This window comes from Hyla sarda, chromosome 2 (genome assembly GCF_029499605.1).
Source record: "Hyla sarda isolate aHylSar1 chromosome 2, aHylSar1.hap1, whole genome shotgun sequence".
Taxonomy (NCBI): Eukaryota; Metazoa; Chordata; class Amphibia; order Anura; family Hylidae; genus Hyla; species Hyla sarda.
This window is the reverse complement of record NC_079190.1, coordinates 333,378,132-333,522,310: the sequence shown is the minus strand read 5'-3', so window position 1 is coordinate 333,522,310 and position 144,179 is coordinate 333,378,132. Positions and strand designations below refer to the sequence as shown.

Here is a 144,179-nt window from a genome sequence, read left to right as displayed (position 1 = left end):
AATGCACGCTTACTAAAGCAGGTTGTGTAATCTGTGCACAACATTAGGTAAAGGCAGGGACATGCACAGAAATTTGGGGGGGCAGGGGCTCAAGTAGAAAAGAGTTTACGTTTGTTAACAACACAATTTCTGAGGTAAGGGACCTCCGGCAGTCATGTCAGCTGAATGGAACCTTCATCACTCCGTGGAGGTCACAATCAGTAAGGGCATCATAGGACAGGTGGATTTAAAGGCCAGGGGCTCAAGCCCCCTTTTGAGTCTTTGTGTGCACATCCCTGGGTAAAGGTGTGAACAGGTGTTAAATCCCTCAGCAGCCCTCCTTCCAGAACAAACAGAAACAAGTGTGAACAGCTTCAAAAAAGATGAGGTGGAGGGACAATGCTGGGTGGAACTAAAACAGGTAAGATGAGCAAAGAAATCTTTAATGGACCAGCATGCAACGCGTTTCCCGGCTTGTAGGCCACTTCGTCAGGCATCTTGGAAATGTGTTGCATGCTGGTCTATTAAAGATTTCTTTGTTCATCTTATATGAGCGGTTCCTCCCAGCTCCGTCACAATGCCTTATCTTCTTTGAAGCTGTTTACATTTTTACCTATTGTTTGGCATGCAGTTGAAAAAGGCGTTGTTGCTGAAACGCGTGCTGTTACAATTGTTTGCAGTATATGCTTCAATAAAGTATTGCACTTCTATAAAATAGTGGAGTGCTGGGATTCCTTTTACCCTTATTGGACTGCTGCTGAAGAAAAAACTGAGATAGTTTTGAAACACGTCCAGCATTCATTTAAAGACATTGTGACCACCCTAACTAATATCGATTCAACTCCTGTTGGCTTCTTACCCCGCCGACTAAAGGAGAGGTATCCATCAGCTACCCGGCCTGTCACACGCGCACCTCGCTGCCACGAGGACGCCGCAGGTATCCACACCTATCCAGGAATTGAAGCGCTGCAGGAGCGCAACCGGGAGACCACCGCTGTCCGACACTGCCCCTTTAGGAGATGGCTGAGTCTCCGGCAATGTTCCTCCACGCACGGAGAGTCCATCTGGGAGATCGCAGGCATCTTGAAGCGATCGTAACATCCCCTGCTACACACATCGCAGCAGCCCCGGAGTGGTGAGAATACAAAGTCTCATTTTCTATTATCTGAGCGCTACTGTTCCACGAAATTGAAACAGTGTAGATATCTACTGAACTGAATATATTCCGGTAATTCATCTCTTTACCCATACTAAATGACTGTTTGATTCAGTAGTGATTACCAGGCACTGATTGCAATTGCACAATAAGAACTAGCAGACTGTTGCTACGGGTTACCCCGGCTGAGAACTTACCAGCATTTTCAGACTTTGCACAGTGTGATCCATAGCTGCTGCTAGATTATTATATGGACTCTTCTTGATTTTAGGTAGCCAATACTACCTTGGTGGACTGATTTTTATTGCATTTTTATTGCATCAATTATGCGCATTTTATTGTGAGGGTCACATTTAGTTATTAATTAATAATATTTATTTTGTAACCATTATACAAGTGAATACTGTGATATCACAAGGGCCCTGTGAATCACTGGTACCGCTATATACTATACTATCTTGTATAATTTTACTGATTATTAATAAATCACTGTTATTATTACCTACCATTGGGATCCACTATCTTTGACCTTTGAGCTCCAATTCTTTTTGTACTAATTCTATATTATTTTGGACACTGTGGGTATTGGTGTCATTATTGTGTTGCCCAGGTCTACATTGGTTTAGGCATAACAGGAGCCACTCCACCTAAAAAATTTTTTTTATCACTTATATAATGTGTTCAATGTGCTGCCGATTGTGTTGGATTGTCAAAGCAACCCTCTTCTCCCACTCTTTACACACTGATAGCAACACCGCAGGAGAAATGCTAGCACAGGCTTCCAGTATCCATAGTTTCAGGAGCTGCACATCTCATATCTTCACAGCATAGACAATTGCCTTCAGATGACCCCAAAGATAAATGTCTAAAGGGGTCAGATCGGGAGACCTTGGGGGCCATTCAACTGGCCCACGACGACCAATCCACTTTCCAGGAAACTGTTCATCTAGGAATGCTCGGACCTGACACCCATAATGTGGTGATGCACCATCTTGCTGGAAAAACTCAGGGAACATGCCAGCTTCACTGCATAAAGAGGGAAACACATCATCATGTAGCAATTTTGCATATCCAGTGGCCTTGAGGTTTCCATTGATGAAGAATGGCCCCACTATCTTTGTAACCCATATACCACACCATACCATCAATTTTTGTGTTCCAACAGTCTTGAAGGGATCTATCCAATGTGGGTTAGCGGTGGTTTTGTTTGTTAACTTCACCATTCACATAAAAGTTTGCCTCATCACTTAAGAAACTGCTGCAATGACCCGGTTACGGCGTTCACCAGACATCAACACAATTTCTATCCGCTCCTCACGTGTTAACCTCGACGACATGCCAATGGCTGTAAACAAAGAGAAACTTGTAAATAACTCATGAAATAATAAAGTTATGTTAAAACCAAACACACCAGTGTTTTTCTTGTGAAATTCCCAATAAGTTTGATGTGTCACATGACCCTCTTCCTATTGAAAAAACAAAAGTTAGATTCAAAATGTCCGACTTCAGAACGGCTGCCATGGTCACCACCCATCTTGAAAAGTTTCCCCCCTCACATATACTAATGTGCCACAAACAGGAAGTTAATATCACCAACCATTCCCATTTTATTAAGGTGTATCAATATAAATGGCCCCACCCTGTAGACAACACAATTAAAGAAAAAATAGCAAAAGAGAAAATGACATTCACAGTGGGAAAAAAGCAAAACAGTAAATAAAAGAAACATAGCAAGAAAACAGTCCCGCTGTAAATAGCAACCTAGTGGTGTTTCTGGTCATAGGGACATATAGAATAATAGTAGAGGTGAAACCTAATATTGTAAAAATCACAATACCAGAACAGTAAGGTGTTAAAGGGGTATTCCTGCTTTAGACATTTTATCCCCTATCCAAAGGGACCCCCCGCTATCTCCCTGCACCACCCGCATTATGTGCTGAGCTGCGCATCCAGGCTCAGAAACAGGAAGTTTTCGGGACTGGAGACATGACATAACATCACATCCCCCTCCATTCATGTCTACCCCCCTTGAACAGACATCTTATCCCCTATCCTTTGGATAGGGGATAAAATGTCTACAGCCGGAATACCCCATTTAGAAAATGCAAAAAAGCTAAACATTATAACAGAAACAAAACAAACATAAGGAAACACATAAAGTAAGAAAACATAGGGAAAGGGGAAGAAAGGGCAAAAGATCCCCAGCCATATGGCACAGAGAAAATGAATTCTAGGGGTTTCAATCACAAAAAAATCCCAGGGGTCCAAAACAGCAATATTAAGGCTTTTTGTAATTAATTTTGTAGGTATTTTTTTTCCACTATATGACTATAAGTTCCACATATAGTACATGAGAGCATTAATTAATATACAAATTTATGGTAGTAGTGATTACCATAAAATATATAATTATAGGAATACACGAGGAACCATAGGACTGGGATAAGTCACCAGGAAAACTGAAAGAATATTTCCTCCTACGTCAGCTAAAACATTTCAGTGATCGGGTTCGTAGCATATCATTATGTACTCTGTATATACCATTATTGACATTATGCTATGCACTTTCTTTTAAGATTTTTATCTTACAACATCTTGTATTAGAAGAATAAACAAGACAGAAAATGAGCATGCTGGTACCAAAATGACAAGTAATGATATCATGAGCTAGTAAAATGTGTAATATTACATCACATGAAATTCATGACCTTTATGATATAGAATAAGCAAAATTCCTTTAATTTACTTATTTTTTCTGGCTAATTCCTCTTACATAAGGAGTTAAAAAGAAAGCAACCCTTAAATCATAAAATCCACTTATTCCATTATACTCACAAAAAACATTAAAACGAGAGTGCACAAGATTTCAAATATCAACAATTGTTGTGGTGGCTAATTTCAGAGCATGGGAGTCGTAGTTAGTAAGTACAACTCCCAGCATGCCATGAAACATCCTATGACTCTGCAGCTGACCCAAAACTACAACTCCCAGCATGACCTATACCTATATAAGCATATACACCATATAACCTATACTGTACTAGTATATAGTGCAACATACAGCCATAGGCTGTATCAAGGCATGCTGGGAGTTGTAGTTAGATAGCAACTAACTGCAACTCTCAGCATTTCTATGCACTTAAATTAAAGCATATATAATACACCACAGAAAATGGAGAAGCAGATTGTGCCCACAATAACACTGATCAATACTGTGCCATAGCATAGCATTGTTCAGTGTTTACAAAAGATTACATGTGATAGTCCCCTGCAGAGAATAATAAATAGTGAATATAATATTTTAAAAAATATTAACCCCTTAATGACGCAGGGCATTTTCCATTTTTGCATTTTCATTTTTTCCTCATCACCTTCGAAAAATCAGAACGCTTTCAATTTGCACCTAAAAATCCATATTATGGATTATTTTTTGCGACACCAATTCTACTTTGCTGTGACATTAGTCATTTTACCCAAAAATCCACCGTGAAGCAGAAAAAAAAATCATTGTGCGACAAAACTGAAGAAAAAATGCCATTTTGTAACTTTTGGGGTTTTCCGTTTCTACACAGTGCATTTTCCGGTAAAATTTCCACCTTCTCTTTATTCTGTAGATCCTTATGGTTAAAATGATACCCTACTTATATAGGTTTGATTTTGTCATATTTCTGGAAAAAATCATAACTACATGCAGGAAAATGTATACGTTTAAAAATGTCCTCTTCTGACCCCTACAACTTTTTTATTTTTCTGCATATGGGGATGTATGAGGGCTCATTTTTTGTGTCGTGATCTGACGATTTTATTAGTATAAATTTATTTTTGATCGGACTTTTTGATCGCTTTTTATTAACTTTTTTATGTTATAAAAAGTGACCAAAAATGCGCTATTTTGGACTCTGGATTTTTTTTACGTGTACGCCATCCATAGACTGTGCGGTTTAATTTCTATTATATTTTTATAGTTTGGACATTTATGCACGCGACGATACCACATATGTTTATTTTTATTTACACAGTTTTATTTTTTTATTGGGAAAAGGGGGGTGATTCTGACTTTTATTATAGAAGGGGTTCAATGATCTTTATTAACACTTTATTTTCACTTTTTTTGTAGTGTTATAGCTCCCATAAGGGGCTATAAAGCTGCACACACTGATCTTCTACACTGATCACTACCTGGCAATAGCCGGGCATTGATCAGTGTTATCGCCGCTCGACTGCTCCTGCCTGGATCTCAGGCACGGAGCAGTCATTCGGCTATCGGACAGCGAGGAGGCAGGTAAGGACCCTCCAGCTGTTCATCAAGCTGTTCGGGACACCGCAATTTCATTGCGGCGGTCCCGAACAGCTCCACTGAGTTAACCGGCAAAGATTACTTTCACTTTAGACGCGGCGATCAACTTTGACCACCGCGTCTGAAGGGTTAATACCAGGCATCACCACGATGGGTGATGTCCGGTATTAGCCGCGGTCCCCGGCCATTGATAGCCGCCAGGACCGATGCAATATGATGCGGGGTCACGCACGTTCTATCGCGGGAGCCCGCTCATGACGTATAAATACGTCATATAGCGGGAAGGGGTTAATAACATCCCCTCCATGTATTTCTATGGTAGGAGGGGGTGTGTCAGTCATTGTTTCTTGCAGGGCCGATACGCTCTTTTCCTAGGGAGAGCGGGGGTGCTGTGCAGGAGATCATGGTGGGTCCCAGCGGTCGGACCCCTGCAATTAGGCACTTATCCCCTTATCATTCTTTGGATAGGGGATAAATGTTTATACATACCTCTCCTTTAATTGTAAAACCACACATGAAATGTAAAGAGTCACATAAAAAGAGCCACATAAAAAGTCTGCGCAAATCTGCATCCAAATGTACGTGTTACCCATGAAAATTTTGCACTGGATTTACTCCTGCCAAATCTACAATGGAAACATATGCTACCTTTAAATCCACCCTTAGTTATTAAAATGGGGATTTTAAGCAGAATTAAAGCAAAATTCCAATGGAAATTGCTTATATGTCAGGTCCTACAGATATATTGTTATTTTTAAACATATATTTAAGCTGATTTCTTATTGATTATGATCTGTATTAATATTATTTACTAACAACATAATAGTATTTTAAACAGTTTTTTCTAATTCACTGTAGTTAAACGAACTGATAATGAAACAAAGTAGTTACAAGGGTTGTATGTTTAACACAGGTAGAATGTCAGTCATAAATGTGACTTTTCAGAGGACTACTGTAATACATGCAGGTACCAAGAATTTAGTGCGTTTTCTGTACGTACAAAATGAAGGAAGTGATGTGAATTACAGATAGTATATAAGAGAGGAGGCCAGACTAGAAGTCATCATTTTATACATCTTTCCTTCTAGCAAGTCATATCAGTCGTAAGTAACATACTTGGCTTTCTTAGGTAAACCTATCTATCAATTTTTATTTCTGGATTTATAATTTTGTGTGCTATAAGATTAAAAAAAAATTCTCTTTTGTATTTTCTTTTATTTGCTGTTGTAGGTATCCACAGCTTTTACCATTTATCGCTATGAGAGCTTGGTTTGGTTATTTCAGGAATGTTATGTTCTGGATCTTAATACAAAGAATTCTTAGCACGGAAGCTAATAGAAACCAGTGTCCCATTTTTGCTAACATTGATGAATTTAGAAGATCTTTTGACAAACTGAAACATTTTCTAGTAAGTATATGCATTCATGTAAATATATTTTATTAGATTAGGCATTCCTATTAAACATAATTGTAACCACATGTTATATGCTTTTCTATAAATCATCTAATCCCCACAAAAAAAAAAAAAATACATTAAAGGAGACAAAGAAAAAAAAAATCATATTTTAAAGGTGTATTTCACCAGAGGTGATCAGGAAGCCAAAAAAACAGCCGCAATATACATTATTCCCATTGAACCCTCCTCTTACTTCTTTATGGTATTTTTTAAGGATGGGTTAACACATAGTATTTTGCTCAATATGTTTAACTTAAACCAGGAGTGTATCCAAAGGTTGGAAATGGGTACATAGTGGAAGTTAGTTTAGTATAGTTTGTTTCATGACAGGTACTCTTTAAAGTCATTGTTCAACATTTGGCCAGTCTAGCCAATTTTTTAGTTTTTTTAAAGGTTTAAAGGGGTACTCGAAAAAAAATTTTTAGAAACAACTGGTGCCAGAAAGTTAAAAACAGATTTGTAAATTTAAAAATCTTAACCCTTCCAGCACTTAGCTGCTGTATGCTCCAAAGGAAGTTCTTTTCTTTTTTAATTTATTTTCAGTCTGACCCCAGTGCTCTCTGCTGACACCTCTGTCCATGTCCGGCACTGTCCAGAGTAGAAGCAAATCCCCATATCAAACCTCTCCTGCTCTGGACAGTTCCTGACATCTAAAAGAACTTCACAACTTCCTTTGTAGTATACAACAGTTGAAAAGTACTGGAAGGTTTAAGATTTTTAAATAGAAGTCATTTACAATTCTGTTTAACTTTTTTAGCACCAGTTGATTTAAAAAAAAAAAAAAGGGGGAGTTTTACTGGAGTACCCCTTTAACCCCTTAAGGACCAAGGACGTACCGGTACGTCCTTGGTCCTGCTCTTCTGATATAACGCGGGGTTACACAGTAACCCCGCGTCATATCATGGCGGGCCCGGCGTCATAGTGAAGCCGGGACCCGCCTCTAATAGTGCACAGCGCTGATCGCGGCGCCGCGCGCTATTAACCCTTTAGCCGCGCGCACAAAGCTGAGCCGCGCGGCTAAAAGTGAAAGTGAAAGTTCCCGGCTAGCTCAGTCGGGCTGTTCGGGATAGCCGCGGCTAATCGCGGCATCCCGAACAGCTGACAGGACAGCGGGAGGGCCCCTTCCTGCCTCCTCGCTGTCCGATCGCCGAATGACTGCTCAGTGCCTGAGATCCAGGCATGAGCAGTCATCCAGCAGAATCGTTGATCACTGGTTTCTTATGAGAAACCAGTGATCAACATAGAAGATCAGTGTGTGCAGTGTTATAGGTCCCTATGGGACCTATAACACTGCAAAAAAAAAGTGAAAAAAAAAAGTGAATAAAGATCATTTAACTCCTCCCCTATTAAAAGTTTGAATCACCCCCCTTTTCCAATAAAAAAAAAAACACAGTGTAAATAAAAATAAACATATGTGGTATCACCGCGTGCGGAAATGTCCGAATTATAAAAATATATAATTAATTAAACCGCTCGGTCAATGACGTGCGCGCAAAAAAATTCCAAAGTCCAAAATAGTGCATTTTTGGTCACTTTTTATATCATTTAAAAATGAATAAAAAGTGATCAATAAGTCCTATCAATGCAAAAATGGAACCGCTAAAAACTTCAGATCACGGCGCAAAAAATGAGTGCTCATACCGCCCCATACACGGAAAAATAAAAAAGTTATAGGGGTCAGAAGATGACAATTTTAAACGTATTAATTTTCCTGCATGTAGTTATGATTTTTTCCAGAAGTCCGACAAAATCAAACCTATATAAGTAGGGTATCATTTTAATCGTATGGACCTACAGAATACACATCAGGTGTCATTTTTACCGAAAAATGTACTATGTAGAAACGTAAGCCCCCAAAAGTTACAAAACAGCGTTTTTTTTTTTTCAATTTTGTCGCACAATGATTTTTTTTCCCGCTTCACCATAGATTTTTGGGCAAAATGACTGACATCATTACAAATTAGAATTGGTGGCGCAAAAAATAAGCCATCATATGGATTTTTAGGTGTAAATTTGAAAGAGTTATGATTTTTTAAAGGCAAGGAGCAAAAAACGAAAATGCAAAAACGGAAAAACCTCTGGTCCTTAAGGGGTTAATAACATGACTTTAGTGTTCTAAAAAATTTGTCAAATTTTGATAGACATTTCTGGCATAAAACTAAGTGAACTAATAGATGGTGCCAACTTAGAATATACAGTCTAAAGATGCACAAGATGCACAGCCTGAGCCACTGTAATACAAATGGCTCATATGCAAATTTTCTAGTATAAGTTTATGCTATCAAAGTATTATTTTCTATTTGTATGTTTTATTTCTCACTCTCACAGCAAACCTGAAACTGGTAACAATTTAAACATTATCTATCTTTACATGTTTCAGAACGACAAGGACACAATTACAGATGTTACTCTACTTAAAGCAAAAGTTTTAAAGCATATACAAGTAAGTCATTTTTACACTACAAGTGATTTCTAGCAATTTACATGTACATATTCATCTCATTGTTTAAATGAAGTCTCTGTTAAAAATAAGCATAAATTCTAATTGTTACATTTGTTATAAATGATAATTACTCCTTCAGTTTCATACACAGTCATATGCTGTTCTATTTGTCTTAAAGGGGTACTCCGGCGATTAGACATCTTCTCCCCTATCCAAAGGATAGGGGATAATATGCCTGATTACGGGGGGGTCCCACCACTGGGGACCCCCGTGATCTTGCACACTGCACCCCATTAAAATCTGTCCCAGGAGCGTGTTTGCTCTGGGTCTGATTACTGTTGATCACGGGGCCGGAGCATTGTGACGTCAAGGCTCCACCCCCGTGTGACGTCACACTCCTCCCCCTCAATGGAAGCCTATGGGAGGGGGCGTGACATCCTTTGGATAGGGGATAAGATGTCTAAGCGCCGGAGTACTCCTTTAATGGTTACACTACAAACAAAGCTAATATAGTCTGGACCTGCAGCTATACTTACTTTTATCTGGCTACTGTTTACCAATACATAGTTAGTAAGTGGTTTATCAAGAAGTAGAGAATTGACTATATGACTATAGGATCAAACATGTTGTAGTCTGGTACCATCTGTAAGGTTGGTATAGCTGGTGTAGTCAGAATATGACAGTAATTTAACCTTTTAAGGATACAGGGTTTTTCCATATTTGCACTTTAGTTTTTTCCTCATCACCTTCTAAAAAATTTTTGCACCACCAATTGTACTTTATAATGGCATCAATCATTTCACCACAAAATTTATGGCAAAAGCATAAAAAGACAATATTTGTGGGGCAAAATTTGAAAAAATCAGGCTTCCGATTCTACGCAGTGAACTTTTTGGTAAAAATTACACCATATCTTGATTCTTTAAGTCCATACGGTTACAAGGATACCTAATTTATATAGGTTTTATTTTATTTTCCTAATTATAATTACATGCATCAAAATTTGTATGTGTAAAATTGTCATCTTCTGACCCCTATAACTTTTTTATTTTTCCATATACAGGGATGTATGAGGGCTAAATTTGTGCTGTAATCTGAAGTTTTTTATCGGTACCATTTTTGTTTTGATGGGCCTTTTTAATTGATTTTTATAAATTTCATAGGGTATACAAATTGACCAAAAATACGCAATTTTGGACTTAGGAATTTATTTTTTTACGTGTGCACCATTGACCGTGTGGTTAAATTAACATTATATTTTCAAAGTTCAGACATTTACGCACGTGGCAATACCACATGTTATGTTTATTTTTATTATGGTTACATATTTTTTATATGGAATTTAGGAAAAGGGGGTGATTCAAACTTTTAATATGGAAGGGGTTAATGGGTGTTTTTTTTTACTTTTTATTCAACATTCCTCAAAAACTTTTAATTCAACATTCAAAGTCCCTTGGGGGACTTTTAGGAGGAATCAGTAGATTCCTCATACAGATCAATGTGGTTCCATAGAACCACATTTATCTGTGTTCTTTGTGCTCGATTGATAAAGCCTGGTCCTGCCAGGCTCTATCAATCTCAGAGCCGGGACCTGGACGGAAGGAGCAGCAGTGGATCGCCCCCCCGCGCGATCGTGCTGTGGGGGGGGGGGGGGGAATCCACCCCACTCGACCACCAAGGATGGTTTAAATGTCCCTTTAGATGCTGCTGTCAACTTTGACAGTGGCAATCTAAAGGGTTAATAGCTGGCAGCGGCAATCATTGTATGTTGGCTATTAATGCTGGCCCTCAGCTACAGGAATCAGCTGGGGGCCGTCCGGTAAGGCCTGGACTTGAGTCGGGAGCCCGCGCCATACACCACTTGCCATCTCAGGACGAACTTATATGGCAACCGGTTAAATAAAAACAATGGCCCTCATTTACTTAGAAAATCGGGTTGTAAGTCTATCTTGCTTTCTTATCCGACTGCTTTTTTTCCCTGATATTCATTATTATGTTGCATCCTGTTTGTCGCACTGGGTTTTGTTAGTTTTGGTTTCCAACTCCTCTGAGTTGTCGGGAAAAAATCCACAACAATTCAACAAATTCGGGTTGGAAACCTTTATAAATACGTGGGAAAGCTCAGAAATGTCGGGTTACGCCCCTTTTTCGGGTTTGGGAGAATCCATATCGGGTCCGTCGGGAAAAAATGTTGCATCGTGTCGCAGACTGGCGCACGATGTCTGCGACATGTCGCAGACAAAGATACGCCAAAAAAAAACGACAAAAGAAGTCGGGTTTAGAATAGTAAATGAGGGCCAATATGTAAAGTTGCTTTATTTTTCTATTTTTCCAATTGTTAAACTTTTTGGCTGATTTTTTAAAATATATATATTTTTTTCCTTTTTTTTTTTTTGTGGGTCAACTGTGGCTGAACCCCCATAATGTGATATTTTTTTCCTTCTCCTGTGTATAAGGGATAAGTGATTTAACCCCTTTAACTGGTGATATTTAGTGATGATATACTGTACATGTTCATATAAAATATCTTATTATCTTTTCCTTTGCTTTACCTTCTCACTCTAGCCCCATGAACAATGCTGCTTCCTACACAATCTGGGAAGCTTTTATGTGGCCAATATCTTCCCTGTACTGGACCTTACAGTTGTGGAACAACATCGTGATCTTATCCACTTGGCAAACTCTGTGCTGAGTCTTAAAAAAGATTTGGACAAATGCGTAAGTATAAATCAAATAAATGATGCACAAAGATATAGTATTAACATACAGTGTGGGAAGAATACTAACTACTGTCTACTTGCTATGGGAGTGAATATCAGTTGGTGAGCAAGATTATGCAGTAAATGGAATATGAATTGATGAATGTGTATGTCTAATACCCCCCTCCCCTCTAACTGTATAATTCCACCACCTCATATTCACTACCTTCATTAAAATTAAGTTCCACCCACCTGACTCATTAATTTTCTGGATTGTCAGAGAAACTATAAACCTACATATCTCAGAAGGGTATATCACGAAACTGTAGAAAAGTGTGTGATCAGGGCATCCTTTTTAAAACTTGTTGATATCAAATATTGCCATAAAAGGTGCGTTGAGTAAGTATGGATGACAAATATTTTTTTATTTCATCTTACTGTCACCTACTTTACTTAAACAGCCACCTACTGAAAAAGTTTTCAATTTACTCAAATTCCTTTAAATATTTCTTAATAACAGCATACTGTTCTAAGATGTCCTTGTGGTCAACAGTCACAAGCAATTTTGAAACAATTTAAGGAGGCTTATTTTAAGGTAAGCTTCAAATATTTTGTTGAAAAAATACAATGAAATAAGTCATATTAACATTCTCTGCTACAGGTATATGTTGGAATAATATCACAAATTATCAAAGCAAATGTTTAAATCAAATTATACCACCTTCAAAAAACCAGACATAGTCTTCTTGTTCCTATGCTTGGTTTACTTAAAGGGTACCTTTGATATATTATAGATTAATGTATGCAGAATAACTTTACAATTGCATGTTATTAAAACATATGCTTCTTTCTATTTAATTTTCCACTTTGAATAAATGACCACTAGGGGTCTCCCTACCAGTCCTGGCAGCAAGCATTTCAGACTCATGCTGGAGTCCTAAACACTACGAGCTGCCAGTCTGCTTTGTTCACAAAGGAGAACACTCAGAGCTGCCAGCCTGCTTTGTTCACAGCCTGTTTGGCTTTGAACAAAGCAGGCTGGCAGCTCTGAGTGTGTAGGACTCCAGCATGAGTCAGAAATGCTTGCTGACAGGACTGATTGGGAAAAAAACAATAGAAAGAAGCATATTTTTCATTAACATGCTATTGGAAAGTTACTCAACATTCATTAATCTAAAATATATCAAAAGTTTATTTGATGAGAGGTACCCTTTAAAGGGCGGACACTCATCAGTTGAGTGTCTTATCATCCGATGAGTGCATGATCATTGGGGTCCAACCCATGGGGACATCTACCATTCACGAGAACCAAGGTCCCATGTCCCCCTCCGGGCTCCCGTTGGATGCCCGTTTCTCTCCTGAAGATGTTACTGATGTAACAAAACATGTAGAGGGGGCATGGATAACCTTTTAATAAGCAATCCCAGATTGTGTTTATAGTGTGCTGTACTAAGAAGTGGACCTGCAGGCCACAGATGATTGTTTGCAGCATTCATACAGACAAAACCTAAGATGAATTATTATTGAAAGCATATTGACAAACACACCAGAGGATTGTGTTTTTAAAGTGACTCTTTGTGTTATATTTTATAATTAGCTAAATAAAAGCTAAGTTTTAGGGTTGGGAAGTTAGTAAGGGTATTATTGACCAAGACGTTACCTTGGCCAATAGGTTTCAAGTATTGGCCCTAACCCATCCTGTGGTTAATAAATTGGTGTCCTTTAATGATGGTATTCTGATATAGACCCATGGAGGAGAGCATCATTATTCATCATGTGACTGGGGCCCTATTAAATTTTCATTAAAATACTGTAATCATTAAAGTTTTCATTTATTTTCCCTGATATTCACCCTATGCCTTATTTATTTTTAAATTTTTAACAGATGAGTACAACAAGTGCTGCTATTAAGGCTGTTGGAGAGCTAAACATTCTATTCCAATGGATAGAAAAGAACTTTATGACCTAAATACTAGTATAAATTGTCTTCTATTATATAGAAATTCTAAATGTCTGTTTCTTATAGTAATTTATTAACACATGACTGTATTGTTTAACACATGACTGTGTTGTTTAATATCTATATAATTTATACTGCCAATATTTATATTGAATTGATATTCAATTATTTAGTGCATATAATATGTAATATACAGCTTTATAAATAAAAATGTATTTATACATATATGAATGTTTTTACAATATTATGTTGGCATTCTTCTTTGTAGTATTCACCAGTCCAATCTATCAATAAAAAAGCGAAAGAGAGCATTGTAACACACACACATATATATATATATATATATATATATATTTTTTTTTTTTTTTTTACTTGAAATGTAAAAAAAACATACTACCATTGCATTTGAATACAGTACTTCATGTGAAAGATCCAAGAGATAATTACACTAATATAAATATGTAAAGACCATTCATTGACCACCAATATAATAGATGAAATTGTTTGATATTATATTATATTGATATTATATTATATTGATATTTGATATTATAGTTTTCATGCATAAAATGTTGGCTTACTTACCATAGAAGATGCTAAATCAACCTGAAATCTCTGAGCTGGCATCTGCTTATACAAACAGTTTACATATAAACTTCCTAAGAAGTATTAGGGTGCATTCACACTGCGGAATCTCCACATTAGTAATCATAGAAATATGATTACTAAAATTTCAAGTATTATAGAGTATTGTGGGTGCATATGGGACAATTAGTCCATAATTAAAAAAAGATAACAGTTGCTTTGGGACTTGGACTTCACAGCAACATACAGGAGTGCTGGCCTCCATTGGAGTTACGAAGACAGCCAAGCAAGTGACTTCCTTAAAAGTTTCGTACTTGCATGCCCCCCCCCCCCACCACCACTCACAGATCAATTAGTCAATTAATAAATTGATTAACTTTCCCTTCTAGGGATGATTTTAGCAATCCATATAAGGACATAGAAGACATTTATTATTGCATTTAGAGCTATTTTGTTGTCTGTATGTGGCAAGGTTTAGGCGCAGTGCACAAATAGCAAAATTGAGGCGCAAATCTACACCCTTTCAAAGGAGACATGAAAAAAAAAACTCTACACTAAGGAAATGTACAAAGACTGGTAAAACATCTAATTTATCATTGTCCTTGTGACTTTTTGATAAATTTGTTGCACAAACATCAAAACCACTGTCAAAAAAAGAATGAAGAAAAACAACTACACTTTGAGAAATGTCAGCCATTATCCCGTCTTGTTTCAATGGTCTTTGAGAGTTAAACATTGCATCAAGTAGTGCAACCTCCATTAGGTTGCAGTGGAGAGAAAGTTCTTTTCTTTTCTATATTTCAAACAATGACTGTGCTACAAATATTTCAATGTTTGCATCTATAGAACATTGTACAAACTGAGCCCAAACACCTTGGTGGGTATCTACATGCAGAGCAGACTGATGAAATGAATGATCCAGGTAGACACTTCCGATATGTTAATCTAATTAATTTGTGTTCTAAGTTATTTAAGGGGCTTAGGATGCAGTTGCAGACATGGCTGCTCTGTTGCAACGCTATGCCAAGCCAGTCTTCACACAGTAACGATGCAAGTTCAAGACAGAGCAATGATGTCCGCTGTCCTCAGCAGCTGACTATAATTGCTCATCCATGATGGAGCCATTTATATGGTCCAAGACCAATCATAGCCATTGTACATAGTGATCAGGTGAATCAGAACTGTTGCAAGATATCTGAGAGACCTGAGGCAATTTTATGTGGAGAAAAAAATTAATAAATACTGCTATCCTAACGTCAATACGGTTCATGCCCCTCGACTCTCTCATCTCTGACTTGTCTAATGATTCCCCCTTTATAATTTTTCTTGCTTCTGATCAGCAACTGATTTATTTCTGATCTCCTTCAGTGCACTTTTTTTTTTTTTAATCTTTTAGACTTCATTTTGTTTGTGGGAAGAAGAAAAAACAATTTTGGAGAGATAATTTGACTATTTTCAATCCATTTTGTTCTTGCCTTTTTCTATGGGGGGGGGGGTTAAAAAACCAAATACATAGAAGCTTTATTTAATACTATTTCATGGTTTAGGTTAAGTCAATAAGGCATTGTCCAGTTGTGCATCTCCTGGCTGATTAGTGACATCACCATCAATTGAGCTTTTTGTTCAAATTACATCTGAATATATATATACCATGTCTATGGGGTCTATGGGGTCTGGGCTCATGGTGTCTGTCAGAGAAAGGGAACTGCTGAGGTAGGCCTCAACCTGGTTGTTAAGGTGGTGGTTTGCATCCCTTTGTAGACTCATGTCAAGGGAGCATACAGGATGTAGAAACTTTGGCATCATGTGCTCCATTGTCAAAATGCTGCTGTGAGTTGCTGAACTGCATCCTATGCAGTCCTGCATTCGCCCCCTTCCCTCAGCTGTCCAGAGATTTCCAAACATACAGCGAGGGGAGGGGGAGGCAGAGCCCACAGGGGACCCCCATCACATTCGGGGCGTCCTTGTGTCCCGAAAAATCTTTTCGGTTACCTCTCTGCGGCCCAGCATTAACTTTAAAAACGCAGGGGCCATCGGGACGTAGCGCATGCAGGGACGTCACTGACGTCCCATGCGTTCACCCATAGGAGAAGAGCGGAGCAGTAAGGAGTACGTGCGGGTACAGTAAGTCACCACTCACCAGCACGTCATCTTCGGTGTTCCGACCACCGCTCCTCCGGTCCCGGGACCTACTGCTCGTGACCCCGAACCGGAGGAATGGTGGTCGGAACACTGAAGTGGGGCAGTAAACAGGCATACGGCCTCCAGCCATACACTGTATATGGCTGAAGGCTGTATGTCTGTGGGGGAACTGTATTGCACCCAATTTGGGGAACTATACTTCACCTAATGTGGGGAACTATACTGCATCTAATGTGGGGAACCATACTGCACATAATGTGGGGGAACTATACTCCACCTAATGTGGGGAACTATACTGCCAACCTAATGGTGGGGGAACTGTACTGCACCTAATGTGGGGAACTATACTGCCAACCTAATGGGGGTTAACTGTACTGCACCTAATGTGGAGGAACTGTACTTCACCTAATGTGGGGAACTGTAGTTCACCTAATGTGGGGGAACTGTACTGCGCCTAATGTGGGGGAGCTTTACTGTACCTAATGTGGGGAACTATACTGCACCTAATGTGAGGAACCATACTGCACCTAAGGGGGGAACTATACTGCATCTAATGTGGGGAACTATACTGCACGTAATGTGGGGGAACTATACTGCCAACCTAATGTGGGGGAACTGTACAGCACCTAATGTGGGGAACTATACTGCCAACCTAATGTGGGGGAACTGTACTGCACCTAATGTGGGGGAACTGTACTGCACCTAATGTGGGGGAGCTTTACTGCACCTAATGTGGGGAACTATACTGCACCTAATGTGGGGGAACTATACTGCACCTAATGGGGGGAACTGTACTGCACAGTCTTGTGCAGGGGGGCAGGGTCTTGTACAAAGGGGAGCATGGGGTCTTGTGCAAAGGGGAGCATGGGGTCTTGTGCAAAGGGGGCATGGAGTGTTGTACAAATGGGGCATAGTGTCTTGTGAAGGGGGTCATGAGGTCTTGTGAAGGGGTCAGGAGGTGTTGTGCAGGGGGGCATGGGGTCTTGTGTAGGGTGGGAATGGGGTCTTGTGCAGGGGGGCATGAGATGTTGTGCAGGGGGGCATGGGTTGTTGTGCAAAGGAGACATGGGGTGTTATGCAGGGAGGGCATGTTTTTTTTTATTTTTATTTTTTTTATATGGCCCACATAAACTTAAACCTTGTTTTTTTGGCCCATGTTAGCCTTTGAGTTTGACATGCTGTACACAGTTCCCTCCTCGCACCTCTCTCAGGAGGAGAGGAGGGACGTACATTCTCACAGACCCGCCTCTGTACGTATATTTTCACAGCCCCGCTCCTGGATGTAGATTTTCACAGCTGTAAAAATTTACATCCATGGGGGGTTGAAAATATACGTCCAGGAGTGGGGCTGTGAAAATATATGTCCAAGGGTGGGGCTGTGAAAATATAAATCCCTCAGCTCCTTCTAAGGGAGGTATGAGGAGGGAACTGTGTACGGGGGCTGAGGGAGGTGCAGAGCTGCCCAACTCTGCCTTCCCCTCCCCATATGTTCGGAGATCTCTGAACAGCTGAGGGGAGGGGCGAACGCAGAACTACATAGGATGCAGTTCTGCACCTCACACCATTACTGCTACTGCTGATGCTCCTGCCTCTTGCTGGGGTAGTGTTGGCAGAGGTAGTGGAGCAGAGGTAGTGGAGCATTGGCAGAGGTAGTGGAGCATTGACTGGATCCCCGTTCAGCAAGTGTTTGTTGCTGGGAAGCTGTGGCAAGCTGGCTGCATAGCTTCTCCTTATACAAATCCAATTTAGCCTCCTACTCAGAAGGCAAGAAAAATTTACCCTATTTTGGGTTTATAACAAGGGTCTAAGAGTGTGGCTATCCAGTACTCTTCTCTTCCCTTCAAGCCACAATATGCTTGATATTGTGAAAGCAGGAAAGCATACACCTAGCCATCCTTGCCAGCTTTTCTGAGGGCTCAGCTTGTTTCAACTTAGTTCTATACTGCCAAGGTAGGTCATGCTCCTCCTTGTCCTCATCAGTGTTGCCTTGTCTAAGGTCCTCACCCCTCTCTCTTCCATAGATTCCATCTCCAAATTCTCCTAATCAGGTCCCACTACCTCCTGTTCCAACTCCTCCTCCACCTCAAGGAGAACATCCGTACTGCTGTTATCAAGACGTGTAGTCTCCTCCATCATTCTTTCTTCCATCATTGCTGTCAATGTCTGCTCCAAAAGGAATATCAGAGGCATCACATCACCAATGCCACTGTTTTACTTGCTGACATATCTTGTAGCCTCCACAGAAGGCACGGGCACGCGACAAATGTCCCTGATTAGCTGCCAATCCCTGAGCTATAAGTCACACTGGCTCCAGAAATAGTCTTGCTGTTGGATAAGAAAGTCGATCACCGCTTTGCGCTGCTGGTAGAGGCTTTCCAATATGTGTAAAGTGGAGTTCCACCATGTCAGAACGTCGCAAATAAGGTGGTGTTGTGGAAGAGAGTTTTGGTGATGTAGGTGAAGCAAGTCATGTTTAAAAGCATACGAGCGGCTAAACTGAACACAAATTGTCCTGCACGTAGACACCACTGGCTTGATACCTGGACAAGTTGTCAATAAGTGTTTGACCACAAGGTTTAGCATGTGTACCAAACAGAGAGAGAGTGTGTGCTGCCACCTACAAGCAGCTCTTTGACAATGTTTGTGCCGTTATCGGCAACAATGTTTCCCGATGTTCGCTCATGACTTGGGAACCAGTGTGAAGCCTCTTGTTGCAGACAAGGCAACAGCTCCTCCAACGTGTGCCTTTTCTCGCCCAGGCTTAGCAGGTGTAACAGAGCATGGCAGCCCTGGATAAAGGGGAGGAGGAGGAGAATGCTCTTCCCCATGGGATGCAAGATGTTTGTGAAGGAGGAGGATAGGTGCAACCATGGAGGTGTCACTACAATTTCCTGTCCTTGCTGCGATGGAGACTCTGCAGGATATTGACCCAGTGGGCCATAAAAGACATGTATTGCCCCTGGCCGTTGCTAATACTACTCATATCAACCGTGACATGGACTGTTCTGCACACAGATAAGTTCATGGAGGGCCCACCCTCTCCGCCACATGATTGTACAAAGTAGATACGGCTTTCTTTGCAAAATAATGGTGACTAGGTACGCACCACCTGGGCTGATCACACCTCATTAGTTGCCTGAAAGCCGTGGAGTCAACATGATTTTATGGAAGGGCCTGCGCCACCAACAACTTGTCCAGGTACAAATTGAGGCACGCTAAGAAAGGGTGACAGGGAGAATACTGTTGTCTGGAGGACATGTGTTCCCCAATGGATAACTGATAGGATGGGGGAGGAGAAGGGCACAACACAGATGAGGCAAATCCCGAAAAATGAGCTGCCTGTGGAAGAGGCCTGGCTGTTAAATAGTTTGGAGGGGTCTGGAGGATAATCAGTAGTAGTAGCAGCAGCAGCACTTTTCTCACTTTCATCTCGACTGTCTCACGCAGCCTTGTGGTGAGGCTCCATATGCCTACGTAGAGACATAGGTCCTACACTCTAGCCATGGCTTACTTTCTGTTTGCAGAGACAACATATTGCCATTTTCTCTGTAGTGATGAGCGGCAGGGGTCATATTTGAATTTGCGATATTTCGCGTACATATGTACGATGATTCGTCCTATGTTTGCGGAATTTGCATATTCGCTATGTTTGTTCTTTTTTTTTTTCCATGCAAAAATTTGTTATAAAATTTGCATAGATTATATCTATCACCTAAAAGAAGGGAGGGATCAGTGTCCTCTGACTTGAAGTGCTGATATTCACGAATATTTGCATATTCTCATATATTCACATTTTCTCATATATTGGCAAAAAAAAAAAAAAAAACAACAAAAAAGAAAACGAATATTCATCATTACGAATATATATCACTATTTTCTAAAAATTTGCCAAATCGCGAAGTGCCAATATATGCGGTAAAAATTAGCATTTCGAATATTCGCGCTCAACACTAGTTCTCTGGATCAGGTAAGGTGGAAAAGAATCAGAATATTTGACAGGGACTGCACCACTTGACTGTGCCCCTCGTCTGGAGGGTTTTTAAATGGAACCTGGATAGGCAGCAGCGTCACCATCACCCGAGCTCAATAGTCCAGAAGCCCTATGCCTGTTACGTTTTAAAGGTTTTTTTCCCCAACCTTGGCTATGTTCTTCTTAGCTGACATCGCCACTACCCTACTGCTCTGAACACGTCAGCTCACGCCCAGATGGTTCCCACGTCCTGTTCAACATCATCAACATCCATAGTCAATGCACCTCCTTTCTGTATGGACTTCTTAGGCTCCCTGCTCCCCCTCAGCATAGCCATCTCGGTGCCTTAGAGTATGACCTACTGCCTCCAGTCCCATTTGTGCTGGGCTCAACCACTGATTCTACCTCCACCACCTCGGCAACACACTTCAAAACTTGACTGTCCCCACCAACTCCTCCTTGTGGCTTGTGCTATCCTTCTGCATAGCAGCAGATGAGTAGTTTCCACTTCCTCATGTGAGTGTAGACTTGAAGGAATCCACTGACCGATGGCTCACCATCATATTGTCGTCATATTACAGAAATATTTCAGTAAAGCAGGATCATCCTGTGAAACCACATAACCCCTCTCAGGCATTGAGAACTTGGGATGCCTACCACAGGACACCTGGCTGCTGTTGCAGCTGCCTGGGCTAGTAATGCCACAAACATTCTTACTGGCAGAGAACATGGCGGGGGTCTTCTGCCCTCTACCCTGTTCACTAACTCGTTTTCCAGACATGTTTTTTTGGTTTACTTTTATCCTTTTTGGGTCCTTTTTCACCAACCTACTTGTCAAATCTAAGTTTTAATGCTTTCATGCGTGGCAGAGATGACAGCACAATGAGTACTAAAGGTGTTTGTGGAACAATATTAAATGCACCAGAACTGTATAACACTACAGACTAGATACATGTAACTTCAACATCCTTTTTGGGTGGCAAAGGAGACAGCACCATGAGTACTGAAAGTATTTGCAGAACAATATTAAATGCACCAGAACTCCAGAACTGTAGAACACTACAGGCTAGATATGTGTAACTTTAACATGCTTTTGGATGGAAGAGGAGACAGCACAATGAGTACTGAAGGTGTTTGCGGAACAATTTTAAATGCACCAGAACTGTAAAACACTACATGCTAGATATTTGTAACTTCAACACGCTTTTTGCATGGCAGGGATGACAGCACAATGAGTACTGAAGGTGTTTGCAAAACAATATTAAATGCACCAGAACCATATAACACTACATGTTAGATACATGTAACTTTAACACGTTTTTTGGGTGGCAGAGGAGACAGCATAATGAATAATGAAGGTGTTTGCGGAACAATAATAAATGCACCAGAACTGTATAATTCTACAGGCTAGATACGTGTAACTTCAGCACGCTTTTTAGGTGGCAGGGATGACAGCAGAATTCATACTGAAGGTGTTTATGGAAACCTATTACATTCCATACTGTGTTGACAGGCCTCATAGGTTGAAAACCCTTTGTGGGTGGGTGGCACCTCACTGAAGCTGATTCAGGAACACTATTCAATTCAGGTATATGTAGGAATGAGCCTTGAAATGCTTTGGATTTGTGGTAGAAAAAGATGATTCTGTCAGAGGCAGTGATCAGGATGTCCCCTTATATACTGTTTTGGTGTACAGGAGCCCCTATAGGATTCTTCTTCTATAGGGATTGAATCCTATTCACACACACACAAGGTCTCTCTTTCTAATCACGATCTGTCCCTATTTCTTCTCTCTTTGTAATCTGTATCTCTATATTTCTTTCTTACCACTAACTGTACTTATGTCTGGCTTTCTCCCTCTCTCACATTTTCCATCTCCTCTGTGCAGAAGTGCCAGCATTCTGGATGCTGTGGGTGACGTCACTGCCCTTTTATCTGTGTCCCTTTATCTGGCCCCTAGTCCCTATTAGCCTTTGTGCTTGAGTGACACAGTAAGCAGCAAATGATAACCCAGGTCTATCATGTGATCAGCTGCTTTCCTTACTTCTTCGCACTGCCCCCTGCCCGCTCTGCTTCTTCCGTCCGCCAAAAAAACATGCTTTCAGGTTTTCGTGCTATTTACTGGCTTGTGCATGCCAAACTGGTAAAATCTTGAGTGTTCACCAAGCCGAAAGTTTGAGTCGAATTCAGGTTCGCTGGATTCGGCTCGCTCATCTCTAATCAGAAGCAACATGAAAAAATAAAATTTTACTGAAATAGTAGTAGAGGATTAAAACAAACTTCTAGCAAATGTGGTTGGTAAATCCACTTTAACCCGATAACGACCATGGACGAGAATAGACGTCCAGGTTGGCGGGCGTTCCGGCACCTGGACGTCTATACTCGTCTATTATTCTCGTGGGTGCTGCCCAGCGCACCCACGAGATCGCGGCAGGGACTCGGCTGTATCACACAGCCGGGACCCTGCTGCACTGCCAGGACCAAAGTAAACTTCGGTCCCGGCAGTTTTAACCCTTACAGCCCCGGTCGGAAGTGACCGCGGGCTGTAAGTGTTATGACAGAGGGAGCTCCCTCTGTCTCCTCTGCAGCACCCCGCATCGTGATCGAGGGGTGCTGTGTGTGGCCGCGGCTGGCTGGGGCCTGCCGCACTGCCAGGAGTGAAGTTCACTTCACTCCCGACAGTTTAACCCTTACAGCCACGGTCAGAAGTGAACGCGCGCTGTAAGGAGTTCTGACAGAGGGAGATGGCTCCCTCTGTCTCTCCTGCAGCACCCCGGAGCATCGCGGGGTGCTGCTGCATACCTGGGCAGCCGGGGGTCCTACAAAGACCCCCAGGTCTGCCCTGGGTATTGCCTGAAAGGACGTGCCTGAGGCACGTTCTGATATGCTGCCTGCTAGTGAAAACTGGCAGGCAGCATATAACTGCAATGCTTTGGAATACTAAGTATTCCAATGCATTAAAAAGTGTAAAAATAAATAAAATAAAAGTGTAAAAATAAATAAAAATGTAATAAAAGTGTAAAAAATAAAAAAAATATTAAAAATACATTTATTAAATGAATCTAATAAAAAAAAATTGCATAATGTGTAGGATCGCATTGGCGGACATCCGCAGCATGTAATATGCTGCGGATGTCCACCATGTGATCCTACACATTATGCAGCAGTCACGGTAATGAGCTCCCTGCTGCGGCTGGGTAGCTTTGTGTGTCCACTCATAGCAGCGGATTTCCCGCTGGCAGTCATGAGCGGACTCACTGATCTACCCAGCCGCAGCAGTGATGGATATATTTGCCATGAGCGGGTGCTTATTCCCACAACATGGTGGATATATCCATCAGGAGCCTTAACTGTCACAGACAGACGCTTTATACTGCCAGCCAACCAAGGACCCATCAGAGAGGTCCCTGGTCAAGCCAATAACTTGTAGGGGTGCGGTATATAAATGGGGCCACTTGTGGGGGTGGGGGTACTGTTCTGCCCTGAAAGCCAAATGGCGCTCCTATCCTTCTGAGTCCTACCACGCGGCCAAGGAACCATATATGGCCTAAGCGGGGGTATTTCCGAACATGGGACAAGCAGCTAAATAAAATATAGGGTGCATTTCTTTCAATATCAGAAGTGATGTACAAAAAATATGCCCCCCAAATGATGCATTTGTGAAAAATTGCAAATTTCGAATTTTATACACTGACTATGGTGTTAAAATACTCACTGTACCCACTAGCGAATACCTTGAGGGGTCTAGTTTTTAAAATGGGGTCATTTGGGGGGGGGGTGATCCTATGTTCTACTACCTTTTAATGTCTGCAAACCTTGCATAGCACATAAAAAAAGATGTACTTTTCAAATTTTCAAAATTTCAAGTTAAATTGTTAGGCTTCTAACTAATTTAAAATGTTAATTAAAAACAAAAAATGATGTCAAAATAAAGTAGACATCTGAAAGTATAAGTTTCATAAACTATTTGGTCAGTAAGTATAAATATTTGCAACCTATTAGTGTTAAAACAGCAAAAAATCGTAATTTTTTGTAAAAAATTCATGATTTTTTGCATTGTAAAAAAAAACTACAAATCATATGGGCTTACTTTTACTATGTAAATGAAGGACAACTTGTGACAAAAAAACAATGTCAGAATTATCGTGATTGGCAAAACGTTACCAGAGTTATTCTCTAATAAAGACAGACATCCCCGATTTGAAAAAACAGGTCTGGTCTTTCAGGGGCGTACAGGTTTATTTGTATTGGTCCTTAAGGGGTTAAGCAAATTTCAGCATGCCTGGGATAAACATATACTGGTACTAAGATAAAAATAAATGGAATAATATAAAAGGAGACTAGACAAACCAGATGGTGTTTTTCTGACAACAATCTTCTATGTTTTTAAGCAGAACGATGAGCAGGAGACCCAGAAAACCTCATAGTGGGAGTTGAGGACCCTGGTTTTCATAGTGGCCCTGGCACCATTTGAAAACTATTATCTATTTTCTGGAACAACCCTTTAAGGGCTTAAATAAATAAGCATTCTAAACATACAAGCAGCCATAACCAAAAATGGTTTCAAGCCAATGCTATCCATATGGATCCAAATTCCAAAGATGGCAGGCAGGCTCTCCTAAGGTTTCCCTGAGGCCATGTAGCCTTTCTGTCACTTACAGTGTATGCATCATAGGTTAACTCTTTTTTAGGTACCATAATGCTTTGCTCCAGTGTTGCTTCCCTACTAGCCAAATACAGGGCTCAGCGAGCATTTCCTGCAAGAGGAGAACATCAGCAGAAGCAGGAAAAACAGGACTGCAATGGGGACTAAAAGATCTAAAAGCAGCAGCATTGAGGTGCGGGGGAGGTATGTATGCAAACTTTTGTATTTTTAGTCCATAGGTAGGCAGATACTAGAGTACTATATTTGCCAGGAAACCCCCCTTTAAGGCAAAAATTGGAATTTCACTTGCAAACTTGTTTTAATCAAAACAAGTGCCCTGTGTAGCCGACAAAAGGGACACAACCAACTTCAAATTACATTTCAAGCATGGTGTACTCTGGAGACAGTTTAATTTTCTTGTTGCAAAAGAACAGTTACATGTTGCTGAATTTCAGCAACCACCAGATGAGACTGGCAGCAGCATTTCCCTCCTCTCTCCATTTAGAATGTATCAATGCTCAGTCGAGTCAAGTGGTCATGGTGAGTTTAGGGAACTAGAAGCGACAACTTTCAGTCCAACAAATAATCAGCTACAGCTACCGTAGCATATGTGTATGACTATCTTTGGGAACAGCATGTGACTAGCTCTTCAAGGTTTGTCATATCTCTCTGCTTTACAAATCTGGTGCCCTAAAGACATTTGATGTCATTATATAGGTTTCTACAGATGGGAAAGGATACTTCTTAGAAAATGTCAGGATTGTAACGGCGCTGAATGTACCACCACAAGGGAAAATCAAGGAGACTACTTTAATAACCATGATGCAACGCATTTCTTGGCTCAATGGTCACTTCGTCATACATGGTGGAGTCGGAATGACTTTTTAGAATCAGGTGATCTCGTTGATCACAGAAATTACTTTATATACATTTCCATGTGACCATTCTTTTTGTTTATAAAGATGGAAGTCATTTAGAATGCCATTTTTGTACATTTAAGCTTGCCCTACATTTTTTATTGGTGGCTTCCATCCACCTTACCACTCATCGGAGAAAGCTGGCCCTATCTTTTTTTCTGCTGTCCTTGACTGAATTAACTCCATAATGCTTCATGAAAAACTTGCTATATGGTGAAATAACGTGACGCTAGGGCACTAGAGGGCACTAGAGAGAGGCCCAAAACTAAGGTTGAAAAGAACCAGGACCACTCCAGAGGGAGAGAGCACACAGCAGGGAAGGCTGTGTGAGATATGCAGGGAGCAGGTGAAACAAAGACCAGTCTGAGACAGACAAGTTGTCTGTCCCAAGACAACTGGCATCCAGAATGGACGTTAAGAAACTTGTGTGAGCCAGAGTGATAAGGAGGGACCTCAGTAAGGTATTGTTTGCCCTGGAAGGTAAGCTAGGGTTCAAGAAGGGAGGTAGTGCCCTAAGCATGGGCCAGATGTTTTCATTTCTGCTGTCATTTAAAATCTGAAAAAGGCTACCTTTAATGTTAAACTACCCCCAAGCAACAAACATCTAGCCCATGCTTAGGGGAGTACAGACAGCCGGGCCCCCCCTGCCTGCGATCTCCTGAACGGGGCCCTGGCTGTCTGCTGGAAGGGTGCGTGCTGACCCGCACACGGAGTTCCGGACGACACGGCCTCTCCATGTATCCCATGGGGGGGGGGGCAGAGCGGCCGCTTCCGGCAGACTTCCAGGGCCCCGTTCAAGAAATTGCTGGGGGTCCCAGTGGTTGGAACCCCATGATCTATAACTTATCCCCTATCCTTTGGATGGAGGATAAGTTATTTTTCACTGCACTACTACTTTAAAGGGGTTATTAAGGAAAACATTTTATATATATATATATATATATATATATATATATATATATATCAACTGGCTCCAGAAAGTTAAACAGATTTGTAAATCACTTCTATTAAAAAATCTTAATCCTTTCAGTACTTATGAGCTGATGAAGTTAAGTTGTTCTTTTCTGTCTAAGTGCTCTCTGATCACATGTGTCTCGGGAACCGCCCAGGTTAGAAGCAAATCCCTATAGCAAACCTCTTCTACTCTGTGCAGTTCCCGAGACAAGCAGACATGTCAGTAGAGAGCACTGTTGCCAGACAGAAAACAACTCAACTTCAGCAGCTGATAATTTTTGAAAGGATTAAGATTTTTTAATAGAAGTAATTTACAAATCTGTTTAACTTTCTGGAGCCAGTTGATATATATGTATATAACATTTTTTTTTCCTGGAATACCCCTTTATGCGCCGTACAGCGCCATACATTTACGGCGCAGCTTTCCTGGTTCACTGCATCTCCGGGCACGGTAATCGGAACGGGATGACTGCTGATATCTATCAGCAGCCATCCCGGCATATCGCCCACCCCCCCCCCCATGTCGACGATTGCGGCAAATGGCGCGTCAATTCAGACGTGCGATTTGCGGTTATTCTGGGTCAATCGGGTCTCCGGTGACCCGGAAAAAACGGGTGAATGGGGCTGTTCGAGACAGCCCCATTCACTCATACCCAGCAGGAGTGAGGTGGGAAGGGTGCCGCCTCACGATCACGTGACTAATCGGTCGGAACAACCTAACAATCACGGACCTGCTGGGCGGTGATCGGGACGGCGATTAGAGCGGAGATAGGCGCAGGCGGGGGTCTCCTACCTTGCCCTGGTCTGACGGGGTCCCCTCAGGATCGGTGGCGGCGACAGGAGCCGCAAGATCGGTCCCTGCAGCAGGATACAGCGGCGGCAGGATACAGCCGGAGGTGAGATCCTGTTCTCCTACTGTTGCTTAGCAACAACTAGCAGCATGCAAAGCCAAAGGGCATGCTGGGAGTTGTAGTTTTGCAACAGCTGGCGCTCCAACTACAACTCCCAGCATGCCTATTGGTAGTCTGTGCATGCTGGGGGTTGTAGTTTTGCAACAGCTGTAGGCACATTTTTTCTATGAAAATGTGTGCATTCAATGTTGCATAACTAAACTCCCAGCATGCACAGACTACCAAAAAGCATGCTGGGAGTTGTAGCAGTGTGCCTCCAGCTGTTGCAAAACTACAACTCTCAGCATGCCCTTCGACTGTCAATGCATGCTCATTGTTGCAGTTTTGCAACAGCTGGAGACACATTGGTTGTGAAACCGAGTTTGTTAACTAATTCAGTGTTTAGCAACCAGTGTGCCTCCAGCTGTTGCAAAAATACAACTCCCAGCATGCACTGAGAGACTTTACATGCTGGGAGTTGTAGTTTTGCAACAGCTGGAGGCACACTGGTTGCGAAACACTGAGTTAAGTAACAAACGCTCAGTGTTCCAATGTGCCTCCAGCTGTTGCATAACTACAACTCCCAGCATGCATGGTCTGTCAGTGCATGCTGGGAGTTGTAGTTTTGCAGCAGCTGGAGGTTTGCCCCCCCCCCCCCACCATGTGAATGTACAGGGTACATTCACACGAGTGGGTTTACAGCAAGTTTTCTGCTGCAAGTTTGAGATGCGGCAAATTTTCCTCCACAGCTCAATCTCACAGCTCAAACTCACTGTAAACCCAACCGTGTGAATGTATCCTAAAAACCTTACACTACACTACACAATAAAAAGTAAAACACTACATATACACATACCCCTACACAGTCCCCCCCCCCCCCAATAAAAAAAATAAGTCTTGTACGCCAGTGTTTCCAAAACGGAGCCTCCAGCTGTTTAAAAACAACAACTCCCAGTATTGCAGGACAGCCACTGGAGTTTTGCAACAGCTGGAGACACCCTGTTTGGGAAACACTGCTGTGGGGTATTTTTGTGGAAGATTCAAATCCCCAATTTAGGCCTCAAATGCTCATGGCGCTCTCTCACTTCGAAGCCCTATCGTAATTCAAGGAAAAAGTTTAGGGCCACATATGAGGTATCTCCGTACTCGGGAGAAATTGTGTCACAAATTTTGGGGGGCTTTTTCTTCTTTTACCGCTTCTAAAAAGGTAAAGTTGGGGTCTACACCAGCCTGTTAGTGTAAAAAAAAATTATTTTTACACTTACATGCTGGTGTTGCCCCATACTTTAAATTTTCACAAGCGGTGAAAGAAAAAAAAAGACCCCGAAAATTTGTAACACAATTTCTTCTTAGTACGGAAATACCCCATATGTGGGCTTAAAATGTTCTGCGGATGCACAACAAGGCTCAGGAGTGAGAGCGCACTATGTACATTTGAGGTCTAAATTGGTGATTTGCACAGGGGTGGCTGATTTTACAGCGGTTCTGACATAAACGTAAAACAATAAATACCCAGATGTGACCACATTTTGGAAACTACACCCCTCACGGAATGTAACAAGGGGTATAGTGAGCCTAACACCCCACAGGTGTTTGACAAATTTTCGTTAAAGTTGGATGTGAAAATGAAAAAAAAAATGTTTTCCCTAAAATGCTGGTGTTACCATACATTTTTCATTTTCACAAGGGAGAATAGGAAAAAATCCCCCCAAAATTTGTAGCCCCATTTCTTATGAGTAAGAACATACGTGGATGTAAAGTGCTCTGCGGGTGCACTACAGGGCTCAGAAGAGGAGCGCCATTGGGATTTTGGAGAGAGAACGTGTCCGAAACTGAAGGCCATGTGTGTTTACAAAGCCCCCACAGTGCCAGAACTGTGGACCCCCCTATATGTGACCCCATTTTGGAAATGTTATTTTTCATTTGCACAGCCCACTGTTCCAAAGATCTGTCAAATGCCAGTGGGGTGTAAATACTCTCTGCACCCCTTATTAAATTCTGTGAGGGGTGTAGTTTCCAAAATGGGGTCACATGTGGGGGGGGGGTCCACTGTTCAGGCATCACAGGGGGCTTTGTAAACGCACATGGCCCCGACTTCTATTCCAACCAAATTCTCTCACCAAACGCTCAATGGCGCTCCTTCTCTTCTGAGCATTGTAGTTCGCCCGCAGAGCACTTTACATCCACATAAAGGGTATTTCCATATTCAGAAGAAATGGGGTTACACATTTTGGGAGGCTTTTTCTCCAATTACCCCTTGTGAAAATGAAAAATTTGGGGTAACATCAGCATTTTTGTGAAAAAAATCTAATTTTAAATTTTCCTGTCCAAGTTTAGCGGAAATATGTCAAACACCTGTGGGGTGTTAAGGCTCATTGTACCCCTTGTTATGTTCTTTGAGAGGTGTAGTTTCCAAAATAGTATTCCATGTGTTTTTTCCCCTGTTCTGGCACCATAGGGGCTTCCTAAATGCGACATGCCCCCCAAAAACCATTTCAGCTAAATTTGCTTTCCAAAAGCCAAATGTGACTTCTTCTCTTCTGAGCATTGTAGTGCGCCAGCAGAGCACTTGACGTCCACACATGGGGTATTTCCATACTCAGAAGAGATGGGGTTACAAATTTTAGGTGGCATTTTCTCCTATAACCCCTCACAAAAATGTAAATTTTGGGGAAAACTAGCATTTTAGTGAAAAAAAAATTAATTTACACATCAGACTTTAACGAAAAGTCGTCAAACACCTGTGGGGTGTTAAGGCTCACTGGACCCCTTGTTATGTTCCTTGAGGGGTATAGTTTCCAAAATAGCATGCCATGTTGGTTGTTTTTTTTTTTTTTTTTTTTTTTTTGCTGTTCTGGCACCATTGGGGCTTCCTAAATGTGACATGCCCCCCAAAAACCATTTCAGAAAAACTCTCCAAAATCCCATTGTCGCTCCTTCTCTTCTGAGCCTGAGTAAAAACATGTCAACTTTATGATGCAAATATAAAGTAGACAAATAGTATTTGTGAATCAATATATAATTTATTTGGAATATCCATTTTCCTTACAAGCAGAGAGTTTCAAAGTTAGAAAAATGCAAAATTTTCTAAATTTTTATAAAATTTTGGGATTTTTCACCAAGAAAGGATGCAAGTAACATCGAAAATTTACCACTGTGTTAAAGTAGAATATGTCACGAAAAAAGAATCTTGGAATCAGAATCATCGGTAAAAGCATCCCAAAGTTATTAATGCATAAGGTGATAGTGGTCAGAATTGCAAAGAAGGGCTGCGTCCTTAAGTTGCAAAAGGGCTCAGTCCTTAAAGGGTTAAGTACTTTGAGTGAGTATGGCATCCTTAATGTCTTCTTTATACTGTCCAAATATTAATTACTTTATGCCTCTCTACTATATATCTTGGTGGCTCTTTGTAATTGTACCTTATTGTGATTGCTGCTCTTTTATTGTTCTTGTACTCTACCCTGTTAGTTGATTTACCTTGTTTATAATACCCTTATTTCTGGTACCTGTGTATTCATGTTTGCGTTATGTATCATTTTGGCTTATTATAAAGCTTCACTGTTTGAGCCATAACATTGGACAGGTAATAAATGATGCTTGGAACGGTTTGCTGCTGATACAATTTATTTGCTACATTATTTCACAGTAATAGCAATTAACATATGAATAACAAGAGAGTGAACCACCAGTGTCTCAATCTCCGAAAACGTATTATGTGCAGAATCAGCCTAAAATTTTTTGTGTAAATCAACTCTAATAATCACCATCACCAATTAGTATGACCGATAAAAAGACCATAACAGAAAAACACAATGGTTGTCAATTATTGCTTAAAGCTTGTCTTAACACTTAGGGAGTTCTACGCCTAAAATTATGATTTTTGGAAATTGCATCCAAAAATGCACATTTATAAAACTTGCATCAAGGCCATGATATCCTCAATAGTTAAAAGCATTTGTGGGGAGCATATTGATGGCAAAATTTGCATATTTATGAGCCTTTTTAAATAAATTCCCGCTGTATATTTTAGTATAGTAGTAGTGTGCTATATAATACTGGCCATAAGCAGTGTTAGAACAATGATGGTGGTGTGAAAAGATCACGAACGTTAAAATCTAATTATTATTGTGCTTAAATCTGTTGTAAGTACTTTTTTAGATCAGTGCTGTGACCTCCTATATCACTTCCTATATCATTTTACATTTTCAAAATGGATCTAATTCCTTATCATTATGACTTAACAAGAGTTGATGTAAAGCAAATTTTAAAAACACTGCTCACATTTCATCCAGTGAAGATCTCAAATAAAATGTGTGTTTACGTTATCATTTTTATTCTTACCATAGGAAACATAGAGACAATTTTAAAGTGGTTGCTAAAATTGTAACATAATAATTGTGAATAAGTCATGCCTGGGACCAAACAGAAGGATTATATAGAATGAGGGGAAAGTGGAAAATGTCTTAACTTATTATGAGCAGACCTACAACTTCTGTAAGGAATTAGCTTACACTGTCAGCAGGTGGCGCACTAGAAACGGACATATGAATATAATGTACAGTCCCATTAAAATCACAGATGCTTTAACCCCTTAAGGACTCATGACGTACCGGTACGTCATGAGTCCGCTCCCGATCTATAACGTGAGACCAGTGATCAATGTGAAAGATCAGTGTGTGCAGTGTTATAGGTCCCTATGGGAGATATAACACTGCAAAAAAAAAAGTGGAAAAAAAAGTGAATAAAGTAAAATAATAATAAACATATGTGGTATCGCTGCATGTGGAAATGTCCGAATTATAAAATTATATCGTTAATTAAACCTCATGGTCAATGGCGTACGCGCAAAAAATTCCAATTCAATAAGTCCTATCAATGCAATAAGTCCTATCAATGCAATAATGGTACCACTAAAAACTTGAGATCACGGCGCAAAAAATTAGCTCTCATACCGCCCCATACGCGGAAAAATAAAAAAGTTATTAGGGTCAGAAGAGGGCAATTTTAAACGTGTACATTTTCCTGCATGTAGTTATGATTTTTTCCAGAAGTCCGACAAAATCAAACCTATATAAGTAGGGTATCATTTTAATCGTATGGATCTACAGAATAAAGCTAAGGTGCTGTGTAGAAACGGAAGCCCCAAAATTTACAAAATGGCGTTTTTTTTTTTCAATTTTGTCTCACAATGATTTTTTTTCTCGTTTCGCCATAGATTTTTGGGTAAAAATAAGCCAGCATATGGATTTTTAGGTGCAAAATTGAAAGAGTTATGATTTTTTAAAGCAAAAACAGAAAAACGCTGAGTCCTTAAGGGGTTAAACTGAGTGCTTACCCCCTGATCCTCTATGTATGGCAAGATGCCTAAGGTGGCCTTACACAGTAGATAGAAGTTGGCTGGGGGTTGAAGCACCTTTGAATGGACAGACGCATGGTGATTGATCATTTTGCTGATGGAAAAATACAAATTTTTGTCCAGATTGGTCATTACGGTCATTAAAACTGGCCATCCATGATTGATGACACAGAGTAAGATAATTCATGGACTAGCAATGTTAAGCACATTTAAAATGTTATACTACTACTATTTCTTACAAAAAATTAAGTTCCCTTTCATTTATTTCAATATATATATATATATATATATATATATATATATATATATATATATATATATATATGATATTGTCAATATTTGATGATAAAACTATATCTGTGCAAGTAATCTAATCTCTGGTTCTGTCACTGTCTTGGCAGATGTCATTGTTTGCACCCTTGTGGTGCCTATATTCACAGTGTCAACGGACACATATATATCAGACAGAGAAAGTTGTGCTGTAGCTGCAATGACTAATGATTAATTGTGCATATATATATATATATATATATATATATATTAATATATATATATATATATATATATATATATATATGTTATTGTATGACTTGGGTATCTGACTTGTTTGAAATTTCCAAATAAATCTTAAACTGTATTTTCTTCATTTGGAGATCCATTGTGATGGATGAGGAAGCTGGAATAATCGAGATCTTCTTGAGACCCCTGTTGTAAGACAAAAGAATATTGTGAAAAAATAGCTAATTCTGTTTGTTTATTCTGTCCTAGATGAAAAAAAAAGGTGTGCCCATATACTCTCTTGTGCCCAATGTAACCCCAAACATGCATTATTATTCAAAAAATAAATACTGCTTGATTATATTTAAAATGATTATTTTATGTATTGCTGATGTAACACAATATTTTATGTAAAATATTGGATGTATCTATTTTAACTCATGAGAAAAAGAAACTATAACAATATCAATCTTGTAAGGTAAGCCAGCAAACCGGCTATGAAATCAGGTGTGTCTCCTGAAGACAGAGAATTAATGGGTTGTGTTTATGGACATGAGCAAAAACCATAGACCTCTCAATAGGGCTTATCAAACCCCTTACATTTCATGATAGAACTCTAATAGTGACCATGACATAAAATAAGAAATGTGAGATAAAGAATAGAAGAGTAAGAATAATAGAGTAAGATGTACAAATTCATAAGCAACACGACCTATTGTCCAACACTGTAGATGTTGTCCTACACTGAGATTCATTCAATGATAATCATTGAATAAATATCAGCAAACATATATTTCTGGCGTTAGGAAGGGTTCTTTTCCTTGTCACCTTTGTATCAATTGTACGTATATGTGTAAGGGCAATGAATTTGTTCACCCTATTATCAACAAACGGTATCCGATTAAAGCTTATTTAACCTGTACATCTGACCATGTTGTGTATGTTCTATGTTGCCCCTGTCAGTTATTATATGTGGGTGAGGCAACAATGGATGTGAAAACAAGAATTAACTAACACAGATATACCATAAGCAAAAGACGTACTGATGTGTGCCGAAATACTTTGTTGAGATGGATTTAAAATTCATGTTGTTGGACCATGTACCCAAACTGAAACGGGGGGGGGGGGGGGGGGGGGGGTCATTGGGGTAATCGTACAATTTCTTATACTATTATCTTTTTTCTTGTGTTTTTATAGGGTGGAGGACTTATGGAGCACTCACTGAGGATAAAGCCAGCACTTAAATACTCCAAGTATCAATTTAAGTATTTTGTGCATTTATCATATTATGGGTCTTGCTTGTACATTGTATGCTATTTGCTCTTATTCATATAATCTTTATGGGTCCCTTCCCCAGAAGCCAGAAGCTGCACCCTTGGTGCTTCAGATGTCCGTTGTCCAGTGGCAATCTAGAGCGGCTGAGGATGGGACAGCGGGATGTGCTTCGCTTTCTGCAGCACTCCTGAATTACCCTGTGCTCTAGCAATGGCCGGGGGATTGCTGTGCACCTGTTGCCCTACACTAATATGGCTACGGAGCATGCCTGTGTCTTAGCAACAAACTGACCTTTGACCATGTTTGACATCACTTCCGGTTTTTACACCGATTGCTGCATGGAGCAGCGTCCTTGCCACCATGCCAACAGAGACTGTATACCTGCCGACCCAGTGAGTGCCCCTGTCCCCCCTACCGAATTAGCCATCACCATGGACACCCGGACACTTTTTACACTTTGTGGATATTTTAATGTATGTGTATTTAATATATGTACTATCATAAGGCTCATCTCAGTTGTGGATGCTATGCTGTTCTTGCATATCTGGCACATGTCACTTTATGTATTATTTTTATTATGTTTTATACTTTATGGGTATGTTCACACTGAGGAATTGGGGCGGAAATCAAGCAGAAATTTTCTGCCTCAAAATATTGTTACTTTTCCACAAGAACAATTTTGCACGGAATTGGTGCAGAATTCGAGCGGAATTCAAGCGGAATTCCACACACGGAAATGAAAATTTCAAGCGGATGAGGAGAAGAGTATAATATATATATATGTTATCCTCTTTTTTTTCATGCAGAAATTGTGAGCCAATTCCGCATCAATACCGCGCCAATTCTGCGCCATTTCCGCACCAATTCCACGCCAATTCCGCGTGGAAATGATTCTGACTGAAAAAAAAAATTCACATTGATCTCTATGGGAGTAAGACGCTGATTCCGCCTGAAAGAAAGAACGTTCTTTCTTCAAGCGGAACAGACTTCCTCGTCAGAATTCTGCTTGAGGAAATTCCTCAGTGTGAACTGAGGGGCAGAAATTCTGCACAGCTGTATGGGGATTTTCACTGCTGAATGAATTGGAGAGGAAAAAGCGAGCAGAATTACTCGTGGAAATTCCTCTCCAATTCCTCAGTGTGAACATACCCTATTACTCTTTGATGATATAACTAATTGATGGGCCCTGCGTGGCCATATGAACCTACATGTTTGTATCATTCACTTCTTGATAATGGCTGGATGAGCTGACCAAAACGTCGCCTTCACTTTTGTGTGAATAAAGACCAACTCTTTTTTGCACCTTATGGGAGTGCTGTGGCATATTTGTTTTGTGTACATGGAAGGATCTGTGACCAGGATCTAGAAGCTATTGAAAATGGAAATGGTGTGCAGCTCACTTGGACTGACAGCAAGGATATGTACCCAAGGTAACTGGTAATGCCTTCACCCAATAAAGGCCAAATATAAAGTGAAAAAAAGTATATAATCAATTTTTCAATTGATTAGATGTAAACCAGTCCTCAAAGGTGCATATGTGAAAAGCTAGAGAAAAGGATCCAGTTAAAATATTAATAGTATTTCTTCACATATATTGAGAAAGTAAAATATAATAATGTAATAAAAAAAATAATGAAATGAAATAAAAGTCTCCTTACACCCTAGCAGGGCCCATGCATCGGACAAAGGTGCTAGAGATGATAAATTACAGTAAATTGTAAAAATAAATATGTAAACCTAAAATTCAGTGAACAGTTCTGAATAGCAGATGATTATTATATCACCTCAGAGATGTGTCGCAACTCTTATGGATAGTATGGTAGCAACTCTTATGGATAGTATGGTAGCAACTCTTATGGGTAGTAGTGTTGCTCGCGAATATTCGCAATTCGAATATTATTCGCGAATATCGCATATTCGCGAATTCGCGAATTTCGCAAATATAGCGCTATATATTCGTAATTACGAATATTCGTTTTTTATATATTTTTTTTTTCTTCACAGTACACATCACAGTGATCATCCCTCTCTGCTTCCAGCTTATGTGGTGTAAAGAAGGCTGTAATACTACTGTGTGAGACTGGCGTGCAAAAATTTGCATATGCGAAAATTAGCATATGCGAATTTTCGCGTATGTTGATTTTGTATATGCTAATTTTCTCATATGTTAATTTTCGCATACGCGAATTTTCGCATATGCGAAAATAAAACGAGAATATAACGAATATGCGAATATTCGCGAATATATGACGAATGTTCGTCCATATATTCGCGAATATTCGCGAATTCGAATATGGCCTATGCCGCTCAACACTAATGGGTAGTATGGTAGCAACTCTTATGGGTAGTATGGTAGCAACTCTTATGGATAGTATGGTAGCAACTCTTATGGATAGTATGGTAGCAACTCTTATGGATAGTATGGTAGCAACTCTTATGGGTAGTATGGTAGCAACTCTTATGGATAGTATGGTAGCAACTCTTATGGATAGTATGGTAGCAACTCTTATGGATAGTATGGTAGCAACTCTTATGGGTAGTATGGTAGCAACTCTTATGGATAGTATGGTAGCAACTCTTATGGATAGTATGGTAGCAACTCTTATGGATAGTATGGTAGCAACTCTTATGGATAGTATGGTAGCAACTCTTATGGATAGTATGGTAGCAACTCTTATGGATAGTATGGTAGCAACTCTTATGGATAGTATGGTAGCAACTCTTATGGATAGTATGGTAGCAACTCTTGTGGACAGTATGGTAGCAACTCTTATGGATAGTATGGTAGCAACTCTTATGGATAGTATGGTAGCAACTCTTATGGATAGTATGGTAGCAACTCTTGTGGATAGTATGGTAGCAACTCTTGTGGATATTGAAGTGGCAACTAAGTAGGTTATATGAGCTTATTGTGAAAACAGTTAGTTGGTGGCGTAGCAGAAAGTTCAGCGATAATTTATGAATTGCATGACAGTTCCACAATGTTGTCAGTATAGTTATGTAGTCATTAATAGTGGGACACAGAGTTTGGTGCAAGGCACCACTCACCGATCATACGGGTGATGGAGAGATGTACAGTCTGGGCTGGCACGGAGGCGTCCAGCACTGGAGGTAATGCCCATCTGCAGAGTGGCGTCTCGATAATCTGCGGCTGGCACGGGATGGCGTCCGGCCCGAAAGAGGAGTAAATACCGTAGCTGATATAGTGGAGACCGCAGTGGGTTCTACGGAGGTGCGGGAGTGGAAGCCGGCGTCCTCGTGTTGCTGATGCGCTAGTAGCGCGTGAGTGAGAGTGGTCCCGAAGAGGGGGAATCCAGCTGTTGCAAATGTCCAAACTGTTAGCTGGTATATGGAGTGGTATTCTGACTTGTGGTACCATAAGTGGATGAATAAAGTGCTAGATGCTATTATACCGCTACTGAAGAATAGTGTTGCTCGCGAATATGCGCAATACGAATTTTATTCACGAATATCGCATATTCGCGAATTCGCGAATATTCGCGAATATAGCACTATATATTCGTAATTGCGAATATTCGTTTTTATTTTTTTTCAGTACACATCACAGTGATCATCCCTTTCTGCTTCCAGCTTGTGTGGTGCAAAGAAGGCTCTAATGCTACTGTGTGAGACTGGCGTGCGCATTTTCGCATATGCTAATTTGTATATGCTAATTTTCGCATATGCGAAAATAAAACGCGAATATTACGAATATGCGAATTTAGCGAATATTTGACGAGTATTCGTCAATATATTCGCGAAATATCGCAAAATTGAATATGGCCTATGCCGCTCAACACTACTGAAGAATAGGCCCGCGGCACTTTATTCATCCACTTATGGTACCACAAGTCTAAATATCACTCCATATACCAGCTACCAGTTTGGAAATTTGCAACAGCTGGATGCCCCTTGTTTCGGGACCACTCTCACTCACGCGCTACTAGCACATGAACAACACGAGGACGCCGGCTTCCACTCCCGCACCTCCATAGAACTCACTGCGGTCTCCACTACAGCTACGGTATTTACTCCTCTTTCGGGCCGGACGCCATCCCGTGCCAGCCGCAGATCATTGAGACGCCACTCTGCAGACGAGCATTACCTCCACTGCCTGACGCCTCCGTGCCAGCCCAGACTGTACATTTCTCTATCACCCGTATGATCGGTGAGTGGTGCCTTGCACCAAACTCTGTGTCCCACTATTAATGACTACATAACTATACTGACAACATTGTGGAACTGTCATGCAATTCATGAATTATCGCTGAACTTTAAGCTACGCCACCAACTAACTGTTTTCACAATAAGCGCATATAACCTACTTAGTTGCCACTTCAATATCCACAAGAGTTGCTACCATACTATCCATAAGAGTTGCTACCATACTATCCACAAGAGTTGCTACCATACTTTCCATAAGAGTTGCTACCATACTATCCACAAGAGTTGCTACCATACTATCCATAAGAGTTGCTACCATACTATCCATAAGAGTTGCTACCATACTATCCATAAGAGTTGCTACCATACTATCCATAAGAGTTGCTACCATACTATCCATAAGAGTTGCTACCATACTATCCATAAGAGTTGCTACCATACTATCCACAAGAGTTGCTACCATACTATCCATAAGAGTTGCTACCATACTATCCACAAGAGTTGCTACCATACTATCCATAAGAGTTGCTACCATACTATCCATAAGAGTTGCTACCATACTATCCATAAGAGTTGCTACCATACTACCCATAATAGTTGCTACCATACTATCCATAAGAGTTGCTACCATACTATCCATAAGAGTTGCTACCATACTATCCACAAGAGGTGCTACCATACTATCCACAAGAGTTGCTACCATACTATCCACAAGAGTTGCTACCATACTATCCACAAGAGTTGCTACCATACTATCCATAAGAGTTGCTACCATACTATCCATAAGAGTTGCTACCATACTATCCATAAGAGTTGCTACCATACTATCCATAAGAGTTGCTACCATACTATCCACAAGAGTTGCTACCATACTATCCACAAGAGTTGCTACCATACTATCCACAAGAGTTGCTACCATACTATCCACAAGAGTTGCTACCATACTATCCATAAGAGTTGCTACCATACTATCCATAAGAGTTGCTACCATACTATCCATAAGAGTTGCTACCATACTATCCATAAGAGTTGCTACCATACTACCCATAAGAGTTGCTACCATACTATCCATAAGAGTTGCTACCATACTATCCATAAGAGTTGCTACCATACTATCCACAAGAGTTGCTACCATACTATCCATAAGAGTTGCTACCATACTATCCATAAGAGTTGCTACCATACTATCCATAAGAGTTGCTACCATACTATCCATAAGAGTTGCTACCATACTATCCACAAGAGTTGCTACCATACTATCCATAAGAGTTGCTACCATACTATCCACAAGAGTTGCTACCATACTATCCATAAGAGTTGCTACCATACTATCCATAAGAGTTGCTACCATACTATCCATAAGAGTTGCTACCATACTATCCATAAGAGTTGCTACCATACTATCCATAAGAGTTGCTACCATACTATCCATAAGAGTTGCTACCATACTATCCATAAGAGTTGCTACCATACTATCCACAAGAGTTGCTACCATACTATCCATAAGAGTTGCTACCATACTATCCACAAGAGTTGCTACCATACTATCCATAAGAGTTGCTACCATACTATCCATAAGAGTTGCTACCATACTATCCATAAGAGTTGCTACCATACTACCCATAATAGTTGCTACCATACTATCCATAAGAGTTGCTACCATACTATCCATAAGAGTTGCTACCATACTATCCACAAGAGGTGCTACCATACTATCCACAAGAGTTGCTACCATACTATCCACAAGAGTTGCTACCATACTATCCACAAGAGTTGCTACCATACTATCCATAAGAGTTGCTACCATACTATCCATAAGAGTTGCTACCATACTATCCATAAGAGTTGCTACCATACTATCCATAAGAGTTGCTACCATACTATCCACAAGAGTTGCTACCATACTATCCACAAGAGTTGCTACCATACTATCCACAAGAGTTGCTACCATACTATCCACAAGAGTTGCTACCATACTATCCATAAGAGTTGCTACCATACTATCCATAAGAGTTGCTACCATACTATCCATAAGAGTTGCTACCATACTATCCATAAGAGTTGCTACCATACTACCCATAAGAGTTGCTACCATACTATCCATAAGAGTTGCTACCATACTATCCATAAGAGTTGCTACCATACTATCCACAAGAGTTGCTACCATACTATCCATAAGAGTTGCTACCATACTATCCATAAGAGTTGCTACCATACTATCCATAAGAGTTGCTACCATACTATCCATAAGAGTTGCTACCATACTATCCATAAGAGTTGCTACCATACTATCCATAAGAGTTGCTACCATACTACCCATAAGAGTTGCTACCATACTATCCATAAGAGTTGCTACCATACTACCCATAAGAGTTGCTACCATACTATCCATAAGAGTTGCTACCATACTATCCATAAGAGTTGCTACCATACTATCCACAAGAGTTGCTACCATACTATCCACAAGAGTTGCTACCATACTATCCATAAGAGTTGCGACACATCTCTGAAGTGATATAATAATCATCTGCTATTCAGAACTGTTCACTGAATTTTATGTTTACATATTTTTTTTTTCAATTTCATTATTCATTTCATAATTTTTTTTAATTACATTATTATATTTTACTTTCTCAATATATGTGAACAAATACTATTAATATTTTAACTGGATCCTTTTCTCTATCTTTTCACATATGCACCTTTGAGGGCTGGTTAATATCTAATCAATTGAAAAATTGATTATATATTTTTTCAGGATCTAGAAGCTACTTGCCCCCCTATCATCCATTTATTCTGGAGTGCTGCTTTCTTTCTTTTGTATAGATAGATGGATAGATATTCAAAGCAGGCAAAGCAGCACTCCGATAAGTGAAAAAGTAGTGGCATTTATTCACCAATAAATGAACAGCAACGTTTTGGCTTGCTCTCTATCCGTATAGATAGATGGATAGATATTCAAAGCAGGCACAGCAGCACTCCGTTTAGTGAAAAAGTGATGGCTTTTATTCACCAAAAAATGAACTGCGACGTTTCGGCTTGCTCTCCAAGCCTTTATAAAGCCTTGGCTTGATAAAGGCTTGGAGAGCAAGCCGAAACGTTGCTGATCATTTTTTGGTGAATAAAAGCCATTACTTTTTCACTAAATGGAGTGCTGCTGTGCCAGCTTTGAATATTTAAGACGGGACCTGGGACCAAGGTCTAACCTCAGCCTGCACCCATTCACTAACTTCAGTGTGCTGCTCCACCTGCTCATTTACGTATAGATGGATAGATAGATAGATAGATAGATAAACATATAATGCTGCAGCACACAATTCCAAAGAAAGGTGAAGTTTATTCCATCAAAAAACAAGTGTCCATAAGCAACGTTTCAGCCAGCTCACCTGACCTTTCTCAAGCTCAGTACAAATGGTGCCAAACCACATTTAAATAGGGATACCACTCAGGTATCAATAGTGCAATCCATACATCACTTTAGTGTAAACATTATACATACAGAACATCAGATGCTAATATGGTGTCTCACATTAATATCAAACCATACATGTGCTAATACAAAGTCAATATATAAATGCAGTTAATCCCTGCCAGTGTGTACAGTGCTCCCAGTATTCCCCCACCTTAATAGGACAATGATTAATAAATGAATCACATCCTTGTGACAATTAAAATCAAAAACATACAGTGCTTCTTGGCTCACACATTCACTGGGACATCCATGTGCATTCCATTTGGAAACAAAAAGAGAGCGCTTGCGCGTCACACATATCGTTCGCTATAGTGAAACTCCTGTGCTTGCATGTCACATAAAGATTCTTAATGCACACGCGCTGGAGGAGTGTTATTTCCAGCAAGGGACATGAGTGAGTGCAGAGTGTGACTACAACCATGGCAACCCGGCTCTCAATCTTTGCACTTGCGCATAAGAAATCAGAGACCAGTTCAGCCATCTTAGATAAGGGCATTATGGCATAAACTATGGGAACATAAAACAATTATAATAAATACATAAATATAAGTGGACAAAACAATAGAATGGTAAGTAATGAATAAATAAATGTAAGTGGACAAAAAAAATTATGGAAAAAATAAAAAATATATATATTGAAAAAATATAATAATCCCACTGGTAAGGGCAATATTTACAGCAGTGTTCACACTATACCTGCACCCAAAATTCATCAATAATACGTTGAAGTGGTGAGTCTACAAGACCGGGGCCCAATACAGATGCATCAGGACCAAATCCCCCTAGTCACATATCCATCTACAGTCCCATCAAATAGATGGGTTCCTCAGGTAGAACGCAGACGGACTCCCCTCAACTACAACCCTCACGGTCTAGAATGGCTAGGGTAGGTATGTATGGTTTGATATTAATGTGAGACACCATATTTTTCTGAAGTTCTGTATGTATAATGTTTACACTAAAGTGATGTATGGATTGCACTATTGATACCAGAGTGTTATCCCTATTTAAATGTGGTTTGGCACCATTTGTACTGAGCTTGAGAAAGGTCAGGTGAGCTGGCTGAAACGTTGCTTATGGACACATGTGTTTTGATGGAATAAACTTCACCTTTCTTTGGAATTGTGTGCTGCGGAATTATATGCTTCTTTATGTACTACATGGATCCCTGACCCAGGTCCTAATTCTCCGTGCACCATCTATATACATATATATATATATATTTTTTTTTTGGGGGGGGAGGATTGTGCTGCTTTCCTACTTTTTGCAACTCTTTGTATATAGGAAGTTTAGCATTACACAAGACTTTCAGATGTCTTCATGTGATCTATCAGGAGCTTCTTAAAGGGGTACTCCGGTGCGTACACATCTTATCCCCTATCCAAAGGATAGGGGATAAGATGCCTGATCGTGGGAGTCCCACAGCTGGGGACGCCCGTGATCATGCACACGGCACCCCGTTTGTAATCAGTCCCTGGAGCGTGTTCGCTCCGGGTCTGATTATGCTCGATCGCAGGGCCGGCGGCGTGTGTCGTCACGCTCCGCCCCTCAATGCAAGCCTACGGGAGGGGGTGTGATAGCTAAGTGTAAGCACCGGAGTACCCCTTTAAGAAGCTCCTGATATATCACATGAAGACATCTGAAAGTCTTCCTTTGGATAGGGGATAAGATGTGTAAGCACCGGAGTACCCCTTTAAAGAGCCATGTACTTACATAATATGAATAGACTAAAAAGTATACCATGAATAGCTGGGTGACTTGGTTTAAAATATGTTATATATAAAAGGTTATAGTCAAGATAATTTACCTTTTTCTTGATCTTTGGTCCATCTACAATATAAATAATTCCGATGTTATCAAATATATTTTTTAAGTGATAACCATAAATAAAATTTGCGATTCATAAGGATTTAGATCAAATTCTTTCATTCTCACCTTTTGAGTGGCTGATATCAGTTTCCTGAGTATCAATCACTGCAGGGTTATCCTTGCCTATGCCATTATCCAGGTCAGTCATGCTTATGTTAGTTCTATAGCTTCCAATGGAAACCAAATCTGAATTATTATAAAATGGAAATAATAGAAAATATTAATATCTGATGTCACAATCATTTTCATAAATATAATATATTTCACTGACCAGCGTTAGTGGACACAGCATTGGTTTAGCTGAATGTGAGAGACCATTGACAGATGTGTTCACATCATATTTTTCCCCATTCTTAAGTGTATTTGCAGGGAAAAGCTCCTGATGTCTACAGATATAACCAGTGGCCATGCTGTCGCATTGGCGCAATATATTGGGTTGTAGCACGTCAACACCTTGTGGCCCCTATATTGCTCTATGCATTTGCATAAAGCTGTGTATGTGACCGGAAATTCATACACATCACCAGTCACTTACACAATAGTTTCTGTGGTGCCCTATGCAAACAGTGTAGCCCACCACAGAAACTATGTAAGTGGAACAAGGACTCTTGTCAAATTCTGACAGGAGTCTCCTGCTCAAGTTACTGAGCCAGTGAGTCTCTATGCTTACTGAACCAGCGAGGCTATTACTGTTAGTAGATTTGCGGGGCTGGGTGGTCTTAATTGAAACCCAGAGACTATCAGGGCCAGCACCTGTATCAGGTGAAGCATGAGCTCTCCTTCCAAGGGGCAGATTGCAGAAGGTGTGCCATATTTTGGAACACAATCCTCATGTCACGCTGTATACCTGGCCCAGGGAATATACTAACAGTGTCCCTGCTCCTGCTACCAGTGTAGGGTGACATGGAAAGCACACAAGGAAACACAATCTACTGCCAAGAGCAGATGTTGCAGCTCCTTGTAAAGAGAACCACACTGATGATGTTACAAGCTTTAGATACAACGGGCCACACATATACAGTTTGTAACTACATAGTGGTTGTGAAGGGGTTAAAGTATAAAAGGGCTGATGTTATGCCTTCTGCACCTTGCTCAGGGAGTATAGGGTTCAAGCCAAATTGAGCAATACATTTGAAACAAATTAGACAGTCAGTTCTATTGAAATCTTCTAATATCGAAAAAGCAACCTGGACAAAGGAACAAAGAACTAACATGTGGTAAATGTTAGATAAGCAATTATATGTTATATCAATACCAGCAATTTCTATGCTAAGGGTACACAATCTTGCACAGAGAATGTAGCTTATAAGCAATAAATACAGATTTATGGCATGCTCTATGGAAAATGATATGTTGTTTTTAGTTTGTTACTTTTCCATAGTATGACAATAGTGACCTTTACTACCATCACTATTGCAAATGTGCCCCGAAAACTGGCTTACATTACTTGTGTGACAGTTATTATAAGTTTTAGACACTTTTTCAAGGCATTTGACATAAGGGGCTTGGCCTTAACAAAAGGTGCATGGCTTGGGTAGGAGTAAATTATAATGAAACATTTTGCACCAAAAATGCACCAAAACTCTGGCGTAAGATTTTGATGCAGTTTAGGACAACTAGTATGTGAACAACATAAACCCTATGGGCAGGGGTCAAGTCCTGGGAAATAAAGTGTGGGAACTCACCCAAGATTTCCACTCAAGAGCTGGTCCTGCAGGACTCCTGCAAATGAGAACAGTGTTCCTGCTGTGGAAAAAGTGCAGGAACTCAGTTCCCACCCATTCCTGCAGGACTTGAGCCCTGCCTATGGGAATAAAAGGAGAAATAGGAGAAAACCAATTTGGCTAACCAAAACAGTTAAGGAAGCAATAAACAATAAGAGGAAAGCGTTTAGACTATTAAAACAAGAAGTTAGTGGGAAAACATTAAAGAATTATAAGGAGAGAAATAAAATATGTAAAAAAGAAATAAAACTCGAAAAAATTGCAGCAGAGAGAAGAATTGCCATAGAAAGTAAAAAGAACCCCAAAATATTCTTCACCTACATAAATAATAAGACATTTTTAACTGAAAATGTGTGCCCTTAATAATTAATCAAGGTGTAATGGTGGAGGAGGATGAGGAATAGGCCAATCTACTAAATAATTTCTTCTCTTCTGTATTTACAAAGCAAAATCCAATGTCAGATAACGGGGAGGGAAGAAATTAAATTCTCCTGCAAATCTCACCTGTTTAAACCAAGAAAAGGTGAGGTGCCACCTTAGTAACATAAAAAAACACAAATCACCAGGCCCAGAAGGCATCCATCCCAGGGTTTTGCAAGAATTAAGTACCGTGCTAGACAGACCATTATTCCTTATATTTAAAGATTCTACAATGACAGGGATTGTTCTACAGGAATGGCACTTAGCAAATGTGGTATCAATATTTAAAAAGGGGTCAAAAAGGGATCCTGGGAACTATAAACCTGTAAGTTTAACATCTGTAGTGGGTAAGATTTTTAAGGGTTTTCTAAGAGATGCTATTCTGGAACATCTTAATATAAATAACCCTCTAACACTGCACCAACATAGGTTTATCCGGGATCAGTCCTGTCAGACTAATCTGATCAGCTTCTATGAGGAGGTCAGTTATAGGTTGGTCCGGGGTGAAGCTGTGGATGTTATATATCTGAATTTTTCCAAGGCGTTTGATACTGTGCCACACAAAAGGTTAGTACATAAAATGAGGATGCTGGAACTGGGGGAGGTCATATGTAAATGGGTTAGCAACTGGCTCAGTGACAGGAAGCAGAGGATGAGTATCAATAGAACTTACTCCCGTTGGGTAACAGTTACTAGTGGGGTTCCACAGGGGTTAGTACTGGGTCCACTTCTTTTCAATATGTTTATTAATGACCTTGTAGAGGGATTACAGAGTAAAATTTCTATATTAGCAGATGACACCAAACTGGGTAGGGTGATTACCACAGAGGATGATAACATAATATTATAGAGGGATCTGGGGAAGCTGGAGGCTTGGGCACAGACATGGCAAATTAGGTTTAATGTGCATAAATGTAAGGTTATGCACTTGGGCCATAAAAACAAAATGTACAATTATGTGCTAAATAATAAGACATTAGGTAAAACTTCGAAAAAGACTTGTGGGTACTAGTGGACAGTAAACTCGACTTTAATGATCAGTGCCAGGCAGCGGCTGCCAAGACTAAAAAAGTCATGGGATGTATTAAGAGAGGCATAAAGGCTCATGACAGGGACATCGTTTTGCCTCTGTATAAATCACAAGTCAGACCACGTATGGAGTATTGTGTCCAATTCTGGGCACCCGAATATAAAAAGGACATAGCTGAACTGGAAAGGGTGCAGAGGAGGGAAGCAAAGATAATTAATGGTATGGGAGGATTACAGGACCAAGACAAGTTATCAAGCTTGGGGTTATTTAGTTAGAAAAAAGACATCTTAGAGGAGATCTGATTATAATGTACAAATATATGAATGGACATTTAGGCCGGTAACCATGACAAAGGGCATCCTCTACATCTAGAGGAAAGAAGGTTTCACCATCATCACAGACAGAGATTCTTTACTGTAAGAGCAGTGAGACAATGGAATGCTCTGCCACATGATGTTGTGATGTCTGAATCAATAAACAAGTTCAAGGGGGGCCTGGGTGTTTTTCTAGAAAGTAATAACATTAGAGGTTATGGATAGTAGATTTATGGGGATAGAACGTAGATCCAGGGATTTATTCTGATCACCATATTGGGGTCGGGAAGGAATTGGCATCAGCCTCATGGGGGGGGGGGTTGCTTTCCTTTGGATCTACACAGATCTTAGGTTGAACTCCATGGACTCTTGTCTTTTTTCAACCTTACAAACTATGTTATTATGTTACTGGTAGCTGGACTAAACTTAGACTAGACAATCTGAGAATATCTAAGATTTATCAAAGAGCACAAATCACTGTCATGAATCTGACACATTCTTAGACAATCTAACCTAAGTTTAGTCCAGATACTAGTTGTCTTGAACTGTATCAAAATCTTACGCCAGACTTTTTGTGCATTTTTGGTGCATAATTTTCATAAGGTCATTGTCCAAAATTTTTTTAGTAATTTTAACCCCTTTCTTTTCTTCTTCATGTAAACGATTAAGCTTATAAAATGGTTGCCATTATTGTAACAAGGTACTGAAATAATCAATTACTAGTACAGCGCTCACATTAATATAAATGTTTAAGAAGCCATTGCCATAGATACATTTTCAACATACCTGAATTCTTCCTTCTTTTCAGTCTAACGATGAAGAAAACAGCAGATACTATCAGGACCGCAGCGCAAACTGACAGAATGGCAGGAACCAGAATGTCAGGTTTGTTCTCAGCAATGCTAAAAGACAAAAATATCATTTTTATTCGAAATTTGTAAATTGTTGTAATTTAGGAAAAGTAATGAACACCCAGGAATTATGCAACTCATAATGACAAAATTGTTTACATGCACGAAAATATATTTGATACTAAATTACTGTGTTTTTGAATTACTATTTAACATCTTCAGTTTAAGCTGATATAACTGTATGCCAATACATTGTGATCTTTGTCACTATACATACAGGATTGACTGCACAGATAGTTCTGCCACCTTTTAGGTTCCCAGGTCTATTTGCACATGCCTAGTCTCTGAGCATATCGACAGGAAATCCAGTGATAAGATTGAAGAGGGGAGACCACTTTGAGCATGGCATGATTGCTTTTGACTTTTTGTTGCTAAGTAGGGTAGCTAGTATTAAAGGTTCTTCCGGTGTCACCACTAGAGCTGGATCTCAGCTGTCTTTTGCAGCCAAGTACCTGTTTTGGGGCAACATAGGACACCCATTCGGGGCTTATTCTACAGCTCAGTAAAAATCATTCGCTGTAGAATAAACTCCCTTGGGGGCTGTCAATAAAAACATTTAAAGGGGTACTCTGGTGGAAAACTTTTTTTATTAAATCAACTGGTGCCAGAAAGTTAAACAGATTTGTAAATTAGTAGAGTGTGGATCCAATTGTTTTAGTGAAAATAAAAGTGTGTTTATTATAGAACAATATAGTGTGCAGCCAATCACCTAGCAGGGCCCTTGCAGGTGAAAGGTAATATAATGTTAAAATATTAATAAAAAATAAAATAAAAAATAATTGCACAAAAATACAAAAGATAAATTAAATTAATATTTTGGGGAGTTCATGTCTGCCACACTGTCCCAGATCAGATTGGGTCCCAACATGAGTCAGCGTATCATGGCCTTATATAGACGCCCCCTGGCACAAATCCGTATCAACGGCCAATTATCTACACCGTTCGAGATTTGTAATGGTACAAGGCAGGGGTGCCCCCTCTCACCCCTATTATATGTTCTATGTATGGAACACCCCCTCACCGCAATTCGGAATAATCCGGACATAAGGGGGTTGTCTCTGTCTAATGACCATTACAAATGTTCAGCGTTTGCGGACGATGTACTATTATATGTCTCCTCCCCCCTCACATTATTACCCTTCTTAATGACCACTTTAACCACATTCTAGAATTATAGCAATTACAAGCTGAACCTCACAAAAAGTGAGGCCCTGAGCATGACTCTTTCTCCTCATGACATAGCCCAACTCAAATCACTGTACCCATTCAAATGGCAACCCGTGGCCCTGAAATATCTGGGAGTCCATGTACCCTCACTTCTTGAGGATACGTTTAAAGTTAATTTCCCCCCTCTGTTGCAAACACTGCGTAGCGATCTGTCCAGATGGGAGCGCAGAGATTCTTCCTGGCTGGGGCGGGTTAATATCTTTAAAATGAATGTGCTTCCCCGACTCCTTTATTTATTTGCCGGAGTTCCGACGCATATTCCTCACTCATTCTTTAGGGAACTCTCTGCGCTTCAGTCTGAATTCGTTTGGGCTCGCAAGCGGCCACGCATTGCTAAAAAGATCTTGTGTAAGCGTAAGAAGGAGGGAGGCCTAGCTTTGCCAGATTGTCTGTCGTACTACCTGTCAGCGGTCCTGGTTCATGTCCTAGATTGCTTCCACGTTAAGTCTAACAAACAGTGGGTCAGAATGGAGGGACGCTCTAGTGGTTACGTCCCCAGGAACCTGCTATGGATATATGCTCCGACACTGCACCCGGTCATGGATTCAATAGTGAAAATGTACTCATCTTATTTAGACCGTCAATCCCTAATACCAAAGGATGGTCCATTAGTCCCGATATTTGGTACTATAGCCTTCCCTCCTGCCCTCTCTTCCCCGACATTCCTCAGTTTTCATCGATCAGAAGACACCACATTTCACTCGGTACTACAGAACAATGCCCTGAAGCCCCTCCCTGACATTCTAGGTGATGCCCCCCACTCTATACTACATTCTTTTCAGTATAACCAGCTGAAGCATTTTTATTACTCCAACAAAGATACTCTCAACCTCCACAGACAACTTACCCCGTTTGAATCATTGTGTATGGCGGCTGACGCCCCACCGCACGCTGTGAGTGTACTATACTCCTTAATCTCAGATATGGACTCCTCCACATCTTTACCCTTTCGTTCTGCATGGGAGGGGGAGATAGGCAGTGCGATTACGGACGCTGACTGGTGCAATGCCTTAACCCTCTGTCATAGGTCCTCCATCACCTGCAGGATGCACGAGACTAATTATAAAATCATTTCCCGTTGGTACAGGATGCCTGCTCTTCTCTCTCGTATATATCCTTGTGTCTCTGATTCTTGCTGGAGATGTGGAGGCCCGGGGGGGGGGGGGGGCACTGACACATATCTGGCTGACCTGCCCAATGCTCAATAACTTCTGGTCCTCCATCCTTGACACAATCCACACACTAACCTCCCTTCCTCTCCCACAAACTCTGCTAACACTGTTGCTCTCTGTTCTCCCATGAGACTCACCCAAGCTCTCAGCGAAACTAGCTAACTTTTTGCTGATGTCTGCCAGAGCGGTGATTACCAGACTCTGGAAGTCCTCCATACCCCCCACTTACTCATCCTGGCTTAACCTCTTCAGGACACAGGGCGTATGAATACGCCCTGCATTCCGAGTCCTTAAGGACTTAAGAAATCCAGTCCCCACCGCTAGCCGGTTGGGGACAGGAGCCAGATGCCTGCTGAAATCATTCAACAGGCACCCCGCCACATCGCCCAGGGGGGTCCTGGGACCCCCCCATGTTGGCGATTGGAGAAAATCGCATGTCAATTCAGACTGATCTGAGCTGTCAGCAACAGCCCCGATCAGCCTAAGGGATAGGAGTGAGGTCGCAAAGCTGCGATCTCCTCCTATCCCCTGCCATTAGCAGAACGGAGTTCTGACCAATGGCAGCACAGGACAGGGGGTTGCCATGGCAACCCCCCGTTCTGCCCGCCCCTGGATGTCGAGGGGATCTGGGAAGAAGATGGAGGCCGTACCTGCAGGAGAAGATGCCTGGGGACCCGGGATCTTCGCTGGAGCCTGCTGGATCAGGTAGGGAATCGACAGTGGGGGGGGGGGGGGGGGGGGGGGAATTGAAAGTGAAAGTAAATCGATCTTTACTGTGGCAACCACTAGGAAGGCCAAACTGCAACTCCCAGCATGCCCAGACAGCCAAAGGCTGTCTGGGCATGCTGGGAGTTGTAGTTTTGCAACATCTGTAGGGTCACAGTTTGGAGACCACTGTTACAGTGGTGCCCAAACAGTAGCCCTCCAGATGTTGCCAAACTACAACTCTCAGGATGCCTCGACTGCCCAGGCATGCTGGGAGTTTTAGTTCTGTAACATCTATCCCTTCAGATTTAGCAATTTTCATGACATTTTTGAAAATTGCTGCTCTACTTTGAAGCCCTCAAATTTTTTTCAAAAAGCAAAAATATGTTAATTTTATAATGCCAACATAAAGTGGACATATTGTGTTTGTGAAAAAAAAAAAAATTATTTGGAATATCCATTTTCCTTAGCAGAGAGCTTCAAAGTTAGAAAAATGCTACATTTTCTAAATTTTCATGAAATTTGGGGATTTTTCACCAAAAAAGGATGCAATTAACGCCAAAAATTTACCACCAAAATAAAGAAGAATATGTTACGAAAAAACAATCTCAGAATCAGAATATTCGGTAAAAGCGTTTTTGCGTTATTAATTCGTAAAGTGACGGTGGTCATAATTGTGGAAAAGGGCTCAGTCCTTAAGGTAAAAAAGGGCTGCGTCCTTAAGGGGTTAAGGAAGTATCACACATATGTAGAATGGAGGAACTTCTTGCTGATTCCAGGAGCCAATGTACTAAATTTCATGAGATCTGGGCCCCCTGGTTAGCCTACATATCTTCACCTGATTTCAGGACCCAACACCCAGATGGATAGAGGGGATGGTTGCTGACTGGAGGTTGGACCGAGGATGTATGTGAGCCACGAGAGGATATTTCTCTATTTCTCCTTTTCTTTTTGTCTGGTCGCACTAACTATGACTCGCTCTTATGATTCACACACTTTCTCTCTCTTTCTCTCTCCCCCCCCTTTTTTTTATCTTTCCTATTTGCTTTCTTCTCTATATCTAGGTCCTCTCCTTCCTCCTCCTTACACCAGCTCCCTCCTCCCTCTTCCCTCTCTCCTCTTTCCCTGTCCCACTTTTCCTCAGTTTCCCCATTCCCCTTTCCCTACCCTACCCTACCCGTGTAAGATTTCAGGTTTATTACCATTGGACTTACACTCTGTGCCTTTTAGCCCCAAGGCACCAGTCTATACATATGAGCTCCATAGAAGAGACCAGCTCAGGTACTATGTTAATTGTTGTTCTGGACTCTCATTATTGATTCCATTTGTCTCTTATCTACATTGCCGATTAATCTTCTATGCAGGATGAGAAGTCCCGTCTCATGATTACACCTGCTATAGCAGCTCGTTTGGTCTGACATTTAAGATCATTGTCACCTATGCCTGAGTTGTACTTGAGCCTTATCTGCCTTTAAGTTTAATTTGACACATGTTTTGTTTGTGTATTTCTTGAAACTGAAAAATAAAAACGTTCTATAAAAAAAAAATGCAATAAGAAATGTGATAAAGCCAGATGTCTCTGTTGTAACATCATTCAGGACAATTGCAGTACTTTTAAATCTAATGTCACTAACGAATCTTTTAATATTAAGCACAATGTGAATTGTGAGTCAAACCATGCAGTATATCTATTGGAGTGCCCCTGCAGATTGCAGTATGTGGGCCGCCCCGTACAAACACATAGATTTAATATTAGAAAGGGGTTCCCCTTACATAGTGTATCACGTCACTTTATGCAGAAACATGAAAATAATCCTGAACATTTAAAATTAGTTATAATAGATATCATCCCCCAGACTCTAGGGACCGATTCCGCAAACTTATTAACAAGGAGTCCTACTGGATATTTAAGTTAAAATGTCTGTATCCGGACGGGCTTAATGAGACAATAGAGAATACAGTATAAGTACACACCCTCTGATTCCCATAGTGATCCGTTGCTAGGTTTTATTCCTTAATTTGTATTCTGATTATTATTATTGATATATGTATATCTATTTGTGTATTTTTTATTACTATTAATATTTTGTATTTTTTACTTACCTATGGTTTTTTTTGGTGTGACCTCTTCTCGCTCTGTGACCTCCGTAATACTTCCGCTCTGTCAGCTGACCATGCGAACCCAGAGAGAGTGACACATCACTTCCGCCCGGTTAGCTGATCCCGCGGCTCCGGAGCAGTATGTAAGTTAATTAATTAAGCTTGTTCCCCTTTCATATATATATATATATATATATATATATATATATGCACTTAGGTCATTCTATTGTTGCGAACCTGAGGAAGACGCCGGTTCTGGCGTTGAAACGCGTTGTTCTACAATAAATCATATTTATTCATATCTCGCTATTGCCTGAGTGCCCTTGTGGCTAGTGCTGCTATTCACCTATTGCGCCTTGTGGAATCCCTGTGAGGTTGGAGGTTGAAGTATTGCAATATTGGACACCAAGCTATGGTGGAGGGATCGGCTGCATGGTGGTGATACCTTACATATTTACATCAGTGTTGTGCCTAACTGGGAGCACAACCTACGGGGTGAGCAATTTTCATGCTAACTTTTCTGATATTTTCTCACCCCGACTTTATTACACTACGGAGCGCTTTGTGGTTTCTGTTCATAGTTACATATACATAGTTAGTACGGGCGAAAAAAGACATACGTCCATCAAGTTCAACCAGGGAATTGAAGGGTAGGGGTGTGGTGGGATATTGGGGGAAGGGATGGGATTTTATATTTCTGCATAAGCATTAATGTTATTTGTTCCAGGAATGTATCTAACCCTGTTTTAAATGCATTAATCGTTCCTGCTGTGACTAGTTCCTGAGGTAAACTGTTCCATAAATTCACAGTTCTTATGGTAAAGAAGGCGTGTCACCTCCTTGAGACTAAACCATTTCTTCTCCAAATGGAGGGAGTGCCCCCTTGTCCTTTGAGGGGGCTTAACCTGGAACAGTTTTTCTCCATATGTTTTGTATGGGCCATTAATATATTTATAAACGTTTATCATATCCCCCCCTTAAACGTCTCTTCTCAAGACTAAACAATTGTAACTCCTTTAATCGCTCCTCATAACTAAGATGTTCCATGCCCCATATTAGTTTAGTTGCGCGTCTCTGCACCCTTTCCAGCAACACAGTGTCCCTTTTATGGACTGGTGACCAAAACTGAACAGCATATTCCAGGTGAGGCCATACCAATGCTTTATAAAGGGGGAGTATTATGTCCCTGTCCCTCGAGTCCATGCCTCTTTTGATACATGACAATATCCTGCCGGCTTTGGAAGCAGCAGCCTGACATTGCTTGCTATTCTGTAGTCTGTGATCTACAAGTACACCCAGATCCTTCTCTACCAGTGACTCTGCAAGTTTAACACCCCTAAGACATATGATGCATGCAGGTTATTAGTACCCAGATGCATAACTTTACATTTATCCACATTGAACCTCATTTGCCAAGTGGATGCCCAGACACTTAGTCTATCCAAGTCATCTTGTAACCTATACACATCCTCTATAGACTGTACCGTGCTACAAAGCTTGGTGTCATCTGCAAAGATAGAAACAGAGCTGTTAATACCATCCTCTATATCATTGATAAATAAATTAAACAACAGCGGGCCCAGTACTGAACCTTGGGGTACACCACTAATAACCGGGACCAATCAGAGTACGAATTATTGATTCACCACTCTCTGGGTACGATCCATGAGCCAGTGTTCAATCCAGTTACAAACTAAAGTTTCCAAGCCCAAAGACCTTAACTTACCTGTCAGATGTCTATGAGGGACAGCATCAAAAGCTTTAGCAAAATCCAGAAACACTATATCCACAGCCATTCCTCTGTCAAGGCTTCTACTCACCTCTTCATAAAAGCAAATTAGATTCATGTTTGTTATTTGAAAGGGCAAGCTGGGCTAAAAAAATTAAAAGGTGAACTCAACTGCTTTTTTGAAGGTACTCAATCCTTGCTGCTCACTAGAGAAGGGCGAATCAAAGCTGACAATTTCATGAAAAACTAGATTCTAAAGGAATCCGAATTTACTTGCACTTTGTGGTAATAAATCACTTCATCCACTACATTTTGTGTGGGCTGGGGGGCTAAAATGCACGTATGTGGACATGGGGCAAGAAAGTCTGGGAAGGCAGGTAGGCGGGATCACCCTGAATAACATGGCGGCATGCAGCCTATCAGCAGCAGCCAGCCCTGTTGTTACGCCGAGCGCTCCGGGTCCCCGCTCCTCCCCGGAGCGCTCGCTACACTCCTCTCACTGCAGCGCTCCGGTCGGTTCCACGGACCCGGGGCGCTGCGATACCGCCTCTGGCCGGGATGCGATTCGCGATGCGGGTAGCGCCCGCTCGCGATGCGCACCCCGGCTCCCGTACCTGACTCGCTCTCCGTCAGTCCTGTCCCGGCGCGCGCGGCCCCGCTCCCTAGGGCGCGCGCGCGCCGGGTCTTTGCGATTTAAAGGGCCACTGCGCCGCTGATTGGCGCAGTGGTTCCAATTAGTGTTTACACCTGTGCACTTCCCTATATCACCTCACTTCCCCTTCACTCCCTCGCCGGATCTTGTTGCCTTAGTGCCAGTGAAAGCGTTTCCTTGTGTGTTCCTAGCCTGTGTTCCAGACCTCCTGCCGTTGCCCCTGACTACGATCCTTGCTGCCTGCCCCGACCTTCTGCTACGTCCGACCTTGCTTCTGTCTACTCCCTTGTACCGCGCCTATCTTCAGCAGCCAGAGAGGTTGAGCCGTTGCTAGGGGATACGACCTGGTCACTACCGCCGCAGCAAGACCATCCCGCTTTGCGGCGGGCTCTGGTGAAAACCAGTAGTGACTTAGAACCGATCCTCTAGCACGGTCCACGCCAATCCCTCTCTGGCACAGAGGATCCACTACCTGCCAGCCGGCATCGTGACAGTAGATCCGGCCATGGATCCCGCTGAAGTTCCTCTGCCAGTTGTCGCTGACCTCACCACGGTGGTCGCCCAGCAGTCACAACAGATAGCGCAACAAGGCCAACAGCTGTCTCAACTGACTGTTATGCTACAACAGTTTCTACCACAGCTCCAGCAATCATCTCCTCCGCCAGCTCCTGTACCTCCTCCGCAGCGAGTGGCCGCTTCTGGACTACGACTATCCTTGCCGGATAAATTTGATGGGGACTCTAAGTTTTGCCGTGGCTTCCTTTCCCAATGTTCATTACACTTGGAGATGATGTCGGACCAGTTCCCCACTGAAAGGTCTAAGGTGGCTTTCGTAGTCAGCCTGCTGTCTGGAAAAGCCCTAGCCTGGGCCACGCCGCTCTGGGACCGCAATGACCCCGTCACTGCCTCTGTACACTCCTTCTTCTCGGAAATTCGAAGTGTCTTTGAGGAACCTACCCGAGCCTCTTCTGCTGAGACTGCCCTGTTGAACCTGGTCCAGGGTAATTCTTCCGTTGGCGAGTATGCCGTACAATTCCGTACACTTGCTTCTGAATTATCCTGGAACAATGAGGCCCTCTGCGCGACCTTTAAAAAAGGCCTATCCAGCAACATTAAAGATGTTCTGGCCGCACGAGAAATGCCTGCTAATCTTCATGAACTTATTCACCTAGCCACTCGCATTGACATGCGTTTTTCCGAAAGGCGTCAGGAGCTCCGCCAAGATATGGACTCTGTTCGCACGAGGCGTTTCTTCTCCTCGGCTCCTCTCTCCTCTGGTTCCCTGCAATCTGTTCCTGTGCCTCCCGCCGTGGAGGCTATGCAGGTCGACCGGTCTCGCCTGACATCTCAAGAGAGGACACGACGCCGCATGGAGAACCTCTGCCTGTACTGTGCTAGTACCGAACACTTCCTGAGGGATTGTCCTATCCGCCCTCCCCGCCTGGAAAAACGTACGCTGACTCCGCACAAAGGTGAAACAATCCTTGATGTCTACTCTGCTTCTCCACGTCTTACTGTGCCTGTGCGGATGTCTGCCTCTGCCTTCTCCTTCTCTTCTGTGGCCTTATTGGACTCTGGATCTGCAGGAAACTTTATTTTGGCCTCTCTCGTCAACAGGTTCAACATCCCAGTGACCAGTCTCACCAGACCCCTTTACATCAATTGTATAAACAATGAAAGGTTGGACTGTTCCATACGTTTCCGCACGGAGCCCCTTCTAATGAGCATCGGATCTCATCAAGAGAGGATTGAACTTTTGGTCCTCCCCAATTGCTCCTCGGAAATTCTCCTTGGACTTCCCTGGCTTCAACTTCATTCCCCAACCCTGGATTGGTCCACTGGGGAGATCAAGAGTTGGGGGCCCTCTTGTTCCAAGGACTGTCTAAAACCGGTTCCCAGTAACCCTTGCCGTGACTCTGTGCTTCCTCCAGTAACCGGTCTCCCTAAGGCCTATATGGACTTCGCGGATGTTTTCTGCAAAAAACAAGCGGAGACTCTACCTCCTCACAGGCCTTATGATTGTCCTATCGACCTCCTCCCGGGCACTACTCCACCCCGGGGCAGAATTTATCCTCTCTCTGCCCCAGAGACTCTTGCCATGTCTGAATACGTCCAGGAGAATCTAAAAAAGGGCTTTATCCGTAAATCCTCCTCTCCTGCCGGAGCCGGATTTTTCTTTGTGTCCAAAAAAGATGGCTCTCTACGTCCTTGCATTGACTACCGCGGACTTAATAAAATCACGGTTAAGAACCGCTACCCCTTACCCCTCATCTCTGAACTCTTTGATCGCCTCCAAGGTGCCCACATCTTTACTAAATTGGACTTAAGAGGCGCCTATAACCTCATCCGCATCAGAGAGGGGGATGAGTGGAAAACAGCATTTAACACCAGAGATGGACACTTTGAGTATCTGGTCATGCCCTTTGGCCTGTGCAACGCCCCTGCTGTCTTCCAAGACTTTCTTAATGAAATTTTTCGTGATCTGTTATACTCCTGTGTTGTTGTATATCTTGATGATATCCTAATTTTTTCGGCCAATCTAGAAGAACACCGCCAGCATGTCCGTATGGTTCTTCAGAGACTTCGTGACAATCAACTCTATGCTAAAATTGAGAAATGTCTGTTTGAATGCCAATCTCTTCCTTTTCTAGGATACTTGGTCTCTGGCCAGGGACTACAAATGGACCCAGATAAACTTTCTGCCGTCTTAGATTGGCCACGCCCCTCCGGACTCCGTGCCATCCAACGTTTTTTGGGGTTCGCCAATTATTACAGGCAATTTATTCCACATTTTTCTACCATTGTGGCTCCTATTGTGGCTTTAACCAAAAAAAATGCCGATCCCAAGTCTTGGCCTCCTCAAGCGGAAGACGCCTTTAAACGACTCAAGTCTGCCTTCTCTTCGGCTCCCGTGCTCTCCAGACCTGACCCATCTAAACCCTTCCTATTGGAGGTTGATGCCTCCTCAGTGGGAGCTGGAGCTGTCCTTCTACAAAAAAACTCTTCCGGGCATGCTGTTACTTGTGGTTTTTTTTCTAGGACCTTCTCTCCGGCGGAGAGGAACTACTCCATCGGGGATCAAGAGCTTCTAGCCATTAAATTAGCACTTGAGGAATGGAGACATCTGCTGGAGGGATCAAGATTCCCAGTTATTATTTACACCGATCACAAGAACCTCTCCTACCTCCAGTCTGCCCAACGGCTGAATCCTCGTCAGGCCAGGTGGTCTCTGTTCTTTGCCCGATTTAATTTTGAAATTCACTTTCGGCCTGCTGATAAGAACATTAGGGCCGATGCTCTCTCTCGTTCCTCGGATGCTTCTGAAATTGAACTCTCTCCGCAACACATCATTCCTCCTGACTGCCTGATTTCCACTTCTCTAGCCTCCATCAGGCAAACTCCTCCAGGAAAGACCTTTGTTTCTCCACGCCAACGTCTCGGAATCCTCAAATGGGGTCACTCCTCCCATCTCGCAGGTCATGCGGGCATCAAGAAATCTGTGCAACTCATCTCTCGCTTCTATTGGTGGCCGACTCTAGAGACTGATGTGGTGGACTTTGTGCGAGCCTGCACTATCTGTGCCCGGGATAAGACTCCTCGCCAGAAGCCCGCTGGTTTTCTTCTTCCTCTGCCTGTCCCCGAACAACCTTGGTCTCTGATTGGTATGGATTTTATTACTGACTTACCCCCATCCCATGGCAACACTGTTATTTGGGTGGTCGTTGATCGATTCTCCAAAATGGCGCATTTCATCCCTCTTCCTGGTCTTCCTTCAGCGCCTCAGTTGGCTAAACAATTTTTTGTACACATTTTTCGTCTTCACGGGTTGCCTACGCAGATCGTCTCGGATAGAGGCGTCCAATTTGTGTCTAAATTCTGGAGGGCTCTCTGTAAACAACTCAAGATTAAATTAAATTTTTCTTCTGCATACCATCCTCAATCCAATGGACAAGTAGAAAGAATTAACCAGATCTTGGGTGACTATTTACGACATTTTGTTTCCTCCCGCCAGGATGACTGGGCAGATCTTCTACCTTGGGCCGAATTCTCGTATAATTTCAGAATCTCTGAATCTTCCTCCAAATCCCCGTTTTTCGTGGTGTACGGCCGTCACCCTCTTCCCCCCCTCCCTACCCCCTTGCCCTCTGGTCTGCCCGCTGTGGATGAAATTTCTCGTGATCTCTCCATCATATGGAGAGAGACCCAAAATTCTCTCTTACAGGCTTCTTCACGCATGAAGAGATTCGCGGATAAGAAAAGAAGAGCTCCTCCCATTTTTTCCCCTGGAGACAAGGTATGGCTCTCCGCCAAATATGTCCGCTTCCGTGTCCCTAGCTATAAGTTGGGACCACGCTATCTTGGTCCTTTTAAGGTTTTGCGCCAGATTAATCCTGTCTCTTACAAACTTCTTCTTCCTCCTTCTCTTCGTATTCCTAATGCCTTTCATGTTTCTCTTCTTAAACCACTTATCATTAACCGTTTCTCTCCCAAATCTGTTCCCCCCACTCCTGTCTCCGGCTCCTCGGACATCTTCTCCGTTAAAGAAATTTTAGCATCAAAAAAGGTCAGAGGGAAAACCTTCTTTTTAGTGGATTGGGAGGGTTGTGGTCCAGAAGAGAGGTCCTGGGAACCTGAGGACAATATCCTGGACAAAAGTCTGGTCCTCAGGTTCTCAGGCTCCAAGAAGAGGGGGAGACCCAAGGGGGGGGGTACTGTTACGCCGAGCGCTCCGGGTCCCCGCTCCTCCCCGGAGCGCTCGCTACACTCCTCTCACTGCAGCGCTCCGGTCGGTTCCACGGACCCGGGGCGCTGCGATACCGCCTCTGGCCGGGATGCGATTCGCGATGCGGGTAGCGCCCGCTCGCGATGCGCACCCCGGCTCCCGTACCTGACTCGCTCTCCGTCAGTCCTGTCCCGGCGCGCGCGGCCCCGCTCCCTAGGGCGCGCGCGCGCCGGGTCTTTGCGATTTAAAGGGCCACTGCGCCGCTGATTGGCGCAGTGGTTCCAATTAGTGTTTACACCTGTGCACTTCCCTATATCACCTCACTTCCCCTTCACTCCCTCGCCGGATCTTGTTGCCTTAGTGCCAGTGAAAGCGTTTCCTTGTGTGTTCCTAGCCTGTGTTCCAGACCTCCTGCCGTTGCCCCTGACTACGATCCTTGCTGCCTGCCCCGACCTTCTGCTACGTCCGACCTTGCTTCTGTCTACTCCCTTGTACCGCGCCTATCTTCAGCAGCCAGAGAGGTTGAGCCGTTGCTAGGGGATACGACCTGGTCACTACCGCCGCAGCAAGACCATCCCGCTTTGCGGCGGGCTCTGGTGAAAACCAGTAGTGACTTAGAACCGATCCTCTAGCACGGTCCACGCCAATCCCTCTCTGGCACAGAGGATCCACTACCTGCCAGCCGGCATCGTGACACCTGTGATGTCACAGCCCTATATATTCGGCAGCCATTGCCAAAGACGGCATTTCCCGGACGTTTTGCTGAGAGAGCAGAGACTGTGTGTGCGCACTAATCACCGTTACTGACAATACAGATCTTTACAGCGGCAAATTAATTCCCCTCAAGCCCGCATTCGTTCTGGCTAGAGAGAGAGCAGACACTGTGTAGTCACTAATCAGCGTTACTGACAATACAGATCAGCACAAAGGAAATCCATTGACCTTAAGCCTGCATCACTGCAGGCAGGCAGGGAGAGTTTAGAAGTCTTTTCATAGTCTGCCAATTGAGATCATAGAGGGAGAGAGAGTACGCTTTTTTCTGTTGCAACCGTTCTGGGTGTATTACTGTAAAAAAGTGAAAAATATACACACTCTGCAGTTCCAAGTTTTTTTCTGGTTAAAGCTAATAGGGGGCAGTAAGTGTTAAAGAACTAAAAACTTATGCACTAGGTTGTTACGCTTATTTCTGGTGCAAGCGTACTGGGGCGTATTACTCAAAAAAAAAGGGAAATATATACGCACTTTGCAGTTCTAAGTTTTTTCTAGTTAAAGCTAATATGGGGCAGTAAGTGTAAGAGCATTAAAAGATTTACACACTAGATTGTTACGCTTATTTCTGGTGCAACCGTACCTACTCTAAAAAAAGGGAAATATATACACACTTCGCAGTTCTAAGTTTTTTTCTGGTTTAAGCAAATATGGGGCAGTAAGTGTACAAGCACTAAAAGACTCTCTCATTAGATTGTTAGGCTTATTTCTGACGCAACCGTACTGGGACGTGTTACTCTACACGTGTTTTCTGTTTTAAGTTTTAAGCGTATAGTGGCCTGTTAGTGTAAAAGCAGGGATATATACACACATTGGGGGACATTTACTAATCTAGTCTATTGTGGGTATGCTTATAGACCAGCGTATGTGGTAGTCTCCTGTCTATTGTGCTCCTAATTTATCAAATGTCTCACAGCCTTTGATAAATTTTGTGCTCAGACTTCAGGGTCTACAGCTTAAACTGCATTTAGACCTGCTCCAACATGGTCTGACATTTCAGTGTATTTTGGGCAGATGCGACTTGTCGCACAAAAGTCGCACTTGATAAATTCAGCACCAATGCATTTTCCAATGCATTTCCGTCTAAAATAGACTTTCATGCATCATGTTCTAAAAATCCTCTACAGCAAAAGTCGCAGAAAAGTCGCACATATTTAGACTGAGACTTTCTGTGAGACAAATTTAGACAGGAAAAACCAGTCTAAATCCTTTGATAAATCTCCCCCATTGAGTGTTCCGCAAGTTTCTGTAGCAGCCATATAGGGGTGTATTTCTCTATATAAAGTAAAATATAGACGCACACCGCTGCTGTACGTGTTTTCTGTTTCAAGTGTATAGTGGCCTGTTAGTGTAAAAGCAGAGATATATATACACATTGAGTGTTCCGCAAGTTTCTGTTGCAGCTGTATAGGGGCGTATTGCTCTATAAAAAGTAAAATATATACGCACACCACTGTTCTACAAGTATGTCAGGCAAAGAAGTGCCAGGCCATGCACAGAGTGTCAGAAGCCTAAATTTATCAGGCGCAGGCAGAGGTCGCAACAGAGTAGGGGCACATGGCAGCAGGAGTCGCAGCGAGAAGGTCTGAGCTCCCGGTGTCAGCTAGCAGTTGTGTCTCAACCAGCAACCCAGCAGCCCTCATTGATTTGTTAACATGGCCATCCACTTCATCCCAAGTGACATCCGACACCCCCAGTCAACAGTCTGTGGGTTCCTCAGACTCAACCTTTTAGTTAGCATGGCTCGGGAGCAGTCTCTGTCCTCCAACTGCCTCTGTCCTAGGCTGTTCCCTCACACAGAGAAGTATTGTATGCTGTGGGCTCAGCTCCACTATACAGCAAGGACGATCAACAAGAGGACAATCAGCAGCTACTGTCCAGCCAAGATGTGGAGGAGACATCTGCCGCTTCCTCCGCTAGGTGGACAAGTAGTGATGAGTAGAGTGGCGTGGGAAGTGGTGTTGCGAGCGTTCATGCTCCTGAAACAGACACCATTGAGGAACTTAAGGATGACATCAGTGACGTGCAGACACAGCTCGATGATGATGAAGCCAATTGCACTTGAGAGCCAGGTGCAGAAGGGCTTCATCATCATCAGGAGAAGAGGGTGGCAGGTTGACCGTGAGTCAGCAGCTGAGCCAGCAAGGTGGTAGCATGGTTGGGAGTCAGCAGGGTGGCAGCAATGGGAAGTCTGGAGCCAAACGTTCCGCCTCTCCTCACGCTGCTGCCACCTCCAGGCTCTATCATTGTGCCACCCTATGATCTCATCACGCAGCTGCCACCTCCAGGCTCTGTCATTGTGCCACCCTATGGTCTCATCATGCTGCTGCCAGGCTCTGTCATTGTGCCGCTTTACAGCCTACATAGGCTGCCGCCACCTCCAGGCTCTGTCATTGTGCCGCCATGTGGTCTCCTCATGCTGCTGGCACATTAAACTTGTTAATCTCTTCAAAATCTTCAATTGACATTTAAAAAATCTCTCAAATTGTGATGCCTTATGGTCTCGTCAGGCTGCTGCCACATCTAGGCTCCAAGGAAATGGGTTGGAGCGATAAAAATAAACCATAACATGGCACACATATTCAATCTGGTTGTCAAGCGGTTCCTTATGTGTTCCACCCACCTGCAAGACATCCTAAAAATGGCCAGGAAACTTTGCATGCACTTCGGCCACTGGTACACCGCAAAGCACACCCTCATTAAGCTGATTGTCGTCATATATTAGCTGTGGAATTACTAGAAGAATCCGAGGAAACAAGTTGGAGCAATAAAAATAAACCATAACTGATTAACCCCTTAAGGACCGAGCCCTTTTTCACCTTAAGGACCGGAGCGTTTTTTGCAATTCTGACCACTGTTACTTTAAACATTAATAACTCTGGAATGCTTTTAGTTATCATTCTGATTCCGAGATAGTTTTTTCGTGACATATTCTACTTTAACTTAGTGGTAAAATTTTGTGGTAACTTGCATCCTTTCTTGGTGAAAAATCCCCAAATTTGATGAAAAAAATGAAAATTTAGCATTTAGCTCTCTGCTTGTAAGGAAAATGGATATTCAAAATAAAAATTTTTGGGGTTCACATATACAATATGTGTACTTTATGTTTGCATCATAAAATTTATGAGTTTTTACTTTTGGAAGACACCAGAGGGCTTCAAAGTTCAGCAGCAATTTTGAAATTTTTCACAAAATTTTCAAACTCGCTATTTTTCATGGACCAGTTCAGGTTTGAAGTGGATTTGAAGGGTCTTCATATTAGAAATACCCCATAAAAGACCCCATTATAAAAACTACACCCCCCAAAGTATTAAAAATGACATTCAGTAAGTGTATTAACCCTTTAGGTGTTTCACAGGAATAGCAGCAAAGTGAAGGAGAAAATTAAAAATCTTCATTTTTTACACTCGCATGTTCTTGTAGACCCAATTTTTTAATTTTTGCAAGGGGTAAAAAGGAGAAAATTTTTACTTGTATTTGAAACCCAATTTCTCTCGAGTAAGCACATACCTCATATGTCTATGTTAATTGTTCGGCGGGCGCAGTAGAGGGCTCAGAAGGGAAGGAGCGACAAATGGTTTTTGGGGGGCATGTCACCTTTAGGAAGCCCCTATGGTGCCAGGACAGCAAAAAAACACACATGGCATACTATTTTGGAAACTAGACCCCTCAGGGAACGTAACAAGGGGTAAAGTGAACCTTAATACCCCACAGGTGTTTCACGACTTTTGCATATGTAAAAAAAATATTTTTTTTTTACCTAAAATGCTTGATTTCCCAAAAATTTTACATTTTTAAAAAGTGTAATAGCAGAAAATACCCCCCAAAATTTGAAGCCCAATTTCTCCCGATTCAGAAAACACCCCATATGGGGGTGAAAATTGCTCTGCTGGCGCACTACAGGTCTCAGAAGAGAAGGAGTCACATTTGGCTTTTTGAAAGCAAATTTTGCTCTGGGGGCATGCCGCATTTAGGAAGCCCCTATGGTGCCAGGACAGCAAAAATACACACATGGCATACCGTTTTGGAAACTAGACCCCTCGGGGAACGTAACAAGGGGTAAAGTGAACCTTAATACCCCACAGGTGTTTCACGACTTTTGCATATGTAAAAAAAAATATTTTTTTTTTACCTAAAATGCTTGGTTTCCCAAAAATTTTACATTTTTAAAAAGGGTAATAGCAGAAAGTACCCCCCAAAATTTGAAGCCCAATATCTCCCAATTCAGAAAACACCCCATATGGGGGTGAAAAGTCCTCTGCTGGCGCACTACAAGTCTCAGAAGAGAAGGAGTCACATTTGGCTTTTTGAAAGCAAATTTTGCTATGGGGGCATGCCGCATTTAGGAAGCCCCTATGGTGCCAGGACAGCAAAAAAAAAAACACATGGCATACCATTTTGGAAACTAGAGCCCTCGGGGAACGTAACAAGGGGTTAAGTGAACCTTTATACCGCACAGGTGTTTCATGACTTTTGTATATGTTAAAAAAAAAATTTTTTTTTACTTAAAATGCTTGTTTTCCCAAAAAATTTTACATTTTTAAAAAGGGTAATAGCAGAAAATATCTGCCAAAATTTGAAGCCCAATTTCTCCCGAGTACGGCAATACCCCATATGTGTCCCTAAACTGTTGCCTTGAAATACAACAGGGCTCCAAAGTGAGAGCGCCATGCGCATTTGAGGCCTAAATTAGGGACTTGCATAGGGGTGGACATAGGGGTATTCTACGACAGTGATTCCCAAACAGGGTGCCTCCAGCTGTTGTAAAACTCCCAGCATGCCTGGACAGTCAGTGGCTATCTGGCAATACTGGGAGTAGTTGTTTTGCAACAGCTGGAGTGGCGTACCAGACGTTTTTCATTTTTATTGGGGAGGGGGGCTGTGTAGGGGTATGTGTATATGTAGTGTTTTCTACTTTTTATTTTATTTTGTGTTAGTGTAGTGTAGTGTTTTTAGGGTACAGTCGCACGGGCGGGGGGTTCACAGTAGTTTCTTGCTGGCAGTTTGAGCAGCGGCAGAAAATTTGCTGCAGCTCAAACTTGCAGCCGGATACTAACTGTAATCCTCCGCCCATGTGAGTGTACCCTGTACATTCACATTGGGGGGGGGAAACATCCAGCTGTTGCAAAACTACAACTCCCAGCATGGACGGTCTATCAATGCATGCTGGGAGTTGTAGTTTTGCAACAGCTGGAGACACACAGGTTGTGAAACACCGAGTTTGGTAACAAACTCAGTGTTTTGCAACCAGTGTGCCTTCAGCTGTTGCAAAAGCTACAACCCCCAGCATGTACGGACAGCGGAAGGGCATGCTGGGTCTTGTAGTTATGCAACAGCCGGAGGCATACTACATTGGCTGGGGATGCTGGGGATTGTAGTTATGCAACAGCTGGAGACACACTGGTTTACTACTTAACTCAGTGTGCCTTCAGCTGTTGCAAAACTACAACTCTCAGCAGTCACCGACAGCCAACGGGCATGCTGGGAGTTGTAGTTATGCAACCACCAGATGCACCACTACAACTCCCAGCATGCACTTTAGCTGATTGTGCAAGCTGGGAGTTGTAGTTACACAACAGCTGAAGGTACACTTTTCCATAGAAAGAATGTGCCTCCAGCTGTTGCAAAACTACAGCTCCCAGCATGCCCTTGTTGCATGCTGGGAGCTGTTGCTAAGCAACAGCAGGAGGCTGTCACTCACCTCCAACGATCCACACAGGACTGTCCCTCGCCGCCGCCGTCGCTCCTGGGGCCCCGATCCCAACAGGGACGCCGGGGATCGGGGTCCCCAGCACCCGGGGTCGTCTTCCCGCACCCGCTCACGTCCTCCGGAAGAGGGGCGGAGCGGGTTGCGGGAGTGACACCCGCAGCAGGCGCCCTGATTGGTCGGCCGGTAATCCGGCCGACGAATCAGGGCGATCGTGAGGTGGCACCAGTGCCACCTCACTCCTGCAGGCTCTGGCTGTTCGGGGCCGTCCCTGACGGCCCCGATCAGCCAGCAATTCCGGGTCATCGGGTCACTGGAGACCCGATTGACCCGGAATCCGCCGCAGATCGCTGGACTGAATTGTCCAGCGATCTGCGGCAATCGCCGACATGGGGGGACATAATGACCCCCCTGGGCGATATGCCGGGATGCCTGCTGAACGATTTCAGCAGGCATCCGGCTCCGACTCCCCTCCGGCTAGCGGTGGGGGCCGGAAATGCTCAGGGCGTATCCATACGCCCTCGGTCCTTAAGGACTTGGAAACGGGGGCGTATGGATACGCCCTATGTCCTTAAGGGGTTAAATGACACATTCACAGTTTCATACGCACTTTCACAGTACCAGCCGTGTTTACTTACACGTCCATGGCTTATCATTTTAGACAAGCATATGATACTGGCAGGATCTACCCAGTAGCCCTCCCGGGTCAGGCCTGCACCACTGAGAGGAAGGACAAACTGACACACCACTCTGTCATTGTGCCGCTCTGCGGCCTACATAGGCTGCTGCCACCTCCAGACTGTGTTATTGTGCCGCCATATGATCTCATGCTGCTGGTGGCACATTAAACTCATTAATCTCTTTAAACTCTTCAATTGACATGTCAAAAATCTCTTTAATCTTTTCAAATGTGACGCCATATGGTCTCCCAACCCTGCTGCCACATCCAGACTCTGCGGCAGTGATTCTAATAGCGACGCCTGTAATCTGCATGTCATACTGAATAACAATATTATTTCACTACCCCAGCACACTTCCTATGCGTGTTACAGCAAGGCATAGTGTTCTACACCCCTATTGAGTCTCTCTGTAGCCCGCAAATAGACGTTTTTAATAGCAATTTGCCGCAAATATATTCGGATCAAACCAAATTTTTTCCGAAAATTCGGCCATCTCAACTGTTCACCATGAAAGTGCCCACTTTATGATTTAGCTCAGCCAGTGATTGGCTGAAGGGCTCTTTCTTGTGTCAAGAATAGAGTAAGAAACAGAAGCTATGTACCATCGGTGATAAGGGTTGCAGTATCATGTGGTTGGAGTGGTGCAACCCTTATCACAATATATTTTCCCACAAACCATGATTTCAAATAAGCTGTCTCCCATACACAAGACCCCGGAAAATATCAGCACAGAAGAATAACACTTTTTTAAGATACAGTAGATATACATTGCAGTTTAGAAGCAATTGGTAAAATAGCAATGGTCAAACAAATGTTTTTCTGCAGAATGCTACATCTTGCAGAACATCTGTAGCAGGACATGCTAGACAGGATAGAATTTGCTGGAATGTTGAAGATGTAAGCAGACGCCCTCTGAATGTAAGAGAGCTGCAGTACAGGTGTTCACTAATTGGTTGAAGGTTGGTCATGTGACAAATTATCAATGCTCTTACAGTGGAAAAAGACTGTTTGGTAGTAAATGTTAACCCTGTTTACTCTATGGATGTCTCAGAGAATATTTTGAAAAACATCTGTTCTTTAATCTACTTCAGAGATATAGGCCTCAGCTTCTTTTTTTAGAGACTTTATACAGATAAATGAATCTATGTGACTGCAGCCATCCCAACAGTGTTCAGAGTATCAACAGGTGATCCCACTCTGGGATACCACAGATGAGTATCAAGTAATTCCAACATAGACACTGAAGAGAATATACCTTAGTAATAGGAAGTCTGGTGGAATTTTAAGAACGCATATACAATTCTGTATTATAATCTGTCACATACTCAAGGGAAAAAAGCTCCTTGAAGTTATTATCCATCACATATGTTTCTGGCTCTGAGACTCCTTTCTCCCGCACTAACAGTTACAGCAAAAAACCCAAAGTGTAAGTGAACTACTATTAATAACCAAAGACAGGAACAGGATCCTTGTACTACTGGTTATAGATGTCCCTTCCTGTCATCTGCCAAGCCCCAAATCTACCCCTTCTAATAAAATTTACCCCTTAAGCTACTACCAATATCTTTCCGTTTGCCTCTTTGCTTTAACCTCACTCAAGCCACATTTTGCTACGACTGAACTATGCCCCATTGCCATTTTGTCTTAGATTTTGTGCAATTTTTTATGCAGACGACTTTACTGCTGCTTCTGAGTGACAGAATACTGCTCCTGGCTATTGTAGTTACATGAATGATATCATGTATCAGAATTAAAGGGGTACTTCACCCCTAGACATCTTATCCCCAATCAAAAGGATAGGGGATAAGATGTCTGATCTCCCTACTGCACCCGGCGTTCATTTAGGGTGCAGTGCCGGAGGCTTGAAATGTCACGGCCTCGCCCTGCTTGTGACGTCACAGGTATGCCCCATTAAAGCAAGTTTATGGGAGGGAGCGTGACGGCCGTCATGCCCCCTCCCATAGACTTGCATTGAAGGGGCATGGCCGTGACATCACGAGCAAAGCGTGACCGTGACATCACGAGCCTCTGCCCTGCATCGCCAGTCATCCGGCGGGACCCGTGCGATCAGACATCTAACCCCTTTTCCCCTAGGGGCTGTCTAGGGGCAGAGTACCCTTATAATGCAGACTACTCTCTGTGTCCCCCCCCCCCCTCCTTATAAGCATAGTAAGGTTTTCAACACACAGTGGAACAGCAATCTTGGTAATTTTAAATCTCAAAATAAACACAAAAGCTTACTGGTTACTTTGACACTAGGAGGCACTTCTTAAATGGTAAACCTAATACAATGTTTTCAGAATTATAACTAAGTATAAGTCTTGGGATGTTGTTTCCTAAACAAGAAACTCTTTTGATCTATGCTACTTCACGTAAAACATAATACCCACCTCTATTTCTCACTAGTCAGCATAGGGGATAAGATCACTTTGGTTAGACAACCCCTTTAAGACTTTGGTGTATTTGTTTTCAAGAGAACAAACTGCTGTAATGTAATAATATATTTAAACAAAATAGAACATTTTAATTACTATTGAATACTAACCTAGGAGTGGTAAACATCCAATTCTTATTCAAAAAGATAGCACGTCCTCCAGTTGCTTCTAAAATAAAAAAAATATATATTTATTTTTTAATGAACATTTTTGGGGAAATTTGACAAAACCTGGGCAGAAGAAAAGTTCATCTGTTGCCCATAACAACCAATCAGATCACTTCTTCAATTTCCAGAGGCCTTTAAAAAAATTAAAGAAGCAATCTGATTGGTTGCTATGGGCAACTGGTCCACTTTATCAATTTTGCTAAATCTCCCCCTTGAGAACATTTAGTCTTAGAAGGGCATATTTATTGTGGGTTCTTAGATGTTTCTGTATAACATGCTTACAGTATGTCCCTTTATAATACAAACTAACCTTCCACTGTAACTTTCACTGCTAAAGTCTCTCCATATCTTCCAGACTTTTTGACTCCACACCAGTACCATCCATTGTCTTTCAGGGATGCTGATTGAATGGTAAGGATTAGTTGCTGAGTCTCACATGACACGCTCAGACCATTGTCATTGTCATCAGTATAAGAGGTTAGATCTTTGCAGTTATTGTTATCCACTTTGCACCAATATTTTTCATAGGGTTTTAATCTACATGGATAGGAGCATGGGATTTTAACTGTTTCCCCTTTCTTTACGGACACTGATTTTCCACCAGTCAATCCTTCAAGATTTCCTAGAAAAATAATAGTTACATTATTGAAGCATTTTTTAAATTATCACTATGATATAGCATAGCCATAATAGATAGCATTTTGGTTATTTTACCTTCAGAAATCTTAATTTGGATAGTTGACGTCTGATCATGTTTTCCATCAGTAAGTACACACCAGTACCAGCCCTCATCTTCTTTGCTTATCTGGTTCATAAGGACCTGCATAGTGCCATTTGTAGGGTCATCATGAATAACGAGTTTTCCCTCATAAGTACCATTGACATAGCCATCTGTTTTTATAAGTGGATTACAGACTGAATCTTCCCATCTACACCAAAATTTAAGAGTGTAGTTTTTTTTAGGATTGTATTTGCACTGAGCAGACACAGAACCACCCAATCTTGTTGACAGTAATCTAGATCCTTGCGGTATATCAGTCTCTGTTGAAAGCAAAAATCACATTTTTAATTCTTTGTAACCATTAACCTGTGCTTTCACAAAAAGAAAAACATTAGAACTGAACTGAGTGCTTTCCCTTTATGTTGGATAATATTACAAGAGACATGGATTCCCTAAGCCATAATCAGTTTGGCACTGACTAGACCGGGTCTAAGGACTTGGTCTAAGGTCCCGTGCTGCACCCTATTGATTTGATTGAGACGGATGGAGTCAGCTAGGGACGCCAGGCAGCTTATTGTTGGACCGTATCAGTTTTGTTGCTGGACTGGTAGTTTTCCTGCACTAGATACTTATTGGCTGCTCAGTGTGACTTCCTGTTCTATATATGACATATACAATTTATGTTGTACTATGGCCAGTCATCTTAATGGACGCTTGTGTAGTAGACTACTGTATATCCTCACTAGCAGGGGTCTGCTTAAGAATGATGTGTGAAATTATGGTCTTGGTAAATTCTCTCTTAAAGTGGGTTTCCAGGATTAGAAAAAAAAAAAAAGCTGCTTTCTCTCACAAACAGTGCACTCTTGTCCTTAGTTTGTGTGTGGTATTGTGGCCCGGCTCCATTGAATGATTCAAAATGCAACATAAAGCCTGAGGACAGGTGTGGTGCTTTTCTTTTTGTATTTTTTTTTAAATTTATTTATAATTCTGGATATTCCTTTAAAGTTTTTCTAATGCTAACACCTTATTTTATTATCTTTTCAAAAATAATTAATTAATTCATTTAGATTTGAGGTTTATAGCTTAAAGGAGAAGTACCATAGAATAAACGTAAGTTTTAGATCATAGGAGGTCCAACCGCTAGGACCCCCAATGATCTCATGTATGGGGCCCTGGCTCTCCCCGGGAGCAGCACGTCATGACCCCCAAATGAAGCGGGGGATGCCATGCCCCCTCCGTATATCTCTACGGCCAAGATAGCCATGATATATCTCTTTTAAAATATATTTCAAGGAAATGTCCGCTACGGACTGTTCCTATTCCATCCTGCCCGGGCTGCAAAAAAAAAAAAGGAAAACAAACTTTCACTTACCTTCCTACGTTCCCCCGGAGCTCCCCAACAGCTAATTGGTCGGCCGGGCTGTCTGCTTCCTACTTCCTTTAGCCCAGGACGTCACACGGCGCTTCAGCCTATCACCGGCCGAGGCAGGACATCAGCAGCTTGTGATAGGCTGAAGCACCGTGTGACGTACCGGGCTAAGGGAAGTAGGAAACAGACAGCCCAGCCAACCAATCAGCTTTTGCAGAGCTCCGGGGGAACGTAGGAAGGTAAGTGAAAGTTTGTTTTCTCTTTTTTAGCAGCCGGGCAGGATGGATTAAGAATAGTCTGCACCGGATATCTCCTTTAAATGCTCAGAATATTATTAGAATGCTTTTAAAAATTCACCCAAACATTGAATCAACTGAACACAGCTGAACCACTAAAATGGAAAGTATCATTTTTATTTTTCTCACCTTCATTGATCCTCAGATCGAGCTCTGTAAAGTCTCCTACTACTCCATAGTCACCCACACCACATGAAAACATGCCAGAATCTTCAGTTCTCAGTTGTATTATTTTGACTGTAAAACTTGCTGGCCTCTTATCTTTTTGCAGAAGGATTCTTCCAAGGTATGCAGGATCAACTGCTCCAGAGCTGTCAATAATATTTTTACAGCCCTTTTTTTCTATTTTGCAGAGGTATTTCCGTTGTGCAGCATGTTCATCTCCAAATTCACAATGGAAGTTTACTGATCCCATCAACTGACCATAAACAAGTTTGGCCTCAGTTGGAATGACTGAGTCTACCAAGGAAACATGCAAATAAGCAAATAGCATAGTATTAAAATTCAGAAGAAAAAAAAACTTACGTTAAATAATCCACTTACCCTAAAGACCAGGCCAAGTTTCGTTAATGCACTTTAGTTTTTTCCTCCTCACCCTTTAATAACCATAACTCTTAGATTTTTTTTTTTTATCTACGCACCCATATGAAGGCTTATTTTTTGCAGGACCAATTGTACTTTGTAATATTAATGTACCTTTTTCCATCATATATGCTTCCAAACTGATTTGGGAGGGGAAACTTAAAATTGGGGTTTTTCTTTTTGACGCCATTCACTGTGTGGTCAAATTAACATGTAATCTTCATACTTTAGGCTGTCGCAATTAAAACAATACCAAATTTGTATTGTTGGCATCATGTTTTACTAATTTAAAAAAATTCGAAACTTTTTTGAATTGCCATATTTTGACCACTATAACTTTTGTTATTTATTTGTTTTCTGGGCTCTATGAGGGCTTATTTTTTGTGCAGTGATCTGTAGTTTTTATTAGTATCACTGTAGTATTGATTCGACTTTTTGATCGTTTTTAACTGAATTTTTCTGGGGTTTTGATGTGATAAAAAAAACGCGATTCTTTTTGTATTTTTTTATGTTTGCGCTGTTCACCATACAGGATAAATAATGTTATATTCAAATAGTTTGGACAATTACGCATGTGGTGATACCAAATATGTTTATTTTTATTATGCTTACATATTTTTTTATATGGAATTTGGGAAAAGGTGGGTGATTTAAACTTTTAATATGGAAGGGGTTAATGTATGTGGGTTAAACCTTTATTAAAAAAAATCTTCTTTACACTTTATTGGTCCCTAAGGGGACTGTGCTACAGGGGGGCAATACACCCCACTAGACATCATTGAAATGTCCTTTTAGATGCCATTGTCAGCTTTGACAGCGAGGATCTAAAGGGTTAATAGCTGCCACCGTGAACACTGCATGTCGCGATTAGCGGTGGCCTTCAGCTGCAGGAAGCAGCTGAAGGCTGCTTGGTATGGCGCAGGCTCATGTCAGGAGCCTGCGCCATACACCCTTAACGGTACATTGATGTGTATACACGTCAATGGTCGTTAAGAGGTTAAAGGGGATCAGCAGGAAAATAGGGGTGTAAATAAGCCCATGACAAAATACACCTTGTTATCTCCATAGTCCTTTACAGGGTGCTGAAATAAAATTTAAAAAAATTGTCTTTATGCAAATTAGGCTCAAGTACCCAGGAGGCTTTCCCAAACATGGCAAGAGTCTAACCCCCTGGGCCCTTGAACCTCATTTGCATATTAACAAAAATGTTTATAGCTCAACATTAAAAAGGACTAAATAGATAAAAAATTTAAGCGAGTAAGTCCAAAATCCTGATGACAAGCTCTATCTAGCCATGTGTTTATTTAAATCCCTGTATTCCTATGTACAGGTCCACTTTAAATACCTCTTAACATGTGAACTTTTGAGTTTCAAATTGACATCTAAAAGTATAGTGTTTGTCTTATCTTATAAGTTCTGAACATTTTTGTTCAGAATGCTGGGTTCAGATGGCCCACCACGCCATGCTCCCTCCATTCATGCCTATGGAAGGGGTCGTGATGGCTGTGATCGCTCGTCACGTCCCCTCGCACAGACCTGAAGAAGAGATGAATCCCCTCTTGAAACACGTTGTCCTGCCAACTCAGCTATCTGTGTAAACCAATTTGTCTCTGTATGACTTATACTCTGGTAAATAAAGTTTTTCACAGTAAATTGCCTGCGAAAACTTCTTCAACATCCCGGTGAAGCTCCGGTCCAGAAAGTCGGAATTACCTGCCAGGGGTTCCCGCAACCTGCCTCCAGCTATTATTGACTAGAGGCTTCTTTCTAGCCACTTTGTCATAAAGTCCAAATTGGTAGAAGTTTCTACCATCTTCACACAGGATCTTTGTCGCTCAGCTAGAGTGACCATTGTCTTCTTGGTTACAACTCCTAGCAAGGCCATTTTCCCTAATTACTTAATTTGGTGGGGTGGCTAGCTGTATAAAGAATCCTGGTTGTTCCAAACTCCTTCCATGTACAGCCCTGCTGTCGTCCTGTGTATGTATCCCATTTTGTAGTTTTTCTAATGAAGAAGAAACATCTGTACCATAAGTGCAGCCGTTCTTTTATGTACTGTAATAATTATAAAGGTTACTGTATTCATAGAAAATTTCAGTGTAGCAGAAGTTTTTCTACCTTTCTCCGGATCTCTGCTTACACACAATCTGGTCTCTGAGCTCCACAGGCAGTAATATCCACCTCATGCCTTGGTTTTTCTCTGATATGCATTGTCAGCTGTGAGACCTTATGTAGACAGGCATATGTATTTCGAAGTCATGTCCAATGGAATTTACCAGGGGTGACACCAATCAACGTATATAAACATCTCTAAGGTGATCAAAAGACATGGCTGGCCCCAGAGCTATATTTCAAGTATCATAGCAAAGGGTCAGAATATCATTATGTCAAATGGAAAATGTTAGTTTAACATTTTCAATAAATTAGCAAAAAGGTCTAACATTCTCTTTTTGCTTTGACATTATGGGGTACTGAATACAGAATTTTATTTTAGTTCAAGGCAGCAACATAACAAAATGAGAAATGAGTTAAAGAATCTGAAATCTTTCCTAATGAAGTGTAGAAAAAGTCAGTGGAATCCATGCATATAAAACATGGAAACAAGGTACATACACATACCTTAAAGGGGTACTCCTCCCCTAGACATCTTGGCTCCGTGCTGGATGACTAGCGGGGCAGAGGCTCTTGACGTCACGGTCACGTCCCGCTCGTGATCTCAAGGCCATGCCCCCCTCAATGTAAGTCTATAGGAGGGGGCCGTCACGCCCCCTCCCATAGACTTGCATTGAGGGGCATGGCCATGACGTCGAGAGTGGGGTGCGGCCGTGACGTCACAAGCCTCCAGCGCTGAACCCGACGCTCAAATAAATTCCAGGTGCAGCACAGAGATCCTTTGGATAGGGGACACGAAGTCTAGTGGCAGAGTACCTCTTTAAGTACAGCCATGTAAATTTAACTAATTGAATGGATTTCAGAACCAACAGCACATATGAAATGGTGACAATACTCTGTTCACATGATACACTTTGTTACTTATTGCAGCACATTTTTGTGTTCACTTAAAATAACAGTAAAATATGAATTTTTATGACTTGGAAAAAACCTATAAGTTATAAACTGCATATATATATATATATATATATATATATATATATATATATATAATTAATTCTGATTCAGCCTGGGACAGTTACCTTCAGTGACAGCTATAGTGAACACAGCTTTCATCCTGTTCATATCTGTGCCCAAGCCACATATGTAAGTCCCTTCATCAGATTTCCTTAAGTCAGACAAGTTAATGACAATAATGCCTTCAGTTGTATCCTCTTGAATCAAAACACGGTCAACATAGTCCGGATGTACGTAGCCATTTGTAGACGTGATTGTAGTTTTACACTTACTAGACCATCCTCCTTCTTTACAGAAATACTTGCGAGTATGCTTATTGGCCTTGGTAACAGTTGAGTATGCACAAGTGATGGATACTGACCCTTCCACTTTTCCAGTCACATGTTTTGGGCAGACAATTGTATCAGACACTGTATTTTAAGAGAATACAACAAAAAAGGTTATATTGTGCTCCAATTAGAAGATAGCAGGAAATTCTTAGAGAGTAAATAAGCCAAATGATATATTAGAAACCTAGTATTGGATTTAAGAATTCCCTGTGCAGTTTTTAGCAGCTAATAAGTACTGGAAGGATTAAGATTTTTTTAATAGAAGTAATTTACAAATCTGTTTAACTTTCTGGCACCAGTTGATTTAAAAAAAAAAGTTTTCCACCAGAGAACCCCTTTAAGAGCTGCAGACACCGTTGGATATCTGTTAGGGTATAAAAGCAAACCGTACCCTTCCTTTAGCTGATGGTTGCCTAATTTATAAAGTCACCTTTTTAATTCCCAGTCAAGGAGACTGAGCCTAGCTGCTCAAGTGCCACAGCCTGGCACACTTCCTTGCTCAATGCCACATCTCGAAGCACCACTTTGATTGACATACAGGACTCTGTTCATTAGTCAAGGAGGGGATGGGATGTGAGGGCAAGCAAATAGGTATGCCAGGCTGTGGCATTTAAAGCTGTACTCCACTGGAAAACATTTTTTTTTAATCAGCTGGTGCCAGAAAGTTAAACATATTTGTAAATTATTTCTATAAACATTTTTTAATCCTTCCAGTAATTATTAGCTGCTGATATGATCCACAGGAAGTTCTTTTCTTTTTGAATTTCCTTTCTGCCTGACCACAGTGCTCTCTGCTGACACCCCTGTCCATTTTAGGAACTGTCCAGAGCTGGATAAGTTTTCTATGGGGATTTGCTTGTACTCTGGACAGTTCCTAAAATGTCAGCAGAGAGTACTGTGGTCAGGCAGAAAGGAAATTCAAAAAGAAAATAACTTCCTGTGGATCATAACAGCAACTGATAAGTACTGGAAGGATTAAGATTTTTTAATAGAAATCATTTACAAATCTGTTTATCTTTATGGAACCAATTGATTAAAAAAAAAATGTTTTCCAGGGGAGTACCTCTTTAAGCAACTCAACTCTGCCTCCTTTACATTTGGCTGAGAAATAAAAAAGGTAATTATATAAGTTTGGCAACCACCATCAGATAAAACAAAGGTACAATTTACTTTTATACCCTAACAGCTATGCAATGGTGTTTGCAACTTTTAGCAGCAAATTTAGCTGACAGTTCAACTCTAAAATGGTTCCTGCTTTGGACAGTCCCTACATGTTAGAAGGGTTATTTTTGAACAATTGGTTGTCTGTGAAATTCATGAAGAAATGAAAAAGCTCTTCTGGCATAAGATATTGTCAGACCAAGAGATCTTTGTCCTAAACAGGGACATTATGGTATTGAGCAGTAGAAAGATATTGCTTTGTTTTAGGGGAAAACATGCTCTTTAATCTAAACCTATAAATCCCCTTAAAATAGGTATTGGCTATTTTTCTATTATCATTTATTTAAAAGAAAAATAGTCAAAGTAAGGCATCACATAAAAGCTACCATCAAGAAAGATGATAATATTCTATATATATATATATATATATATATATATATATATATATATATATATATATATCAACTCCATCCATTTCTTCTTTCATGTCCCAGCTAAAAATATAAAAAAAAAACTCTTGCTAGTTTTCTATATCTGTACTGTTTATGTGTGTTACATTGTCGTTGCAGCATACATTGAGGTATCACAAATGTGTAAGGGTTCAATATCAGGTTAGTGAATCATTGGTTACATACAGAAATGAGCGAACATTTCGCAAATTTGGTTTGGCCGTTTCAGCAGAACCCTTACAAAACATTCAGTACTGACAGCACTAGTTTTGTCAGACCAACATTTTACTTTATATTACTTTTAATACATTTAATACATTCCTTTGACAAATTGCGCCCGGCCTGGGGAATCTATCCCAAGGTTTACACAACGTTGACTTGCTGGATAGACTACTCTGTGTCACAGATGGCCACCAAAAATGTGAGTAAAGTAAAGTTCTTTAAATTGCCTTACACAATAGTGTACTAGCCGTGTACAGCCTTTAACATCTACACATATCGTCAAAGAGTATACCGTATTTTTCGCCCTATAGGACGCACCGGCATATAAGACGCACCCAATTTATAGGTGCAACATCTAAAAAAATTAAGATTTTGAACCCAATAGTGGTCTTCAACCTGCGGACCTCCAGATGTTGCAAAACTACAACTCCCAGCATGCCCGGACAGCCGTTGGCTGTCCGGGCATGCTGGGAGTTGTAGTTTTGCAACATCTGGAGGTCCGCAGATTGAAGACCACTGCATGGGAGGTAATACGTGTCCCCGCCGCTCCGGACCCGTCACCGCTGCACTGGATGTCGCTCCATCGCTGTCGCCGTGTCCCCGTCGCTCTGGAACGTCTCTGCTGCCGGCCGGGTATCCTCGCTCTCCGTCGTCGCCATCACGTAGTTACGTTGATGACCGCATGGACTGTCGCGATAGGGGTGTATTCGCCGTATAAGACTCACCGACTTTTCCCCCCCAAAGAAAAAGTGCGTCTTATACGGCGAAAAATACGGTATATAGTTCCACAAATGAAGCACTAAAGATTTATTTCTGCAAAGGGACAGTAAATGACTCCTCATTCTCCTGAATCCTTAACTGTAGTATTAAGATTGTATACAAGTGACTGTCTTAATCTGTATTTGCTAAAGGATTCAATAAAGTTAAAAGTTGTTTCATAGAATCCTGGTCTCTGAAGTCTAATTCCTGGGCTTTGTGTGTGGGAATAGCTTAATTTAAAAAGCTGTATGTGACACAAAGAGACAATAGGTAGATAAAATATGTGACATATACTCTAGAGGGTCTACTACCCTCATTATTACCCACATCATTGTCCCAGGGGCTAGCCTCAGAATCGCTGAGCAAGGACCCCTCTACGTACACTAATATCTTCAGTGACTTAGTTGGAGCTACTGTTGTATGGCTCAGCATATCACAGAAGGGCATCCTGTGTCCAAGTACCTGCATCACATATACTAAGCCAATCTGTGTAGGACCATTATAGTAGAGAGCACTAACTGGACGGTTCCTGTATCCTGTCTGTAACTGGATTTTCACTAGCATCACCACTTACCAAGTGCAAACAGCACAATGGAGACTTTCTAGTCAGTATATTTGCTAATAAAGGATCTCTTATAGGGACAATGACCAACTCTTCATCAACTGCTTTCAACCTGTAACCTACAACTCTTTGCTAATGAGATTGTAATTCATTTAGATCTGTACGAAACAGTAAGTATACTTTTCCATTGGTTGCAAATTATACAAGTGCCCCATATATACTGTAAAACTAAACCCTTCAAACAGTCTTGCCCGCGAGCAAACAGACCCAAACAGGCTGGTGCCACAGTTAAATAGCCTTGGGTTCATTGTAATAATTTACATACAGCAAAAAGATCCACTTGCAGCATGCAGTGTATCAGAAACTGAAATGCCCTTCACATAAGGTTCTTTACATAAACTCCTAAGCTTCTCACCCAAAACCTTGCAAGTTCAGTCCCAAAGTCAGTCTATTTGGTGCAGTGTATCAGTATCCCACATACCACAGAGAGCAACGCCTCTCTGCTGCTTTCTGGCAGTGCTCACACTCCTGTGAGATTAGATTCAGGACTGCAATACCCCCCAAACTGGAGTATGGGAGTGACTTTATGTCCAGAACCTTCAGTCAGTCCCAAAACCCAGACGCAAACTCCAGTCTTATGTCACTAAGAGAAGAAGCCTCAGTGATACACATACCTCCCATCCACAGTGTAACTGTTTCTTGCTTACAATGCCATCAGTGCTGTGTCCATATTTTCACAGCCTACACTGGTAAGAATATATCTCACCCAGTGATTTATCCTATCTTTTTTTTTATCATCAGGGCTACATGTGGCACTGTCTGTTCTGTTACCCCAGCTGTAAAGCAAAATGGGTTAAGTGATGACATGGAAACACTGCAACTTTGTTAGGTTTGTTTAAATAATGTAATGCATCATGTGGTAGCCCTTTGGGGGATATAATACAGTGGGGGTGTTGCTTCGGTATATGAGGGGTTAATTTAACCCCTGTCACTCGTGACGCCAGGGTGAGGGTTAATACGCTGAGGTAAATCTTCGGCCTATCGCCACCCTTCCCAGAAACGATAGGTGCATGCTTAAATGAATGAAGGTCCACAATAGGGATGAACTTGAACTTGCATAAACTTTACTGAAGTACTTGCGGTACATCCAATTAACAGCAACAGTCTTAGCAATACAGTCTCTATACAGCTCGGCAATGATTGACAGATGCTGCGGACCATTGACTTATCCAAGACTTAGTAGAATTAGGCTTTGTGCAGTGATCCGTCTGGATTTAGGGGTCTGTTTAGGTCCGGTGATCTTGCGAAGTTAACAGGGATTGAGATAACTCACAGTTTTGTATGAATGGCCGTTGCCGCAAGGCTTGGGCCTAATCAATGCGGAAGATAGCTGCGCAGATCCGTCCTCATCAGCAGCCCACGAGGAAAGAGCAAGATTAATGGCCGCCACTCCCTTATATGGGCAGGGGAAGGGCCGTTTTGGATTGGTCCGAGTCAGCTGTCACTCACCGTTACAAGGCATGGTGGATGAACACGTCACTGGGTCCTAAAGCAAAACTATAGAGTTTTCCACCTGATCACATGACCTGCAGGTCCTGTTACGCTACAAACAGGTAGACAATTCAATATATACACTTGTAATACTTATAACTGTATACATATCAGATAGAACTACTATACATTTAGTGGCTAAGTGAGAGGTGACAAGGGGAAGACTAGAAAAGAGGGACCCCGACGTCCTAGGGACTCTGACTATGGGGACCTCTACATAGGTAACGTATAAAATACGGTACCAGGACACCACAATCAGATGTTGGGGTGTCCCTTAAATATTTTCCCATGTGTTATTGTCTTGCCTTTATCTTGGCGTTTTGCTTGTCCTCATGACTCCAAGGTTAGCCACCTTCAAATATCTCTATCATTGTATTAAAAGGGTTGTGTGCTATGGACAATTCTTTTTTTGTTAGAATGGTACTTCAAAAGCTAAGCTGATCAGAAGATGTTCTACTAATTTATGATCCTGCTGGGGCCTTCAGAACAGGAGAAACCATTTGTCGTCACTCTCCACTCTAACCAAAAAAGAGGGTCCTGAAAGGGAAATCCCCTCTTTTAACTCTTTGACAATGCATTTTCAAGACAACCACTGATAAACAATGCTATTAAAATCTAGATATATTCAGAAATATATGATGCACTGGAGTATTGTCATACAAAACGTGTTACAACAGGTTTATTATTCACATAGAATTATAAATTTCCTGGTATTATTAACTACTTCTTGGTGTTACCCTTTAGTACAACTGCCAATGATACCTTTACTTCTGAAAAGTTTGGTGAAGTAGCTCTTAGCAGTTACTGTATCACGTGTCGGTACAATATTTACTTGATGGTATTTTTCCTCCCAGATCTTTCCCTTGGCTTGATGATTTTGGATGACTTACCAACATTTTGGAATAAGGCACAAGCTATGACAAGCAAGAACACTGCAGGAGGCATTGTACAAATGAAAAACGATTGTTTCTTCCCCACCAGGTAACTAAATCTGCAGTAAGAAGAATAAAAACTGGTTAGTGACAACTGAGGTATAGCAGTAGTGAACACAAGGTGAATACACATGTAAACCAGAAGAACAGGGAACTTGTGTTCCCCATTACTGCTCACTACAAAATCTCAGCGAGGATAAACTTTGAATGGAGCAGTGGTAGAGTGCGCTGCATTACCACTCTATTCAAAGTCTATGGGACTGACAGAAACAGCGATCAGTATAGCGATCAGCAAATCTCCTTCAGTACCATAGATTTTAAAGCCACTTTTATCCGGGTAAATGAAGCCTGGACTATTGGTTCTGTAAGTTACACAAATCTTTATGTTAATTTCACAACATTTTTACATGCAATTGCACAGTGATATAGAAATGCATCATGAAAGGCTGTCACAGAAGGCTATAAGATAATATACATTAGCCTGTTCTCTTCAGGTATTACAATGCAGTTCAATAACTAGCAAGATTACAGTCAGTTACTACTATCTGTAAACAAAGCACTGATATAAAGTGATACCAGAAAATGAATTCTCTCTTAAATGTTCTTTCAATACATCTGTTAAGCACAACCCAGAGGGCTCTGTAGTAGGGATAACCCAATTCCCCTAGGACTCGTGGTACACCGAGAAAATATATGCTTAAGCCCATAAGGCGCTCCTGGGTACACTGGAAGAGATTTATCAAAACCTGGGTAGAGGAAGAGTGTTGCAGTTGCCCATAGCAACCAATCAGATCGCTTCTTTCATTTTTAAAGAGGCCTGTAAAAAATGAAAGAAGCGATCTAATTGGTTGTTATGGGCAACTTCCCCACTCATCTTCCACACAGGCTTTGATAAATCTCCCCTATAGAGTCCTGGAGGCTCAGTATTGCACTATATTACAGAGGTATCCTCTTCTAGATGCAATGCCCAAGAATACTCTTTTTTTGGAGTAGTGTTTGATGGAGCATGTCAGGATTTTTTTCAGTTAGATCTGTGTAGAATCTATAAATAAAAAATAAAAAAAGGAGCATTGCATGCTTCTGGAGTAACCTCTTAAGGACCCAGGGCATACCTGTACGTCCTGAGTCCGCTCTTGTTCTATAACACGGGGCCACGGCCTCTAACAACAGCCAGGACCAGTGGCTAATAGCGCGCGGCACTGATCGCGGTGCAGCGCGCTATTAACCCTTTAGATGCGGCGTTCAAAGTTAATCACTGCGTCTAAAGTGAAAGTAAACTAATGCCAGTTAGATCAGGGGGCTGTCCTGGTGTCCGATCACCGAATGACTGCTCAGTGCCTGAGATCCAGGCATGAGCATTAAAGCAGCAGAATCATCAATCAATGGTTTCCTATGAGAAACCATTGAGCAATGTAAAATATCAGTGTTTGCAGTGTTATAGCCCCTATGGAAGCTATTACACTGCAAAAAAAATCGAAAAAAGTGAATAAAGATCATTTAACCCCTTCCCTAATAAAAGTTTGAATCACCCCCCTTTTCCCATAAAAAAAAAAGGTGTAAATAAAAATTTAAATAAACGTATGTGGTATCGCCGCATGTGGAAATGTCTGAATTACAAAAATATGTAGTTAATTAAACTGCACGGTCAATGGCATATACGCAAAAAAATTCCAAAGTCCAAAATAGCGTCTGATCAATACAAAAATGATACCGCTAAAAATGTCAGATCCCGTTGCAAAAAATTAGCCCTCATACTGCCCCATATGCGGAAAAGTAAAAAAGTTATAGGTGTCAGAAAATGACAATTTGAAACTTATACATTTTCCTGCATGTAGTTATGATTTTTTTTTAGAAGTACTGCAAAATTAAACCTACATAAGTAGGGTATCATTTTAATCGTATGGACCTACAGAATAAAGGTGTCACCAAAGTTTGTTACCAAAAAATGTACTGTGTAGAAACGGAAGCCCCCAAAAGTTACATAAGGGCGTTTTTTCTTCAATTTTGTCACACAATTATTTTTTTTTCCGTTTCACTGTAGATTGTTGGGTAAAATGACTGATGTCATCACAAAGTAGAATTGGTGGCGCAAAAAATAAGCCATCATAGGGATTTTTAGGTGCAAAATTGAAAGAACTATGATTTTTAAAATGTGCAAACACTGTAACGCTCTGTCCCACCCGGGGACTCAAAACAACGGTGGTCTCCCATCCACTGTGATGCTGAGACGGTCCTGCTTATCTTACTGTTTTACATGCCGTGAGATCCCCATGGACCACAATGGGCCTATTGGTTTTAATGGGCAAAAGATGACAGAGTTAATGCACCAGTCATAGTTCCCTATACCATTACTTTCGTTGAGGGGGTGGGCATGACGTCACGAGGGGGCGGGCGTGACGTCACGAGGGGGCAGCCGCAAACACAGAAGCCCGCACACAGCGTTCAGAGTAATGAACTTCCCAACGCTGCGAGCAGTGCTCCGAAAGGCAGGGCAGCGCACAACCCCTTTAAAGAAGGGAGGACTCAATATTCGCGCATATGCGAATATATTTTCGCATATGCACATAAATTTTCGCATATGCGGAAAAAAAATGAATATTCGTAATTACGAATATATAGTGCTATATTCACAATATTCGCGAATATGCAATATTCACGATTTAAATTCGAATTGCGAATATTCGCGAGCAACACTAATGATGATTCATGTTATTCTGGCCACATACAGCCTCCAGGGGGGAATATAAGAACTGTCAGACTGTCAGAGACAGTGGCTCCTCGCTGATTTACTTAGGCTCACAGTCGACACGCTCACACCTTCGCAACTCACCTCTCCCAATGTGGACCCTGCAATCTACCACTTGCAGCAAGATACTCAACTTACCTCATGATAGATGTGGCGCTGTTCCTGATCTGATATACGCAAGTATGAGAAAGTGTTCAATGAGAGTTTATTTTTGGGAAATGTGTTTTACTTTTCATACAAATACTGATATTTTTAAACTAGAGGGGTTTTAGTCAGTGGTTATTAACTAAACAATGCAATGAATTAACAAAGTCAATGACCCAAATATGTACATCCGGAAACATTAACAGGATTAATGAAGACTTCAATGAACAGAAGAAGGTTGTGAAATTGAAGCCAAGAGAACAATGCAAACAACGTGTTTAGCAATAATTTCTTTGCAGAGAAATTCCCTGGAACATTTTTATTTCCTTGTACCATGTCCAAGTATTAACACTTCATTCTTTTTTTCATACTAGGGTCAGATATGGGTAATAGATTAAATAAGCATTTATTTAGCCAGTCATTAACTTGTTTTTTTTTCTGATTATGACCAATGTATAAATCCTGATTCTGTCCAAATTGCCAAATGCCAGTTCAGTAACACATTTACACATCTACAGTCATGGCCGTAAATGTTGGCACCCCTGAAATATTTTAAAGAAAATGAAGTATTTCTCACAGAAAAGGATTGCAGTAACACATGTTTTTCTATACACGTGTTTATTCCCTTTGTGTGTATTGGAACTAAACCAAAAGAGGGAGAAAAAAAAAGCTAATTGGACATAATGTCACACCAAACTCCAAAAATGGGCTGGATAAAACTATTGTCACCCTTTCAAAATTGTTGAGAAATAAGATTGTTTCAAGCATGTGACGCTCCTTTAACCCCTTAAGGACAAGGACAATTTTCACTGCAGGACCAGAGCGTTTTTTGCACATCTGACCACTTTCACTTTAAGCATTAATAACTCTGGGATTCTTTTATCTATCATTCTGATTCCGAGATAGTTTTTTCGTGACATATTCTACTTTATGTTATTGGTAAAATTTTGTCGATACTTGCATCATTTCTTAGTGAAAAATCCCAAAATTTGATGAAAAAATTGAAAATTTAGCTTTTTTCTAACTTTGAAGCTCTCTGCTTATAAGGAAAATAGACATTCAAAATAAATTATGTTTTGATTCACAAATACAATATGTCTACTTTATGTTTGCATCATAAAGTTGACATGTTTTTACTTTTGGACAACATCAGAGGGCTTCAAAGTTCAGCAGCAATTTTCCACCAAATTTTCAAAATCGGAATTTTTCATGGACCAGTTCAGGTTTGAAGTGGATTTGAAGGGCCTTCTTATTAGAAATACCCCACAAATTACCCCATTATAAAAACTGCACCCCTTGAAGTATTCAAAATGACATTCAGTAAGTGTGTTAACTTTTTAGGTGTTTCACAGGAATAGCAGCAAAGTGAAGGAGAAAATTCTAAATCTTCATTTTTTACACTGGAATGTTCTTGTAGACCCAGTTTTTGAATTTTTACAAGAGGTAAAAGGAAAAAATTCTCTTAAAATTTGTAACCCAATTTATCTCGAGTAAGGAAATATCTCATATGTGTATGTCAAGTGTTCGGCAGGCGCAGTAGAGGGCTCAGAAGGGAAGGATCGACAATGGGATTTTGGAGAGTGAGTTTTTCTGAAATGGTTTTTGGGGGGCATGTCACATTTAGGAAGCCCCTATGGTGCCAGAACAGCAGAAAACCCCACACATGGAATACTAATTTGGAAACTACACCCCTCAAGGTACGTAACAAGGGGTCCAGTGAGCCTGAACACCCCACATGTTTTTGATGACTTTTCATTAAAGTCGGATGTGTAAATGAAAGAAATATTTTTTTTCACTAAAGTGCAGTTTTTCCCAAATTTACCATTTTTATGAAGGGTAATGGGAGAAAATGCCCCCCAAAATGTAAAACCCATCTCTTCTGAGTATGGAAATACCATATGTTAGGGCATAAAATGCTCTGCCGTCAAACTACAATGCTCAGAAGAGAAGGAGTCACATTTGGCTTTTGGAAAGCAAATTTTGATGAAATGGTTTTTCTGGGGGCATGTCGCATTTACGAAGCCCCTATGGTGCCAGAACCGCAAAAAAAAAAAAACACATGGCATACTATTTTGGAAACTACACCCCTCAAGGAATGTAACAAGGGGCACAGGGAGCCTTAACACCTCACAGGTATTTCACAACTTTTTGTTAAAGTTGGATGTGTAAATGAAAAAAAAATTTTTCACTAAAATGCATTTTTTCCCCAAATTTTACATTTTTACAAGGAGTAATAGGAGAAAATTACCCCCAAAATTTGTAACCCCATTTCTTCTGAGTATGGAAATACCCCATGTGTGGACGTCAAGTGCTCAGCTGGCGAAATACAATGCTCAGAAGAGGAGGAGCGCCATTAAGCTTTTGAAAAGGGAATTTGTTTGGAATGGTAGTCAGGGGCCATGTGTGTTTACAAAGCACCCCGTGGTGCCAAAACAGTGGACCCCCCCACATGTGACCCCAATTCGGAAACTACACCCCTCACAGAATTTAATAAGGGGGGCAGTGAGTATTTACACTCCACTGGCGTTTGACAGATCTTTGGAACACTGGGCTGAGCAAATGAAAAATTAAAATTTTCATTTTCACGGAACACTGTTCCAAAAATCTGTCAGACACCTGTGGGGTGTAAATGCTCACTGCTCCCCTTATTACATTACATGAGGGGTGCAGTTTCCAAAATGGGGTCACATGTGGGGGGGTCCACTGTTTTTTACCATGGGGGCTTTGTAAACACATGTGGCCTTCAATTCCAGACAAATTTTCTCTTCAAAATCCCAATGGCGCTCCTTCTCTTCTGAGCATTGTAGTTCGCTCGCAGAGCACTTTACATCCACATATGGGGTATGTTCTTACTCGGAAGAAATGGGGCTACAAATTTTGGGGGGATTTTTTCCTATTTTCCCTTGTGAAAATGAAAAATGTAGGGTAACACCAATATTTTTTTTTTCATTTTCCCATCCAACTTTAATGAAAATTCTTCAAACACCTGTGGGGTGTTAAGGCTCACTATACCTCTTGTTACATTCTGTGAGGGGTTTAGTTTCCAAAATGGGGTCACATGTGGGAATTTATTTTTTTGCGCTTATGTCAGAACCGCTGTAAAATCAGCCACCCCTGTGCAAATCACCAATTTAGGCCTCAAATGTACATAGTGCGCTCTCACTCCTGAGCCTTGTTGTGCGCCCGCCGAGCATTTTAAGCCCCACATATGGGATATTTCTGTACTCAGGAGAAATTGCGTTACAAATTTTGGGGTCTTTTTTTCCTTTTACCTCTTGTGAAAATAAAAAGTAAAGGACAACACCAGCATGTTAGTGTAAACATTTTTTTTTTTTTTACACTGACAGGCTGGTGTAGACCCCAACTTTTCTTTTTCACAAGGGGTAAAAGGAGGAAAAGCCCCCAAAATTTGTATTGCAATTTCTCTCGAGTACGGAGATACCCCATATGTGGCACTTAACTGTTTCCTTGAAATACCACAGCGCTCCGAAGTGAGAGAGCGCCATGCGCATTTGAGGGCTAAATTTGGGATTGCATAGGGGTGGACATAGGGGTATTCTACACCAATGATTCCCAAACAGGGTGCATCCAGCTGTTGCTAAACTCCTAGCATGCCTGGACAGTCAGTGGCTGTCTGTAAATGCTGTGAGTTGTGGTTTTGCAACAGCTGGAGGCTCCGTTTTGGAAGCACTGCCGTACGATACGTTTTTCATTTTTATTGGGGGTACAGTGTAAGGGGGTGTATATGTTGTGTTTTACCCTTTATTATGTGTTAGTGTAGTATAGTGTAGTGTTTTCAGGGTACATTCGCACTGGCGGCAGTTTACAGTGAGCTTAGCGCTAGGAGTATGCGCTGCGGCGAAAAATTTGCCGCAGCTCATACTTGAAGCTGAAAACTTAATGTAAATCCTCCAGTGTGAATGTACCCTGTACATTCACATGGGGGGGGGGGGGCAAATCTCCAGTTGTTTCAAAACTACAACTCCCAGCATGCACTGACAGACCGTGCATGCTGGGAGTTGTACTTTTACAACAGCTGGAGGCACACTCGTTGGAAAACCTTCAGTTGGGTTATGTTACCTAACTCAGTATTTACCAACCAGTGTGCCTCCAGCTGTGGCAAAACTACAACTCCCAGCATGTACTGATCGCCGAAGGGCATGCTGGGAGATGTAGTTATGCAACAGCTGGAGGTACACAACTACAACTCCCAGCATGCCGAGACAGCTGTTTGCTGTTTGGGCATGCTGGGATTTGTAGTTTTGCAACATCTGTAGGGATACAATTTAGAGATCTCTAAACTGTGGAACTCCAGCTGTTGCAAAACTACAAATCCCAGCATGCCCAGACAGCAAACTGCTGTTTGGGCATGCTAGGAGATGCAGTTTTGCAACATCTGGAGGGCCACAGTTAGAGATCACTGCCAGTGATCTCCAAACTGTGGCCCTCCAGCTGTTGCAAAACTACAAAACCCGGCATGCCCAAACAGCTGTCTGGGCATGCTGGGAGTTGTAGTTTTGAAACATCTGGAGGGTTACAGTTTAGAGACCACTGTATAGTGGTCTCAAACTGTACCCTCCGGATGTTGCTAGGCAACTTACCAGCTTCCGTCGGATCCAGGGAGCCAGCCGCACGACATCACCGGACTCCGATCTCCTCCACCGATCGTCGCCCGCAGCCTCGCCCGCGGGGTAAGTGGACTCCGGCGCCGATACCTGTCGGTTTCCCTGTCCAGCCCCGCCTATTGTGGGTGGGCAGGACGGCGAAACCAAAAGTAAAGCCCAATCTGCTATTGGTGGTCGCGTCTAGACCACCAATAGCAGGAATAGGAGGGGTGGCACCATAGACCCGTATGACACGGAATAGGCGCAAATCGCAAGTGTGAATACACACACTGATGACCCCCCTGGGCATTTGCGCGGGGTGCCAACTGAAAGATATCAGCAGTCACCCCGTCCGGTCCCTGCCCGGCACGCGGCAGGGACCGAAATTCCCACGGGCGCACACGTACGCCCTTGGTCCTTAAGTACCAGGGAGCAAAGGCGTACCTGTACGCCCTTGGTCCTTAACAGGTTAAACTCACCGGGGGCAAGTAACAGGTGTGGGCAATATAAAATTCACACCTGAAAGCAGATAAAAAGGAGAAAAGTTCACTTAGTCTTTGCATTGTGTGTCTGTGTGGGCCACACTAAGCATGGACAACAGAAAGAGGAGAAGAGAACTGTTTGAGGACTTGAGAACCAAAATTGTGGAAAAATATCAACAATCTCAAGGTTACAAGTCCATCTCCAGACATCTAGATTTGCCTTTGTCCACAGTATGCAACATTATTGTTACGCCAAGCGCTCCGGGTCCCCGCTCCGGTCAGATCCACTGACCCGGGGCGCTGCGATACCGCCTCCAGCCGGGATGCGATTCGCGATGCGGGTAGCGCCCGCTCGCGATGCGCACCCCGGCTCCCGTACCTGACTCGCTCTCCGTCAGTCCTGTCCCGGCGCGCGCGGCCCCGCTCCCTAGGGCGCTCGCGCGCCGGGTCTTTGCGATTTAAAGGGCCACTGCGCCGCTGATTGGCGCAGTGGTTCCAATTAGTGTTATCACCTGTGCACTTCCCTATATCACCTCACTTCCCCTGCACTTCCTTGCCGGATCTTGTTGCCATCGTGCCAGTGAAAGCGTTTCCTTGTATGTTCCTAGCCTGTGTTCCAGACCTCCTGCCGTTGCCCCTGACTACGATCCTTGCTGCCTGCCCCGACCTTCTGCTACGTCCGACCTTGCTTCTGTCTACTCCCTTGTACTGCGCCTATCTTCAGCAGCCAGAGAGGTTGAGCCGTTGCTAGTGGATACGACCTGGTCACTACCGCCGCAGCAAGACCATCCCGCTTTGCGGCGGGCTCTGGTGAAAACCAGTAGTGACTTAGAACCGATCCACTAGCACGGTCCACGCCAATCCCTCTCTGGCACAGAGGATCCACTACCTGCCAGCCGGCATCGTGACAGTAGATCCGGCCATGGCTCCCGCTGAAGTTCCTCTGCCAGTTGTCGCTGACCTCACCACGGTGGTCGCCCAGCAGTCGCAACAGATAGCGCAACAAGGCCAACAGCTGTCTCAACTGACCGTTATGCTTCAGCAGTTACTACCACAGCTTCAGCAATCATCTCCTCCGCCAGCTCCTGCATCTCCTCCGCAGCGAGTGGCCGCTTCTGGTCTACGACTATCCTTGCCGGATAAATTTGATGGGGACTCTAAGTTTTGCCGTGGCTTTCTTTCCCAATGTTCCCTGCACCTGGAGATGATGTCGGACCAGTTTCCCACTGAAAGGTCTAAGGTGGCTTTCGTAGTCAGCCTTCTGTCTGGAAAAGCCCTGTCTTGGGCCACACCGCTCTGGGACCGCAATGACCCCGTCACTGCCTCTGTACACTCCTTCTTCTCGGAAATTCAAAGTGTCTTTGAGGAACCTGCCCGAGCCTCTTCTGCTGAGACTGCCCTGTTGAACCTGGTCCAGGGTAATTCTTCCGTTGGCGAGTATGCCGTACAATTCCGTACTCTTGCTTCAGAATTATCCTGGAATAATGAGGCCCTCTGCGCGACCTTTAAAAAAGGCCTATCCAGCAACATTAAAGATGTTCTGGCCGCACGAGAAATCCCTGCTAATCTACATGAACTCATTCACCTAGCCACTCGCATTGACATGCGTTTTTCCGAAAGGCGTCAGGAGCTCCGCCAGGATATGGACTCTGTTCGCACGAGGCGTTTCTTCTCCCCGGCTCCTCTCTCCTCTGGTCCCCTGCAATCTGTTCCTGTGCCTCCCGCCGTGGAGGCTATGCAGGTCGACCGGTCTCGCCTGACACCTCAAGAGAGGACACGACGCCGCATGGAGAATCTCTGCCTGTACTGTGCTAGTACCGAACACTTCCTGAAGGATTGTCCTATCCGTCCTCCCCGCCTGGAAAGACGTACGCTGACTCCGCACAAAGGTGAGACAGTCCTTGATGTCTACTCTGCTTCTCCACGTCTTACTGTGCCTGTGCGGATGTCTGCATCTGCCTTCTCCTTCTCTGCTGTGGCCTTCTTGGACTCCGGATCTGCAGGAAATTTTATTTTGGCCTCTCTCGTCAACAGGTTCAACATCCCGGTGACCAGTCTCGCCAGACCCCTCTACATCAATTGTGTAAACAATGAAAGATTGGACTGTACCATACGTTTCCGCACGGAGCCCCTTCTAATGCACATCGGACCTCATCACGAGAGGATTGAACTTTTGGTCCTTCCCAATTGCACTTCTGAAATTCTCCTTGGACTTCCCTGGCTTCAACTTCACTCCCCAACCCTGGATTGGTCCACTGGGGAGATCAAGAGTTGGGGGCCCTCTTGTTCCAAGGACTGCCTAAAACCGGTTCCCAGTAACCCTTGCCGTGACTCTGTGGTTCCTCCCGTAACCGGTCTCCCTAAGGCCTATATGGACTTTGCGGATGTTTTTTGCAAAAAACAAGCTGAGACTCTACCTCCTCACAGGCCTTATGATTGTCCTATCGACCTCCTCCCGGGCACTACTCCACCCCGGGGCAGAATTTATCCTCTGTCCGCCCCAGAGACTCTTGCCATGTCTGAATACGTCCAGGAAAATTTAAAAAAGGGCTTTATCCGTAAATCCTCCTCTCCTGCCGGAGCCGGATTTTTCTTTGTGTCCAAAAAAGATGGCTCTCTACGCCCTTGCATTGACTACCGCGGTCTTAATAAAATCACGGTTAAGAACCGCTACCCCCTACCTCTCATCTCTGAACTCTTTGATCGCCTCCAAGGTGCCCACATCTTTACCAAACTGGACTTAAGAGGTGCTTATAATCTCATCCGCATCAGAGAGGGGGATGAATGGAAAACGGCATTTAACACCAGAGATGAACACTTTGAGTATCTGGTCATGCCCTTTGGCCTGTGCAACGCCCCTGCCGTCTTCCAAGACTTTGTTAATGAAATTTTTCGTGATCTTTTATACTCCTGTGTTGTTGTATATCTGGACGATATCCTGATTTTTTCTGCCAATCTAGAAGAACACCGCCAGCATGTCCGTATGGTTCTTCAGAGACTTCGTGACAATCAACTCTATGCCAAAATAGAGAAATGTCTGTTTGAATGCCAATCTCTTCCTTTCCTAGGATACTTGGTCTCTGGCCAGGGACTACAAATGGATCCAGACAAACTCTCTGCCGTCTTAGATTGGCCACGCCCCTCCGGACTCCGTGCTATCCAACGTTTTTTGGGGTTCGCCAATTATTACAGGCAATTTATTCCACATTTTTCTACCGTTGTGGCTCCTATCGTGGCTTTAACCAAAAAAAATGCCGATCCCAAGTCTTGGCCTCCTCAAGCGGAAGACGCCTTTAAACGGCTCAAGTCTGCCTTTTCTTCGGCTCCCGTGCTCTCCAGACCTGACCCATCTAAACCCTTCCTATTGGAGGTTGATGCCTCCTCTGTGGGAGCTGGAGCTGTCCTTCTACAAAAAAATTCTTCCGGGCATGCTGTTACTTGTGGTTTTTTTTCTAGGACCTTCTCTCCGGCGGAGAGAAACTACTCCATCGGGGATCGAGAGCTTCTAGCCATTAAATTAGCACTTGAGGAATGGAGGCATCTGCTGGAGGGATCAAGATTTCCAGTTATTATTTACACCGATCACAAGAACCTCTCCTACCTCCAATCTGCCCAACGGCTGAATCCTCGCCAGGCCAGGTGGTCTCTGTTCTTTGCCCGATTTAATTTTGAAATTCACTTTCGGCCTGCCGATAAGAACATTAGGGCCGATGCTCTCTCTCGTTCCTCGGATGCTTCTGAAGTTGAACTCTCTCCGCAACACATCATTCCTCCTGACTGCCTGATTTCCACTTCTCCAGCCTCCATCAGGCAAACTCCTCCAGGAAAGACCTTTGTTTCTCCACGCCAACGCCTCGGAATCCTCAAATGGGGCCACTCTTCCCATCTCGCAGGTCATGCGGGCATCAAGAAATCTGTGCAACTCATCTCTCGCTACTATTGGTGGCCGACTCTGGAGACGGATGTTGTGGACTTTGTGCGAGCCTGCACTATCTGTGCCCGGGATAAGACTCCTCGCCAGAAGCCCGCTGGTTTTCTTCATCCTCTGCCTGTCCCCGAACAGCCTTGGTCTCTGATTGGTATGGATTTTATTACTGACTTACCCCCATCCCATGGCAACACTGTTATTTGGGTGGTCGTTGATCGATTCTCCAAAATGGCACATTTCATCCCTCTTCCTGGTCTTCCTTCAGCGCCTCAGTTGGCTAAACAATTTTTTGTACACATTTTTCGTCTTCACGGGTTGCCCACGCAGATCGTCTCGGATAGAGGCGTCCAATTCGTGTCTAAATTCTGGAGGGCTCTCTGTAAACAACTCAAGATTAAATTAAATTTTTCTTCTGCATATCATCCTCAATCCAATGGACAAGTAGAAAGAATTAACCAGGTCTTGGGTGATTATTTACGACATTTTGTTTCCTCCCGCCAGGATGACTGGGCAGATCTTCTACCATGGGCCGAATTCTCGTATAACTTCAGAGTCTCTGAATCTTCCTCCAAATCCCCATTTTTCGTGGTGTACGGCCGTCACCCTCTTCCCCCCCTCCCTACCCCCTTGCCCTCTGGTCTGCCCGCTGTGGATGAAATTTCTCGTGATCTTTCCATCATATGGAGAGAGACCCAAAATTCTCTCTTACAGGCTTCATCACGCATGAAGAAGTTCGCGGATAAGAAAAGAAGAGCTCCTCCCATTTTTTCCCCTGGAGACAAGGTATGGCTCTCCGCTAAATATGTCCGCTTCCATGTCCCTAGCTATAAGTTGGGACCACGCTATCTTGGTCCTTTCAAAATTTTGTGCCAGATTAATCCTGTCTCTTACAAACTTCTTCTTCCTCCTTCTCTTCGTATTCCTAATGCCTTTCACGTTTCTCTTCTTAAACCACTTATCATTAACCGTTTCTCTCCCAAATCTGTTCCTCCCACTCCTGTTTCCGGCTCCTCGGACATCTTCTCCGTCAAAGAGATTCTGGCATCTAAAAAGGTCAGAGGGAAAACCTTTTTTTTAGTGGATTGGGAGGGTTGTGGTCCAGAAGAGAGATCCTGGGAACCTGAGGACAACATCCTAGACAAAAGTCTGCTCCTCAGGTTCTCAGGCTCTAAGAAGAGGGGGAGACCCAAGGGGGGGGGGTACTGTTACGCCAAGCGCTCCGGGTCCCCGCTCCGGTCAGATCCACTGACCCGGGGCGCTGCGATACCGCCTCCAGCCGGGATGCGATTCGCGATGCGGGTAGCGCCCGCTCGCGATGCGCACCCCGGCTCCCGTACCTGACTCGCTCTCCGTCAGTCCTGTCCCGGCGCGCGCGGCCCCGCTCCCTAGGGCGCGCGCGCGCCGGGTCTTTGCGATTTAAAGGGCCACTGCGCCGCTGATTGGCGCAGTGGTTCCAATTAGTGTTATCACCTGTGCACTTCCCTATATCACCTCACTTCCCCTGCACTTCCTTGCCGGATCTTGTTGCCATCGTGCCAGTGAAAGCGTTTCCTTGTATGTTCCTAGCCTGTGTTCCAGACCTCCTGCCGTTGCCCCTGACTACGATCCTTGCTGCCTGCCCCGACCTTCTGCTACGTCCGACCTTGCTTCTGTCTACTCCCTTGTACTGCGCCTATCTTCAGCAGCCAGAGAGGTTGAGCCGTTGCTAGTGGATACGACCTGGTCACTACCGCCGCAGCAAGACCATCCCGCTTTGCGGCGGGCTCTGGTGAAAACCAGTAGTGACTTAGAACCGATCCACTAGCACGGTCCACGCCAATCCCTCTCTGGCACAGAGGATCCACTACCTGCCAGCCGGCATCGTGACAATTATCAAGAAGTTTGCAACCCATGGCACTGTAGCTAATCTCCCTGAGCGTGGACGGAAGAGAAAAATTAAAGGGGTACTCCGGCGCTAAGACATGTTATCCCCTATCCAAAGCATAGGGGATAAGATGCCTGATCGCGGGAGTCCCACCGCTGGGCTGTCACGCCCCCTCCCATAGGCTTGCACGGGGGCAGGGCCGTGACATCACAATACACCAGCCCCCGTGTTTGCCAGTAGTCAGACCCGGAGCGAACGTGCTCCGGGGATTGATTGTAATGGGGAGCTGCGTGCAAGATCATGGGGGTCCCCAGCGGCGGAACCCCCGCGATCAGGCATCTTATCCCCTATCCTTTGGATAGGGGATAAGATGTCTTAGCGCCGGAGTACCCCTTTAATGAAAGGTGTCAACGCAGGATAGTCTGGATGGTTTAAAAGCAGCCCCAAACAAGTTCCAAATATACTGCTGTCCTGCAGGCTCAGGGAGCATCAGTGTCAGCGCAAGCTATCCGTCGACATTAAAATTAAATGAATCGCTCATCCTCCCACTTTTTCTACACCATCTAGTGCTAATTTCAATCAAATATGAGACATTATTAAAAATAAAAAACACATATCAGTCATGTACCAGGATACCATTTTGGCTCAGATTCTTCAAACGGGTTTAAGATGTGTGGCAAAAAAGGCAAGGTCACTGGGGAACATGCTCTCACCAAGTCCCATCCCAATACTTGGATGAGCACCAAGGGTTGTTTTCACTGTGGCAGAACACGATGCAAGAAAGTTAAACAGATTTATAAATTACTTCTATTAAAAAATCTTAATCCTTCCAGTACTTTTTAGTGGCTATATACTACAGAAGAAATGCTTTTATTTTTGGATTTCTCTGATGTCACGACCACAGTGCTCTCATCTGACCTCTGCTGTCAATTTTTGGAACTGTCCAGGGCAGGAGAAAATTCCCATAGCAAACATATCCTAAACACATCCTAAAGTGGACAACAGAGGTCAGCAGAGAGCACTGTGGTCGTGACTAGTGTTGCTCGCGAATATTCGCGAATATAGCACTGTATATTCGTAATTACGAATATTCGTTTTTTGTTTTTTTTTTCTTTTTTTTCACAGTACACATCACAGTGATCATCCCTCTCTGCTTCCAGCTTGTGTGGTGTAAAGAAGGCTCTAATACTACTGTGTGAGACTGGGGCGCAAAGTTTCGCATATGCGAAAATTTGCATATGCTAATGTTCGCATATGCAAATTTTCTCTTATGCTAATTTTTGTATATGCTAATTTTCGCATTTGTTAATTTTCGCATGCGCGAATTTTCGCATATGCGAAAATAAAACGAGATTATTACGATTTTGCGAATATTCGCGAATATATGACGAATATTCGTCCATATATTCGCGAATATTCGCGAATTCGAATATGGCCTATGCCGATCAACACTAGTCGTGACATCAGAGAAATCCAAAATGAAAAGCATTTCCTCTATAGTATACAGCCCATAAAATGTGTTGGAAGGATTACGATTTTTTTTAATAGAAGTAAATTACAAATCTGTTTAACTTTCTGGCACTAGTTGCTTTTAAAAAAAAAAAAGTTTTCCACGGGAGTACGCCTTTAAACCTCACTTTATAAATCTAATTTAACAATATCTTTAGGAGGTGAGGTGTTCCATTTGAGTCCCCCCCTCCCACTCCTCCCTGGGGTCCCATTTCCGGCCAGGATGTTGCTTTTAGTACATAGAGAGAGAGGACATTTAAGACATGTACAGGAACTAGTTTACATGGTGTTGAGTTAAAAAAATCATATCATGAAAGCAAACTGATCATTTAAAAACATTACAGCATAACATAATAGTTACATATCGCTTATAAATATAGTGAAAAATACCATAGTATTCCTTTGAGTTAATGAATGCAAAAAAAAGAAGTCCATTTACTAAAGAGAAGTATGACTGCACAGGTAGAGTTTAGGTTCTGTAATATTACTTAATGTCCTGTAACGTGCTTAAGCTGCATTTATTAGTCTCATTCCAGCCAAATAGATTACTTTGATGTTCTCCACATACTCCAACCGGTTTGTGAAAATGAAAACATAAATTTGCATTGGCAGACTCTTCTTCCTGGTTGCATTGTGACTTTCGGCAATGTTTATGTAGGCCAGCCAAAAAGACTTAAGCAAACAATTTTATAACTGGCCTTTGTCATATTACAGCAATACCTGCTTTGCAACCGCTGCAGGATCGTATCTTTACACTTCTTTTCAGTTTGCTGATATGGTAATTGCCAAACATTAACCTTGTTGACTTAATACTTGAACTGGTAAGATTGTGATAAGAATTAGAGTTCTTGGGAATCAGAGATCTGCAATCTATCCCTATTGAGATCAGATATGCTTTTATATACATCATTTATTTCATGTAAGTCACCACAATATCACATGTTTACCACAAGTTAACATCAAGTTTACAGTAATGTCTATGGAAAGTTTTTGCTTTCATTTTGCTAAAGTAGCCATATGCCTTCAATAAAATGTTTGTCCAACTGCTCTCTCACCCATTCACCTCAAACACATGAATACTGGGATCAGCCTTCCCTCAGGTGGTCCCCATACACATCAGATGGCCTGAAATCAGCAGGATCAGTCAGCATATAGTATGTCTGATATATATATATGTGTGTATGGGAGCCTTAATAAAAAGCTTATTATCACTTAGTTATTGGGGTATTCCCTTTGTTTTTTAAATTTGTTCTCTATAAAAATGTACTTTCACGTTTAGACATTGCTTATTTTATAATATATTATTATACAGGTTGAGTTCTATCAGCACTCATAGGGGTGAGGGGTGTTGAATCATGGGGTAAATGGAAACTGTCATTCAAAAAAAACCTTTTAATATGTCAATATATGTGTGTGTGTGTCTGTGTGTGCGGAGCAACCTCCCTGCTGTGATCGAGTAGCTCTGTGAATCATCTTGTGACTGCCTGCGGGAACCAAGAGTGGACACAATGAGCTAAAGGGAGCAGGAAGCTTTCACTCTGTGACTGCTGGCAGCCCATCCGCAGCATCAAATATGCTGCGGGTGCACTGTGTATGTGATCCTACACAAAGAGAGGGCAGAGGAGCTCTGGAGGAGGAGGACAGAGGGTCTGGGGGACTTGGGGTCTGAAGAAGGAGGACAGAGGGGTTTGGAGGGACTTGGGAGTCTGAAGGGGGAGAGGAAAATGGCACTGAAGTACTAAGAGATCAGGGGGAACTAAGAAATCTGGGGGGGCAGAGGGGTCTGAAGGAAGACAGTAAAGAGGTGGAATTCAGACAAACTAGCTGCAAGAAGTCTTGGCATCTGGACAAGATGAAAAAGAAAAGAAAAGGTAAGACAACAGAGAAGACATCTCCTATGAGTTACTATATCATTGTGTATAGCAACAATTTAACCCACAGGGGTTAACAAAAACCTTTATATATGTGTTTCATAAAACGTAACTTTTAATAAACAATTAATAGTAAGTGGTGAGACATACAATTAAAATCACAGGTGCAAGTTGCACCAGATCAGATTATTGTATCCCTTGTTGGTGACCAAGGGTAGAGCTACATGGCTCCTACATACAGAGATGTCACAGGCGGTGTTAAAGTGTGAACCTATTCATCTCCCAGGGAAAAGCCCTTCTAATGGGGGTATGATTACACGTACACCACACTGTGATATCTATGAACCAGATTGAGGTATCACCATACAAAGGGTAATGTATAGCAGTAATGTGCAACAAAGACCTGCTAATTAAAATATCAACTGTCAACCCCTACATGTTTCACCACCTAAGTGGCTTCATCAGGGAGATAAACTGACAGCACTGAGTGTAATTGTCACAAGAGTTCTATTTATATGGGTAGTGCCTCCCCTTCCCCTACCTCCCCCACCAATCATGGACCTAATCCAATCAACCTATCCAAGGTAAGTTGTTATCCTCTCAAGATTGCCATTAGCAAGTCATATCCGACCATGAATATATCATCTCTCATCAGGCCAATCATAGTCTACCTTATTGGATGATGTCACACGCCATACCAGTGGTAATCCAATTCTCAGTGTTGTTCTATATCAGGCCACATATCTTCCGATGTTATCCCCGGTCTCTGGTCATGTGATTAAACTGCTTTGCCCATGTGCTTCAGGCTTCCAGTTTCAATGCTGACACTCCGGACACGCTTCAAGTGAAAGCGCATGCGCGCTACACAGTAACACTCCACATCGGAGCTCAGGCATCGCTGTGCACGCGCATTGCATCATCCTGATCTGACAGCTAGATGCCGCGCCACGCATCTCATTCAGAAGTCCAGCGGTACCCCTGCGCGAGTGTACATAGACTCAGCAAGTACATATAGACTCAACATATATATATATATATATATATATATATATATATATATATATATATATAAAAAACTCAGCAGATAGTTCTCAGCATGTAGTTCAGCATATGATTCAACATATATTTGAAAGCCTACAAAAGCATACATGAGGAAGATTACAAAGTCTAAATTAATTGACCTAGAGAATAAAACTGATGGCTCTAATTCAAACCAAGCCATTCTATGGGATATGTCATAATAGCCAACATGAACCATTGATCCTATCGGAAAACAACAAATATCATACAACGTGGATAGTCTCAAAAATTGTACCACCATGACTAACATAAATTGTGAAACATATGTTACAGTATGAAATATTTGTTTAATTGCAATATTAATATGGATCATGCAATATATATCATAATGTGAAATATTTACGTCACACATACCATTCTCAGGACACATACTATTCAAGTCACCACATGTAATACTTTAATTAATATGTATCCATTTCAATATGTGTGTCATAACATGACACGACCATAAGTATTAAAGGTCCATGAGAAATTTGTCACAACATGACCCAAACATTAATACTGGAGGTCCATGAAAGGAGAAGGGGGGAGGGGGCAGCATTAGTATTATATCATTGTGTATTCTCCTAGCTATATCCCAACAGTGGTGTAGTCACTTCTAAGTTCTGCAGTGATGATGGGTGAACCCCAAAAAAAACAAATAGACAGCAAAGTCTAAAATGCTCGAGACTATTTTTGGTCCCATTCTGGGTCTGATAGAGACTGTGGAAGTAAAACTCAGAAGAGATGGGCAGATGGCAGTAAACAGCAGACTGAGACTATGACTATGAGAGCTCAAATGTACTGATTTTCTGTCTCTTTTTCATTTATTTTTTTTAGAAATAAAATACAGCTGTATTCACACAAAAAAAATAAAAAACTTTTAAAGGTGTACTCCGGTGGAAACCTTTTTTTTTTTTTTTTTTAAATCAACTGGTGCCAGAAAGTTAAACAGATTTGTAAATTACTTCTATAAAAAAAAAGCTGGTGCACGGGAGTACCCCTTTAAGCTAGTGTAACCCAGAACATGTAGTTTTTGCTACAGCTCATGTTATGTCACTAGTTCCTTGGCTCACTTGTATTCAGGCAGTTTGACTTGCAGCACTTTCTAAAAATCTCTACTCTCTTCTTTAGCTGCAATGCCCAACAGCAGCATACAGGATCTTTAAGGCTCTGTTGCTCAGCAGTCACTTGGTCCTAGCTAGGCTCAGCCTAAAGCCCAGTAAGAACTTAAGTGATGCTATTAGGCTCCTGAGCATGCTGTGTAACTCTTTATTATTACTCTCTATTACTCTGCTCAATTTCTTTTTTCCTTCTTGTAGCTCGCAGGAGGGAGGATACATTAACAGTTTATTTCACAGAAGCTATGATAGATACAACAATTCCTAGGTTATAAAGAGTAATTTTTCACTCTTTGCAGAGGAACGGGCATAGAACATACTCCTCAAGTCTTAAGAGGATTTCATCAACAAATATGAGTGCATGCATGTATTGTTTAGGTTAACCCATTGCTCACAGCCAGACCTGGAACAAACATACTTACAGCCTAAACTTGAGAATTCAGAACAAAACAGTATAAAAATGTAAAACATATATATATATATATATATATATATATATATATATATATATATATATATAATAAAACACTAACTAACCAACACCCAACCAAACCAACATGCAACAAAGGGTGCCCAGTGGGACTCTGCATAAGCATTTCCTTCTTTAGCTATGGAGGTGAAAATCCAGAAAGAGCCTGACATTAAAGGGGTTGTCAAGGAAACAAAACTTTATATATATATATATATATATATATATATATATATATATATATAGATATCAACTGGCTCCAGAAAGTTAAACAGATTTGTAAATTACTTCTATTAAAAAATCTTAATCCTTTCAGTACTTATGAGCTGATGAAGTTGAGTTGTTATTTTCTGTCTAAGTCCTCTCTGATGACACCTGTCTCGGGAACCGCCCAGTTTAGAAGCAAATCCCCATAGCAAACCTCGTCTACTCTGTGCAGTTCCTGAGACAAGCAGAGATGTCAGCAGAGAGCACTGTTGCCAGACAGAAAACAACAACTCAACTTCAGCAGCTGATAATTATTGAAAGGACTAAGATTTTTTAATAGAAGTAATTTACAAATCTGTTTAACTTTCTGGAGCCAGTTGATATATATATATAAACAAAGAGCAGTTTGCTGTCAAGGGGTTACTTGTGGATAGTCCAGATGTGGTGACTGGAAGACTTGGGATTGGCCTATGAAATTGTTAGGCTGGAACTTGTTTATCCGTGGCATGTTGGTGAGTTGGAAGTGGGAGCAACATTATGGGAGTGTTTGTGGGCTAGAGGCTAGAGAAGCAGTGTGCTTGAGTGAGCCTGTGGAGATGCTACGTAGTGGGTCAACAAAGTGTTCCTAGGTTAGAGGTGCCATCAGGATGTGGTAGCCCAACACGGGATGGTGTTTCCCTGTACCTCTCCTGCCCTGTCAGGCAGTGTCCCTTCATGTCCCCAGGGCCCCCCTCCAGTGTTACCCACAGTGTACATATGTTATACATTAAAAGTGTAATGTTTCTTTAATTGCTATGACCATGTGATTGTTACCCAGAAGGCACTAGTGACCAGGTGACCCCCAAGTGACCTATGGGCTCCTTGCACAGCCCCCAATATAACCAGGGAAGGGGCTGCAATCTCTCTCTTAGCACATTGATACTTCTGCTAAGGCCAAATGCCGTCAAGTTGTTCCAGTGTCTGTGTCCAGAGCATTGGAGGCCTCAAGCCTAAAGTCCTGCAGCAACAAGTTGGTCATCAGTAAGTCAAGTCATCTTATTGTCAGTCACCACCTCGCTCAAGTGAAGTCCATCTTTAGTCACCGTGGCCTGCACTAAAGTCAGTCTAACTACTGCAAGTCCCAGCAAGCCTGTGAGGTCCCCCTGTGTCACTGGTCACCTCCCTGGGATATTTGGCTGTACTGCAAAGACTATATCACCTGTCTTGCCTCAGTAAAGCGGCCGTTATCCTTAATCTGGCGTTGGTGTCTTCATTGCCCCTGCCCAACCCAGGATCAGCGGTATTACCTTTGGGTGGTTAAGGCTAAACCACGCACTGGCGTCACGACAAGAAGGGGTTAATACCATCTGCCCCTTGGGCCATAACATCTGCCCTGCATCTACCCTGCATTGCACCCCGACTTCACAATGAAATTACCTAGCAAGTCCCGGACAGGATGGAGTGAGCTGATCATTTCCACTTTGGAGTACTGGTTGGAAAGGTCTAGCCACTGGAAGCAAGAGCTTTGGGGGCTCCGTGCAGGCTGCTGCTGAAGTGGTATGGGTTCAGCAAGCTTTTCGCCCTGGATAGAGTCAGTTCTGGGAAACTTTCTGAGGTTACAGGATACTCTAGCCCAAAGGGAAGCACCATCCTGTTGAGGAATATAGGTTCAGCATATAGCAGGAGTTAAGCTGCAAAGGCCTAAAGTATGGCCTGGGCGGTTTAATCCACTTAGATGGTAGAATGGACGCAAGTTAGATAAGAGGACTTGAGAAAAGGCTAATAAAATTTGTCCAAAGCTGAGTTTAACCTCTTAAGGACCAATGACGTTGTGGAACGTCATGGCACCCTGGGCTTTAAGGACCAATGACGTTGGTCGCCGGGCAGAGATCGGAACTGGATGCCTGCTGAAATCCTTCAGCAGGCATCCAGGGCAAACGCCGAGGGGGGCCATGTAGGCCCCCCATGTCGGCGATCGCCGCAAATCGCATGGGAAATCGCCCTTGCGATCTGCGGCGATACCGGGCTGATCGGGTCTCTGGGTCTCGACCGCCCGGTAATTTCGCATGATCCCAGCTGTCACAGACAGCCAGGACCATGCTGGAGCCTAGGAGCGAGGTGGCAAGCCGGCCACCTCCTCTGATCCCCTGCGATCCGTCGGTTAGTTAACCGACCAATCGCAGGGGGGGGGGGGGGCGGTTACTTCCTCCCACCCTGCCCGGCCCCTTGAAGTCCGGAGAGGACGGGAGGAAGACCGGAGGACGCGGCGGGGGACGGGGGAGTGCTGGGGACCGGCCCCGGTACTTACCTCGTCCCTGAAGACCCGGATCCCGGCGATGAAGACGGCGGCGGCGGCGACAGGTGAGTTGATCTTCAGCCGCGGTCGGGCCCTTTACAGCAATGCACGTCGCCGTAAAGCGACATGCCTTGCTGTAATGGGACCCTGTAAACTACAACTCCCAGCATGCCCAGACAGCCCTTGGCGTCTGGGCATGCTGGGAGTTGCAGTTTTGCAACATCTGGAGGTCCACAGTTTGGAGACCACTGTGCCCTTCCAGATGTTGCAAAACTACACATCCTCAGCATGCCCTTACTGTCCAGGCATGCTGAGAGGTGTAGTTCTGTAACATCTGGCCCTTCAGATGTTGCAGAACTACAACTCCCAGCATGCCTGGACAGTTTTGGCATACTGGGAGTTGTAGTTTTGCAACATCTGGAAGGGCACAGATTGGGAACCACTGTATTAGTGGTCTGCAAACTGTAGTCCTCCAGATGTTGCAAAACTACAACTCCAAGCATGCTGGGAGTTGTAGTTCGGCAACATCTGGCTCTAAAGATGTTGCCGAACTACTACTCCCAGCATGCCTGAGAATGTTTGGGAGTTGTGGTTTTGCAACATCTGGAGGCACACTGGTTGGGAAACATTGTCTGTGTCCTAACTCATTGTTTCCCAACCCGTGTGCCTCCAGCTGTTGCAAAACTATAACTACCAGCATGCACTGATGGACTGTGCATGCTGGGAGTTGTAGTTTTGCAACAGCTGGAGGTCCCCCCCCCCCCCCTGTGAATGTACAGGGTACACTCACATGGGCAGGGGGCTTACAGTGAGCATCTGGCTGCAAGTTTGCGATGCAGCAAATTTTGCACGGCAGCTCAAACTCGCAGCGGGAAACTCGCTGTAACCCCCAGCCCGTGTGACTGTACCCTAAAAACACTACGCTACACTAACACAAAATAAAATAAAAAGTAAAAAACACTACATATACACATACCCCTACACAGCCCCCCTCCCCAATAAAAATGAAAACGTCTGGTACGCCACTGTTTCCAAAATGGAGCCTCCAGCTGTTGCAAAACAACAACTCCCAGTATTGCCGGAAAGCCGTTGACTGTCCAAGCATGCTGGGAGTTTTGCAACAGCTGGAGGCACCCTGTTTGGGAATCACTGGCGTAGAATACCCCTATGTCCACCCCTATGCAAATCCCTAATTCAGGCCTCAAATGCGCATGGCGCTCTCACTTTGGAGCCCTGTCGTATTTCAAGGCAACAGTTTAGGGTCACATATGGGGTATCGCCGTACTCGGGAGAAATTGCCTACCAAATTTTGGGGGGCTTTTTCTCCTTTCACCCCTTATGAAAAGGTGAAGTTGGGGGTCTACACCAGCATGTTAGTGTAAAAAAAATTTTTTTTTTACACTAATATGCTGGTGTTGCCCCATACTTTTCATTTTGACAAGAGGAAAAAGGGAAAAACGCCCCCCAAAATTTGTAATGCAATTTTTCCCGACTACGGAGATACCCCATGAGTGGGCGCAAAGTGCTCTGGGGGCGCACAACAAGGCCCAGAAGGGAGAGTGCGCCATGTACATTTGAGGTGATTTGCACAGGGGTGGCTGATTGTTACAGCGGTTTTGACAAACGCAAAAAAAAAAAAACCCCACATGTGACCCCATTTCGGAAACTACATCCCTCATGGAATGTAATGAGGGGTGCAGTGAGAATATACACCCCACTGGTGTCTGACAGATCTTTGGAACAGTGGGCTGTGCAAATTAAAAATTTTGTACAGCCCACTGTTCCAAAGATCTGTCAGACACCAGTGGGGGGTAAATGCTCACTGTACCCCTTGTTACGTTCCTCAAGGGGTCTAGTTTCCAAAATGGTATGCCATGTGGGGGTTATTTTGCTGTCCTGGCACCATAGGGGCTGTTACGCCGAGCGCTCCGGGTCCCCGTTCCTCCCCGGAGCGCTCGCCTCATCTTCGTTGTTGCAGCGCCCCGGTCAGATCCACTGACCGGGTGCGCTGCGGGTCCGCCTTCAGCCGGGATGCGATTCGCGATGCGGATAGCGCCCGCTCGCGATGCGCACCCCGGCCCCCGTACCTGACTCGCTCTCCCTCGGTCCTGTCCCGGCGCGCGCGGCCCCGCTCCCTAGGGCGCGCGCGCGCCGGGTCTCTGCGATTTAAAGGGCCAGTGCACCAATGATGGTGCCTGGCCCAATCTTCCCAATTAGCTTAATTGGCTCCCACCTGTGCACTTCCCTATATCACCTCACTTCCCCTGCACTCCCTTGCCGGATCTTGTTGCCTTAGTGCCTAGTGAAAGCGTTCCCTAGTCTGTTCCTAGTCCGTGTTCCTGACCTCCTGCCGTTGCCCCTGACTACGATCCTTGCCGCCTGCCCCCGACCTTCTGCTACGTCCGACCTTGCTTCTGCCTACTCCATTGTACCGCGCCTATCTTCAGCATCTTCAGCAGCCAGAGAGGTGAGCCGTTGCTAGTGGATACGACCTGGTCACTACCGCCGCAGCAAGACCATCCCGCTTTGCGGCGGGCTCTGGTGAAAACCTGTAGTGGCTTAGAACCGGTCCACTAGCGCGGTCCTCGCCATCCCTCTCTGGCACAGAGGATCCACTACCTGCCAGCCGGCATCGTGACAGTAGATCCGGCCATGGATTCCGCTGAGGTGCCGCTGTCAAGTCTTGCCGACATTTTCACGATGATCACCCAACAAAATCACCAGCTGGCATACTTGTCCTCCGTGGAACAGCAACTGAACTCACAGTTACAGCAGCTGCTGCCACTGACACTGCAGCTGCAACTGCAACAACCATCTCCTCCGCCGTCTCCTGCAACTCCTCCGCAGCGTCCGGCCATGGATTCCGCTGAGGTGCCGCTGTCAAGTCTTGCCGACATTTCCACGATGATCACCCAACAAAATCACCAGCTGGCATACTTGTCCACCGTGACACAGCAACTGGAGTCACAGTTACAGCAGCTGCAACTGCAACAACCATCTCCTCCGCCGGCTCCTGCAACTCCTCCGCAGCAACCGGCCGCTCCTAACCCCTGCTTGTCTCTGCCGGACAAATTTGATGAGGACTCTAGACTCTGCCGTGGTCTCCTTTCTGGAAAGGCCTTGTCTGGGGCCACACCTCTCTGGGACCGCAATGATCCTGCCACAGCCACAGTCCAGTCCTTCTTCGCTGAGGTCCGTGGTGTCTTCGAGGAGCCTGCCCGAGCTTCTTCTGCCGAGACTGCCCTGCTGAACCTGGCCCAGGGTGTTTCTTCCGTTGGCGAGTACGCCATTCAGTTCCGTGCTCTTGCTTCCGAGTTGTCCTGGAATAGTGAGGCTCTCTGCGCGACCTTTAAAAAAGGCCTATCCAGCAACATTATAGATGTTCTGGCCGCACGAGAGACTCCTGCTAACCTACATGAACTCATTCATCTTGCCACTCGCATTGACATGCGTTTTTCCGGATGGCGTCTGGAGCTCCGCCTGGATATGGACTTTGTTCGCACGAGGCGTTTTTTCTCCCCGGCTCCTCTCTCCTCTGGTCCTCTGCAAACCGTTCCTGTGCCTCCCGCCGTGGAGGCTATGCAGGTCGACCGGTCTCGCTTGACACCTCAAGAGAGGTCACGACGCCGCATGGAGAATCTTTGCCTGTACTATGCCGGTACCGAACACTTCCTGAAGGATTGTCCTATCCGTCCTCCCCGCCTGGAAAGACGTACGCTGACTCCGCACAAAGGTGACACAGTTCTTGATGTCAACTCTGCTTCTCCACGCCTTACTGTGCCTGTGCGGATATCTGCCTCTACCTTCTCCTTCTCTACTATGCTCTTCTTGGATTCCGGATCTGCAGGAAAATTTTTTTTGGCCTCTCTCATCAACAGGTTCTACGTTCCTGTGACCAGTCTCGCCAGACCCCTCTACATCTATTGTTTTTACAATAAAAGATTGGACTGTCTCGTACGTTTCCACACAGAACCCCTCCTAATTTGCATCGGACCTCATCACGGAAAAATTGAGTTTTTTTTCCTCAGGTTCTTTGGCCCCAAGAAGAGGGGGAGACCCAAGGGGGGGGGTACTGTTACGCCGAGCGCTCCGGGTCCCCGTTCCTCCCCGGAGCGCTCGCCTCATCTTCGTTGTTGCAGCGCCCCGGTCAGATCCACTGACCGGGTGCGCTGCGGGTCCGCCTTCAGCCGGGATGCGATTCGCGATGCGGATAGCGCCCGCTCGCGATGCGCACCCCGGCCCCCGTACCTGACTCGCTCTCCCTCGGTCCTGTCCCGGCGCGCGCGGCCCCGCTCCCTAGGGCGCGCGCGCGCCGGGTCTCTGCGATTTAAAGGGCCAGTGCACCAATGATGGTGCCTGGCCCAATCTTCCCAATTAGCTTAATTGGCTCCCACCTGTGCACTTCCCTATATCACCTCACTTCCCCTGCACTCCCTTGCCGGATCTTGTTGCCTTAGTGCCTAGTGAAAGCGTTCCCTAGTCTGTTCCTAGTCCGTGTTCCTGACCTCCTGCCGTTGCCCCTGACTACGATCCTTGCCGCCTGCCCCCGACCTTCTGCTACGTCCGACCTTGCTTCTGCCTACTCCATTGTACCGCGCCTATCTTCAGCATCTTCAGCAGCCAGAGAGGTGAGCCGTTGCTAGTGGATACGACCTGGTCACTACCGCCGCAGCAAGACCATCCCGCTTTGCGGCGGGCTCTGGTGAAAACCTGTAGTGGCTTAGAACCGGTCCACTAGCGCGGTCCTCGCCATCCCTCTCTGGCACAGAGGATCCACTACCTGCCAGCCGGCATCGTGACAGGGGCTTCCTAAATGCGACATGCCCCCCGAGCAAAATTTGCTCTCAAAAAGCCAAATATGACTCCTTCTCTTCTGAGCATTGTAGTTCGCCCATAGTGCGCTTCAGGTGAACTAATGGGGTACCTCCATACTCAGAAGAGATGGGGTTACAAATTTTGGGGGGTATTTACTGCTATTAACCCTTGCAAAAATGTGAAATTTGGGGGGGAAACACACATTTTAGTGAAAAAAAATGTTTTTTTACTTATGCAAAAGTCGTGAAACCCCTGTGGGGTATTAAGGCTCACTTTATTCCTTGTTACGTTCTTCAAGGGGTCTAGTTTCCAAAATGGTATGCCATGTGGGTATTTTTTGCTGTCCTGGCACCATAGGGGCTTCCTAAATGAGACATGCCCCGGAGCAAAATTTGCTCTCAAAAAGCCAAATATCACTCCTTCTCTTCTGAGCATTGTAGTTCGCCCGTAGTGCACTTCAGGTCAACTTATGGGGTACCGCCATACTCAGAAGAGATGAGGTTACAAATTTTGGGGGGTATTTTCTGCTATTAACCCTTGCATAAATGTGAAATTTGGGGGGAAACACACATTTTAGTGAAATTTTTTTAACATTTTTGAAATGAAACACCTGTGGGTTATTAAGGCTCACTTTATTCCTTGTTACGTTCCTCAAGGGGTCTAGTTTCCAAAATGGTATGCCATGTGGGTATTTTTTCCTGTTCTGGCACCATAGGGGCTTCCTAAATGCAACATGCCCCCCAAAAACCATTTCAGAAAAACGTACTCTCCAAAATCCCCTCGTCGCTCCTTCGCTTCTGAGCCCTCTACTGCGCCCGCCGAACAATTTACATAGACATATGAGGTATGTGAGAGAAATTGGGCTACAAGTATAAGTATACATTTTCTCCTTTTACCCCTTGTAAAAATTCGAAAATTGGGTCTACATGAACATGCAAGTGTAAAAAATGAAGATTGTGAATTTTCTCCTTCACTTTGCTGCTATTCCTGTGAAACACCTAAAGGGTTAAAACGCTGACTGAATGTCATTTTGAATACTTTGGGGGTGCAGTTTTTATAATGGGGTCATTTATGGGGTATTTCTAAGATGAAGACCCTTCAAATCCACTTCAAACCTGAACTGGTCCATGAAAAATTGTGATTTTGGAAATTTTGTGAAAAATTGGAAAATTGCTGCTGAACTTTGAAGCCCTCTGGTGTCTTCCAAAAGTAAAAACTCGTAAATTTTATGATGCAAACATAAAGTGGACATATTGCATATGTGAATAAAAAAAATTATTTGGAATATCCATTTTCCTTACAAGGAGAGAGCTTCAAAGTTAGAAAAATGCTAAATTTTCAATTTTTTCATCAAATTTGGGAATTTTTCACTAAGAAACGATGCAAGTATCGACAAAATTTTACCAATAACATAAAGTAAAATATGTCACGAAAAAACAATTTCGGAATCAGAATGATAGGTAAAAGCGTCTTAGAGTTATTAATGCTTAAAGTGACAGTGGTCAGATGTTCAAAAAACGCTCTGGTCCTTAGGTGTAAAATGGCCTGGTCCTTAAGGGGTTAAGAAGTTATACTTTTGACTGGTACTTATCATTGTCACAATCTAAAAAGTGGCCTAAGGTCGTTGTCAAAACAACATTAACCTCTTTAAAGTTATAGCTTAATTGTTACAGCACTGTTTAACTTAAGTTCTAAAATGATCAGGGATCCAAACTGCCTGAAGTGTATTATAAATGCAGCGCTACTGTGCTGGTTAGTGTGATCTTATGTTCTTTTATCCAGACACCGTAGAACCAGTCCGGCACCGCACACCAGACAAAAGCTTCTATGTATTGCGAGAATTATGTTCTTTTATTTTAACAAAATCTGTCTGAGCCTTTTAAGGTGAACTATTGACCACCAGGGACGTGCACAGACATTTTGGGGGGGCAGGGGCTAATATAAAAAAAAAAAAAAAGCCACTTCTTATAATTATTTCTATAAATGCCCACATAATGATGCCAGACTGCCCAGGACACTCATAGGAGGAACATCAAAAGGGCTGGGGCTCAAGCCCCCTTTCTAGTCAACCTGTGCACGTCCCTGTTGACCACCATTTTACACATTGAACTGTAATATCTGCAATGGGGACTTCTTTTTCTTAAAAAATGACTCCAGCATGTACCCAGTGGCATAAAATCACATAACACTGGGCCTTGTGATGAAGAAGGGGGCTGTGGAGACAGAGCTTTGTTTTGCAATGCATAGTTATATATGGTAGGACGCAGGTAAAGCGGCACCCCGTACGGGCATTTAAATGTCAACTTTGAAATGAACGTAATCTTGAAAGATTACTATAGTGCGGTGGTGCAAAATTGTCATTTAAAAAATATATTCCAAATAAGCCTCACAAGCCTATACCTTTCTTAATACTTTACAAGCAGCTAATAGGCATTGCATATTGTAAGTTTACAAGTCAAGGTGAAGAAAATGTTATGCTACTTCATGCAATGTAAAGTAAAGGACAGTGGTCTCCAACCTGCGGACCTTCAGATGTTGCAAAACTACAACTCCCAGCATGCCCGGACAGCCGCTGGCTGTCCGGGCATGCTGGGAGTTGTAGTTTGGCAACATCTGGAGGTCCACAGGTTGAAGACCACTGGTATTGGAGGTTATACTCATGTGTCCCCGCCGCTCTGGACCGTCACCGCTCGTCACCGCTGCCCTGGATGTCGCCCTCCATCGCTGTCGCCACGTCCCCGGGGTGTCCCCGACACTCCGGGAAGGTCTCTTCTGCCTGGAAACGTCGCTCTCTGTCGCCGCCATCACGTCGCTACGCACGCCGCTCCTATTGGATGACGGGACGGCATGTGCGGCGACGTGATGACGACAAAGGAGAGCGCCGGCGATGCAGAGGATCCCGAGGGGTACGCTACGGAGCCCCGAGGACAGGTAAGTGACAATCACCAGAGCACACGGGGCACCGTAAACGGTTATCCGGCGGCAGCTGAAGCAGTCTGCGCTGCCGGATAGCCGTTTATGGGATGGCCCCGACATACAAAAGCATCGTATGTTGCTGCTGCCTTCAACATGCGATGGCCTCTGAGAAGCCATCGGATGTTGAAATGATCGTATGTCGGGGCCATAGACTTTGATCAATTTTCACAAAAGAAAAATCACCTCAGAACTTGCTGAAGGATGTCATTTTTTTAAGGTATGAAATAGCGTTTTTTTCTTTTTTACCATTTGCACAAAATTTTTGCGCCTTTTCAAATAAGGCGCAGTTAATAAATCTCATCCACTGCATTGTCAAGAATGAAGCACTGCACTTCACAGTCACTTTTACCAAAGTTGTCTATTGAAATGGCACAAATTTTTGGGTGCACCAAATTTCAGCCAATGAAATGTCAGGAAGGCAGTGATAAATCTCCCTCTAAAGGCCTAACGGTAAGCTGAATGGGGTTTGCAGATATCTATGCACATTCTGCCAAAACAACCACATTCAAACAATGACAGATATTTCTGCAATAATCTGCAGCATGTGAATATACCCTAGCTTACACAGCAACATAAGGGTGCTTTATGCTTTATCATCGGCTCACAAAACTGTACAAAAAAAAATCCCTGTGTGAAACCAGCCCATGGGAATAAATTCTGCAAATAAAACTTTGGCAAATCCTTCCCTCAAACACGAAGTCAGGACAACATATGGCAATAATAGAAAAGTAAACAAAGTGAAAGAAACAGGTGCATACAGAATGACAATAAAAAGTTCTAAAATAAAAAAAAAGCTATACTATGCGTATAATGATCAATACATAATAACATGGCAAAGATACCTATTTACTTACAAGGGACACTTGTTTTCTGTTTCCCAGAAGAACAGGGTGATTGTTACTTGCCTCCTATCTGTTCACCATGCACTGTCCTGTCTGCTCTGAGAAGTGAAAGTGCATCAGGTCCTTTTCTTTCCTCAAGTGTGCCCAGGTACGCCTTCTTCATAATGCCACTCATAGGTACACAAAGCTATGTCTTCTGCCTATTCACCCAACAATGCAGTTTTAGGTTTTGCTTTATGTGTGATTTGTAACATTTGGGCTGCTGTTCACAGAAATTCCATTCTGCATATAGTTGGTCATCTGAGATCACATGGGCTTTTGTTACCAGACTGAATGTCACCTTATTAGTTTAAAGAAGAAGAAAAGGGAGACACAAAATCTCTCACAAGTCATTTGATTGAACCCCTTTACAAAATACAGGGGGTGGTAATATATCACCTATTAGAGCCAGATACTGCAAAGTTTTTTTTTCTAATCTGTTTCTATTTTCTGAGTGCAATTTGTTTATTTTACCTTTTGTATACTATTATGGGGCCTTCCATCCTTCTTCAGCTGTTTTAACAGCATTTAGTCATATGCTTTATAGAAGGACCCATGGACCATAGACAATAATAGACTGAACTTGAAGCAATCCCATTGAAATGAATTAAAGATGCTACTTGGCATGCTCTGTGACCTTTTCAGAGATCATTCTACAGGGAGGGGATGTTGATGTTTTTGCAGTGAATGGTGGTGGTGTCACCTTTCACTGTACTGTCTGTGCATAAAAGAAAGGAATTACTGGGAAATGTTCTGCACAGAACAGGAAGTCTCAGTTTAGCTTTGGAAACTGCAAGATTTCATGACTATTATAAAATATATATAGTAAAAGGGAAAATTAGAAAAACATCAACAAAAATGTACCTAAAAATGCAGGCATACCATCCCTACTGGGGACCACAGTGGAGTTTAAGGGTATGTTCACACTGAGGAATTGGCAAGGAATTCTCACTTTAAAATTCTGCTGCAGAATTTTTTTTTTCACGTGGAATTTGCGCAGAGTTTGTGTGGAATTTGCGCGAAAATTGCACGGAATTGACACGGAATTCCCTGCAGATTTTCCACGCGGAATGCAAATTCCGCACAAAAACACGATCGCCGGGAAAAAAAATTACATTGCGGTCTATGGGGATTTACACGCTGATTCTGCATGACGAAAGAACATGTTCATGTGGAAATTCCTCAGTGTGAACTGAGGAGCGGAATTCAAATCAAATCAATGGGGATTGGCACTGCTGAATGAATTGGAGAGGAATAAGTGAGCGGAATTACTCGTGGAAATTCCTCTATAATTCCTCAGTGTGAACATACCCTAAAAATTAAGCATTCCCACTTACTTAACCAAGGGGAGCGGACAGATGTAGTTCCCCTAGTGGCGGTTCACTTCCAATTATTCTTTCAACTGTGTGCCTCCATCTATTTGTCTTAATCTTGCTTCTTTCTCAAGTCCTTCTTTGGCAAATGGAATTCTACAAAGAACTCAATTCTAATATTCACTTGCCCTATTTATTGTACATGTTATTCAAAAACATACATAAAAAATAAACATAAAAGTAATACGAGTTGCCTCCTTCCTCAGGGAATAATGCTATACTGAAGCCACGCTACCTTTGTACTAAATCCCTCCTCCTAAGAAACAGAAATGACATGTTTATAAAACACTCCTTAAAACCAACTTAATAAAACAACAAAAATAAGAAAGAAACCTCAATTCACATGTACATTATACACCTTCAAGTGTCTCATTCTTGTATCTGCGCTATGGGGATGATGGTTAGCAATTCAGGGTCTGCATTATGGGCTATGGCAAAATGCCGGGACACGCTATGTTTTGGATAACAATGTTTAATATTGAATCTAATAATAATAATACATCTCCTTAGGGTCTGTGACATCCTCCCCACATATTGTATCCCACACAGACATTGTAGGACATATATGACAAACTCACTACTACTAAATGGGAATTTATTTCTATAACCTCTCCTGTAGATTTATTCACAATTGATTTTGTTCTCTATTTTATATTTTTGCATGTGCCGCATTTTTTATTTCCACATTTAAACACCCCCTTATATGTACTTTTATATTTATCCTTATTTTAGTTTTTAGTACCTTATTTTATCTAAATTAGGATAAGAGGGAGCAATCTGCTGGGCTATAGCTCTGGCTCGTTTTTTTAAGAAAGGGATCATGCTCCAGTATTATTCTAATGTTTTGTAATCATTTTTTCTATTTCTTTTGCATTCTGAGAAAAACAAGTGATAAAAGCTCCTCCATAATTCTCACCTTTCTTCTGCATCTTCTTACTTACATTTTTCCCTAATCCCTGATTCCTTATCTGTTTTTTTTCTTACAATACTACCTGCTTTCCGTTTCGCTCCTTTTATAATTTACATAGGGTAGTTTTTCTCCTTAAACCTTTCTTCTATTATTTTTGCCTGAGCTTCAGACTTCACTTCTTGAGAACAATTTCTCCTTATTCTTGATAGTTAATTTTCCAACTCTTCAGATGATCACTAGAGAAATGTAAATACTCATTGGCATCTACTGATTTAAAGTGTGTCTGTGCATGTAAAATATTATTCTTATTATAAATTTCTAAATCTAAAAACGTGATCTGTTCTTTGCTGATTGTTTCAGTGAATTGTAAACCCCAGTCATTTTCATTTAAATTTTTTTTTTAAAATTCATAAAACTCTCCACATTCCCTTGCCAAATCATGATTAGCTCATCTATGTACCTTCTAAAAAAAAAAAAAAAAATTGTATGCAGTTTAAAAGTGCTTTCTTCTATATACAACGTTTCAAATGCCCCCATATGCATATTGTCACGATGCCGGCTGGCAGGTAGTGGATCCTCTGTGCCAGAGAGGGATTGGCGTGGACCGTGCTAGTGGATCGGTTCTAAGTCACTACTGGTTTTCACCAGAGCCCGCCGCAAAGCGGGATGGTCTTGCTGCGGCGGTAGTGACCAGGTCGTATCCACTAGCAACGGCTCAACCTCTCTGACTGCTGAAGATAGGCGCGGTACAAGGGAGTAGACAGAAGCAAGGTCGGACGTAGCAGAAGGTCGGGGCAGGCAGCAAGGATCGTAGTCAGGGGCAACGGCAGGAGGTCTGGAACACAGGCTAGGAACACACAAGGAAACGCTTTCACTGGCACAATGGCAACAAGATCCGGCGAGGGAGTGAAGGGGAAGTGAGGTATAAATAGGGAGTGCACAGGTGAACACACTAATTGGAACCACTGCGCCAATCAGCGGCGCAGTGGCCCTTTAAATCGCAGAGACCCGGCGCGCGCGCGCCCTAGGGAGCGGGGCCGCGCGCGCCGGGACAGAACAGACGGAGAGCGAGTCAGGTACGGGAGCCGGGATGCGCATCGCGAGCGGGCGCTACCCGCATCGCGAATCGCATCCCGGCTGGAGATGGTATCGCAGCGCACCGGGTCAGTGGAGCTGCCCAGAGCGCTGCGGTAGCGAGAGAGAAGCGAGCGCTCCGGGGAGGAGTGGGGACCCGGAGCGCTCGGCGTAACAGTACCCCCCCCCTTGGGTCTCCCCCTCTTCTTAGAGCCTGAGAACCTGAGGAGCAGACTTTTGTCTAGGATGTTGTCCTCAGGTTCCCAGGATCTCTCTTCAGGTCCACAGCCCTCCCAATCCACTAAAAAGAACCTTTTTCCTCTGACCGTCTTGGAGGCCAGTATCTCTTTCACTGAGAAGACGTCAGAAGAACCGGAGACAGGAGTGGGAGAAACTAATTTGGGAGAGAAACGGTTGATGATGAGTGGTTTAAGAAGAGAGACATGAAAGGCATTAGGAATACGGAGAGAAGGAGGAAGAAGAAGTTTGTAAGAGACAGGATTAATTTGGCACAAGACTTTGAAAGGACCAAGATAGCGTGGACCCAGTTTGTAACTGGGGACACGAAAGCGGACATATTTAGCGGAGAGCCATACCTTGTCTCCGGGAGCAAAAATGGGGGGAGCTCTTCTTTTCTTATCGGCAAACTTTTTCATGCGAGATGAAGCCTGTAAAAGAGAATCTTGGGTCTCTTTCCATATGGTGGAAAGATCACGAGTCACTTCATCTACAGCGGGCAAACCAGAGGGCAAGGGAGTAGGGAGGGGGGGAAGAGGGTGACGGCCGTACACCACGAAAAATGGGGATTTGGAGGAAGATTCAGAGACTCTAAAGTTATACGAGAATTCGGCCCATGGTAGAAGATCTGCCCAATCATCCTGGCGGGAGGAAACAAAATGTCGTAAAAAATCACCCAAGACCTGGTTAATTCTTTCTACTTGTCCATTGGATTGAGGATGATATGCAGAAGAAAAGTTTAATTTAATCTTGAGTTGTTTACAGAGAGCCCTCCAGAATTTTGACACGAATTGGACGCCTCTATCCGAGACTATCTGTGTGGGCAACCCGTGAAGACGAAAAATGTGTACAAAAAATTGTTTAGCCAACTGAGGCGCTGAAGGAAGACCAGGAAGAGGGATGAAATGTGCCATCTTGGAGAATCGATCAACGACCACCCAAACAACAGTGTTGCCACGGGATGGGGGTAGGTCTGTAATAAAATCCATACCAATCAGAGACCAAGGCTGTTCGGGGACAGGCAGAGGATGAAGAAAACCAGCGGGCTTCTGGCGAGGAGTCTTATCCCGGGCACAGACAGTGCAGGCTCGCACAAAGTCCACGACATCCGTCTCCAGAGTCGGCCACCAATAGAAGCGAGAGATGAGTTGCACAGATTTCTTGATGCCCGCATGGCCTGCGAGATGGGAGGAGTGACCCCATTTGAGGATTCCGAGGCGTTGGCGTGGAGTGACGAAGGTCTTCCCTGGAGGAGTTTGCCTGATGGAGGCTGGAGAAGTGGAAATCAGGCAGTCAGGAGGAATGATGTGTTGCGGAGAGAGTTCAACTTCCGAGGCATCCGAGGAACGAGAGAGAGCATCGGCCCTAATGTTCTTATCGGCAGACCGAAAGTGAATTTCAAAATTAAATCGGGCAAAGAACAGAGACCACCTGGCCTGGCGAGGATTCAGCCGTTGGGCAGACTGGAGATAGGAGAGGTTCTTGTGATCGGTGTAAATAATAACTGGAAATCTTGATCCCTCCAGCAGATGCCTCCATTCCTCAAGTGCTAATTTAATGGCTAGAAGCTCTCGATCCCCGATGGAGTAGTTCCTTTCCGCCGGAGAGAAGGTCCTAGAAAAAAAACCACAAGTAACAGCATGCCCGGAAGAATTTTTTTGTAGAAGGACCGCTCCAGCTCCTACAGAGGAGGCATCAACCTCCAATAGGAAGGGTTTAGATGGGTCAGGTCTGGAGAGCACAGGAGCCGAAGAAAAGGCAGACTTGAGCCGTTTAAAGGCGTCTTCCGCTTGAGGAGGCCAAGACTTGGGATTGGCATTTTTTTTGGTTAAAGCCACGATAGGGGCCACAACGGTAGAAAAATGTGGAATAAATTGCCTGTAATAATTGGCGAACCCCAAAAAACGTTGGATAGCACGGAGTCCGGAGGGGCGTGGCCAATCTAAGACGGCAGAGAGTTTGTCTGGATCCATTTGTAGTCCTTGGCCAGAGACCAAGTATCCTAGGAAAGGAAGAGATTGGCATTCAAACAGACATTTCTCTATCTTGGCATAAAGTTGATTGTCACGAAGTCTCTGAAGAACCATACGGACATGCTGGCGGTGTTCTTCTAGATTGGCAGAAAAAATCAGGATATCGTCCAGATATACAACAACACAGGAGTATAAGAGATCACGAAAAATTTCATTAACAAAGTCTTGGAAGACGGCAGGGGCGTTGCACAGGCCAAAGGGCATGACCAGATACTCAAAGTGTCCATCTCTAGTGTTAAATGCCGTTTTCCATTCATCCCCCTCTCTGATGCGGATGAGATTATAAGCACCTCTTAAGTCCAGTTTGGTAAAGATGTGGGCACCTTGGAGGCGATCAAAGAGTTCAGAGATGAGGGGTAGGGGGTAGCGGTTCTTTACCGTGATTTTATTAAGACCGCGGTAGTCAATGCAAGGACGTAGAGAGCCATCTTTTTTGGACACAAAGAAAAATCCGGCTCCGGCAGGAGAGGAGGATTTACGGATAAAGCCTTTTTTTAAATTTTCCTGGATGTACTCCGACATAGCAAGAGTCTCTGGGGCGGACAGAGGATAGATTCTGCCCCGGGGTGGAGTAGTGCCCGGGAGGAGGTCAATAGGACAATCATAAGGCCTGTGAGGAGGTAGAGTCTCAGCTTGTTTTTTGCAAAAAACATCCGCAAAGTCCATATAGGCCTTAGGGAGACCGGTTACAGGGGGAACCACAGAGTCACGGCAAGGGGTACTGGGAACCGGTTTTAGGCAGTCCTTGAAACAAGAGGGCCCCCAACTCTTGATCTCCCCAGTGGACCAATCCAGGGTTGGGGAATGGAGTTGAAGCCAGGGTAGTCCAAGGAGGATTTCGGAAGTGCAATTGGGGAGGACCAAAAATTCAATCTTCTCGTGATGAGGTCCGATGCACATTAGAAGGGGCTCCGTGCGGAGACGTATGGTACAGTCCAATCTTTCATTGTTTACACAATTGATGTAGAGGGGTCTGGCGAGACTGGTCACTGGGATGTTGAACCTGTTGACGAGAGAGGCCAAAATAAAATTTCCTGCAGATCCGGAATCCAAGAAGGCCATAGTAGAGAAGGAGAAGGCAGAGGCAGATATCCGCACAGGCACAGTAAGACGTGGAGAAGCAGAGTAGACATCAAGGACTGTCTCACCTTTGTGCGGAGTCAGCGTACGTCTTTCCAGGCGGGGAGGACGGATAGGACAATCCTTCAGGAAGTGTTCGGTACTGGCACAGTACAGGCAGAGATTCTCCATGCGGCGTCGTGTCCTCTCTTGAGGTGTCAGGCGAGACCGGTCGACCTGCATAGCCTCCACGGCGGGAGGCACAGGAACGGATTGCAGGGGACCAGAGGAGAGAGGAGCCGGGGAGAAAAAATGCCTTGTGCGAACAAAGTCCATATCCTGGCGGAGCTCCTGACGCCTTTCGGAAAAACGCATGTCAATGCGAGTGGCAAGATGGATGAGTTCATGTAGGTTAGCAGGGATTTCTCGTGCGGCCAGAACATCTTTAATGTTGCTGGATAGGCCTTTTTTAAAGGTCGCGCAGAGGGCCTCATTATTCCAGGATAATTCTGAAGCAAGAGTACGGAATTGTACGGCGTACTCGCCAACGGAAGAATTACCCTGGACCAGGTTCAACAGGGCAGTCTCAGCAGAAGAGGCTCGGGCAGGTTCCTCAAAGACACTTCGAATTTCCGAGAAGAAGGAGTGTATAGAGGCAGTGACGGGGTCATTGCGGTCCCAGAGCGGTGTGGCCCATGACAGAGCTTTTCCAGACAAAAGGCTGACTACGAAAGCCACCTTAGACCTTTCAGTAGGAAACTGGTCCGACATCATCTCCAAGTGCAGGGAACATTGGGAAAGAAAGCCACGGCAGAATTTAGAGTCCCCATCAAATTTATCCGGCAAGGATAGTCGTAGACCAGAAGCGGCCACTCGCTGCGGAGGAGGTGCAGGAGCTGGCGGAGGAGATGATTGCTGAAGCTGTGGTAGTAGCTGCTGTAGCATCACGGTCAGTTGAGACAGCTGTTGGCCTTGTTGCGCTATCTGTTGTGACTGCTGGGCGACCACCGTGGTGAGGTCGGCGACAACTGGCAGAGGAACTTCAGCGGGATCCATGGCCGGATCTACTGTCACGATGCCGGCTGGCAGGTAGTGGATCCTCTGTGCCAGAGAGGGATTGGCGTGGACCGTGCTAGTGGATCGGTTCTAAGTCACTACTGGTTTTCACCAGAGCCCGCCGCAAAGCGGGATGGTCTTGCTGCGGCGGTAGTGACCAGGTCGTATCCACTAGCAACGGCTCAACCTCTCTGACTGCTGAAGATAGGCGCGGTACAAGGGAGTAGACAGAAGCAAGGTCGGACGTAGCAGAAGGTCGGGGCAGGCAGCAAGGATCGTAGTCAGGGGCAACGGCAGGAGGTCTGGAACACAGGCTAGGAACACACAAGGAAACGCTTTCACTGGCACAATGGCAACAAGATCCGGCGAGGGAGTGAAGGGGAAGTGAGGTATAAATAGGGAGTGCACAGGTGAACACACTAATTGGAACCACTGCGCCAATCAGCGGCGCAGTGGCCCTTTAAATCGCAGAGACCCGGCGCGCGCGCGCCCTAGGGAGCGGGGCCGCGCGCGCCGGGACAGAACAGACGGAGAGCGAGTCAGGTACGGGAGCCGGGATGCGCATCGCGAGCGGGCGCTACCCGCATCGCGAATCGCATCCCGGCTGGAGATGGTATCGCAGCGCACCGGGTCAGTGGAGCTGCCCGGAGCGCTGCGGTAGCGAGAGAGAAGCGAGCGCTCCGGGGAGGAGCGGGGACCCGGAGCGCTCGGCGTAACACATATTTACAAAAACTGACAGGCATTTGGTGCCCATCGCTGTACCTCTGTGTAGTATAAAAATTCTTCATTGAAAATAAAATAATTATTACTTAAAATAAATTTTAAACTCTCTATCAAAAAATTATTTTGTCATTTGGGCATCAGCAGAACCTCTTGTAAGATTTCCGCTATAACTCTCATCCCTTCTTCTGAGGTATATTTGAAAACAAGGATACAACATCCAACGTGGCTAGCCACATCTCTTCTTTCCACTCAATTTCTTGCAGCTCTGCTAAAAGTTGACCCGAGTCCCAGAGATAGGAGGATAGCGAAGTCACATACGGCTGGAGTATTCTGTCAACATATTAACCTAAGTGACTTGTAAGTGAATCCACCCCTGCAATTATTGGTCTTCCAGGGGAATGCAAAGGATTTTTTTGTATTCTCTGTAAAATATGGGATCACTGGGTTACTTACTAATAAATAATCTTTCTGCATTTTACTTAAAACGCAGAAAGATTATTTATTAGTAAGTAACCCAGCGTTCCTATATTTTTATATTTTACCTTCTTGAAAGAGGCAGGATTCAGAAAAACACCTGGAGGCACACAGTGGGACGAGTTATCGGAAGTGAACCGGCACGAGGGGAGCTACATCTGTCCGCTCCCCTCGGTAAAGTAAGTGAATACTTTTGGACTCCACTGTGGTCCCCACTGTTTCCTATTAAGATCTAGGAATGTTTTTTTCTTTTTTTGCTATGTTCCTGCCCCTGACAGATGGGACTATTCTTGTGGACTATTAACCAGAGGTTTAATTTTGGCAAGCATGTAGCATTAGAGGTGCAGAAGGTTTTTTTTTTTGCAGCTGTTGCAGCTGGAGCCCGAGGAGGTAATTTTAATTTGCCCCATGTCAGGACACCAGTACTAAAAATAAAGTATGAGGGGTCCAGTTATAAATTTTGCTTTGCGGCTAGGAGATTAAAGTTATCCTTCTGTCTCCAGCCCTCAACTCAATTTTAGTGAAAGAGAAAACAAGGGTTCCCCCAGTGCAATATGTTTCCTGATATTAAGGCAGTAAATTAAAACTTACAGGCTACTACACTTGTAAACTCTATTTCTCACTGTAGTTGTTCTTTAAGTATTAGATATTATATCCCACTTTAATGATATGCCTGTGCTACAGGCAGAACATATCACTGATAAGGGGCCCAAGGTTCTGTATGGATATATTCATACAGCAGAAAGTCAAGACATACTCTCATATTTCTGATGCAGAATTTCCCTGTGCATTGTGTTGAGTTTGTCTTGGTTTTAGATGATGATCATACACTGGGGCTAATGCACATCCTGGCTGCCAGATGCAGTTTCCGGGTGAAAACAGGTTATTAAGTGACATGTTTTTTTTTTGTTGTTGTTTGTTTGTTTTTTATTTTAATGCTAAGATATATATTTTGTTGAAAATCATAGGCCATTGCATTGGAGCACATTTAATTTTGCTAATTAGTGTACATAGATTTGTTTGTAGTTGCCATTGAGCTAAGGGCATACGAAATACAGATTCTAATAGCTTTCATTATTAAATGCTCTTTTGGGTATACCCATGAAGTTAGCGCCCCCCCCCCCCCCCCCCCCCCTTAGTGGTAGCTACAGTCATAATTGTTTCATTTAACTCAGAGGAAAGCAGAGCACTTATTGCCCTGCTTCCTACTTCCAACTAGTCTTGGCAGGTACAGCCCATTCAACCAATTACTGACTTCAGATGGGCCACCACTCAGGCCATTGATAAGCTGAGCTTTCGTCTCTACCAAAACAAATCCGTTTCAGGAGTAAGAAGAAGAGTGACATGTGGGGGACCAGAAGACCTCCCAGGAGGAGCTGCATGTGACTTAGGTAGGTGAATATGCTTTCTTTTATGGCACCTTCAGCATTAAAAATAGTATATATCTATTTTCCGTGTACATCAATACTGAAAAAATGACAACAAATTTTGCTACAGACAGATTTTTGGCAACTGTTCATTTGTAATTGTATTTATTTATTTTTTTACAGTAAAGTTTCTTAAAAATATTTTAGTGGTACTTAGCAAATACAAAATTTAGATTTATCTGTTAATAATTATGTAATTCTACAGAGAGTTTAGTAAAGTTGAATAGTAAGATATTGTAGCCTATGGAAACCTTTAACAAAGCATTTTTTTTAATTCTTGATTGTACTTACTATAGTCAAAAAAAAATACTAAATAAATAACATTTTCTCCATAAGTCTTTATTAAAAATCCTGCTTACTTTTGCTTGTACAGCTTGTACAACATGCTGTGTAACCTCTAGTTTCTCTGTATACTTGTACAGTGGTCTTTCAACTTACAATGGCCTCATGTTACAATATTTTCACCATATAATGAAATGGTTAAAACATCTGAATTACTAGATTGCATGCACTGACTGGCTGTCTGGTGGCGTCCCCTACAGTACAGGGAGGTACTACATGTTATGTCCTATTTTTACCTGTGCCAGGGTAAGCTGCTCCTCCTTGTATCTGCTGTACTTTCTCATTGCAGCCTTTCTTACTTCAATATTTCTCCCCTGTCCACTATCTGAGCTGATCTATAAACTCTCCCCTACTTTTATCTCTAACACTGGGAGAACAGAAACTCCAAAAGAGGTTAGTCAGACTCTGACCAACTTATATAATCTTTGTCTAATTAGCAGCTCAATGGAAGGAAATTTCCATTGGAGACTGCTGTATATAAAAAGTTGTTTAATTTTGCATTAAGGGAACAAATGAACAATAACAAAAAATAGTGTAAATGTGTTCACCCTCCTTTGGGCTTTTTCTATTGGCAAACCCTTTAAAGAATCAGACTACATGTGATGCACAAGTGATTTCAGCATGCAGCAATTTCTGCTTTCCAGTATAACACTCCGCTAGAGATTATGCTGACTAGACTGCTAGACTACTTATTTCTACTTAAAGGGGTTCCTCTTAGAAAACAATAAAATAACCCAAAATATGTTGCATAATATTTAAAGAGTGTTGAGCAAAATATTTTTTTTCCCAGAAACTGTTACTCTTGTGTTGTGTCTGGTATTACACCTTTTTACTGTACATGAATGGTATTGTTTATACAAAACTACAACAAATGGTATTTGCTTTTAAGGGGACCTGTCAACATGAAAATGCTATGTAGTCTATCAGTATTAAGTTATAGAGCTGAGCAGATTGATAGATATCTTTGTAGGAAAAAAATCATTTTTTTCTGCTCCTCCTGCACTTTCATGTGCTGTTGATAAAGCTGTGGTGTCCACAAGGAGGATGGGAGTAGTAGTGCAGAGCACGTTGGGGTATATGTACACCTAGCAGCCTATGAGGTCTAAGCCTATGGGATCACAATAGCTTTGTAATCTGAATGAGCCCTCTTTATGCTCCCGTTGTCTCTTGTTGACTTTTGTAATTGGGGGTCTGCACAGTAACGGAACTCTTAAACTCAGGGTACACTGTGGAGTGTCTGGGTGTTGGTGTACCTGTAATCATAGGTTTGAAAGACTTGAACCACACACAGATGTAAACTTAAATCAAAAATAAAACTTTACGAACCCCTCTGTGCACACCAATACAACATATACAGACTCCTTATATCACAGGGTAGTGATAAGTTTACATTAAGCCTTTAGCTTCAGTGTATACAGTTTGGGCATAATCCCCTTTCATAGTCATAAGATTAACACTACTGAGAGGGGTCTTCACTTGCCCCACTGCGAGGTATGCGTAGAAGACTTCACAAACTATTACCTGTGTTATGATTTCCTATCGTAGGGTGCAAGGTAAAAAAAAAAAAGGTTGTAAGACACTGACCAGATGCCTGCAAAGAGTCTGGGGAAAGCAGATAGGTCCTTTTATGCCTTACATTGTTTCTGACTTGAAATTATTTGTTATACCTGATACCCCATTCAGCATTCACTGGAGACAGTTCATGGGTAATAAACCTCCTAAACACCACAAGATGCCATGCTTTACCATGACAGACCCAGAGATGACTAAACTTGGTAAACAACTTGAACAGGATGACACAGGATGAACAGGAAGAGCCAGGGCTATATGCTTACTGTACAATAGGCTTTGCTTGCAGGGACACACACTTAAAAGGACTAGACTAGTTTAGACTGGTTTTGGCCCTGTGGAAAGAGAGGGCTGGACTTGGAAACGTCTCCCTTCCAAACATTATAAAGGCTTCTGAGCAGAAGCCTTCTTGAGAACGGATCAATTTTTTCAACCATTGGTGGCAGTACAAAGAAAGTTAACCTTTATATGACTATGACTTAAAGGGGTACTCTGGTGGAAAACTTTTTTTTTTCTTTTAAATCAACTGGTGCCAGAAAGTTAAACAGATATGTAAATGGCTTCTATTAAAAATCTTAATTCTTCCAGTACTTATTAGCTGCTGAATACTACAGAGGACATTCTTTTCTTTTTAGAACACAGAGCTCTCTGCTGACATCATGAGCACAGTGCTCTCTGCTGACAGCTCTGTCCATTTTAGGTACTGTCCAGAGCAGCATATGTTTGCTATGGGGATTTTCTCCTACTCTGGACAGAGATGTCAGCAGAGAGCACTGTGCTCGTAATCTCAGCAGAGAGTTCTGTGTTCCAAAAAGAAAATAATTTCCTCTGTAGTGTTCAGCAGCTAATAAGTACTGGAAGTATTAAGATTTTGTAATATAAATAATTTACAAATCTGTTTAACTTTCTGGCACCAGTTGATTGAAAAGCACCAGTTGATTGAAAAAAAAAAAAAAGTTTTCCACCGAAGTACCCCTTTAACACCTTAGTGTTTAACACCTTAATGGGTTTAACTAGATAGACTCACTCTACAGCTGCATTACAGTCTCTATTTCTCAGCAACTGGTAGATGGGTACTGGGACACTGTAATGTGACAGGTTCCCTTTAATATTAATACACCAGATTGGCTTTTAATATGTAGTCAGGTGCTCATCAGATATGTACAACAAATAATTAATAAATAAATAATAAGTAATACATTGCAGTCTGTTTCTAATGTACAGTTCTGTAAAATCTTGACAAATGAAAAGTTTGTATCTTTTATCTGTAAAAATGGATATAGCTTATTTATTGAATGAGTAAGGTAAGTTTTGGAAATCTATCAGTTGTATGTGCTGCTAAGACCTGCAGACACCAATGGATAGATGTTAGGGTACAAAATAAAATTGTATCTTTCATGAGGGCAGTTATATGGGCATTGTTATGAACTATATATATATATATATATATATATATATATATATATATATATATATGTTGTAGTACTTATGTATTACAACATATCTCTAATATACATCAATACTTTTTTTTGTGTTTAAAATATTGTATCTTCTATTTGAAATCTGGCCGCTAGGGGTCTCCCTCCTAGTTGCCGGCTGCAGCCTGCTGTGATGTCACAGCTGAATTCGGACCTATCCTGGCAGGGCAATCGGTCCAAATTCAGTCAGCCTGCGCTCGCTCCCTGCCTGTCAATCAGACAGGCGAGAGCGAGAGCTGTGAATGCTGGGGCTGCGTGCATTGGCTCACACGCAGCCCACCCTCGGCAGGGATATCTTTCATGGTGTGAGGTGGAAATTTGCGCCTTGTGCAGACTTGCGTCCGCTCCTCCCCTCAGCGCTCCAAAAAATTCCGAAACTAAAGCTGGGTGAGAGGGCAGAGCAAGGGAGAGCAGGGGAAGAGAGGAGGTACACACACCCCTCATTTCCCCTCTAACTGCTCAGCCTTCAGAGGTTGCAAGTCTGCACGGGAGAAAGAAAACAGAGCAGGGGAGAGAGGACATACACGTCTCCCTCATCTCCTCCCTGAGCTCTGCCTGTGTTCACTGAATGGAACAGGATGACAAAGTGCACGGGCTGGGGATTTATAGACTGCAGGGGCTGGGGAATAAATCTCTGACTAGGGATGATTTCTATGTTGACGATGCTACTATATTCCTCCTCCCTGGGTACCACATGAACTGCTAAACAGGGAGGAGGAGACCCCGTCAGTGAATTTTGTAGCGAGGTCTGGTTGCCTGAAAACCTGGTCAAAGACAAGAAGAGTATACCAGAAGTGTGAATGCAAAGGTTGTTGGTATAAAGGAAAGTATCTACAGTTGATGAAAAAAACTGAGGCAGTACTAGAAATCTTACCCTAAAATTGTACCTGTCATTTGCAAGTAGTCACAGTTCATGTGGAGCCCAGTGATGTGAACAACTTAAATTCATTGGAAGAGAATTTATTTTCTCAATGAAAAGTACATGTTTATTGTTCTTAGTTATTTATTGTATTATGTTGTATGATGTTTGGAAAAGGCTGTACTGTGAAAGAGGTAGTGTTCCAACAAAAATTCTGAAATTGAACTGTATTGGCCACACAGTGGTCAAGAACCACATTTTACTAGCATTTAGTAGCATGCACATCTGTATGTCTATAGCCCTGACTGGTCTGAAGGAACTCCTTGAGAAAGTAGGGCCTACCAACAGTAAGGATATATGGAGATGCCAGGACCATCATATACTGTATAAAATGCCAGTGAAACCCTGTAAAATATATCTTGATAGGTTAACCTGTGGTAGAGGGTAGCCTCTAAGAGATCCATAGTGACAGTTTCTGTTCTGGCAAGACCAGTTAGCCATCTTAAGTGTAAATTTTTGACCATAGTGACAGTTTTTGTTCTGGCAAGACCAGTTAGCCATTTTTAGAGGACATTTTGGACCATTTATTGTGTGATACATGATTCTTTTGTAAGAGACTGCAAGAGAAAATATTCAGTCGGTGTTCTGCTACTGTTCATCTGTTCAAAAACATTTACCCACCAAGTGTGAGAGAAACCAGTTAGCATATTGTACCATTTAAATGCTCCACTCTGCATCTGGTCCCCTTTCCTCCACATGTGCAATAGCATGGCCACAGGTGGTATGATGCTCAGTGGAGCTCCATTCTGCAGTGGAGGAGGCTTTACTATGATACATCATCATGAATTCAGGGCTTAGGAACGCCCTTATGCACCAAGCTCCTTTATTGGCATATACTGAATAACGAGCAATATGGACAAACGGAGGCAGGAAGAGAAGAACAGTAAGTAAGTAAGTATCATTTTCTTCAGTGTTAGTTTCATTAGCAGTTCATCACATTTGCACTTGTGCTACAGTACACAGTAAGTAAAAAGTTGCTTGTGACTCATTGGAAAAATACAGCGGAACTTCTGGTCACTATGTAAACTTTATAGTACATTACAGCTTGACGGGCTTACGAATATGTTGAGCCAGTTTGCTTATGTAATGTGTTCCTTATTTAGGATGCCTCCAGACCTCCACTACGCATCCCTACCTCAGCTTACACAGATATTGTTTGATAATGGTCCGATGAGGAATGAAATGTTGCTTGCATCTACTTGGCTGGACAATATAAATATTGCTATCCCATTTTCAGAATGGAATACATGACTACATACAATAACTTTAAAGGGGTACTCCGCCCCTAGACATCTTATCCCCTATCTAAAGGATAGGGGATAAGATGTCTGATCGCAGGGGTCCTGCTGCTGACGACCTCATGATCTTCCTGCTGCACCCGTAATTCGTTTAGAGCATCTGGTGCAGTGCCGGAGGCTCGTGACATCACGGTTACGCCCGCTCATGACTTCATGGCCACGCCCTTCAATGCAAGTCTACAGGAGGGGACGTGATGGCATTGAGGGGGCGTGGCCATGATGTCACGAGCATCCGCCCCGCATCACCAGTCATCCGGCATGGAGTGTAGTTCGCTCCTTGCACTGGATGTCTTGGGTACTGCAGGTAAGATTGCGGGGGTCCCCAGCGGTGGGATCCTTTGGATAGGTGATAAGATGTATAGGGGCGGAGTACCCCTTTAACCAACAGGAGCAAACCGGACATCAGTCATTTTTTAGCCTCCACTTATAATGTAGACTTTTTTACCAATGCTATTGAAGAAGAGAGCACTGAACTTTCTATTGTAACTGTATTTGTATAGATCTGATTTCGGTTTTATGGCCATGCTAACTACCAGTGTAAATATCATCGTATTTCAGGGTGGAATATCTTCTCACCTGATCTACAGGAAACAGAGACTCCAGTAAATTGTACAATGCGTCTTCTGTTAAACAAAGCTCAGGGGATGGAACAATACAGCAAGAGTACCTTGCGCAATTATTTGAAATATGGTATGAACGTCAAATGCCAAAATGTCTCTATTATTGCCTTAAATTGTTGAAACCCCGCCATGAAATGCCATAAATAACAGGTGCTGGTTTGTTTCTCCATGTATGATAGCAGGTGTAGTTATGCAGAATATCAAATAGAGATCTGACCCACAATGTTATTATCCAGATATAGATATACAGTAGGAAATGTTTCCAAAATGATTCACTTATCCAATATCACTCTGATATGTAACATTCAATCACTTCTTGTATTTAAATTATTACAAAAAATGACCCTGCTAATATAGTAATAAAGTTTTACAATGAGCCCATTGTCAGGAGACGTGACTCTGAATGCTAGTCTCCAGCTAAATGACAGTGGGTATATAGGTGGCAGATTTCTGGGTGGGAATACAGAGTAATACAGACACCACTAATTTGGAATTGTAAGTAACTGAATTGGTGTGGGATAACCAAAGGTGGTAAGTCTGCAAAGGCTGTGGACTTTACCAGTCATATATTAACCTTAAGGACCCAGTCATTTTGGCCTTAATGGGGTACTCCGTTGAAAACATCTTATCCCCTATCCAAAGGGGTGAGACCCCCACAATCTCCTGGCCAGCAGTGGCGGCATCCGGAAAAATGAAAGCTGGAAAATGGAAGCTTGCAGCTTCCGCATTTGTGATTTCACGCCACGCCCCCTTCATTTATGTCTATTGGTGGGGGAGTGACGGCCAGTACATAGCCATCACTCCTCCTCCCATAGACATGAATGGAGAGGGCGTGGTGGCTGGCATTGCCAGTCATCGGACACGGAGCAGAGTTCACCCCATGCACCAAATGACAGGGCTGCCACAGGGAAGGTCACAGGGTTCACCAGCAGTGGTATCCTGGGGATCTAACATCTTATCCTCTATCCTTTGGATAGGGGATAAGATGTTTTCAGAAGAGTACCCCTTTAAAGACACAGCCAATTGAGGGCCTGTTTTTTGCATGACCAATTGTACTTTGTAATGACATCACTCATTTTACCATAAAACGTACGGAAAACTCAAAAATATATTATTTGTGTAAGGAAAATAAAAAGAATTTTGGAGGGTTTCGTTTTCACGCTTGACACTTTATGGTAAAAATTACATGTTTTCTTTATTTTTGTGTTTTTTTTTGGGGGGGGGGGGGGTTTGGTGTCACTTTTGCATAGCTGTGAAAATTTGATAGCATTTTATTATTTTTCCTTTTTTTTACCCTTACGCCATTCACCATACGGGGTTATTTACATTAGATGTTGATAGTTCAGACATTTATGCATGCTGCAATACCAAATATGTTTGAAATGTTTACACTTTTTGGGGTAAAAAGTGAAAAAGGGTCAGTTTACATTTTTTATTGTAGGAGAAGCTTTTTCATATATATTTTTTTTTTATTCTTTTCACACTTTTCATGTCCCCATAGGGGACTATTTATAGCAATCATTAGATTGCATATACTATTCAGTGCTATGCATAGTCATAGCACTGATCAGTATTATTGGCGATCTTCTTCTCTGGTCTACTCGATGTCAGACCAGATAAGAAGACTCCGGGAGAGAGGCGAAGGCAGGTGAGGGGACCTCTGGGGGCCATCTTGGATGATCGGATCCCCGCAGCCTTGCCAAGGGCGTTCTGATCATCCATTCAAAGTGCTGCATTGCTGCAGATGACATGATCTTTATTGAACACGGCATCTGAGGGATTAATGGCAGACATCAGCACGATCGCTTATGTCCGCCATTATCGGTGGGTTCCTGGCTGCTGATAGCAGCCAGGACCTGCGGTGCATGATGCGAGCACCATTTCTGTGTTCGCATCATGTACAGGATGTAAATGCACGTCCTGGTGTGCTAAGTCCCAGCGGACCAGGACATACATTTACGTCCAATGTCCTTAAAGGGGTACTCCGGTGGAAAACATTTTTGGTCTTTTAAAGGGGTACTCGGCCCCTAGACATCTTATCCCCTATCCAAAGGATAGGGGATAAGATGTCAGATCACGGGGGTCCTGCCGCTGGGGACCCCCGGGATCTACCATGCAGCCCCACCTTTAGCGGCTTCTGGAACGGCTGGAGGCCCTCAGGCTGAGGCCATCTCGACCACGAGGATGGAGCATAATGACGTCATGGCTACGCCCCTGTGTGATGTCATGCTCCGCCCCCTTAATGCAAGTCTATTGGAGGGGCGTGACAGCTGTCACGCCCCCTCCCATAGGCTTGCATTGAGGGGGCGGAGCATGATGTCACTATGCTCCGTCCCCGTGATTGCCAGTAATCAGACCCGGAGCGAACACGCTCCGGGGACTGATTCTAACGGGGTGCGGCGTGGAAGATCCCGGGGCTCCCCAGCGGCGGGCCCCCTGTGATCAGGCATCTTATCCCCTATCCTTTGGATAATCCTGTCAGTACTTATTAGCAGCTGTATACTACAGAGGAAATTCTTTCTTTTTGGATTTCTTTTCTGTCTGTCCACAGTGCTCTCTGCTGACACCTTTGTCTGTCAGGAACTGTCCAGAGTAGGAGAAAATCTCCATAGCAAACCTATGCTGCTCTGGACAGAGGTGTCAGCAGAGAGCACTGTGGACAGACAGAAGAGAAGTTAAAAAAGAAAAGAATTTCCTCTGTAGTATGCAGCTGCTAATAAGTACTGGAATGATTAAGATTTTTTAATAGAAGTAATTTACACATTTTAACTTTCTGGCACCAGCTCATTAAAAAAAAAAAACATAAATAAATAAAGGTTTCCTTGGGAGTACCCCTTTAACCCCTTAGGGACCAAGCCCATTTTCATCTTAACCCCTTAAGGACCAGGGTTTTTTCCGTTTTTGCACTTTCGTTTTTTCCTCCTTACCTTCAAAAAAAAATGTCTTTAAATTTTGGACCTAAAATTCCAAATGATGGCTTATTTTTTGTGCCACCAATTCTACTTTGTAATGACATCAGTCATTTTACCCAAAAATCTACGTTGAAAGGGAAAGAAAAATCATTGTGCGACAAAATGGAAGAAAAAACACCATTTTGTAACTTTTGGGGGCTTCCGTTTCTATGCAGTAAATTTTTCAGTAAAAATGACAACTACTCTTTATTCTGTAGGTCCCTACTTATATAGGTTTGATTTTGTCGTACTTCTGGAAAAAATCATAACTACATGCAGGCAAATGTATACGTTTAAAATTGTCCTCTTCTGACCCCTATAACTTTTTTATTTTTTCGTGTATGGAGCGGTATGAGGGATAATTTTTTGCGGCGTGATCTGAAGTTTTTAGCGGTACCATTTTTGCTTTGATGACTTTTTGATTTCCTTTTTATAAATTTTTTCATTATATAAAAGTGACCAAAAATACGCTATTTTGGACATTGGAATTTTTTTTTTCGCGTACGCCATTGACTGTCCGGTTTAATTAACAATACATTTTTATATTTCAGACATTTTCACATGCGGCGTTTATTTTTATTTACACAGTTTTTTTTTTAATGGGAAAAGGGGGGTGATTCAAACTTTTATTAGTGAAGGTGTTAAATGATCTTTATTAACTTTAAAATAATTTTTTTTTTTTGCAATTTTATAGCTCCCATAGGGGGCTATAACGCTGCACACACTGATCTTTTACATTGATCAATGGTTTCTCATAAGAAACCATTGATCGATGATTCTGCCGCTGGACTGCTCATGCCTGGAGCAGTCATTTGGCAATCGGACACCAGGAGGCAGGTAAGGGGACCCTCTTCGTGTCCTACAGCTGTTCGGGACGCAGCGATTTCACCACGGCGGTCCGGACAGCCCCTGAGCTAACCAGCATTAGTTTACTTTCACTTAAGATGTGGCGATCAACTTTGAACAAGGAGTTGTAATAGCACGTGGCACCGCGATCAGTGCTACGCGTTATTAGCCATGGCCCCGCATTATAGAAAGGGAAAGGACCCAGGACGTACAAGTGTGCCCTTGGTTCTTAACAGGTTAAGGACCAGAGCATTTTTTGCACATCTGACCACTGTCACTTTAAGCATTAATAACTCTGGGATGCTTTTACTTATGAATTTAATTCCGAGAAAGTTTTTTCGTGACATATTCTACTTTAACATAGTGATAAATTTTCATTGTTTGGTGAAAAATTCCAAAATTTCATGAAAAATGTTCTAAATCGAAAATTTTACGGGACCAGTTCAGTTTTGAAGTGGATTTGAAGGGCCTTCATATTAGAAATACCCAATAAATGACCCCATTATAGAAACTGCACCCCTCAAAGTATTTAAAATGACATTCAGAAATTTTGTTTACCCTTTGGGTGTTTCACAGGGATAGCAGCAAAGTGAAGGAGAAAATTCTAAATCTTAATTTTTTACACTCGCATATTCTTGTAGACTCAGTTTTTTTATTTTTACAAGAGGTAATAGGAGAAAAAGCCCACAAAATGTGTAACAAGGGGTCCAGTGAGCCTTAACACCCCATAGGTGTTTGACGACTTTTGCTTAAGGTCGGATGTGTAAATGAAAATTGTTATTTTTTCACTAAAGTGCAGTTTTTCCCCAAATTTACAATTTTTACAAAGGGTAATGGGAGAAAATGCCTGTAACCCCATCTCTTCTGAGTATGGAAATACCCCATGTTAGGATGTAAAATGCTCTGCGCGAGAACTACAATGCTCAGAAGAGAAGGAGTCACATTTGGCTTTTGGAAAGCAAATTTTGCTGAAATGGTTTTTGGAGGGGCATGTCACATTTAAGAAGCCCTTATGGTGCCAGAACAGCAAAACAAAAAAACATATGACATACTATTTGGGAAACTACACCCCTCAAGGAACGTAACAAGGGGTACAGTGAGCCTTAACACTCCACAGGTGTTTGACGCCTTTTTGTTAAATTCGGATGTGTAAACGAAAATATTTTTTTTACATTTTTGCAAGGGGTAATTGGAGAAAATGCTCCCCAAAATGTGTAACCCCATTTCTTCTAAGTATGGAAATTCCCCATATGTGGATGTAAAGTGCTCTGTGGGCGAACTACAATGCTCAGAAGAGGAGGAGCGCCATTGAGCTTTTGGAATGGAAGTCAGGGGCCATGTGCATTTACAAAGCCCCCCGTGGTGCCAGAATAGTGCCCCCCCACATGTGACCCCATTTTGGAAACTACACCCCTCACAGAATGTAATAAGGGGTGCAGTGAGCATTTACACCCCACTGCCGTTTGACAGATCTTTGGAACCGTGGGCTGTGCAAATGAAAAATTACATTTTTCATTTTCACGGACCACTGTTCCAAAAATCTGTCAGACACCTGTGGGGCGTAAAAGCTCACTGTACCCCTTATTACGTAATATGAGGGGTGTAGTTTCCAAAATGGGGTCCATTGTTCTGGCACTATGGGGGCTTTGTAAACACGTGGTCTTCAATTCCAGACAAATTTTCTCTCCAAAAGCCCAATGGCGCTCCTTCTCTTCTGAGCATTGTAGTGCACCCGCAGAGCACTTTATATGTACATATGGGGTATGTTCTTACTCAAAAGAAATGGGGCTACAAATTTTGGGGGTCTTTTTTCCTATTTTCCCTTGTGAAAATGAAAACTTTAGGGTAACACCAGCATTTTAGTGAAAAAATATATTTTTTTTTTCATTTTCCCATCCAAATTTAACAAAAATTCGTCAAAAACACCTGTGGTGCGTTTAGGCTCACTTTACCCCTTGTTACGTTAAGTGAGGGGTTTGGTTTCCAAAATGGGGTCACACGTGGGTATTTTTTTTTTCCGTTTATGTCAGAACCGCTGAAAAATCAGCCACCCCTATGCAAATCACCAATTTGGGCCTCAAATGTACATAGTGCGCTCTTACTCCTGAGCCTTGTTGTGCGTCCGCAGAGCATTTTACGCCCACATATGGGGTATTTCCGTACTCATGAGAAATTGCGTTACAAATTTTGGGGGTCTTTTTTTCTTTTTACCTCTTGTGAAAATAAAAAGTATGGGGGAAACACCAGCATGTTATTGTCATTTTTTTTTTACATTAATAGGCTGGTGTAGACCCCAAATTTTCCTTTTCATAATGGGTAAAAGGAGAAAAAGCCCCCAAAAATGTGTAGTGCAATTTCTCCTGAGTACTGAAATACCCCATATGTGGCACTAAATTAAACAAGTTTCCTTGAAATACGACAGGGCTCCAAAATGAGAGAGCGCCATGCGCATTTAAGGACTAAGTTAGGGATTGCATAGGGGTGGACATAGGGGTATTCTACACCTGTGGTGTTTTTAGGCTCACTTTACCCCTTGTTACTATCCGTGAGGGGTGTGGTTTCCAAAATGGGGTCACACCTGGGTATTTTTTTTTTCCGTTTATGTCAGAACCGCTGAAATATCAGCCACCCCTATGCAAATCACCAATTTGGGCCTCAAATGTTCATAGTGCGCTCTTACTCCTGAGCCTTGTTGTGCGTCCGCAGAGAATTTTACGCCCACATATGGGGTATTTCCGTACTCATGAGAAATTGCGTTACAAATTTTCGGGGTCTTTTTTTCTTTTTACCTCTTGTGAAAATAAAAAGTATGGGGCAACACCAGCATGTTAGTGTAATTTTTTTTTTTTTACACTAATAGGCTGGTGTTGACCCCAAATTTTCCTTTTCATAATGGGTAAAAGGAGAAAAAGCCCCCAAAAATTTGTAGTGCAATTTCTCCTGAGTACGGAAATACCCCATATGTGGCACTAAACTAAACAAGTTTCCTTGAAATACGACAGGGCTCCAAAATGAGAGAGTGCCATGCGCATTTAAGGACTAAATTAGGGATTGCATAGGGGTGGACATAGGGGTATTCTACACCAGTGATTCCCAAACAGGGTGCCTCCAGCTGTTGCTAAACTCCCAGCATGCCTGGACAGTCAGTGGCTGTCCGGAAATGCTGAAAGTTTTTGTTTTGCAACAGCTGGAGGCTCCATTTTGGAAACACTGCCGTACGATACGTTTTTCATGTTTATTGGGGGAGACAGTGTAAGGGGGTGTATATGTTGTGTTTTATCCTTTATTATGTGTTAGTGTAGTATAGTGTAGTCTTTTTAGGGTACATTCACATAGGTGGGGGTATACAGTGCGTTTTGTGCTAGGAGTTTGCGCTGCGGCAGAATATTTGCCGCAGCTCGAATTTGAAGCACTGTAAACCCGCCCGTGTGAATGTACCCTGTACATGCACATGGGGGGGGGGGCAAACCTCCAGCTGTTATAAAACTACAACTCCCAGCATGCACTGACAGACCATGCATGATGGGAGTTGAACTTTTGCAACAGCTGGAGGCACACTGGTTGGAAAACCTTCAGTTAGGTTCTGTTACCTAACTCAGGACTTGCCATCCAGTGTGCCTCCAGCTGTTGCAAAACTTTTACTCCCAGCATGTTCTGATCGCCGAAGGGCATGCTGGGAGATGCAGTTATACAACAACTGGAGGTACGTAACTACAACTCCCAGCATGCCGAGACAACACTTTGCTGTTCGTGCATGCTGGGAGATGTAGTTTTGCAAGATCTGAAGGGCCACAGTTTAGAGACCACAGTGATCTCTAGACTGTGGCCCTGCAGATGTTGCAAAACTACAAATCCCAGCATGCCCAGAGAGCAAACAGCTGTCTGGACATGCTGGGAGTTGTAGTTTTGAAAATCTGGAGGGCTACAGTTTAGAGACCACTGTATAGTGGTCTCATAACTGTAGCCCTCCAGATGTTGCTAGGCAACAACTCACCGTCTTCCGCAGGATCACTGCACCAGGAAGCTGCATCTCTGTCCTCTGCCGCCCACCACCAATTGCCGCTAGTAAGTGACCTCCGGCGCTGGTTACATCACGGTTCCCCTGCTCTGCCCGGACTACAGTGGATGGGCAGAGCAGGGAACCGAACTTTAACCCTTTCATGACCCAGGGTTTTTCCGTTTTTTGCACTTTCGTTTTTCTTCCTTACCTTTAAAAAATCATAACTCTTTCAATTTTGCACCTAAAAATCTGCATTATGGCGTATTTTTTGCGCCACCAATTCTACTTTGTAATGACATCAGCCATTTTACCTTCATTCAGCATGCTGCAGGCTTAGAAAGTGGAGGGATAGAGAAGCTGCTCCTGCTGTAATAGGGAAAGCGATAGCTAGGTTGCTGCTAGGTGCACTAGTCTAACATCTGCTTTAAGGTCAGCACCCAAAAAAGTCCTTTTTAGGGCTCAAATATCAGTCCGTGTGTCTTGCAACAGCTGGAGGCACCCTGGTTGGGAGGGAACCGCTGGTTAAAAGGGGTACTCCAGTGTAAAACTTAAGTTCCTTCAAGCAACTAACTACAGTATTAAAAGGGCTATAAGTTCAGTCCGTGTGTCTTGCAACAGCTGGAGGCACCCTGGTTGGGAGGGAACCGCTGGTTAAAAGGGGTACTCCAGTGTAAAACTTAAGTTCCTTCAAGCAACTAACTACAGTATTAAAAGGGCTATAAGTTCAGTCCGTGTGTCTTGCAACAGGTGGAGGCACCCTGGTTGGGAAGGAACCACTGGTTAAAAGGGGTACTCCGGTGTAAAACTTAATTTCCTTCAAGCAACTAACTACAGTATTAAAAGGGCTATAAGTTCAGTCCATGTGTCTTGCAACTGCTGGAGGCACCCAGGTTGGGGACCTCTGCTTGAAAGGGGAACTCCGCTGGCAACCTTTTTTGCTCATTGTCACACTAGTGCAAATCACATTTGGTGTGACAGTTGTTCAAATAAAAAAAAAACTTTTTGGGCTGTGAAATGAAACCAGTGCTGCCTAAAGGGGGGCTCTAACTATGTGCTGCCTAATATGGGGGAATCTATGTGCTGCCTAAAGGGGGATCTAAATATGTGCTGCCTAAAGGGGGCTCTATGTGCTGCCTAAAGGGAGGCTCTAACTATGTGCTGCCTAATATGGGGGAATCTATGTGCTGCCTAAAGGGGGGCTCTATGTGCTGCCTAAAGGGGGGATCTAACTATGTGATGCCTAAAGGGGGGATCTAACTATGTGCTGCCTAAATGGGGCTCTATGTGCTGCCTAAAGGGAGGCTCTAACTATGTGCTGCCTAATATGGGGGCATCTATGTGCTGCCTAAAGGGGGGCTCTATGTGCTGCCTAAAGGGGGGCTCTAACTATGTGCTGCCTAACATGGTGGAATCTATGTGCTGCCTAAAGGGGGGATTTAACTATGTGATGCCTAAAGGGGGATCTAACTATGTGCTGACTAAAGGGGGCTCTATGTGCTGCCTAAAGGGAGGCTCTACCTATGTGCTGCCTAAAGGGGGGCTCTAACTATGTGCTGCCTAATATGGGGGAATCTATGTGCTGCCTAAAGGGGGATCTAACTATGTGATGCTTAAAGGGGGGCTCTATGTGCTGCCTAAAGGGGGCTAAAGCACGTTATTCCAAAGAATTTAGGAATAATAGGTGATTTATGCCCTTTATGGATTAAAATCAGACTCTGCATCAACTATGTAATTTTCCATGGGAGTTTTGCCATGGATCCCCCTCCGGCACGCCACAGTCCAGGTATTAGTCCCCTTGAAACAACTTTTAAATCACTGTTGTGGCCAGAAAGGGTCCCTGTGGGTTTTAAAATTCGCCTGCCCATTGAAGTCAATGGCGGTTCGCCCGATTCGCCGGTTGGCGAACATTTGCGGAAGTTCGCGTTCGCCGTTCGTGAACCGAAAATTTTATGTTCGTGACATCACTAAAAGGGAATAAACATGTGTATAGCAAAACATGTGTTACTACAATCCTTTTCTGGGAGATATACTTAATTTTCTTATAAAATTTCAGGGGTGCCAACATTTACGACCATGACTGTATGGGGGACTATCTACTAACTACATAGCTATTTTGGAAACTATCAACTAAAATGTGGGCTTTGTACCACCTAGATAATATGGAGGTGGATAACTACTTAGCTAATATGATGTGGCTACCTACCTACCTAGATAATACTGGGGAGATACCAACCAAGCTAATATGGGAGGATGACCTACCTGAAATTGGGGGTTACCTACCTAATGTGGGGTTTACTTACCTACCCAATTGGGGCCTTCCTGTCTATTAAATGGAGTGATTTTGCTATCTGGGAGTCAACCTTGTTACGCCTAGCGCTCCGGGCCCCCGCTCCTCCCCGGAGCGCTCACGGCGTCTTTCTCCCTGCAGCTCCCCGGTCAGTCCCGCTGACCGGGAGCGCTGCTCTGTCATGGCCGTTGGGGATGCGATTCGCACAGCGGGACGCGCCCGCTCGCGAATCGCATCCCAGGTCACTTACCCGTTCCCGTCCCCTGCTGTCATGTGCTGGCGCGCGCGGCTCCGCTCTCTAGGGCGCGCGCGCGCCAGCTCCCTGAGACTTAAAGGGCCAGTGCACCAATGATTGGTGCCTGGCCCAATTAGCTTAATTGGCTTCCACCTGGTCCCTGACTATATCTAACCTCCTCCCATGCACTTCCTTGCCGGATCTTGTTGCCCTTGTGCCTAGTGAAAGCGTTTTGTGTGTTTAAAGCCTGTGTACCAGAACTTCTGCTATCTCCCCTGACTACGAACCTTGCCGCCTGCCCCCGACCTTCTGCTACGTCCGACTTTGCTTCTGCCTACTCCCTTGTACCTCGCCTATCTTCAGCAGCCAGAGAGGTGAGCCGTTGCTAGTGGATACGACCTGGTCACTACCGCCGCAGCAAGACCATCCCGCTTTGCGGCGGGCTCTGGTGAAAACCAGTAGTGTCTTAGAACCGGTCCACTAGCACGGTCCTCGCTATCCCTCTCTGGCACAGAGGATCCACCTCCTGCCAGCCGGCATCGTGACAGTAGATCCGGCCATGGATCCCGCTGACGTCCCTCTGCCTTATATCTCTGATATCACCACGGTGGTCGCCCAGCAATCCCGACAGATCGCCCATCTAACCCACCAGCTGTCGGAAGTATTCACCATTGTGCAGCAACTTCAGTCGCAACTTCAGCAGCAATCATCTCCTCCGCCAGCTCCTGCACCCCTTCCGCAGCGAGTGGCCACTCCTAGCCTCCGCCTGTCCTTGCCGGACAAATTTAATGGGGACTCTAAGTTTTGCCGTGGCTTTCTTTCGCAATGTTCCCTGCACATGGAGATGATGTCGGACCAGTTTCCTACTGAAAGGTCTAAGGTGGCTTTCGAAGTCAGCCTTCTGTCTGGAAAAGCTCTGTCATGGGCCACACCGCTCTGGGACCGCAATGACCCCGTCACTGCCTCTGTACACTCCTTCTTCTCGGAAATTCGAAGTGTCTTTGAGGAACCTGCCCGAGCCTCTTCTGCTGAGACTGCCCTGCTGAACCTGGTCCAGGGTAATTCTTCCGTTGGCGAGTACTCCATACAATTCCGTACTCTTGCTTCTGAACTTTCCTGGAATAATGAGGCCCTCTGCGCGACCTTTAAAAAAGGCCTATCCAGCAACATTAAAGATGTTCTGGCCGCACGAGAGACTCCTGCTAACCTGCATGAACTCATTCATCTAGCCACTCGCATTGACATGCGTTTTTCTGAGAGGCATCAAGAGCTCCGCCAGGAAAAAGACTTAGATCTCTGGACACCTCTCCCACAGTCTCCACTGCAATCTGCGCCTAGGCCTCCCGCCGAGGAGGCCATGCAAGTGGATCGGTCTCGCCTGACCCTGGAAGAGAGGAATCGCCGTAAGGAAGAGAATCTTTGTCTGTACTGTGCCAGTACTGAACATTTTTTGGTGGATCGCCCAATCCGTCCTCCACGTCTGGGAAACGCACGCTCGCACCCAGCTCTCGTGGGTGTGGCGTCTCTTGATGCTAAGTCGGCTTCTCCACGTCTCACGGTGCCTGTTCGGATTTCTACTTCAGCCAGCTCTCCCCTCTCAGCCGTGGCCTGCCTGGACTCTGGAGCTTCTGGGAATTTTATTCGGGAGTCCTTAGTGAATAAATTCCGCATTCCGGTGACCCGTCTTGTCAAGCCACTCCACATTTCCGCGGTCAACGGAGCCAGGTTGGATTGCACCGTGCGTTACCGCACGGAGCCCCTCCTAATGTGCATCGGACCTCATCACGAGGAAATTGTATTTTTTGTCCTTCCTAATTGCACTTCTGAAGTTCTCCTTGGACTACCCTGGCTTCAACACCATTCCCCAACCCTGGATTGGTCCACTGGGGAGATCAACAGTTGGGGTCCCTCTTGTTCCAAAGACTGCCTTCAACCGGTTCCCAGTACTCCCTGCCGTGACCCTGTGGTTCCTCCTGTATCTGGTCCCCCTAAGGTCATTAAGGACTCTGCCTGCCACAGGAAATGCCTCTCCCCCCCCTCCCAGTCCCATCAGGCAAGCCTCTGTGTCCCCTCATGGCCCTCGTCCTGGTGTCACACTGCCCCGTGCCAGGTCTCGCCCTCTGCCCTCTCTCCCCATTCCTACTCCTGCTGTTCTGCCTGCCGTTGAGGAATCCCTCCATCCTTTCCCGGTGTCCTCATCCCAGGGGAGGCAGTTACCGGACAAAGAGAAGGGGAGACCTAAGGGGGGGGGTACTGTTACGCCTAGCGCTCCGGGCCCCCGCTCCTCCCCGGAGCGCTCACGGCGTCTTTCTCCCTGCAGCTCCCCGGTCAGTCCCGCTGACCGGGAGCGCTGCTCTGTCATGGCCGTTGGGGATGCGATTCGCACAGCGGGACGCGCCCGCTCGCGAATCGCATCCCAGGTCACTTACCCGTTCCCGTCCCCTGCTGTCATGTGCTGGCGCGCGCGGCTCCGCTCTCTAGGGCGCGCGCGCGCCAGCTCCCTGAGACTTAAAGGGCCAGTGCACCAATGATTGGTGCCTGGCCCAATTAGCTTAATTGGCTTCCACCTGGTCCCTGACTATATCTAACCTCCTCCCATGCACTTCCTTGCCGGATCTTGTTGCCCTTGTGCCTAGTGAAAGCGTTTTGTGTGTTTAAAGCCTGTGTACCAGAACTTCTGCTATCTCCCCTGACTACGAACCTTGCCGCCTGCCCCCGACCTTCTGCTACGTCCGACTTTGCTTCTGCCTACTCCCTTGTACCTCGCCTATCTTCAGCAGCCAGATAGGTGAGCCGTTGCTAGTGGATACGACCTGGTCACTACCGCCGCAGCAAGACCATCCCGCTTTGCGGCGGGCTCTGGTGAAAACCAGTAGTGTCTTAGAACCGGTCCACTAGCACGGTCCTCGCTATCCCTCTCTGGCACAGAGGATCCACCTCCTGCCAGCCGGCATCGTGACAAACCTACCTTCTATATGGGGTCTTAACTATTGTTTGAAATCATAAAAGAAGACTACAACTATATGGAGGTACAAAAGGGAACCATTACTGTAAGTAGGTGCAC

At 43.2% G+C, this 144,179-nt stretch overlaps 1 protein-coding gene and 1 long non-coding RNA gene across 3 annotated transcripts; one reads left to right on the top strand and one right to left on the bottom strand.

Annotated features, from left to right (window-relative positions):
• Window positions 1-31,276: 31,276 nt before the first annotated feature.
• Window positions 31,277-125,242, bottom strand: LOC130356436 (polymeric immunoglobulin receptor-like). Of its 2 annotated transcripts, none has more exons than XM_056557989.1 (11): window positions 125,149-125,242; window positions 83,212-83,312; window positions 77,354-77,698; window positions 73,707-74,036; window positions 71,906-72,232; window positions 71,502-71,813; window positions 71,135-71,192; window positions 49,002-49,117; window positions 44,794-44,913; window positions 44,666-44,688; window positions 31,277-34,154 (listed from the first exon to the last, which is right to left on the bottom strand). In XM_056557989.1, the coding sequence occupies exons 2-11, from the start codon at window positions 83,264-83,266 to the stop codon at window positions 34,077-34,079; spliced, it is 1,764 nt and encodes a 587-aa protein (XP_056413964.1). In that variant the 5' UTR covers window positions 83,267-83,312; window positions 125,149-125,242; the 3' UTR covers window positions 31,277-34,076. The 2 variants fall into 2 exon arrangements, with proteins under 2 accessions (XP_056413964.1, XP_056413963.1); XM_056557988.1 differs by lacking the exon at window positions 125,149-125,242 and adding an exon at window positions 114,178-114,235.
• On the top strand, window positions 80,847-86,548 carry LOC130356437 (uncharacterized). Its single transcript, XR_008888880.1, has 4 exons — window positions 80,847-80,940; window positions 83,176-83,302; window positions 85,982-86,179; window positions 86,350-86,548. It is a non-coding gene; the product is annotated as an uncharacterized LOC130356437 (long non-coding RNA).
• Window positions 125,243-144,179: the final 18,937 nt, after the last annotated feature.

Excerpts from the sequence above, each read along its gene's own strand:
- LOC130356436 (XM_056557989.1), bottom strand. The coding sequence starts at position 83,266 with ATGCCTCCTGCAGTGTTCTTGCTTGTCATAGCTTGTGCCTTATTCCAA. Across the intron at positions 74,037-77,353 it reads CACTATAGCTGTCACTGAAG|ACTCAGTCATTCCAACTGAG; the intron begins GTAACTGTCCCA and ends TTTCCTTGGTAG. Across the intron at positions 71,193-71,501 it reads AGTGAAAGTTACAGTGGAAG|AAGCAACTGGAGGACGTGCT; the intron begins GTTAGTTTGTAT and ends TTTTTATTTTAG.